The 144,179-nt window shown below is 36.6% G+C and overlaps 6 protein-coding genes across 6 annotated transcripts; 4 read left to right on the top strand and 2 right to left on the bottom strand.

The window, feature by feature from the left end:
- Positions 1-38,508: 38,508 nt before the first annotated feature.
- Positions 38,509-41,105, bottom strand: LOC131636529 (probable CoA ligase CCL10). The gene is made up of 6 exons (XM_058907139.1): positions 39,932-41,105; positions 39,629-39,824; positions 39,394-39,539; positions 39,166-39,233; positions 38,989-39,091; positions 38,509-38,796 (listed from the first exon to the last, which is right to left on the bottom strand). The coding sequence occupies exons 1-6, from the start codon at positions 40,964-40,966 to the stop codon at positions 38,674-38,676; spliced, it is 1,671 nt and encodes a 556-aa protein (XP_058763122.1). The 5' UTR covers positions 40,967-41,105; the 3' UTR covers positions 38,509-38,673.
- Positions 41,106-55,429: 14,324 nt separating this feature from the next.
- Positions 55,430-56,545, bottom strand: LOC131636537 (uncharacterized). The gene has a single exon (XM_058907147.1). The coding sequence runs from the start codon at positions 56,543-56,545 to the stop codon at positions 55,430-55,432; it is 1,116 nt and encodes a 371-aa protein (XP_058763130.1).
- Positions 56,546-70,299: 13,754 nt separating this feature from the next.
- On the top strand, positions 70,300-73,630 carry LOC131636538 (uncharacterized). Its single transcript, XM_058907148.1, has 5 exons — positions 70,300-70,683; positions 71,375-71,475; positions 72,500-72,613; positions 72,694-72,795; positions 73,278-73,630. Exons 1-5 carry the CDS (start codon positions 70,455-70,457, stop codon positions 73,446-73,448), a joined length of 717 nt encoding a protein of 238 aa, XP_058763131.1. The 5' UTR covers positions 70,300-70,454; the 3' UTR covers positions 73,449-73,630.
- Positions 73,631-84,100: 10,470 nt separating this feature from the next.
- On the top strand, positions 84,101-87,009 carry LOC131636530 (probable CoA ligase CCL10). Its single transcript, XM_058907141.1, has 6 exons — positions 84,101-85,370; positions 85,454-85,649; positions 85,776-85,921; positions 86,167-86,234; positions 86,341-86,443; positions 86,621-87,009. Exons 1-6 carry the CDS (start codon positions 84,333-84,335, stop codon positions 86,741-86,743), a joined length of 1,674 nt encoding a protein of 557 aa, XP_058763124.1. The 5' UTR covers positions 84,101-84,332; the 3' UTR covers positions 86,744-87,009.
- A 5,325-nt stretch (positions 87,010-92,334) lies between these two features.
- Positions 92,335-95,036, top strand: LOC131636531 (probable CoA ligase CCL10). Its single transcript, XM_058907142.1, has 6 exons — positions 92,335-93,530; positions 93,633-93,828; positions 93,911-94,056; positions 94,164-94,231; positions 94,366-94,468; positions 94,615-95,036. The coding sequence occupies exons 1-6, from the start codon at positions 92,496-92,498 to the stop codon at positions 94,735-94,737; spliced, it is 1,671 nt and encodes a 556-aa protein (XP_058763125.1). The 5' UTR covers positions 92,335-92,495; the 3' UTR covers positions 94,738-95,036.
- Positions 95,037-99,180: 4,144 nt separating this feature from the next.
- LOC131636536 (uncharacterized) lies at positions 99,181-111,899 on the top strand. Its single transcript, XM_058907146.1, has 5 exons — positions 99,181-99,424; positions 99,528-99,899; positions 99,993-100,120; positions 100,208-100,357; positions 111,759-111,899. The coding sequence occupies exons 1-5, from the start codon at positions 99,181-99,183 to the stop codon at positions 111,897-111,899; spliced, it is 1,035 nt and encodes a 344-aa protein (XP_058763129.1).
- Positions 111,900-144,179: the final 32,280 nt, after the last annotated feature.

Here is a 144,179-nt window from a genome sequence, read left to right as displayed (position 1 = left end):
GCCTGAAGATAAGCTTGGCTGACATGGCTGAAGTTGGGTTCGAGCGCGCCGTCAATCAGTTGAGGCTTCTGAACCCCGGCCTGAAGGAGGACAACATCGGCCTTTCTTCGAAGATTGTGGACGGTGTGCTGGTGCCCGAGTCTCCTGAGAGTGACGAGTAGATAGGGTGATCCCGGGCCTGCGTGCCTGTATTCTTCGGCCTGCGCGCCACTTTCTCTTTTGTTGGGTAATGCCCGGATAATCTTTGGGGGCCTGCGTGCCCGTCATTTGTTTGTAACTTTGGATATCGTCGGCCGATCTGGTCGGCATCTTTAATGTTTTATAGCTTTGTCTGCTTATATTCGTTTATTCGCATCCTTAAAGTACTATCGTTGCCTGCTCGTTTTTGATAACATTTCTGCAGTGCTCGGAAGCCGAGGTGTTTCCTCCATACTTAGGATATTTTTCGTTTGCATCCGGCTACGCTCGGGTACGCCGGGGAGGTTTTTTATATACTTGTGATATTATCGGTTTTGTGGACTATGCTCGGCCTTGATTGATTGCCCGGGCGTGTTGAGTACGGGCCGGGTGCGCAGAGCAGGTGTGCACTTTAAGCGAGCGCGAGACCGCGGTTGTGGCCAAGCGTTCGCGGCGTGAACGATCCCATCGCGAGCTAGGGTTCTGCCATGCAGGTACTTCCTCGGAGGGTCTAGGTGTAGAATCCGCCGAGGGATCGGTCCGTCCATTTGTCGAGGGGGATCGACCGTTGCTGTCGTGGAATACTCACGTCCGTACCGACGACGTGGATCCGTGCCCGTCTGCTGCCTGAGTTTGGGCCAGAGGCCGGGCGTTTTAGCTTATGTTTAACTGTAATAACGTCTGAGTTTTTCAGCATTCCAGGGTCGAGCAAGTTTTTCACCGAGAAGATTCTCGAGGTAGTAGGCGCCGTTCTCGGTTTTGTCGTAAACTCGGTACGGGCCTTCCCAGTTTGGGGCTAGTTTGCCCTCGCGCGAGTCTTTCATGTTTCTGCGGAGCACTAGGGCGCCGATTTCAAATTCGCGCTTTATGACTTTGGCGTTATGGCGAAGAGCTATTTGCTGTTTTAGTTTAGCTTCTCGGAGGGCTGATCCTGCTCGGATCTCTTCTACCATGTCGAGTTCTTCCCTCATGGCCTCGTCGTTAAGTTCTTCCTCGAGGGGGGATTCGGTGCGCCGAGAAGGTTCTCGGATTTCTACGGGAATTACGGCCTCGGTGCCGTAGGTTAATCTGAAAGGAGTCTCGCCTGTGCTCGAATGGGGTGTCGTCCGATACGCCCAAAGTACACTATGTAGTTCTTCGACCCAAGCTTTTTTGGCTTCGCCGAGCCTTCTCTTTAGTCCTCGGAGGATGACTCGGTTGGCTGCCTCGGCCTGCCCGTTCGTCTGAGGGTGCTCGACTGAGGTGAAGTGTTGCTTCGTGCCGAGCTTGGCCACAAACTCTTGGAATTTTTTGTCAGTGAACTGGGTGCCATTGTCGGTGATTATGGCCTGAGGGACCCCGAACCGGGCGAGTATGTTTCGTTTGTAGAAACGGAGCACGTTTTGAGATGTGATCTTGGCAAGGGCCTCGGCCTCTATCCACTTCGTGAAGTAATCGACGGCGACCACGAGATATTTATTTTGGTACGAGCCGACCGGGAACGGTCCGAGGAGGTCCATTCCCCAGGTGGAAAAAGGCCAATGAGAGGAGAGGGATTTGAGCTCGTTGGGGGGAGCTAGGTGCATGTCGGCATGCCGCTGGCATTTGTCGCATTTCTGAACATGCTCTTTGGCGTCCTGCTGCATAGTCGGCCAATAGTAGCCGGCTCTGAGGGCTTTCCTCGCCAGCGACCGGCCGCCGAGATGCTGGCCGTTAATCCCCTCGTGAAGCTCCTGCAGTACTTCCATTGCCTGTGAGTCGTCGATGCATTTAAGAAGGGGAATGGAGAAGCCGCGCCGATAGAGTTTATTTTCGATGACTGTGTACGAGCAGGCTCTCCTTTTAATGGCTGAAGCTTCTTTTGGATCATCGGGGAGCTCGTCGTTCATGAGGTAATTGTATACCGGAGTCATCCAGCAATGGTCGTCTCCGATGGCAAACACTTGTATGGCCTGCGCGTTTTTGCCTACGCTTGGATCGGACAAGATTTCTTGTATCACCGATTTGTTCCCTCCCTTCTTTCTCGTGCTTGCGAGCTTGGATAAGAGGTCGGCCCTCGAGTTGTGTTCCCGAGGAATGTGCGCGACGTCTGCCTTTGCGAATCCTTTCATCTTTTCTTTGACGAGCGATAGATACTCGGCTAGTGTGTCGTTTTTGGCCTGGTAATCGCCGCTAACTTGCGACGCGACCAGTTGTGAGTCGGTATAAATCATGACTTCCCGAGCGCCCACGTCCTCGGCAAGGCGTAGGCCCGCTAGGAGGGCTTCGTACTCGGCCTGGTTGTTCGATGTGGTGAAGGAGAGGACTAAGGATACTTCGATGACGAGCCCCTCGTCGTTCTCCAAGATGATACCGGCTCCGCTGCCCGCGTGGCTTGAGGCGCCATCAACATAGATGGTCCACTTATTCTCGGTGGGTGTTGGGGAGTTGGAGATCGTCGTCATCTCGGCCACGAAGTCGGCGAGTGCTTGGGCTTTTAGCGCTTTCCTGCCCTCGTATTGTATGTCGAACTCGGACAGTTCGAGGGACCATCTCAGCATTCTCCCGGCCATGTCTGGTCGGCTGAGAAGCTGTTTGATCGGTTGGTCTGTCCGGACGATAATAGTGTGGGCGAGGAAGTAGTACCTCAGTCTTCTGGCGGCCGTTATTAGGGCCAGCGCGATTTTTTCTATCTGTTGATAGCGGACCTCGGGTCCTTGTAGGGCTTTGCTAGTGAAGTACACTGGCTTCTGCCCGTCTTCCGTTTCTCGGATCAGGGCCGCGCTGGCCGCCTCGCCAGAAACGGCCAAGTAGAGATAGAGAACCTCGTTGCTGTCTGGTCGGGATAGCACCGGGGGTTTGGAGAGCACTTGTTTGAGGTGGGATAATGCTTGTTCGCATTCCTCGGACCACTCGAAAGCTGCTTCCTTCCGAAGAAGCTTAAAGAATGGAAGTGCATGCTGGGCGGATTTCGCGACGAAGCGGGATAATGCCGTGAGCATTCCGTTTAGTATCTGGATGGATTTTTTGTTGGTGGGGGTAGGGAGGTCTGAGAATGCTCGGCATTTATCAGGGTTGGCTTCTATTCCTCGTTCTGTTAAGTAGAAGCCGAGGAATTTGCCCGCCCGTACTCCGAAGGTGCACTTCTCTGGATTGAAGCGCATCCTGCAGGACCTGGCCTGCTCGAAGACCCGCTCGAGATGTAGCGTGTGGTCGGAGTCTTCTCGAGATTTGACGATCATGTCGTCCATATACACCTCGAGCGTGTCGCCGATTTCTCCTCGGAAGACCTTGTTCATCATCCGCTGGTAAGTGGCTCCGGCGTTTTTGAGTCCGAAGGGCATTACGTTGTAGTAATAATTGCCCGATTCGGTCATGAAAGCCGTGCATTGCTTGTCGCATTTCGCCATGGGAATCTGGTTGTAACCAGAATAAGCGTCCATGAAGGACAACAGTTTATAGCCGGCCGAGTTATCGACCAGTCTATCAATATTAGGTAAAGGGTAGGCGTCCTTTGGACATGCCCGGTTAACATCAGTATAATCAACACACATTCTCCATTTTCCATTAGATTTTTTAACAAGTACAACATTTGAGAGCCAAGTTGAATACTTGGCCTCGGAAATAAAATTTGCCTCTAGGAGGTCTTTTACAGCTTTCTCGGCAGCCTCCGCTTTCTCGGGAGACTGCCGACGCCTACGTTGTACTACGGCCTTGGCGGTTGGATTGATGGAGAGGTGGTGACAGGCGACCTCAGGGTCGAGTCCGGGCATCTCTGCGGCGCTCCAGGCGAACAGGTCGGCATTGGCTCGAAGGCAGGCTACGAGTTGCTTCCTCGGCAGGTCAGGGATGCCTTTGCCGATCTTCACTGCTCTGTTGGGGTTGTCCCCCAGGGGGATCAGCTCGAAGTCTCCGTCGAGGACAGGCCGGACGGGATGAGGGGCCTTTGATTGTGTCTCTTCCCCGGTCTTCAGTTCTTCTTGCGTAAACCTCGCATCGAGGTCGACTGAGCTGACGTTGGCCGTTGGAACCTGATCTTCCCGAGGATGCTTGTCTTCGGCTCTTGGTTTTTTGTTGGAGCTGGTCGGAGGAGCGATCAGCTCTAGTCCTTTGACGGATGCATCGAAGATCCTTCTCGCAGCTTCAATGTCGGCGTTGATGGTGGCCACTTTCCCTGTCCTCGTGTAGAACTTCATCTTCAGATGGACCGTGGAGGGTACGGCGGTTAGCTCGGCCAGTGTGGGGCGCCCGATGATGCAGTTGTACAATGTCTTGCAGTCGATTACCAAAAACCTGGTTTTGACTTGCCTGGACGCTTTCCCTTCCCCGAAGGTGACAATCAGCTCGACGTAGCCCCATGGTTTGGTGGTGGCTCCGTTAAAACCTTGGAGGTCGGAACCCACATAGGGAGTGAGGTGCGAGTCGTCCAGCTGAAGTGTTTGGAAGAGGTGGGAGTACATAATGTCGACTGAACTGCCTTCATCTACCAGGACCCGTCGAACATCGAAGTTTGCCATTCTGGCTCGGACGAGGAGGGGAATGGTGGCGTTTGGAGCTCCGCCGGGCAGTTCTTCGAGGTAGAAAGTGATTGGCTCTGACTTTCCTCGGAATTTCCGCAGAGTAGGGCCGAGATCGGCGTTGGCGCTGAGTAGCTCGTCGAACTTTCTCTTGACTGAACTGACGGTGAGAGAGCCGGGGTCCCCGCCGTTGGAGATGACCATTGCGGTGGGGAAATGTTCCCAGGTGCTGAGGGCGGTCGTCACGCCGACCGAAGGGATGAAGTCTTCCGGTCGGGTTACGGACATTGCGACTTGAAGCGGTCTGCTGTCTGGTGAGTTCCCCTCGTCAGAGTTTCGAGGGATGCCTCTTCTGGGGGGTTCTCCCTTCTTGGTGTATCTTGCCAGGTGGCCCTCTTTGATCAGGGTCTCTATGGCATCTTTGAGATTTATGCATTCGTCAGTCATATGCCCGTGACTTTTGTGGTACTTGCAGTATTTGGACTTGTCCGTCCCCGGTCTTGTAGGATTTGACTTCGGGGGCCTGATGTTGGATTTCTTGAACTCGGCGTTCTGGCAGTCGGCCAGGATTTTCTCCCGGGAGGTGTTCAAAGGAGTGTAGTCGTTGAAACGCCCTGCTGGTCCTCGCCGTTCTTTGACATCTCGGGACCGGTCGTCCCTTCTTTTGTCTTGTCCTCGGCGTGACCCCGGGTCTTCGAGGTTTGAGCTGCGAGCGGCACCACTGCCCCTCGGGGCTCTGATTGCGGCTGCCTCGCCTTCCTCAAAATCGATGAATGTCTTTGCTTTGCTGAGGAGGTCATTCATCGAGTGCACCTTCTCAATCTTAATAGCCTTCTTGAAGTCACTGCCGGGGAGAAGTCCTCGCTCCAAGATGTACCTCTTCATGTAGTCTTCTGTCTGCACTTGGACGGCCTCCTTGTTGAATCTTTCAAGGTAATCTCGAAGAGGTTCGTTGGGTCCTTGTACCACGGCCTCGAGATTGGCTTCCGATTTCGGTTGTCGTCGGGAGGCTGTGAAGTGGCTCAAGAAGAGTTCTTTGAGCTCGGTCCAAGAATGGATGGAGTTCGAAGGGAGGTTCCTGTACCAATTCATCGCTCCCTTCCTGAGGGTGGTCGGGAAAATGCGGCACTTGATCGAGCCTCTGACGACGTGATAGTCCATGACCGCTTCGATGCTCCGAATATGGTCGTCGGGGTCAGTGGTTCCGTCGTATTGGTCCAATACTGGCGGTTTTTCCATCCCCCGAGGGAGGCGGGCTCTCCGGATACTGGCGGACAAGGGGCTGCGGAAGTCCTCCTCGTCGCTCGGTCCTGGTGAATGGTAGTGCCTGTTTCGTCGGGGATCCTCTTGGTTGTTACCCAACGCAGCTTTGGAGGGGCCCCGACGGCCCTGTTCGGGGGAGGGGCTTCTTTGTTCAGCGGTTTCAGGTTTCTGGTTCTTCCTGTTCTTTCTGTGTGGAGAACGGGAACGAGTCCTCCGGCGGCGATGTCTTCTCGGGGGAGACCTTGAAGAGGACGGGGAACGCCGACGGTATCTTCTCGGCGGTGAGCGCGAGGAGGAATAGGAGCGTGACCTGTAGCGCCTCCGTGGAGAGGGGCGACGTCGCCGCTGTCTTTCCAGTTCGTGAATTCGGTCGTCCTGAATTCTGAGGAGGCTGTTCGTCAATTGTATTTCTTTGAGCAAGCGGACGGTGATGGGGTCAGCATCCTCGGGAATGTTGAGCGGTTCCTCTTCTTCCCCATGACGGGCTCTCCGCCTTTCGGAGGTGTGGGTGAATGAGGAAGCATGTTTCCCGTCTCGGAGGTCGGTCTCATTCACATTCTGGGCATGTTCCGGCACGTTGGTCGTTCTGATCTGCTCGCCGTTCTGAACGTGCCCTTCTGGAGGAACATGGTCAACATTCTGGACCTGTTGTAGGACCTGCAACAGCTGGGTGTCCTGGGTTTCATGCCCGGACCTTTGTCGCCGACGATCCCCCCGACGATGATTAGCTAGCTCGCGGGAGGATTCCTCGATCAGCTCGTGAAGGAGGAAAGGGTCAGCGTTAGGGATGTTGTTGTTGTCAGCCATGACGATTGGAGATGATTAGCTTTGATCTTTGTTCTTTAAAGATGGGGAAGCAAGTTTCCCACAGACGGCGCCACTGATCGTACCTGATCAGAAGAATCGTCGTAGGCTGCTCGGACTGGATCTTCTAGGAAGGAGGAGGGGGGGTGTACCTGCAAGGTACTCCAATGCCAAAGTAAGTTGACGAGCAAAGGAGCGCAAGTACTTAGCTAAGAGTGAGTAAGAATTGAATACCTGACCCTCTAGTCAAAGAGGGTATATATAGCCCCCAGCGCTGGGCCATGATCTCGCTATTGGGTTGGATTCCCAAGCCCAACTAGGAGACTGCCAGGTTTCCTGAGCGGAAATATCGGAGGTGCGTGTACGCCCTCTGTCCTGGTTAACCGCTCCGAAGTCCAAGGGAAGACGCGGTCTTTTAGGAGCCACGTGGGATCCGAGTTATTCGGAGGGTTGAATATGAAAGAGCCCTGCGCGGAGCAGGGTCTTCGGCAAGGATGACGTCCGGGGGAGAGTTAACGCCGAGCGAGGTCATCTGTTCCGGGTAGGGTGTTAGTGCCGAGCAAGGCGTGCAGGGAGGAAATGAACTATTCATGGGCCCCTGAGGTTTATTGGGCCGAAAGCTGTGTTGGGCCTAGCCTTGGCCCAGTCCAGAACACCTTGGTAGTGATTGTGTGGAAGATTCCGGACAAGGTTGAGTTCTTCTCAAATATTTGGACAATTCATCAATCAAGGAATAAGTAGGATCAAGGGTTGATTGCTACACACGAAGGCTTGGAGTAGATTGGTGATATTAGAAGATTCAAGAAGCATTAATCGAGTGGAGATTACGCAGAGTCATAAAAATTTAAAATTAGAAGGAAAAATATATCACAACCATATCTACATATGGAATATTTTCAAATTAAAATAAATAAAAAAAGAATGACATCACTATAAAAATAAAAATAAAAAGGTAAATGATATCATCGTGGTTGGAATAATCGAGCTAATGAAATCATATTTATATTTAATTTAAAATTTAATTAAAGAAAAATGCACTATTATAATATTAAACAAATTACAAATTTGCTGGCGATGAGATTCGAACCCATAAACTTTAGAAACTTTCACCATAGTTTCTCTATCCAACCGTGATAATATATAAATTATTTTTAATTAAAAAATAAATAAATATGAAGGCGCCTGATTTCAAAGATGTCATCTCGGTCTTTCAAAGAATCACGGTAAAATGAACATGTGTAAATTTTTTGTAGTAGTGCTTCCTTTAATATATTTTGTTTAACAACAAAAATAGAGCACTTAAGTGAAAATATTTTCTTAAGTGAAAATATTTTCTTAATTACAAATTATTCATATTTATTTGTATATGATATTTTGTTTCTCTTTTATAGTGTAATAATTTCATTAATTTATAGAGTATGTTTTATTAGATTAGATAATATTTCTTTTATAAGAATTTCAATCTCTTAATTTATATAAAAATATAATATAATTTATTTTTAAATATTAATTTTTTCTTAAAAATTATTTATTGATATTTTATAATTTACGGAAATTACAAATATATTTTTAATGACTATTTAATATTAATATTTTTTAAATTATATATATAAAAGATAATTGAGTATATTTTGTAAAAATATTGATACAATTTTTATAATTCCTACATATATGGTATGTGGAAGATAAATTATATATATAAGAGATAATTGAGTATATATTGATACAATTTTTATAATTCCTACATATATGTTATATGTTATGAAGGTTTTTATAAAATTATCCTTTATTAATGACATGTGGAAGATAAATTTACATAATTGAAAGGAGAGAGAATAATAAATGTAACACCCCATATATAACTGACTAGTATATTATGCATGAAACGTTAAAATTGATATTGAGTACATACAAAAGCCAAAATAATACATGAAGATCCATATTAAACATAACATGAAATTCTACTAAGAATTATAAAACATGTTTCTTTGATGGATCTGCACAGCAGAAAATAAGATCTGACGAGGTCTTCGAGCCATCACCACTTATAGGTCTTCAATCCAATCCCGTTACTATTCAGATACTTCTAACTGCACCTGAAAAAGATAAGATGATTGGGGTGAGATTACTAAATCTCAATGAGTCTCCCTATCTTACGGATTCACTCGGTTCTACAAGGAACATGCAAACAAATAGATTCGCCGTGGATCCGTGGTTTTCCTCACGGCCATGTACAAACACACAACAAGGATACAATCCATATTGGAAGTCCCTTGACTAACCAATGAGATCAACAAACAACCATGAGTACCAGTTTCCTCCATAACAGGTCTTCCGAGTTTACCAGCTTGCCTCCTGTCGGACGCGACCCTAGAGGCCAGGTCTTCGGGGTTTACCTGCCTTTCTGCTATCAGAAACTGTTCTTAAATCACACAAGCAACACACAAGTATGCAGACTCGTACCTGTGTACGAGGAATCTAGAAGTAGAATCTGCCTGACTACCTAGGCTGCCAAACCACACCCTCGGTGAGTTACTTTTGTACATCGCATCAAGAGACTCGCATAAGCCCACCGCACTATGAGTCAGATGAATCTCATGTGATTTAGGCCTACATGGCTACACAATCTCATCTATGACGAGTTAACACAATGACTTCCTAAGTGGCGTCACTACCCAATCAATCATGTATATACGCAGGTGGTTATACAGATGCTAAAACGCCTACGAGACAATACAAGCCCACCGGGCGAAAGCCTAGTGGCATTGTCTACGTGGCACCACTAGAGGTGAGTCCGAAGTGATTTTGCCTACGTGGCATCACGACCCCACCCTACCAAGCACGCCGATATGTTACATCAAGGTGGGAAGCGCCATTCAAGACCCTCACCAACACATCGCAATGGTAAATGATGGAACTAAGTCCATAAACACGCCTTACCACCTAGTAGTTTAAGCCTACTCCAATTCAAGCATACATAACAATCATGCTCAAAGAGCCATATACACGTCACCGAGATCACACAGCACGGTACTAGCCATCACACAGGAAATCACATCCGAATGTTCAACCGGAAAAGAGGGAAACAATGCATGATCATACATAGCATTACATGTAATTCATAATCCATTAAACATGCAATCAATGTTATAGTCATAGAGTAATCGTGAATTTAATCATAATAGAAACATGTATTTAATTAAATAATTCCATGATAATTCTCATCTCAAAATAAGAGGCTTTCGATTCCCGATTCAGAACGAAATTGCACTCATGAGGGAAAAGCATAAATTCTGCACCAGGTCAGTTCGCTACAACGAACTTCTGTTCGCTACAACAAACTCAAACAGAAGCAAACTTCCTTCAACACAGGTAAGTTTGTTACAGCGAACTGCCAGCGAAGCCCCGATTCGCTGCAGCAAGCAGTAGCGAGCTCCAACGAATAAATCATATCAACTCCCAGACTTATTTGCTACCCGTTCGCTACAGCGAACCAAAATTCAATACAACAAATTCTGCTACGCCCAGAAAATTCAGAAACGTGATTGGGGTTCCCCAGCCCCAAATCTTCACATGCATTCACCCTAAATTGAATAGTAAGATATAGTAACAACATGTATACGAATTGCTACTAAAAAGGGACCCTAAAACATGTATGAATAAGGATTATAAACGCATACACTCAACCCTTAATTCCCCAACATGTCATAAACCCACAAAACTTCCCCGAAGTCTCTATCTATGAGACTCACCTTGGATTAATAGAGGTTAAGATGAAGCTCATGTTGCCATTGAACTCTTCTCTTGTACAAAGCTTCACCTTCATCCCCATCAAACTCGTATCTACACTTCTGCACAATTTCAGCATGTTTCAACCAACTTCAAACTTGTTTATCTCCCTCATAACGGACCCCCTAACATGAATCAATGTATCAAATCGAAGGAAATTTTGTGTAGAATCCGAATCTTCGAGAATTACCTGATTTGGAGTTAAGAGCATAAAGTTATGGCTGATTTAGTAGAGGCTATCCAAGAGTTGTGAAAATGGGTTTTGGAGATGGCTTCTTCTTCTTTGTCCCAAGCTTCCACTCTCTCTTGTTTCCACAAAGGGCCAGTTTGTTTCAGCTTTAAAAAAATGAATTTTTTTCTTTGTATTTTTGAAAATAGATTTTCTAAAACCGTTTTTCAAAATATTACAAATTTTTTTATATTCGTTTTTTCTAAATTGAAACACTTAATTTGACATCATATAACATAAACATACATAATTAAAGACCAAAACTTAGTCAAAATCATAATTTTTTCAAAAAGTTGCATTTCAAAAATGATTTTTATGAAAATCTATTTGAAATAGCTTCAAAATTAAGTGATTTTTTGAAATTTTGATATCCAAAATTTTTCCCCATAAATAGATGAAATACCTAAAATCACATTTTAAGAATAATTATTCAAACAGATTTTTCATTTGAAGCTTTTATAAAAAGTTTCTTTGTAAAAAAAATTTTTGCAAAATTTGGTAACACTATAAAAATCATTTTTAAAAAAAGCCAAAACAAACGGGCCCAAAATCTGATTTAGAAAGACACACTTATGATATCTCTACCAAACAAGGCCTTATGGTTACATGCACTTAGTGTTTAATGGCCAACTTGCCCTTCAACTACATGATATTTACAATGTTGTCATCTAGTTGATTTCTAACCAATGCACTTACTCACTTATGATTATACTTAGTATATAAGTATACATGCTACTCATGAGTTGGAATAAGACCATTGCCCTCTAATTACTATTTAACAAATTAATGACAATTACCGGTGTCGGAGAATCGGAGTATTACAATAAATATTTAAGGATTAAAAAAAAAGTATCATTAATTATTCATTGGAATTGTAAAGCGACTTATATTTAAATATACTTTTTTTTTCAAAGCAACTTATAATAAAAAACGGAGGGAGTATATAATTTAATGGGTCTTGCTAACCAGTACCTTCAGGGCACTCTTTAAACATACTAAATAAGAAAAATATTCTTTATAAAAGTTAACATTGCAATTTCCAATACAATTTTAATGCATTAAATACACGCATTTTAATAAAATTTTACCACTTTAATCACTTAAAAAGTGTCATAAGGGCACTTGTTAGCATTTCCCTAATTTAATATAGTAATTATGACTAATTTCATGTGAAATTAATAAAATGCACTAATTAATTAATCTTAAAATTTCTCTAACTTATATAAAATTATTGTAAGTTTCATAAATTCCACTTTTATCATATATTATTTATTATTGAAAGTTGTTTATTTAAATGAAAACTGTCATTTTAAAAATTTAAATATATAGATCTTTAATAGATAAACTAGAACATAGTCTTTACTAATTATAAAATTACTCAAAATCCAATAATTTATAGCCTATTATTTTTAACTTTTATAAGATTATTTGACGGCAAATATTACTTGAAATTTGCTGTGTTACAAGCGCTGTTTTCTCATTTATTATAAAAATAAAATATAAAATAAATCACAATTGAAAATTTAAAAATTAATAAAACACTAAATATAATTACTTAAAAAAATTGATTTCTTGTGATACTCATAGTTTGTCGGACTATATATAATGGGGATGTTGAAAAACAAATCCAATAGTTGAATCCTTGCAATGAGGGTGTTCAATAAGGTGTTTAAAGTGAGGTGTGTATTAATTGGTGTTGAAAGTTTTCAACATGTTGAATGTGGAAAGAGTGGGGTCCACAAAATACTTTGTAAAATTTTATTGGTTGTTTTGAATGTTTAAATTTTTTAGTGTGTTGTGAATGGTGGTGGAATGAGATGTTGAATTTTATTAAACAAAATCATTGTAGTGAGTATAAATTGAATGTGTGTTGAATTATTAGGTGGAAGAAAGAGAAGATGATGTGTAGTATAAAAAATGAAAAAGAAGAGTGTTGAATAATAAAACCATTGTACATAGTCTCACTTAAAGTCAAGAATTTGTGGATAAATGTCTGCAAGACTTATAGTGACACCTCTATCGTCAATTATAATAGGGCGTAGTGCTACACTAAAATTAATGTCGCAAATACTTTAAGTTACGGTAAAAAATTTACCTACAATTACAATAGATGTCATTATATTCTAATATATGTTATTCTAGTTTTTTATACTTACGAATACGATTTTTATTTCAGTAAGTGTCACTAGAACTTCCGTAAATAGATTTAGTTATATTAATATTTAATTAATTTATAAATTTTCTTTTTTTGGAATCAAAATAACTTTTTATTTTCAAAAACAATGAAGTACAACCGATCATAAGGATCCAGGTGATGAATCAACAATCCCAATCACAAATGGACCCAATCTTCAATACATAGAGAATCTATGTTTACATGAATTTGAAGATTTCTATTTAGACTACATCTAATTACTATATTGTAAATAATGTTTCTATGAAGTTGTGGATCAAGGGGAATTTTTGCATAGATGAAATTATTTCGAGCTTTCCAGATTCTATAGATTGTTTCTGCTATGGCAATTTTAAGAATACGTCTTCTCTAACCTTTTCTCTTTGTTTCATTGATAATCCAATATATTTCATGATTCCATTCTTGTACTCTTCGATTGTAGCCTATCCACTACACTACATTCTGTCAAATCTCACGTGTTGTCGTACAACTAAAGAAAAGGTGGGCTCTCATTTTAGGTGCTTGACAGAAGCAACATACACCATCTGTCTGCACAACGAATTTTTGCAGCATATCCTTTGTAGCCATTCTACCAAGACAATTGAGCCATAGTGTGAATTTTTCTCTTGGCCTGGCTGGTTATTGAAGAATATTTTCCTCCATTCAATTGGACTTTTCTCTCCTCTGAGCTCTTTGTATACGACATCTATTTTATACACCCTTGACTGCATAGTCTCAGTCTAAGCCCATGTATGCTTTATGCTCTCTATATGTTTCAAGATATTGGCTATTATCCAAGAGCAGTTGGTAGGATGCCAATTCATCACATTCTGGTTCTTTAGGTAGTAAATGTTGATCCATTTAACCTAAAGCTTATCAGCTTTTGATTGAATGTTCCATAGGAACTTGCCCATGGTACCAATGTTCCATTCCTTCAAGGGGGTGATGTTCAGTCCTCCTGCGCCTTTAGGATTGCAAACTGATTCCTAAGCAACTGGTGATTTTTTTGTGATCTCTTTCGTGCCTCTCCAAAGAAAGCTCCTACAAATTGCTTCAATATGCTTTATCACTTTTTTCGGCATGGTGAATGCATGCATCCAATAAGAGATGATAGCAAATAGCACACTTCAGATTAATTGGTACCTGCCAGCATAACTCAAAAGTCTCGAGGTCCAATGTTTTATTTTATCTAGAATTTTGGCAATAAGAGGTTGGCATTGGTAAATATTCTACTTCATATTAAATAATGGGACACCTAGATACTTTAAAGGAAGTGATCCAGCACAGAATCCAGTTATATGCAGCAGCTTCTAAATTTCACTAGTATCCATACCACTACAATATACCTTGCACTTATCACGACTGGACTGAAGTCCAGTTACATTAGAGAATTTTTTGAGTTCCTGCATCATGATTTTCACTGATATTTCATCCCCTCTTGCAAACAAGATGAGATCATCAGCAAAACATATATGGCTGATATGGAGTTTCTCACATTTGGGGTGATAGTTAAAGTTTGGCTTGTCTTCGAATTTCTTTAAGCATCTGTAAAGGTATTCCATGATGAGGACAAAGAGTAAAGGGGAATATGGGATCACCCTACCTCAAGCCCCTATGAGCTTTCATGTAAGCATTTGATTTTCTATTGATTACATACCTTTATGAGACAGTTATGACATATACCATGATCCATTGAATAAATTTTTTTGGGAAGCTCATTTCTTTTAAATTCTCCTCAAGGGCCCCCCATTCTACAATATCATATGCCTTTTGGATGTCCATTTGGATGGTACATCTAGGGGATATGTTATTTGTATCGTACCCTCTAAGCAGCTCATGAGCCATGATGATGTTATCATGGATAACTTTCCTAGGTATGAATGTTGATTGATTGTCATCTATCACACTGTTAATCACCTTGCTTAGCCTAGAAGTAAGAATTTTGGAGATAATCTTGTATATAGGTTTACAACTGGCTATTTGTCTCATTTCTTTTATAGTTGATGCAATAGGGGATTTTGGTATCAAGGTAACTAAAGCATAATTAATATCTAGATACATTCTTTAGTGATAAAAGAAATAATGAATTGCTGCCTTTACATCAGGTCCAGTAATATTCCAAGTAGACTTAAAGAATTTTGAAGTGTATCCATCTAATCCAGGTGTTTTACTTTATCCAATTCCTTTCAGTCCTTCCCAATACCTCCTGTTCCTGAAGTTGAGGTCCCTGTCTCAAAGCGACAATGTCCACATGTTTTAGCTTGCTTGTGGTTTGACCAATTAACTCCTCATAGAAGTGGAGTACTTCCTGTCCAATTTTATCCTCCCCTGTAATTGGTTGACCCTCTTTTTCTATCAATTTATATAAACCAGTTTTCTTTGTTTTGCTCCTAGCAATGGCATGAAAATAGGCATTGTTGCTATCCCCCAGTTTAGCCTATTGATTTTAGAGCTTTACATTAGGATTTTCTCTCCAGCTTCAGTTGATTTAATAATCTTCTAAGTCCAGAATTTCATATAATTAATGTATTGCTGATTAAACAAGTCTAATTCTGCTATCAAATCCTCAGCTTGTTCAAGCTTCCTCCTATTATCTTGGATTTGCCTCACCCTACAAATATTTTTGTTATAGTTAGGATTTTTAGGTCAAGTTGAAGCCTTTTAAACTTGTTCCATAACACATACATAGGTTTCTCCCTTATTTCTTTGTTCCAGCTATTCAAAACCATATCTCTGAAGGTAGGTCTCTCTATAATATAATTTAGATATTTGAATTGCCTGCTAAACTTTGGTTTATTTTCATAATTGCCTCTATTAAGTACTTTGATTGGGGCATGGTATGAAATGTGAGGGTGCGGGAATTCCACCTTACAGTTGGGATACTCTTGATAGCACTCCATGTTACATATAACATGGTTAATCCTAGAGTAGATGACCTCCTGAGTATGTCTATTGGACCAGGTATATTTACTTCCCACAGTTTAATGTGCATATAAGCCAACCTCTTCCATTATGTTTTCCAAATCCATAAATTCTTCTCCTTGTACAGGTTTCCCACCAACTCTATAACCAATTTTCAAAACATTATTGAAATCTCCTAAAATCACCAAAACCTTGTCTAATTTTCTTTGCATTCTCCTCTTTCACTCTAGTTTCCAAGAGAGCAGCACAAGACATATGAAGGGTTTTGAAATGGGCTATAATCTCGATATGTCTTGCCTTTTTATTTAAACCCCAGGCATTCCAAGCTATCATCATGTTACTGCATGTGCATGCCCTAAGCCAGATCCATTGCCCAAGACTGCAAATATGTTCCTACATCCAACTGTGTTATCCTCAATAACAATGCATTTTCCTCTTTGCTTGGCAGTTGATTTTACATCTGTCTATTCTTTCTGATCTTCAGTAGGTTGGCTTTGGACTTCTTTTGTGTCATCCTACTCCTTGTGTATGAGTTCTGTTTTCTTGGGAGCCCAGATTTTCTTCTCTTGTTCTTGTGTCTTCTTTGGTGGATCTTTACATTCATGTCCCACATTGTTACACTTAATGCAAAACAAGGGTTTCTACTCATAATCTACAAGTTGGGTTATCATATTTCTTGTTGGTCCTTTAGTTCAACTGTGACATCTACTTCAACCAAAACACGAGCATATAACACCCTTAATTTCTTAGTCGTACACTCATCTGTCATTAGAGGTTTTCCCAAGTCACTAGCAATCTTCCCAATGCTCTTATCACCCCAGTATACCAATGGCAATTGTGGGAGTATGACCCAAAGAGGGAGTGTCCTGACCATATCGTCTTTCACTTTAAAATCAGGTTTCCATTCAAGAAGGAACATTGGTTTGTGATGAATTGTATAAGGTCCATGCATCAACACCATATCCCAATCACTCTTCGAATTAAATCTAATAATGAAGTAACATTCTTCATTATAGTATAGATCCGACAACGAGATGAAACTCCACAAGTTAATCATGAAATTTCGAATATCATTCATAGATAGATTCTCTCCTATGACATACATGATTAAGGCGTTCTCCCATAACCTAACTTTAAATGCTATGTCTTCCTCATCTATGGTTAATTCAATTTTTCCTCTACAATACAAGGGGGTGTATTCAATTTCAATTCCATTTGAGGGTAGACGATTACCTTTGATTACATCAACCCATAGTAGCCGTTGTTCTTCATCTCCTGCTGAAATCACACTTTCTTCATCGTTCTCATGTTCGTGCACTTCTTCTGTGTGGTCCTCTTCAACAATGGGATAAAGTATTGGTGTAGTGCTATTGTTTAGTCTCGCTATGCTAATGTTGCTTGTGACTATGGAAAACAGTGGTGTAAAGAAGCGAACCAGCGCTGGTGGTGTCGTTGTCGCCTGTTTTCGTGGTCGGCCACAACCCATTCTCCCTAGATCGTTAGAGCGTCGTACTCGTTATCAAAAATTAATTTATAGATTAATTTTTTAATATAATATAAATTACTCGTTAAAAATATATTTAAATATATTTTGAATAAAAATCGGTACATATAAAACCAAGACAAAGATAAATAGTTAAAATTCTATATTTATTCAAATATTTCATCATAGTAAAAAAATTATATCTACTTAATCTAAATCTAAGATTGTCATGATGGCAATCTTAGACAAAGCCCTATCTCTAATGTAATATGATATTATATTAACATTTTCTCTTTTATTTGCAGCTAATAAATTAATATTATAATTTAATGGATTTTGTTGAAATCAATTAATATTTTTATTAAATGGATTTTGTTGAGCCTGTGAATTGAATTCTCAATTTTTATATACAACTTTGGATGTCTTTATTTTATCATATATTTTAACCATGAACATGTTATTTTAACAAAAAATTAAAATCTTATTTCATTCATTTTTTCAATTATTAATTAATTAATTTTATAAATTTAAATTTTAAAATTTTAAAATTGATTATAATAAATTTAATGCAATCAATCATTATATCTTATTATAGGAAAAAGGTAGACATATCAAATGAAAGCTAAAATGTTGGATCTTTGAAAAAGCATTGAGGTCAGACTACATGTTCTTTGAATTAGTAGAATTAGAATGTGGTAAAATCATGATCGACTTATCACTAGGGATCACTCGCATATCAATTATAAAGAAAATATGCTAGCTCAAGATGTAGAAAGGGACATAAGGTCACAAAACTAAAGAACGGTTGGTTTAGAGATAAAGACAACCACCAATGTCAAGATGACAGAGATCACATATGCATCCATCATAAAGACACTTTTAAGTATTTGATTAATAAAGGAATATTAAGTTAATATGTCTAACGGAAAGAAACGAAATATGTTCCAGAGAGGAGAAAGAGATTCCTCATGGAATCTAGAAGACGTGAATACTCGCTTCGAAGGAAGTGTTCACCCGATGGGACAAATCATCACCAAAAAAGTTGATCAAAGTCATCGCATAGATCAAATAAGAGAAAGATATAAATGACGATGGAGAGGTGGATCAAAGAGGAAAATGAAAAATTTATAGCCTCCATCCCATGGGGATATAACTTCATCGCATCTATTATTGGAGGTTATCTCCACCCGACGACACTGTCAAAGGGCACAGTGACGAAGGAGATTTTTGAGATGATGGGAATTTGTAAGAAAGAAGAAACAACTATTGAAGAGAAACCAAAAACTCCCATCCTTGGGTTTAAATAAAACGATATTGTTAGCGGAATCCCCAATAAGATCTTACCCCTATTTAAAACAACAACCATAAAAAATCTAACTTTTTCCTATTTAGTTTTCCTTTTAGGCATACCGGATTAATCTTACTTTTATTTGTCAATTCATTTATAAGGTATTTCATATGGATGCACTTGTCCTGGTTATGCTTGTCACTTTTGGAAAAATTCCAAATCCTTGATCTATCTGATCTGATGGTTCTCGTTAAGGGTTACTATTATGTTTAAAACTTGTTAAGTATTGTTAAAGCTTAACATTTTAAAAACCCGTTGAGTATTGTTAAAGCTCAACACCCAAAAATATTTTTCTACTTGGCTCTTTATTTTCTTTTTAAGGAGGAACTACAAAAGCTCTAACTTCCCTAATGCACTTAAGGGGTATGTAGGTCTGAGATGCAATATCTTACCGAGCTCACTTTTAAAATCTTCTTTTCTCATCCTCCTACTCTATTTAAACAAAAAACACATAATAATTTCATAATAACAAAAACAGTAATAATATATTTTCAAAAAGGTTCCTACGGAGTACCGTAGATGTGAGGGGTGCTTAAAACCTTCCCTTTTCATAACAAACCCCCGTACCCAAATCTCTGATAAGTTTATTAGTTTTGATTTTAAAAACATCTATGTGTTTTATTTTGTTCTTTCTCCCATTTCTTTTTGAAACAATAAAGCGCGTTGGCGACTCTGTTAAAACATATGAGCTAATTCAATTCAATGGCTCTAGTCTCACAAATTTCACCGCTACAATGCCTAAGATTAGAGAGACAAGAGCTTATCTCTAAGATCTTACCTGGTTTATTTATCCCCCTCACGTTCCAGGAAATCATCATGTGTTGTCTTTATTCACCAAAACCTCATTCAATAGGTTTAATAATTCAAATGAATTGTGACTGATAAGTACCTCAGGAATACCTTCCTTGCCACATCTTTACCTCATCTACTTCTCTCAATAGTGGTCCAGCTTGTGTCTTCAATATCTTTTGCTTGCACCTTGTCATCAAACTTTGTTGCTTCCTCTTTAGTCTCCTTGGGCTTCCATTGTTTAGTAACTTTTTTGGGCACATCAGCACAGTTGTGGCCTACTCATTGGCATCTCTCACAAAATTTGGGCTTTCATTCGTATTCGAATGGTTACTTCAGTTTGTTCCCTTTAGTGTCTCTTATGGTTATCTCCTTGGCTAGGATTTGGGTAATGTCTATTTCCACCAGAATACCGGCATAAGAGACCCTTAACCTATTTGATGTTCATTAATCACTGACAAGCGGAATGGCAAGATAACTCCATATCTTACTTAGACTCTTATTTCCTTATAAGTATAACGGAAGGTGGGTAGCTTCACCCAAAAGGAGATGGTTCACAACATATCTTTCTTCAGATCAAAATCAGGCTTCCAATCCCTCAAAAACATCAGCATATTATGGATTCCTTGTCTTGGAATGAATGAAACCTCAAGATAAAGTAACCCTCATCGTTATAGAACATGTTAGGAAGTTTCACAAAATTCCAATTCTTCATCATGTATTGCTTGAACAAATTCATGCTTAGGTCACCCCCAATCACGTACATAATAAGTGCATATTCCCAATACTTCACTTCTGTGATGATATCCTCCTTTTCAATTTCGACCTCAATTTCTCCATTGATAAGCTTTTGTGCTACAAATTTAATTTGCATACCATTAGCTGGATTCCTTTTACCGCTAATGACATCCACCCAAAGCTTCTTTGGCATGGTTACTTCCTCTTATTTGTCAGCATATGGTTCCACAATCCCCAATTTAGGGTTTTCTTCTAATTGCGCTACTTGCACACAAGGAGAAAATTTTGAGCCTCCGATGTTAGTCTCCGTTGTCGTTTCGTTACGAGATATGTTATTGCCTTAAACCGCCAGTGGAGGAGCCACCTTTTTCGGCTATCCCCTCCCTTTACTGCTCATGGTCGAGAGCTCTTCTACATTTAAAAGGTGTTATTTCACATGGGCATTGCTCTAGCCAAAGTATATAGGGTTTAGATCCTTCTCATAAGACCGGGTACATGATTTGGAGAAAGCCCTGGGTGACGCCCATAATGGTTGAAAGTAGGTCAAGACCATAATGGAGAGATCGATGAACATAAGTTCCATCTCTCTCTCTCTCTCTTGCTTCCAAGATCTACCAACATCCTTTCTTTTCATCCAACTATGAAAATCAATTGACTTTAATCCAACTATACTCAAGACATACCATCTACCGAATTAATCCATCAACTATCATTTCCATTGGAATAATTCCTCATTCTCAATCAATTCACCATCCATAATCTACGAACATCTCAAACTCGACTGTTACGAATTCATGAGTCCATACTCTCGCCGGTTCACAACAACATTGCTTCAATAACGTTTGGACTCTTACAATCAACACCACCTTGGACCAACTTCTACATACTAACAACACGTCCAAGAGACAAGCCTCTCCCCCACATATTTCAAACCAACACCTGCAGACAACGACTAGAACTAACAAACAAGTACCGACAGGGTTTCACACACATGTCGAGTACTAACGGACAAACAACATTAGACAACATTGGCCGGACAGACCGACCTGCTCTGATACCACTTGTAACACCCCACTTTCCCATTTTATAAAAATACGGTAAAATAATAAAAATTTATCAGAGTTCACAAACAAAAGTGGAATGTCACGTCATTTCAAGCCAAACAGAATATGAAGTCTCAATTACTTCATCTATTCATTTCTCATTAATCAATAAAAACAGCGGAAATATTATTTTATTTGACAATAATCACTGCACAATTGCCAACTTATTCCAAAACTCCACACAAAATCGTGGTCCTCAAATATTTGAATAAAAAACAGATACGTAACAAAATTCAATTAAAAATAACAAATGAAATAATCCCCTAAAACATCCCGTGTTACGTATCAGAGCGACTCGAACTAACAACACGGAAGATTTCCATAATGCTATCCTGGACTTCCACTACTATTCTTGAGTACCTGCCCATTTCCCATGGTAGGGGAAATATCAGCAGAAAGGGTGAGTACTCACATACCGTTACAAAAGATATAGGAACAAATATAATAACATAATTCACAGGTCGTGGTTCATGTTCACATAACATCACACTGCATATACAAACTTCATTTATTCAAACATTCCTCACAATATAAATTAACGCATCATTCACAATATCATAAACAAGTCATCACAGATCCATTCATTTATGCAACTCCACAATGCACATATCACGACACACATGTCCCTCCCAATCACAACTCAACAAACATGTAATAATAATAATGACAATGCAATGTGACTCAATGACTTGACACAATGAATGTGGTACCAAAACATCGTGGTTCATGACCAGAGTTCCCGTCGGAACTCTCGACCCCTTTTTCATGGTCCAGTGTGACCCCTATTTCATGATCACACCCACGACCCCTGTTTCATGGACAAGTAAGATCCCTATTTCATGACCGCACCAATTCATGGTTCATTCAATCGAACCCGATTCCTAAAAGAATCCGGATAATTCGCATACACTCCACTGAGCAACGAATTATCTCCACCACGACTCCACAATTGAGTCCAGACCTACTAGGCATCTACCATAGATTTTCACCTAGCAGTCTCAATTCTATGTTATGCAATGCACAATCAACACAATATGCATAATCACAAATAACAACATGCATATCACACGATCCTCTTGATCACACGTAAGCCACACACTAACCGTAATTCACAAAGAATTACCACAATATAATATGCACATTCATAATAGATAATATGCATATCACACGATCCTCCTGATCACACGTAAGCCGCACACTTACCGTAATTCACAAAGAATTACCACAACACAATATACACATTCATAATAGATAATATGCATTCAACAACAACATACAACAACTACCAATTCATATGAATATCATACAGTCACTACATCATACCACAACTGTCCAACACATCACATATACATGTCAAAACATGCAGCGATCACAATCCACAGCTACAACACACATTCGCACAACCAAACTCAACATTTCACAGTTCAATGCATTGTAACATATACGGAAACACATATAACGCATCGAATTATTAGAATTCTGGTATTGAAAATAATTTTAACAGAAAGTACACGAAACCAGCTTTCCAACGATTCAAACAGCGCGCGAGTCGGACACACAGAACAAAAGTTATGATTTTTCAAAGTATTTCAACAAACCCGACACCGACATTTTACACTGACACCTTAAAAGCACATTAGACCTTATTTAAATTTAATTCCAGGACTTGAAACCATTTTTACAAGAAAGTACACTGTATTAGGTTTCTCCAGGTTCGAAAGGTGAGTCAAACGGACACCCGAAACGCAAGTTATGAATTTTTGAAGTTTTATAAAAATACTGCCTTTTTCTTGCGAACAGCTCTCGGGTTCCCACTCAAATCCCCTCAAAATCTCATCTAAACATCACTATAATACAAATTAAATACATAGCAACCTATATCTATCATGTATCAATAATTAGGAACCTTAAAACATGATTTCTAGCACAAAAGTTTTGAATCCAAATCCAAACCCTAACATTTCAATTCTAGCAATTTCAAGAACAAAATCCCTTTTCGAAATTGTTCCTAACTTCATTCCGACTCTGACACGCGAACATGCAACAACAACACATTTACATCATACACTTCATAATCATACAATATCATAACAACAATTGCAACCAATTATCATTCCAACAACAATCATCATAACAACATAGAATTCATAAATCAAAAATCAACAATCATCAAAATTATCTCATAACGACAAATCCCCAAAACCCCAAATCATATCATTATACCTAAACCCATATCAAGAATAATAGCATGGAAACCCCCCTTACCTCGAAATTGCTCAGAAAATCCTGCGGAGATTGATTCTTGAAATTGCCCTAGTTCTCCCTTGATCTTCCTCTCTAGCTTGTTCTTCTTCCTCTTCTCACTTCTACGATGTTTTCACTTTTCTACGTAACTCTCCCTTTTCTCAACTTCTAATTCTCTTTTATTCCAATACTAACCCTGAGACCTCTAATACCTAATTCCAACCTTACCGTTCCCTAATTAAATAATTATTTAATAAATCACTAAATAATATTCATTCTATTATTCTATTAATAAAAATAACAACATTAATAATAATAATAATATTAATAATAATAAGCATAAAAATAATAATAACAATAATAATAATAATAATAATGGTAGTAATTATAATAATAAAAATAAAACTATTATTACTTATATCATATAATTACTACCGACATTTCCAGTCTACCCGTCCCACTATGGACTCCACACCTACACGCTCAATCACACACCCTTAACAAGGCCAAACAGTTAAAATAACACACGACGATTAAATAATTAAAAATGGGGTGTTACAACTCTCCCCCACTTAAATTATTTTCGTCCTCGAAAATTTATCCGATACAACTACTCCAACTACTTATTCCATCCGACTAATCAACTCTCATCTCCGAAAAACAACCCCACGTATAATACAGCAATTCATAACATCAACGGCGAAAACAACACGAATGCTACTCAAGTAACACACTTTACAACTTAACATCACAACACAAAGAGTAACCAACTTAAGAATTCACCGATTTAAGAACTAGAACACAACAACATAAGAACACACAACTTAAACACGACATCAACGTAACCAACCTACCAACATTGTTGTTACTCACGTATGAACAACTGCACTACACCACGTGTTCGCTGCGCACTCTGATTATTTGTAAAGTATCAACTCTACCACTTTTACTCCAACTTCCAATCACCAAAATCGACATAATAAAGATTTTCGACTTAACTCTTCGGAAGTTCCATTCCAACAGGTATTCTACGCTCTCGTAGTTATCGAATATTTCAAACTTAGATCCGTAAGATAACACCCCGGAACATTCAACATAATTACAACAACGACTACTTCCAAATCTTGGATGAGACATTCATATACTTCCATAAATTCCTAATTGTCATAAAACATAACTACAACTTTACCATCTTTTAATAACACATTCTTCAAAATCGCCTTAAACACATAACAACATTACAACCACATATGGTACATGGGTCCAACTAATTCTAACAAGATAACTCATTTTCTTCACTTCCCACTAATTCAACATACCAAACCATCGATTCCTACTTATATTGACATAGTGCTCCATAAATTCTTGTCCGAATCAACACAACCGAGTAACTCATCTTTTTCCAACCAAAATCGCACTTTAATAAACCAACTTATAATTTCACTCCTTTTAATAATCACAACTCAACTTTCAATTATTCTACGTGCTCTTCTTCTGATTTTATAACAGCTCAAAACATTCGCAACAAACACCAGCTCCAACTCATCCAAACAAATATGGAAGATACGCTTCATACTCCATACATACACCTTAAGGCTTACTAGCCAGTCGCTTCATCACAAACAACGACTCAAGTTATCCAGAACTCGACTGTGAGTCTCCATACTACTCATCAATCCACTCGCAACTTCATGCTATCATTCTTAAATTCAACTAATATACTTATATACGAATCTGCATCGACAAATCAAACAATACTCAAGCGCTCGACTTGACTTTAACCAATTCAACGTACATGCTATACTAGTTGGCACGACACATCTATCCATCAATTATGATTCCGTCTACTATCAACAATAGATTAAGGGTGATCAGTTCCTCAATTTGTCAATAGATAGCCGGCAACCATAACAGTGGCATAAATCATCATTACCCAACGACAATAGCGTACTTCAACTTGTGCCCAAAGTCCGTAAGCATAATGCTCCGCCAATTCTCTAAGGCCTACCAACGTCTTCTTAGTTTCCTCAATTCCAACCTGTCTAATGATACAAAAACATTCAAAATCCAATACATATTCTTATACACGCTCGTAGCACAACATAATTATCAATTAAACATCCTTCTAACATCGGGAATTGCTACTACATCAAGTACAATCCGATTCGTTTCGCTCCAATTGCAACTTTCATCAAAGTTAAGAATTTCAACAACGCTAACCAACCAATCGTCTTTCTTTTATTCTCAGAACCTTTATAATCCACCTATTTTCACACTTGGCCTCATTCAATTCACAACTCAACAGTATTATCGCGGTCTCTCTTGAATTTGTTCTTCTCTCAACATTACCATCTCATAACATCGTCACTATAATCATTCTCATTCAACATAAATTGCATCTCCATGCATTTTACGATACCGTCGCATTCTTACAAACACCAACGTTTCATTCCTTATCAATATTTTACATTCTTCTTCACCTTTTCAATTTTCAGCAAGAATAACCCAACTTCAAACATAATTATCTCTTCCAATACAGACTTCCCAAGCATAAAATTATATTCCAAAATGAAGGGAATTTCGTGTAGATTCCAGAACTTCAAGTATCGCCCAAATCCGAGTTACGAGTAAAAAGTTATCATCCTTGCAATGAGACTGGTTTAGAATTTCCGTATGCAGAATTTTCCAAAAAGTCAGCATTAGACCCAAATATAACAACGTATTTTTCTCCCTCTTCACAAACCTCCTGAAGACAAATCTTATATGCAAATTGTAGGGAATTTTGTAAGCTTTCCAAAAAGTCCAGAATCGCTTCAATCAGAATCAGGAATAAAAAGTTATGCCCCTTTTACTGACAACTGCTCCATAATTGCAAAAATCAGAATTGGAGAGATTGATGAACATAAGTTCCATCTCTCTCTCTCTTGCTTCCAAGATCTACCAACATCCTTTCTTTTCATCCAACTATGAAAATCACCTGACTTTAATCCAACTATACTCAAGACATACCATCTACTGAATTAATCCATCAACTATCATTTCCATTGGAATAATTCCTCATTCTCAATCAATTCACCATCCATAATCTACGCACATCTCAATCTCGACTGTTACGAATTCATGAGTCCATACTCTCGCCGATTCACAACAACATTGCTTCAATAACGTTTGGACTCTTACAATCAACACCACCTTGGACCAACTTCTACATACTAACAACACGTCCAGGAGACAAGCCTCCCCCCCACATATTTCAAACCAACACCTGCAGACAACAACTAGAACTAACAAACAAGTACCGACAGTGTTTCACACACATGTCGAGTACTAAGGGACAAACAACATTAGACAACATTGGCCAGACAGACCGACCTGCTCTAATACCACTTGTAACATCCCACTTTCCCATTTTATAAAAATACGGTAAAATAATAAAAATTTATCAGAGTTCACAAACAAAAGTGGAATGTCACGTCATTTCAAGCCAAACAGAATATGAAGTTTCAATTACTTCATCTATTCATTTCTCATTTATCAATAAAAACAGCGGAAATATTATTTTATTTGAAAATAATCACGGCACAATTGCCAACTTATTCCAAAACTCCACACAAAATCGTGGCCCTCAAATATTTGAATAAAAAAAGATACGTAACAAAATTCAATTAAAAAAAACAAATGAAATAATCCCCAAAAACATCCTGTGTTACGTATCAGAGCGACTCGAACTAACAACACGAAAGACTTCCATAATGCTATCCTGGACTTCCACTACTATTCTTGAGTACCTGCCCATTTCCCATGGTAGGGGAAATATCAGCAGAAAGGGTGAGTACTCACATACCGTTACAAAAGATATAGGAACAAATATAATAACATAATTCACAGGTCGTGGTTCATGTTCACATAACATCACACTGCATATACAAACTTCATTTATTCAAACATTCCTCACAGTATAAATTAACGCATCATTCACAATATCATAAACAAGTCATCACAGATCCATTCATTTATGCAACTCCACAATGCACATATCAAGACACACATGTCCCTCCCAATCACAACTCAACAAACATATAATAATAATAATGACAATGCAATGTGACTCAATGACTTGACACAATGAATGTGGTACCAAAACACTGTGGTTCATGACCAGAGTTCCCGTCGGAACTCTCGACCCCTTTTTCATGGTCCAGTGTGACCCCTATTTCATGATCACACCCACGACCCCTGTTTCATGGTCAAGTACGATCCCTATTCCATGACCGCACCAATTCATGGTTCATTCAATCGAACCCGATTCCTAAAAGAATCCGGATAATTCGCATACACTCCACTGAGCAACGAATTATCTCCACCACGACTCCACAATTGAGTCCGAACCTACTAGGCATCTACCATAGATTTTCACCTAGCAGTCTCAATTCTATGTTATGCAATGCACAATCAACACAATATGCATAATCACAAATAACAACATGCATATCACACGATCCTCTTGATCACACGTAAGCCACACACTAACCGTAATTCACAAAGAATTACAACAACACAATATGGACATTCATAATAGATAATATGCATATCACACGATCCTCCTGATCACACGTAAGCCACACACTTACCGTAATTCACAAAGAATTACCACAACACAATATGCACATTCATAATAGATAATATGCATTCAACAACAACATACAACAACTACCAATTCATATGACTATCATACAGTCACTACATCATACCGCAACTATCCAACACATCACATATACATGTCAAAACCTGCAGCAATCACAATCCACAGCTACAACACACATTCGCACAACCAAACTCAACATTTCACAGTTCAATACATCGTAACATATACGGAAACACATATAATGCATCGAATTATTAGAATTCTGGTATTGAAAATAATTTTAACTGAAAGTACACGAAACCAGCTTTCCAATGATTCAAACGGCGCGCGAGTCGGACACACGGAACAAAAGTTATGATTTTTCAAAGTATTTCAACAAACCCGACACCGACATTTTACACTGACACCTTAAAAGAACATTAGACCTTATTTAAATTTAATTCTAGGACTTGAAACCATTTTTACAAGAAAGTACACTGTATTAGGTTTCTCCAGGTTCGAACGGTGAGTCAAACGGATACCCGAAATGCAAGTTATGAATTTTTGAAGTTTTATAAAAATCCTGCCTTTTTCTTGCGAACAGCTCTCGGGTTCCCACTCAAATCCCCTCAAAATCTCATCTAAACATCACTATAATACAAATTAAATACATAGCAACCTATATCTATCATGTATCAACAATTAGGAACCTTAAAACATGATTTCTAGCACAAAAGTTTTGAATCCAAATCCAAACCCTAACATTTCAATTCTAGCAATTTCAAGAACAAAATCCCTTTTCGAAATTGTTCCTAACTTCATTCCGACTCTGACACGCGAACATGCAACAACAACACATTTACATCATACACTTCATAATCATACAATCTCATAACAACAATTGCAACCAATTATCATTCCAACAACAATCATCATAACAGCATAGAATTCATAAATCAAAAATCAACAATCATCAAAATTATCTCATAACGACAAATCCCCAAAACCCCAAATCATATCATTATACCTAAACCCATATCAAGAATAATAGCATGGAAACCCCCTTACCTCGAAATTGCTCAGAAAATCCTGCGGAGATTGATTCTTGAAATTGCCCTAGTTCTCCCTTGATCTTCCTCTCTAGCTTGTTCTTCTTCCTCTTCTCACTTCTACGATGTTTTCACTTTTCTACGTAACTCTCCCTTTTCTTAACTTCTAATTCTCTTTTATTCCAATACTAACCCTTAGACCTCTAATACCTAATTCCAACCTTACCCTTCCCTAATTAAATAATTATTTAGTAAATCACTAAATAATATTCATTCTATTATTCTATTAATAAAAATAACAACATTAATAATAATAATAATATTAATAATAATAAGCATAAAAATAATAATAACAATAATAATAATAATAATCATAATGGTAATAATGGTAGTAATTATAATAATAAAAATAAAACTATTATTACTTATATCGCATAATTACTACCGACATTTCCAGTCTACCCGTCCCACTATGGACTACACACCTACACGCTCAATCACACACCCTTAACAAGGCCAAACAATTAAAATAACACACGACGATTAAATAATTAAAAATGGGGTGTTACAGCCCCCTTGTTATTTTATATCGTGGTATTAACATTTTAGGGTTACCTCTCTAGGCCTAATATCGACATTTTTGGTCCCTTAATATCTTTCACGAGGTTGAGTTGGGAATCTTTAATTGAAATCTTTTAAGTGCATACCTGACCAAGGGTATACTCTTCCTCCATGCCCCAAGGGAAAACTTGGTTTGAGGCCGACGTGATTAGGCTACGCTTTTTATGCTCTAGAGTGACTAGCTACCAAGTCGGGGGGTGAGCCAGGATTACCACCTTCGTGTTCGAGGTTTTAATATCCTTGATCAAGTGACGTCTCACACTTGGGATTTTGATTCGCTTAGTCGTGCAACTATGGGGCTTATGAAAACACTAATTTATTGTCTTTAACATTGAATTTGTGTAAGTTAATAACAGACTTGTCTTTCATACAAAGATAAGGAAATTAATTTTTGTAAATAACTCATTTATCTACTTGAAAGAGAAAGGATTACATTGTATAATTTTACATGAATGGTTAAAATAGGTAACAAAATAAACTTAGTTGTCGCTTTATGCATCTGGGTGATACTCCATTGGCGATGACTTTCTTTGCAATAGAATCTCATGGAGTCGAGTGGACTATTAGGATTGGATATTCATGTTCATGCTTATCTCTACCGATTTCCATCCCTTAATTCATATCATTTGTTGTTCCTTTGTTATAAGGATTGGTTCAATTTCGTTTTGCCTGAGTTGGTGGTTGCATTTCTAAAATTATTAGATTATTATAATGTACTTAGGTTTGTATTCCAAATCTTTTTCTTGTTTATTAATTTTGATTGTTTCCAATTGTTTGTTGAGGCTAACAACATTGACTGCCAATAAGTATTTCTTTTTGTGCTCGATTGATGTTGTATCTTGGCTACATTATAGAGCTTTATATATGCGTAGGATCCTTATAGGTCAACTCATATCCTAATGGGTTCATCAGGGAAATTATGGTATTTCATATTTAGGTGGACCAAGGGAAGCCATAATGTCTAGGGTCATATTAAAGTTTTCCATGGTTGCTATTATGACTAAAGGTAAGATCTCATTAGGGATTTTGGATACCCTCTTGTTATCTTTAAGCCCGAGGATGGACCTCTCTAGTTTATCTTCAACAATTGTTTCTTCTTTCTTACTGATTTCCATAAGCTCGTTAATTTTCTCTTGTCCTATTTGATAGTGTCTTCGGGCGGGGAAAGCCTTTAGTAATAGATGCAAAGAATTTATGCCCCTATATGATGGAGGCTATAAAATTTTCATTTCCCTCTTCAATCCATCTATTCACTATTGTTGCTATCTCTCCCTTCCTTAGTCTTTTTGATGACCTCGGTCGTCTTTTTTGGTGATGATTTGTCTCGGTGGGGGACAACTACTTTTATGGTGAGTGGGATCGTCTCCTAGAATCCATAGGGAAGCCCCTTATATTCTTTCATTCATATTTCCTCCCTTTTTATTGGTCACACCGACTTAATCTTACTTTTTAATGTACTTTTCAACAATGTCTTTCAAATAGATGCACTCATTCTTGTTATGCTGATGAATTTTATGGAAATGGAAAAACCATGATCTGTCTATCCTAGTTGATTCTTTGAATAAATGGGGGTAACTTACTCCAGCTTCTTTGAAGTTTTTGTTTGTGCACTCCGATACAATATTTACTCTCAATATGTTAAGAAGGGTGTAAAAGGAAAAGTTGGCATGTGGTCCTCGATGACTATCCTAATCTTTGTCATCTTGATGTAGATGTGTGTCTCTATCTTCATACTAGTAAATCTATGGGTTTCCTAATGTTTTTTTCCTTATTATATCTTCTGTTAGTAGTTTTCTTCATGATTGGTATTTCAACGGGCCCTAGTGAGAAGACCGTTCATGCTTCTAGCGCATTCCAATCGTGATTTTTTAGAAAATATGCAGTCTGACCTCAACCCTTTTATAAAGATCCAACATTTCAGCATGCCATTTTATTCGCCTACCTCTACCACCACCTTTATGAAGCAATTGGTATGGTCTTGAGGTTTTTTCTCTTTCTGATGGATCGCATTGAGGATGGCTATTATCTTTGGTAGCCGCTTTTGTGTCATGAACTCGGCTGTGAATTTATCACACAACTTCTCCATGAGAAAATTAATTCATCTGGTAAGGTTTTGAACCATGCATGAGGGCTCCTTTTAAGGTTAGTACTAATAGTTTGTATCTCACCGTGCTCCTAGTATATATGGTCACAGATCATGGTATCTACGTGTTCAATAAGATTGTCCAGGTCCCTAGTTTCATCATAATTATTCATATGTGATGGATTTTCAAGAGACTTGGGAATCCTTCTATTAATAGTGTATTTTGAGATCAGGTTCCTATGACAGTGAGAACATGTCTGATCCTCGGTGACATGCGCGCCTATTTTCTATGAATAATGTGATAGAGACCTCCTAGGGGGAGGTCCTCGGGGGGTGGGGGTAGAGGTGGGGTTACTACTGTTTTTCCTATATAACCATGATGGGGAGATTGGTTAGGTTGGGGGTGATGTTATGGTGATCTGGAAACCCTTCAGTGTTATAAGGCAACATTATCGAGAATCCCATGAGGTGTGGCTTCAAGGTTACTGTGTGACACCACTTCTCATTGCATATGGCCTTGCGATAGAGCTATCTGTTGATTTTTTTCTACTCGCGGGATCTTTTCGTTTAGAAGATGTATTTTTCCGTTGTACCTAATTTTAAATTCTATTGATGACTTTATTCTCTCCTTGCATTCCAAGTGCGATATAAAATTGTTGAAGGCTTTGGAATATTTATGATTTATGAGCTTGCACTTACAATTCAGAATGCTTAGAAGTTTGCCCTTGAAGCAACTGCTCAAATAAGGACAATATGATCTATAAAGTGCATAAGCCAATAAGGGAAGGAGTTGGAGTATGACGAGATGATTTGGTCGGAGAAGTTACTAGGATCATATGGTTTCCATTGCAGATGGAGGTGGAACTTCTTATTCAGGAGTAGGGTTCGCCGAATGCTTCAATTGCAAAACCAACATTATGATGAGTAAAGGTTAGACTGATTAATAGAGTAGATATAACTGTGTAATAACCAGGATCTAACAAATTCAACATCGAAAATTATGAGGATCATATGGTTTTTCCCACACACGACACCATTATTTTATTCTGAAACAGAAGTCGGATTGCGCGTGGATGCAAAATTCTGTGATACAATGCTACTGATCTCATATATGGTGGAGCAGGAGTGTGTCTGCTGTAACGCCCGATTTATTTAAATTATTTTCGTAATTTATTTATGCGTTGGTGTGCCTTATTAGCATTATTTAATGGGTTAAATAAGTTTTTGGTCCCTCCAAATATCTCAGACTTTGTTTTTAGTCCCTCCAAAAATTTCCTTCAATGAATGGTCCTCATAAAGATTTTTGTCCACACTTTTGGTCCCTCATGTCTAATGCCGTTAACAGAAGACGACGTGGCACGCCACATAGCAATACTAGGGTGACAAGATGCTGACGTGTCATGCCACGTGGCCAAGGTCAACATCACACTGGAACCTATAAAATTTGGTAGCCACTTGGTAGCTAAAATCGTAGCTAAATTGTAGCAAATTTATTTCACGAATTTTGGTTTTAAAAGAATACAATATGTTTATGCTGATAAACTCTAATATCTTTGTTGACAAAATGACAAATAAATTCCATTTGTATCTCTCTCAAATACTTAAATCAACTACTCTAAGTTTCTAACCTTAAAACAAAACACCATTACAATATTATGCATGCTATACTCCTCCTTTGAACACCAACTGTTACGGTGCCTCTATGTTCTCTAAGAAACAAATAAGTAATCTATGACAAGAGATAATGTTGGTTGTAATAAAACAATCAAGTAAATAAAGTGGCATGTCATTTTCCTAGGAAATACAGCAAGTAAAATGGAAAGCCATTGAAATTTTCAACAATCCAATTTAGTTTTAACTTTCAAGACGTAACATTTGAAGTCATTACAAACATTTTAAATCTATTTCATTCTATACATTAAGCTGGAAAACTCTTGATTCAACTTTGGTCTTTCGCTCTGTAGTTTTTCATTGAAAAACAACTATTGTCTGAGCCAGCCTTTCACTCTACTTACATTTTAAGAGTAATAATAAATATAAAAGATACAACTTCCATTTGACAATTTGGGTTTAGCAAATTGGACTTATAATACATAGTAGCTTGACAATATTTATTTCGTTTGGATAACTTTATTATCGCTAGCTCCATGTGTATTCCGTGTGTATTGCTATAAATCTTATAACACACTAGTTTTCAACGTTAGTAGTAAATTAGAACTTCTAACATGAGCTGTACCTATTCAACTGGATGGCAATTTTATTGATATCTGACTGTAACAGATGACATTCTGAAAGGGAAATTCTATTTGATCCAATAAAATAACTGGAAAAATTGGGAGAGATTGCTAGAAAATATCTAAACAATATTACTAACATGTAATCTGAAGAAACTACAAAATTTTGCAAAATTATTTAAACCAAAATTTATTACAGGGTTTGTCAACAAAGATATTAAGGTTTATCAACATAAACATACTGCATTCTTTTTAAAACCAAAATTTTTGAAACAAATTTGCTACAGATTAGCTACGATTTTAGCTACCGATTAGCTACGAATGTTATAGGTTCAAGTGTGATGTTGACCTTGGCCACGTGGCATGACACGTCAGCATCTTGCCACCCCTGGCATTGCCATGTGGCGTGCCATGTCAGCTTCTATTAACGGCGTTAGACATGAGGGACTAAAAGTGTGGACGGAAAACTTTAAAAGGACCATTCTTTGAAGGAAATTTTTTGAGGGACTAAAAACGAAATTTGAAATATTTAGAGGGACCAAAAACTTATTTAACCCTTATTTAATTAAATTAAATTAGTTGAATAAAGTTTATCGGTGATATATATATATATATATATATATATATATATATATATATATATATATTGCGGGAATAATTAATTAAGTGGTAGATAATAATTATTATTATTATTATATAGTAATAGTAATTTAAATAGAATTAGAATTGTGTAGAGATGTGGAGGGTTATGCGGTAAAGTCAAGTGCACTAGTGAGGACAAAATAGGAAGATCATTTTTAAGGTCTAAGGGCCATATGTGGAAAATCAAGGAAAAAGGAAAACATTAGTTGCTGAATGGATCGTGAAAATTGAGAAGAAGAGAGAAGAGGCTAGGGCATAGAGGAAGAAGGAGAGAAGCCATTGAACCTGAAGGGAAGGAATCTTCGCTGAAAATTCTAAGGTAAGGGTGGGGTTCCAACCTTCTAATGGGTGGTATAATTGTGGGTATGTGGGGATAATCTTAAGTTAGGTTTTTGGTGAGAATTGTTCTTAATAGATTAATCAATTGTGATTGAAATTGTGTATTGATGTGATGAATTTGTTGTGTGTAATGGACTGATCGTAGAGCACTGTTGTCGAACCTTTAAATTTAATATTGAACTGTTATGTAGAGTAGCTAAGAGGTAAAATGAATTGGGTAAGGAAGATGCTGTAAAAACTGATGTTTTTGGTTCTGGTTACGCTGTAACCGGGTAGCAGCCCTGCTGTAACCGGTTACAGCGTTGTAAAATAGGCCAAATTGGGAATTTTTAGGTGATATAACCGGGTAACAGCCTTACTGTAACCGGTTACAATTGAATGTAACAAATAGTGAATGCAGTGACAGTGATGTGTAACCGGGTAACAACCCTGCTGTATCCGGTTACACCTGACAATTTTCAAAAAACTTAATTTTTTTAAAAATCATAACTTTTGATCCGTAAGTCCGATTTAGGTGTCGTTTCGACCGTAGCGAAATTAAAAATATTTCATAACTAATGGAACTGAGTTAAGGACCTTTTGATTAATATTCTAAAAATATATATGTAGTTCACTGTTCGTTATAAACTGATATTTAAGAATATCGAAATGAGTATTTGATGTTGATTTTGTTGACTGATGTGTGTAAACGATGAATGGAATTTTGTTGCATTTATATATTGATTTATAATTCATAATGATGTTGTTGTTGGCCGGATTGACACATTATAGAGAGATTATGCTCTGAGAATTATATATTCTATTGTTGCCTTGTCGATGTTACATGCATTCATTCAGTGAAGGCTTATGCCTTGTGTTTGCCTGGTTTGGCACATTGTTGGGGGATCATGCCCTGTTGTTGAAGGCTTATGCTTTGTTATTTCTCAGCATTGGCATTTTTGGAGAGGGCTTATGCCCTGATTGGTACCACATGCATGAAGTCGAGTTAGTGTCATACACGAAGGTGTTTGTTGCATAATGATTGAATGTACCTGTGTATGTGTTGTATATGATGATGAATAAATATGATGTAAACTTCTGATGTATGATTCTTGACTTATACTTATGAGATATCTATTGCATAGTTACAATAATATAACTCATTAGATTGTTGTGATATTTCACCCCTTCTGTTTGAATGTTACCTCTACGTGGGTAACGTGCAAGTGACCAGGATTAGAGTAGCCGAGGTATGGAGCGTTGCCAAGTATCACGTAGATAGAGTCGGGTCGTGCTTTAATACGTAACACCGGGGATGAACGCTTGTCTGTTTATTTTATGCATTATTTACTTTGAAGATTTTGCATTTTGTTGAGTACTCTTTTGTTTTGTTGGGAAGATACTAATTTAAATTGCATGAATGATGGTTTTATTATGATTAAACTATTTCCGCTGTGTTAATGAAAAGACGTTGGATTCTATGATTGTTTTATGCCAGTTCATCTTATCTATAAGTGTTATGTATCATTGAATTTAAATGAACAATATTTCTATGACGTATAATGTAGCATCCCATTCGTAAATGATCATTATATTATAATTACTCTGATTTAATTATTTAATTACGCGTTGGGGAAATGGGGTGTTACATCTGCAAGCTTAATGCTCCAACACCCAAGTCAGCATGTCAGAAAGATGAAATTTTGAAAGAGTGAATAAAAATACATGTTATAGCACCTAGACGAGTTTATATATGACAAATGATTAAAAACACTTCCACTTAGCAATGTGGGAGACCATTAACCTGAATCTAACGATTGAAGGTGAGCAAGTAGCTCAAATATGATGTGTGTCTTTCTCTTGAAGGTCCACTTGTCCATCGTTATATTGCAAAGATATTCTAGATTGAGCTTTTGAAATTGGTTCGATCTTGTTGGGTCATTTGACCAATCAAAACAATATCATTAATAATAATACTTTTGTGAAATAATTTATGTTTTTTTATATATCATTAATAACAATTCTTAATTTCTAGAAATTTTAAAAGTAACGTATAATTTAGAACATAAAAAATTATAATATGCATGTATAAATCCGATATTCATGATCTCATATGTTTAGTAGTTTGAATATTTTTTTGGGTACAAAGTTAGAATTTAAATACACTTTGACTAGATATTATTAAAAAGAAATTTATTAACATAATTTGAATATAAAATATTATTTTATTTAAAGGTTTTCTTTTCGTGTCTCGTTTTTCTACTATTTTATTTATTTTCTTCTTCTGAATTAATATAATTTGACCATATTATTTTTTTCTCTTAAAATATGTCTATATTATCATTATTTCTTTTTAACAAAATACTCCATATTTATATTTTGACATATTTTTCTATCTTTCCTTTTTTCACATACCTCTAGCATATACATAAACTCAAGTTTGCAAAAATATTTTCAAGTAACAATAATATCTCTATTACACAACACAAATGGATAAAATGAGTCATTCCAACAATCGTGTGAGCATGTTTCGTGTGACTTGTAAAACAAATGTTCTCATCTTATCCCATGTCACAAAGAAGATTACGAATAAAATTTACAAGAAAGTTTTCCGAACAAAACAAGAAAATGAGTTACAAGCAAATAACTCATTCAAGTCCCTACAGAAAACCATGATGAAGGCAATCAAATACAAATGCTTGAAAATGAAGAAGCCAGATGATGATACATGTTTGTGGAAGAAGAACATATTGATGGGTGAGAAGTGTCGGCCAATGCAATCTCCGGAAGCAATTTTTAATACTAAGGGGAATAGACTTTGTGAGCCATCACGTTCAAAACCATAGTTCTTTAATTTCTTTGGTAACCTCTTGTCTCAAAATATGGAAAAGTTGTTTTTGTAGTTTATGTACTCAATTGAAATTGTAAAGCATTGTTTTATAGTCTTGAAGATTATAAAACTTGGTGAGTAAAATTATACTCCATCGTATCATTTTTAATGGCTGTTTTTGTGAGATGTTCTTATTCATTTTTATTTGTGATATTCAAAAACTTAAAATTGTATTAACTATTGTTTTATCAAAATTATCTTCTATTTCTATTAGATGTGAAAAATACCTTCTTGAAAATTTATAAGAAGATATGTATATGGAGAAATTACATGGTTTTGTTGCTCAGAGGGAGCATGGACTTTTGTGGCGTTTAGTGAAGTTGACAGTGGATGAATCTATTTTCTCGGATCCATACAAGTATAGGAGATTGGTAGAAAAATTGAATAACTTATCTGTTACGAGACCTGATATTACTTTTCTTGTAAGTGTTATAACATTCAATAAAAAATATGAGAATTTTTCGTTTACTTTTTAAATAAGGTTACAACTTACAACATAACCTTGAAAAATATTGGTTCTCATCAAATATAGCTGCATCTTTGTTAAACTCTTATTTTTCAACCAGAAAACAGAGCACTCCTTTGTGAAGAGATAACTTAATTAGGCATGTTACATGTTATGAAATGGCTATAAGCATACAAGATCCTCGTTGCAGAGACAAGAACCTTGATATACTATAGTTTTGATGCCTTTTGTCGATCCAAAATGACAAGATTCTTTCTTAAGATCTTTCCTGTGGTTGATTTTGGAATCTTCTCTATAAAAGTCACTCTTCGCAACCTTTTGTATGGTGCAACCTAGACAAAGAAAACAAACCAATTAACAACATGTGAAGAAAACAAACAACCAACCTTCAAACTCTAGCATTTGCCACTTTCACAAGTATTGGTTATTGTTAAAAATATTACTACAGGATATACAATCTACTTCTGCTCTTGAGAAAGTATAATTCATAGTCATGATTCTCTGAATGAGTATTCCTAACTTACCTGTTGTGCTACAAATTTCTTAATGTCTTCTTCTGTTATCGAGTTATTGGGGGATCGAACAACAAAGGCCACAGGAACCTCACCAGCATTGGCATCGGGGGATCTGATTTGGAATTGACATCAGGAATCATCAAAAGGAAATAACTTGTTTAGATTTTTCATGAAGATATAACTTACGGGATCACTCCAGCATCCGAAATTTCGGGATGAGTAACCAGCAAGTCTTCAAGTTGAGCGGGCGCCACCTAATAAAAAACATGTGTATAAGATGTGCTTGTTTAGTATGCTAATTCTGCTGATATCATGCAAATTGTATAGCGGAAAAATAGTTTTGTTATAAATTGATGGAAATTTTTTCTAACTTTTATAATTCAAATTGTTAAACGGATAAAAAGAAAATCATACTTGATATCCATTACACTTGATAAGCTCTTTTATTCTGTCTACAACAAATAACTGCCCCTTTTCATCAAAATATCCAAGATCTCCTGTAATCATCCAGCCCTCATCAATAATCATGTTCTTTGTTGCTTCAAGATTCTTGAAATATCCTGAAAAAACATGCAATATAAATTCTAATCAGAATTCAGAATCACATTAATTTTAATACAAACTTGAAGACAAGTAATTTATAATTTACCTTTCATCACAGTAGGTCCTCGTAACCAAATCTCTCCTACTTGATTCGGTGGTAGGGTCTCCGATGTTTCTAAACTAACAATTCGAGATTCTACACTTGGAAGCAGTGCTCCACTTGAACCTGAACCAGAAAGGAACCATTCTTCCCTTGAATTTTCTACGGAAACAAGTCCACATGATTCCGTCATGCCATACCCCTGCCACAATTATCACAATCAAATACAAAAATATAATGGATTTAAATTAAATAATTAATCTAACAAAATAATGCTGCAATAAAATATTATATTTTTCGTAGCTATACCTGAACGATTTTTGCTTGAGGTAGAATCTTCGCACACTCCTGAAACACATCTTTTCCCAAGGGAGCAGCACCGCAGGCGAGTTTTTTCAGCGACGACAAGTCATAACGGCTTACAACTTGCCGCCGCTTAACCAGCTCCACCAACACCGGTGGAGCAATAGACAAATGCGTCACTTTAAACTTCTCAATAACCGCCAAAGTCTTCTCCAGTTCAAATCTAACCATTGACACCACTGTATTTCCTCTCCGCAGATGCGTGTACATTATCACGGCCAATCCCAGGACATGATGCATTGGCACTAAACATAAGGCGACGTTCTTCCCCTCGCCGTAATAATCCTGATCCGCTGCTCCCATCAACGCCGTCGCAATGAAGTTTCGATGAGTCAGCATGACTCCCTTGCTTCTTCCTGTGGTTCCTGAAGAGTATAGGACCACCGCCACGTCGGATTGTGAAATGATACCGTTTGCATGAATCTCGTCAGGCAAATTGTTTGATTCTCCGGTAAGATCGTTATAGTCCCAAACCAAAGAACTGAATATTTTCGAGGAAAGTACTCTGGTTGAAGCATCGTCAAGCAATATTGAAGGTATACTTAACGGTAATTGTTCGATTTTGTTTAGAAGCTCTGATACGGTAAAGACGAGTTTGGGATTGGAGTCTTGAATTTGGTTGGAGAGTTCGGAGACGGTGTATAAAGGACTACAGGTGGTGGCAATAGCACCTATGGAAACTATAGCTAGGAAGCATACAGGGAAGCGTATGGAGTTAGGTGCGAATAGCAAAACCACGTCGCCTCGTTGGATTCCGAGGCGGAGTAAGGCGCGGGAGAGGGCGGTGACTTGTGTTTCAAGTTGGCGGAAGGTGAGGGAGTCACCGGTTTGGGCGTCGGAGAGAGCGATGGTGTCGATGACAGAGGAAATGGATTGGAAGAGGAAGGTGGTTAGGGAGAGGTTGGGATCGGTGGGAAGGTGGATGGGCTGTCTTGGTGAGGTATACGTCATCGTTTTGAGGTCGAAGCAGTTTTTCGCCATTGTTAAGTTTGTTAGCTTAGTGTGTTGAAGTTTGATAGTTTTTTCTTCGTTTTTGTGTGAATGGTTTGAAATTGTCTGCTTAGTGGAAGATACGTGTTGAATTTCACGTTTCTTTATTGTCACGATTTTCTATTCAATCCTTCGCGCATTATTCGCTCTTCATCATAAACGGTCAATACTTACCAAACTTTTGAATCATCGCCATAACTAACTTCCATCTTATATATTAAAAACCCTCTTTCATATACTAATTTTCTGTTAAACACCCACCCTGTTAAATATGAAACATATATCCGTTTGTCTCATATCTTATCCATAACCATGCAAATATTAAATGTATTATAATAAGAGATGTAAAAGATAATAATCATAAATAAATGATAGTGATTTAATTACTAAAATCAAACTGCATTTTAAGAGAAGAATATCAAATCAGACATGTCTTTTTTCTTGTTTTCTTTCACCTGACTTCTTATACTCAATAGCACTTGTTTAAAATCCAACCACTAAATAATGTAAAATGCTTATTAAAAAGTATGAAAAGAGACAAACTATATGGGTTTTTTAAACTTGATGGTTGGTTGAAGATTCCAAAAGTAAACTAAAACTTGTAATTGACTTAAAAATATTTTTTTTTGTTGGCCTTTTCAATCCTTTCATTTATTATTCATTTTATATAAACTTAATAAGGATTAGATATCATTAAAGTTCTTATAAATTTAGACATTTCTATTTTTTTCCGTATTTTTAAAAAATTTCATTGAAGAATCGTCCTTCTAAAGTTAGGATTTAGAAATTTTAATTTTTGGTCCCTTCTGATAAAACTGTCATTAAAATTGTCGCTAATTCAGTAGTTAAGTAGTAAATTGTCGCAAAAAATTGTCGCAAAGTGGTAAAAACCGTCGCTAAGTTGTAGGAGAGACCAAAAGTTAAAATTCTTAACTTTAAAGGGACGGTTTTTTAACGAAATTTTTTAGAGGGACGAAAAGTAAAAATGTCTAACTGTATAGGTACTTTAAACATATTTAATCCTAAAATTAAATGATCAAATTTTATATTTATTTATCTCGTGGAAAGAAGAACACATCATTTGTGTGGAGAGGACAATATATCATGGCAGGCAACGTATTTATGAAAAATTAGATAGAGCTCTGAGTAGCAAAAACTGGAGGATAGAATTCTCAGATGTATATGTTAAAGTTTTAACTAGGGTGAATTTTTCAGATCACCACCCTATATTGATTGTACTGGTTGTAGACCCTCGATCTATTGCTCTATGCCTATTTAAATTTGAAATCGCATGGATTCTTAGTTAATCTTATTATACTTTGGTTCGAGATACGTGGAAAATGAATTTTAATATTTATCACAATCTTAAGTAGTTGTCAGAAAAATTTAAAGGATGGAAATATCATACTATTGAGCAAGTAGTCACTAAGAAGAAGAAGAAGATCATGGCTAGACTAGGGGTATTCAACGTTGCATGCAGAGAGGAAACAATCATACAAAGTTAAAGAATCTTGAACAAGATCTTCAAAATTAGTTACATGATATTCTCAAGAGAGAATAGCTGGTGTGATTTCATTGTTCCTGCACAAAGTGGTTAACTGGCGAGGATCATAATACCAGATATTATCACATTAAAATAGCGAGAAGAAGGTGTTGAAACAACATTATCATGCTCAAGGATGATCAAGGGAGGTGGGTAGAGAGAGCATGCAACTTAGACAGTTCATTATTTACATCTATAAAAAATCTCTTCACCATGACCAATAACTCGGGCTTGTGGTGGAAGACGAAAGTTACATTCCTTAGATTTGAGGATGAGGAGATTTAGAAGTTGGATGCGCATGTCACTGATGAAGAATTGCAACATGCTCTTTTTTACTATAAAATCATGGAAAGTGTCAGGTCCATACGATTATCAAGCAGGGTTTATAAAAAAACTTGGAGCATAGTTGGCAAGAGTATGTGCAAGTTGTGCGTAAAGTTTGGAAAACTCCTAGTACGATCACAATGGTGAATCAAACAGATATTTGTTTGATTCCAAAAATGGATCAGACTCAGTTTGTGTCTTAATTCCGGCCCATATCCTTCTGTAACCTTGTGAACGAATTTGTCACTGGGATTCTTGTGGAAAGATTGAAAGTTGTTCTTCTGAAGTTGGTATCTCCGTTTCAAATTGGATTTGTTCCAGGGAGAAACATTCATGAAAAAATCATTGTTGCACAAGAGATGATTCATATCATGAATAAAGTGAATGACAAGCAAAAAAGGATATTTCGTTATAAAAGTCTTGTGAGATATTGGATCGAACTCTAGTATTGTCAAAGGGTAGCTTCTTGGTTCGACAGGATTAAGCATGAAGTTGAAGGTTGTTCACATGCTGGTGTCGAAGATGCTAGGGTTGTTAGCATGTTTAATTAGGTTTTAGTGCTATGTATGGACAATTTGAGATGAAAAAACTTGTTAAGTTAGCTTGTTTATTAAGTTAGCTTGTTAATGGGCCTTGTGGAAAAAGCCCATTAGTTAGTGTCGCTACCGCGAAAATTAACAGAGTCGCCACTAACATATTTATCCTGAAAAGGAAGGGAATGCCAGCAAACCACAAAACAAAACAACGGTCTCACGACCAGAGAAAAAAGGGTAAGGGAGTCGGTTACGCGAGGGGAAGGTATTAGCACCCCACGCGCCCATCGTACTCGATGGTATCCACGCCTGTGTCTAAATCTATGGGTGTGTAAGAGAACTACGCTAATCTGGACTAAAATGAATGCAGAATGTAGGGAAAAGAAAGGATTATGCTCGCACGGGCCCTACCCCGCTGCCTACGTATCTGTTTTGCAGAATCAGAGCTACCGTAGCTCGGCTAACTAATTTCCGTTTGTTTTGTGTTTTTTAGGTGAACGAGTTACATTCACACTCCGCTGCTCGACCTTTGGAGACTTATGTTGGGGAATGGAGCGGAAATAACAAGCTCTTAAGAAAAGAAAATCAAAGAGTGTGGTTTGTGTTTTAAAGAATGCATGAGGAAAACCTAAGCTAAAGGGAAAAGCTTGCTACCTAATGTTATCATACAAAGGGTGCAAATCTAACTAAACTAATCAACCTACGAGGAAAAAGGGAAGCACACAATAAGCACACAAACGAGCATCCGCTCGTAAAGCAAACAAAACCAACGGTACTGACCGAATGGTAGAAAAGCGGTCCCGCCATAGCCAAGGGGAGCAGCTCAACCCAAGTCAACCAAGCATTAGACCTCGCGAAAATGATCGGGCCATAGACAAGAGGGCGGACCCCTCTCAGCAACCAAGCCGTCACGGATCGTAAAGGAAAATGGTGCGTGCGTACACCGAGCATCAACGTCGAGCGACGCGAGCTATAAGAAAGGCGGGGGTCCGGCTACATGAACCCTTTTCCTGACATACTCGATAACAAGATCTTGTGCAGGTTCAGAAGCGAGCAACGCGAGGCGTGCGCATACCAAACAGACTCGATGAGACTAGGCGGGGGTTGATTACGAACCCTTGACCGCATGCCTTCCATGAGGACTTAACGGAGTGCCATATAGGACTTATTACACCGTGACTCCCTGCCGCAAAGCACAAATATAAACACACCAACAAAAACAGAGCCTCTTTCGAGGACTTGGCCAGATGCATGTCTAGGTCCTACTTCTCATGTTAAGGGATGATGCGAGAAAGCGATAAAGTACAGAAAGAAGTAAAAGGGAATAGGGAACGATACCAAACGGATAGCAAATCCGCAATGAGCTAGCACGCGCAAGCAGAGAAGAAACTTCACGTAATCTAACATCCATCAAAGCCAGGAGTCCAGCATAAGCGTCAAAGCGATGCGGTGTGAAAATAAATCACAACCGCTATGTGGTGCGTATCAAACACAACCACACAAGCAACCTGCAAGAGAACACAAGCCAGACAATACAGGAATATACATCTCAATGAATGAGAGACCAGATGAATCGCATCGAAATAGTTCGTGTCCCACAAATAAAGTGGAACACGATGCAAATCAATCGCACCGAAAGCGAATTCGTGTCCCACAAATAAAGTGGAACACGAAGCAAGTCGAATCTCAATCGAAGGCTCTCTCGAAGTACCTCGCACATCTCAGCAGACAAATCAGTAGTAACAAGGAGGCATGCACCCGCCATAAAAAATACTAGCAATTAAATTCTAAATGAATTCTAAAAGAAGATCTAGCAAGATTAAATTGTTTTTTTGTGACATTTTTATCTAACAAGTAATAGAACAAAACTATGTACAAAACAATTAAATTCTAAGAAAAAAAAATACATGTTTTTATTCATTCTTATCATGTTAAGAAACTAACAAAACAATTGATTTTTATGTTTTTGTTACATGAAAGAAATAGGAAACAAAACTAGTTAAAACTACTAATCTAATGGAGAAAAATATATACACAGGGGGGGTGAAAAGCTGAAAACAGTGGTGCAAAGAGAAGTAAGGGCGCAGGGCCCAAGGGAGTTGGCCCAGAGCAATTTTTGTTCTATTCTTTTGTAGCAATGGCCAGAAACAAGGGTGATATGGGCTTGCCTAGGGGTGTATGGTAGTAATTCGTGGCAGGCCCAATGTATTCTATATCCAAATTTGCTTGATCCAATTGCATCAGAATTTTATGATCCACTAATCTTAGATTAATCACAATTAAGGCAAGATTATTTTTATTCACTATGTCAATTAATCACAATTAAGTCACTTGATGTCAAATTAGCAAAATCTCAGATTAACCAAATCAAACAGAAAAGGGATTAGGTTTACGTGTGTTTCCATGGAGATGTTCGTTCTTCTCCTTCCCTCCGCGCGAACTCGACGGCGGCTAAACGTTCCGGCGAAGTCCCCTCCGCTCGTCGCTCACCTTGAACCACAGAACACGTCCTTCTTCACTTGCGGCGCTGCAATGGCCGCGACGGCGAGGCAAACTTGAATCACTCCGTCAATTGACTCTAACGCGCCTCACCTCAACACGTTTTCGTCCCATCCTCTCTTCGCTCTCGTCTTCTCTAAATCTCTGCTTCTGCGTTTTTGTTGTTGTTGATGTGATATGATGATGGAGCTTTTGGATTGAGGACCTTGTTCTTGCGGCAAATTGGAGATGATGAAGTATTGTCGACGATTGCGTTGAAGTCGTTGTATCTGTGAAGCCGCCGCAGTGATGATGTTACTGATTCAATGCTGATGCGAAGTCGAAAGCTCTCAATTGAAGAACGACGATAATGATGCGCGGCGGTGAGGTTATTGTCATAGTTGGAACGGTGAATTTGATGGAGAATTGAAGATTGTAGTGAAGATGATTGTTGAAGAACGATAGATTCGATGGCGATGGTTCAGTGTTGTGATCTTTTCTTGATTTCTGAGGATGAATTGCTTTGGTTAGAGGTGAGTGATTCTCCTTTTTCTGTTACGCTCCTTTTTTGTTATCATTTCCAAATTGAATCAAGATTGGTTTTCTGGTTTTTCTCAATCGATCTTTTCTCTTCTTTTCTGTTTGTGACTTTCTGTTAGGGAGATTGAATTGAAGAATGGATGTCGATGATGAAGATTATGGAGAGATGGTGAAGGTTGAATTGAAGCGTTGGAGAAGATGATTCAGAGAGAGCGAGGTAAAAGTTTGTTACCTTTCTGTTACGTTCTCCCCTGAATTCTGTTACGTGAGTTTTTTGTTCTCAATCTCCAATTCCTTTCGCCGATACTGAGTTCTCTCCTCTTTCTGTCCGAAACCGGTTCGGTTTATTAATAATGGAGAATTTCCCGGCTTTGTAGTTCTTCTTTTGCCAAATACTCAGCTGAACCGTGAATCTCTCCTTTTTTGATGCAGGTGCGGTTCAATTGGTGGTACGGTTTGGTCCAGAAGCTACTGGTTTATTTGTGTAAGCTGTAGGTCGGTTTTCCTCATTTTTCTGAATGTGTAGATTTTGTTTTTTACAGGGCTGAATTGCACCTGAATTGCACCGCAACTCTTGTAGAATGATAGCAGTTGCGTATGGTGCAACTTGTATGTGGCGGACAGAATCGGTGACATCACGAGCCATTTAGCATAGATTTCGATTTAGGACTCTCATGTAACCATGTGTTTTGTGATGTAATGGTATTTTGGATTTGAATTGCAAGGACATTATAATTTGAATTTGAACTTTTGTAATTTTTCTTTTGTAATGAATGAATGATGAATATGGTTGAATGATCTTGAAAATCTTGTATATATGAATGAATCTTCCAACTTGAACCAATTCGTTGTCAAATCAAATGCTTAAGAACGAACCGATTAATCTTGAACACAAATCGAAATTCATGTCATTAAGTAGTCTCTTGAATTGACACAACTTTATTCCTCATACTTGCACAAGAATGTGAATTAAAACCTTGTACGCCGTCCTAGATCCAAGTCAACTTGTATTGCAAACAACGAGTAACAGTGATGAGAACAAAAACTTCTTTGATCACAATGAATCTACAAATTCACCTCTCATGTCATGACTCGCATTGGTATTTCAAACTGACATAACAAAGAAACTTTGAGGAATTCTTGAGGAAGATAAAAATTAAGCACATAAGAACTCCTCCACATGAAATCCAATAAAGCTCAGTTGAATTAACGATTGTAGACACCACGTACAAATGAAACTCTTTATTATTTTTCTTGATTTTTGGCCGACGAAATAAACGTCTACCATAACTTATAGCACAGATAAAGAGGGCAAATTTTGGGGTGCAACAGTTAGTATATTAGGTTTTATTATAAATAGCATACTAGTCTCTCGTCATTGCATGCTGCAAATCCTAATTTAGGGTGAGAGAGATTATTTGTTATTCTTGTAAACTTGTAATCTTGTTGTCTAAGAGAAAGTAAAAGAATAGAAGTTATAAACAATTCTTGTGTTCTTCTTCTTCCTTGTTCTTTATTCTTTCCTTGTTTTATACTTCCTTATTGGCATTGAATTCACAACAAGTCTATTTGGCCAAAGCTTACGGCAAGATTAGCGGAGAATTTATCTAGCACATTTTGAGCGACATAAATTTTCCTGAGAGCATGATGAATTTCGTTGTGCATGCTATTACTAGTGTGGAAACAAATATTAAGTCGAATAGTGCTAGGAGCAAATATTTTAGGCTGCAATAGGGAATTCTCCAAGGGGATCCTATCTCTCCTTATTTGTTTGTGCTATGTATGAACAAGTTTTCTCATCTCATATTGCAATTCATCCATGAGGGAAGATGGAGAACCTTTAATATGGGGAGAAATATAAAAATGGAATTTTGTCCATAGTGAAAAATGCTTGTGCCTCTGAATGTGGTAAATAAGACTTTGAGGTATTTAACTCTAGAACAGTTAGCCTTCTGAATTAAGAAGGTTCTCTAATTTAGATTGACCAAATTCATGATCCTGTGGGGAACCTCTATCTTCTGGACTCTTACCTAATGTTAATAATGAAATTCAAAGCTTTTTTTTTTGTGTGGCCTTAAAGTAAGACAACTGTCCTACATTAAGTAGATAACACACTTAAGTATCACCTTAGGAATATTATTTCTTGGGAACAAATTAAATCATTTCACTTCCCTCCCTTTTTAGGTTGCGTGTTCTTCTAAATAAATATTATTATTATATTATTTCTTTCTTTCTCTTTAAAAACTCCTTGAGTTTCCTTGTTTCTTCTCTATTTATTCTCTCCTTCTTTTACTACATTCTTTAAACTTTTCTTTATTTTTCTTAACACCTTTTCTCTAAAAACGCTCTTTCTTCAGAAAACCCTAAACACGAGATGGCTTCAAGAACTAACTATGGTAATAAGATTCAATTGTTTGTCATCAATGAAAGGCTTATTGATTTTGAGGAAATGATGGCTCAAGACTTTGATCTTCAAAAGATTCTCTCTTATCAAGGCTAGAAACTTACTTCAATATGCTTTATGGTCCTACTTATGCTAATCTTGTCAATGAAGTATGGGTAAATGCCTCTGTCAACGAAATCGACTAGGAATTTTCTATCCAATATGAAGTTTTGTGGCATCCCCATCACATTACATCATCTATTATTTCTAATGTAATAACTTGTGATGATAAAGGTGTTACCCTATATCTTCTCATTTGGGACTCTTATTATCTTCCTCTTTATCTTACTTTTAATGATCTTTCAAACACTACAAAAGTCTTTAATCTTCATTCCACGATATCAGTTTGGTATCAAGTTCTGACTAATTACGTTATGCCAAGGAACAAGAATAAAGAGTTTCTAACTTTGAATGACAAGCTTTTTCTACTTCTCCTCAACTCAAGGATGAGAATCAATCTACCTCAAATTATTTTTTACTACTTGAAGCTGACACTCGTGACCTTTCACAAAGGAGTAACGTCCTTAATTTCTTTTGGACGAATTCTCTCAGAACTCTTCATTCAACAAGGAGAAATTATAACTATGGTTGTTGTTCTTTCAAAAACTTGGTGTGAGAAGTTGAAAGCTGCTAGAAACTATGAAAGCCCAAGACATATGCCTTTTCGGACGGAATCTGAGGCTAAACCTTCTTGTTCTTAGTTCATCACTTTATTTACTCTTGTAGTTTCTCTACTTATTTTGGTTTTGCTTTCATCCTATTTTATGAAATGGTTCTCTTATTTGTATCTATGAAAAAATATCATTTTTTGTCTTTTATTCAATCCTCTGGTTATTGTTTATTCTTTTGGATTGATGACAAAAGGGGAGAAAAGTAATGATTTTGATATATCTGTTTCCCCAAAATACAACCCAAACATGTGATATTTCTTGTGGGAAAACTTTCTATTCAGGAAATTTTATTGCAATATCTTTGTGTTGAGAGATATTTGTGCAAACTCTAATAATATCTAAGATATTATGGATCTATGTTAACCATGTTCTATTACTATGATTAAAAAATTTGTGGAATTTCAAAATCTTATAAGTCTTACTCTCAGGGGGAGCTTGCAAACCTCACTTTGAAGAAGTCACGAAAACTTTGATAATCTTATTCTCAAGGGGAGCTTACAAACCTCACTCTAATGAAGCTAAATATTTTATTAGGTTTAAAACTCAGAGGGAGCATACAAACCTAAGTCAGTTGTTCTAAAATATTTTTGTGTATCAAAGTAAAAATTATTCATCAATATACAAGTATTTTCCATCAACAAAAAGAGGGACATTGTTGGAACAAGTTTAGTTCTGCAACTAATCCTTTAGTTTCGATCATAACAAAGTATAAAATATATAGAGATCAATTTTGTACTCTAATATTTTATTAAGTGTGCAGATTCTGATAAGCAGACTCTGGACTAGCAAGTTTTGGATTCTAGACCAATAAAGTTATGGACTCTGAACAAGCAACTCTAATCTTCGGATGTCAAACGCATTATGAACCTTTGATAATACAAATATGTGTTAACAACGAAAATCTACATCTGAATTGTCAAGTCAACTCTTATGGAAGAATCTTATCCAGAATGACCTTAATATATTCAAGACTCTAAAGTCTCGCGTTCTCAAAGATCTAAAGACTGATTCTGAACTCTAATCAAGCTTCATCATATCTTATTAGAAGCCTTTGACTCAAGAAGTTAACTCCGAAGGAATATAGTGAGGAATTATTCAAAAGGTACAAAATCAAATATCCTATCCACTACCTTACATATCAGGATAAAGGACTGTATTGTTGTACCAACTTCATTTCAACACGTCCTATCCTTCCTTCCACTATGATGCGAGTTCCACTCTACTATTATACTATTAAACGTCTTCATGCAAGCTATGCTATTAATAATTCCAACTTCACCCTCCAACGGATATATTCTTCATCTATATAAAGTGGTCTTTGAAGCATAAAAAAAAGTAAGAGAAATCAGGTGAGAAGCACTTAGAACTAAATTCTAAGAAACTACACAAATAAGAGATCCACACTTTGCAAAGCTTTATAATTTTTCATTCTTTGTTTGAAAAACTTGTTGCATTGAAATTGTGTGCATCAGCTTTCTTAGAAGCACATTGTAAACAAAAATTTTGTATTCTTAATTAATTGGTTAAATTCCTTGAGGGACTAGGGTATAATAAGAGTACCTTGACAATTTTAGTCAATACCATTCCCGTTCCTTTGTATATTTAGCAACAACTTAAGCAATCAATCATGAATACCTCAAGTGATGTGTGTGATAACAAGTGTACCATAAAGGTAAACAAGTAAGTATAACAAGGAGATCAATGTATAAGACTCAAATGTAAATGGTGGATAAGAGGATGTTTATACCTTTGAATCATTTTCATGTATGAATGAATATGATGGATGATGAATGGATATCTCATGCATGTGATTAGTAAACAAAGTATATATACAATGATAATATTATAAACAAGGTAAAAAAATACAAGGATAAAAATCAACAATTATATACACACAAGTGGGAAAAGATCAAAGCTACAAGTTATATTGACATGGTTGGAGCTAAGGATCAAAGATGTTTCAATTTAGGGTTTTGAAATTAGGGTTTTAAAACTCCTAAACCTGATTGATTTCAAGTTTAATTAAAAGACCAAACTCTAAAGGAGAGTTGGTTTAAGGGAACATGGTATCATCAAGGTTGATTTTAACCTAGTCCTAGTTGGTTCACACAAAAATATTGACAAGTTACTTGGTGAAAATATTAAAAGAAAATGATTTTTTAATGTTTTAAAACATATAAAAGACTTGTTTTTTTTATTTAATTTAAAAAATAATTAAATAAATAATATTTTTGGGTTTTTTTTTAAATATATTCATTAAATATAGGGTTAAATACATTTCACCCCTCTGCCAAAGTAGCGAGTTTCGGTTTTCCCCCTTATTAAAAAAAATTTTAGCCTTTGCTATCACCTGTTTGGCTGGCTGTGCTGGGAGAATCTTGCTGACTGGGCGCCATAATCCTTGTTTGGATGACTGGGCTGCTGCATTTGGAAAGCTTGAAAAATGCAAAAGCTTACCACCAAACCATGCATGTTTTGTTGCTTATAATTGCAAATCAGTTCTATATATTAATACTCTATTATTTTTCAATAATATATAAATTAAAAAAGCTGTACATATATAAATGTATTTTAATAAATGTTTTTTTTATAAAATATTTAGTTAATGTTTTTAATTAATGTTTTTAATTAACTTTTTTTTATAATTACGTTTTTTTAATTAACTTTTTTCAATAATTACGTTTTTTTAATTAACTTTTTTTTAATATATAAATGTTAATTAAAACGTTTTTTTAAATAATTTTATATAATTATATAAATAAAACGTTAATTAAAATTACTAAAAAAATATAATTATATAAAATATGTTATATGTACAGCTATTTTATATAAACATTTTAAAAATATATTATATGTACAGCTATTTTATTTTAACGTTTTTTTAATAATTTTAATAAACATTTTATTAATTATTTTAAATAACTATTATATTAAAAACGTTAACTAAATACATTTAAATAATACATTTATATAATTATTTAAAAACGTTAAAAATGTTAATTATATTAAAAAAACTGTAATAATATTTTATAATTATATAATTATTAAATAATACATTTATATAATTATTTAAATATTTTATATGTACAGCTTTTTTAAATATAATTATATAAAAAACGTTAATTAAAATACATTTAAATATTTTATAATTATATAATTATTAAAAATAATTTTGGAAAAAATGTAAATAAAAACGTTAATAAAAACGTTAATAATTATAAAAATATTAATAAAATAAAAATGTAAATAAAAACGTTAATAAAAATGTTTTATAAATTTTTTAACATTTTAAAAAAACTGGGCAATTATTTTTAAAAAATGTTGATAATGTTTATAAAATGTTAAAAAAATGTATAAAACGTTTTCAAAAAACCTAGGCAATAATTTTTTTAACAATATATATATATATATATTTTTATTGTTTTTCAAATTTGTATATATTATAAAAAATCTGGGCAATTAAAATAGTTATTAAAATATTTCAATGTATTTTAATTAACGGTTTTTTATAAAATATTTAAATATGTAAAATGTTTATTAAAATGTTAAAAATGTTTATTATTAAAAGAATGGAGTATTATTGAAAAACTAAATAAAAGAATGGACTATTATTGAAAAACTATATACAGCTTTTTTAATTTATATATTATTGAAAAAGTTAATTAAAAAACGAATTAATATGCACAGCTTTTTTAATTGAAAAAGAATGGAATATTATTATATAGAACATTTTTGCAAATATAAACAACAAAACATACATTGTTTGGTGGTAAGCTTGCAGCAATGTATCATTAGTGACCTGAATCTTGTTTTCTAAGGGGCAAATGCTAAATTTTTTTTTAATAAGGGGGAAAACCGAAACTCGCTACTTTGGCAGGGGGTGAAATGTATTTAACCCTTAAATATATAGGTTAAATAAGAAGTGTGCAAAAAATCACTAAAAAATAAGTTGATTTGCTATCTTAATCAATTAATTAAATTTGCAAAAGAAATAAAGAAAATTAGTAGTAAAAATAAAGGGATTGTTGCCAATGGGGTTTGAACCCATGTCATCACTCCTGCAAGTAAAAAGCTTAGCCATTGGGCCAAAGGCTTGCATCTAATCATAAGGCCCAAAAGCATCATGTGAAGATAAGTAGTAAATGGTTAGAAACGCAAAATAAACACCAAAAGTGCAAAAGGGGGGATTCAAACCCACGCCCTTGGATACCAAAGCCTTAAAACACACGCGCTAGCCAACTGAGCCAATTCAATTAGTCATTAAACATATGCATATCAATAAAAATAAAATAAACTCAGTTTTGAAACCAGTTTTCAAACTTCATCTTCAACCTTACGATCACCATGTTTTTCAGAAAATCATCAACTTCAAACCTCAACCATTTTCAAAAATGTAAAAGGCAAATATGTTCAGAATTCAATCACGAACTCAACCATGTATCACTTGTTCATTTATATTAACTTTAATTCCTGAATTTTTCAGAAAACGTGAAGAACCTTAGAATTTAAAAATTCAAATTAAAAGGCTAACATGAACAATTAATCTTGAACAAGTTATTGGATCTGCAAGCAAGGATTATGCATATTTGATTCAAAGTTTGAAACCTGGTTCTTCATGGAATGGCTTGAATTCAAGTGTTATGGTGCCCTTTTCACAATTTCATATCTCTTAGCTCAAGCATTGAAATCTTGTGCTGATGGTCTCTTTGGAAAGCTCTTGCAACACTCTTCAACTTTGGTCTTCGGTTCCCTTTCAGATTCATCTTGGATCTTGGTGAAAAATGTCCATAAAGTTAGGGAAAACTAGGTTAAAACACTTAGAAATTTTCTAAGTCTTTTGTTTGAAATTTCACGATCCCATAACTCTCAAATGATTCATTTTTTAGGAAAAAGTTATATGTGACAAAGTTGTTGTATGGAACAAGATCTATTACTTTCATGTTGGAAGATTTTTCAGTTCCTATTTGAATTTTGAAGTTACTTGCACATGAAGTTATGGCTAAAAAGCTTGAAAATATTTAGAAATTTTCTAAGTCTTTGAAATTTTCCAACTTTGACTTTTGTTGACTTTTTATTCTTGATTGATTTTTCTTGATCCAATGACTCAAATAATCATATGTTAATGATTTTCATCTTTTAAAGTCCATGGTTCACCAAATTTCCCAAAAGTCAAAGGTAGTCTTGAATAGTTGACTTTTTCCAATTGAATTGCATTCTTGTGAATTTCAGTTGAATCAAGCTTTCCTCTTCAAATTAATGACAAGAGTGAGTTATAATGTTGCATTAGAGATCCTTGAATCATGGTTTGAGCTATGGAGCCATGTATTGATTAAAAGTCAACTCCCAAAATGAATTAGGTCAAAAACCCTAATTTGTGTACCTGATGAAATTGCAAGTTATTAGTCTTGAATTGAGCCACTCTTGGACTTGGATTTTGATGGGGATAATCATTTGAGCATATTATAATACTTGAGATCCTTTGTGGGTCTCAAAACCCTAATCTTTCCTGAGTCTCCTGATCAACCACCTACCTTGGGAAACAAGTAACAAGCAAAACACAATCTCTTTTTTTGTATATTTGGTTAGAAAATGATATATGGACAATGATGATGATGACCACACTATGCACAAAATGATATGGGATCTCAGGGTCAAAAATTAGGGTACAACAATACTGCATAAAATTAGACAATTTCTTTGTACACCCATATAGGGTGGAAACACCCCTAAAAACCTCAAAAATACCCTTCGGATATGCATATCTGAAGGCACCCTTATTTCATTTTCAATTATTTCGGATATGCATATCTGAAATCACCCTTGTTTGAACTTTTTTTAAATATTTTAGACATGCATATCCGAAAATACCATGAACCTACTTCGGATATGCATATCTAAAATTTGCTCAGAGTCCTTCATTTTTTAAAAACAACAACATTGTATTGTCACAATCGGAGCACCTCCGATTAAAATCGCCGCCGTCTTCTTTGTTGTATCTCTGAAAATATGCGGGGATGTTCTTCTATTTCTTCCGGTTTTCTGAACCACCACCCAGGGACCATCTTCTCTAGTAGGCTTCTCATTTGCTGCCCCGTCATTAACTTTCTGAACAATGGTATTTCCGTCATCTCTTGGAGTATGTGCGACTTGAAATTCTCCACATCCGTCTTTGACATGCCCAAATCTGCCACAAATCATGCATAGGCGGTGGAGACCTTCGTATTCTATTTTGTAGTGCCGCCCTTTTATGGAAAACATAGCAAGCAGCAGTTTTGTGAGATCCATTTGCACACACAATCTAGCATATTTCCCTCTTTCAATACACAGAGTGTTCCTATCCACCTTTACTGTTTGCCCAATTCTATTGCCGATAAAGGATAAGACTCTGGCATCGTAATATTCTAAGGGAAGTCCTGAGATTCTCACCCATACAGCAATCTCCTCAATAGCATCACTAGTTGGACAGAAATTTGGTCTCCATTCTCTAACTGTGAGGTAGTGATCATAAATCAACCAAGGCCCTTCCATCAAAGCATTATCATGATCTGTATCGCTGGTAAAGGAAACCATGAAATAGTCATTACCCAGATCAACAACGCTTATTGTACCATTTCTCGCCCACATCTGGTTTAAACGATTTTCCAGGGCTCTGTAGCCTATTCGCTTTCCCAGCATTTTTACAATCACTCCTTTCCTCCATGGTCCAGCAATTCTTTCCTCTTCCTTTTCAGACAGTATGATTTCCGGACACTCATACTCTCCAAATCGATGTTCCGCAATTTGCATTTCCCCACACAAATTAGTATCAGTGACTCCATGTTCTTCTTGTGATATTTGTTGAAATGACTCTGACGTTGATCCGAGAAACAGCTCCTTGAAAGAGATGGGTTTTTGTGCGCCACTATGAACGAAAACAATATTATCCTCTATCCCATCTAGTCCCTTTCCTTTGAATTTTTTAGTGCTCCGCTCACGAGGATCTTCCTCTTCATCATTCCGCTTTCCTTCATGGACAAACCCTAGCAGAGGGTTCATCATTCCGCTTTTTTGAATGAAATAAGGTTACTAATTGTTGTGTGTTGTTGAGAAGTTGAAGAGAAGAGTTGAGGAACATAAAGAGGAACCAAAGAGGAAGAGGACCAAAATCAAGAATTTGGCTAAGGTAAGGGGGGACTCTTCCAATTACCATCTCTTATCGTGTTATGAATGATAGGGCATGATTAGGGATATTGTTTGGATCAATTTGATCATATTTCAGAGTTAGGTTTCAGGATAATTTTAATAGAAGTTGAATAATTGATGAATACCTCTGTGAATTCTATATAGAATTGTATGTTAATTGATGTTTGTGTTGTGGGTATTGTATCAATTGTTGTGTTGTTGCGTTCTTCCATGAACACTGAATCTGAGTTATGGGTTTCCAATAATTGGATAGAAAGTTAGATTTTAATGTGTAAAAGTGACATAGGATAATAGATTGATGAAATTGGATGAATACCATATGTTAATGTGTGAAAATATGGTGTTTTAGACTTAAAATCATAGCTTGTTATGAGTGAAAACGAGTGGAAAACGGAATGGTGCGAAATTGCATATTTTGGGAGAAATACTGGTGTTTTGCGTATGGAATTATTGATACGCATATGGGATGAAGCCATACGCGTATGGGCGTGTTGATACTCGTATGGAAATTTTAAGTGGAAAATTAGTTCTGTTGATTCACGTATGGGACAGTTGATACGCGTATGGGTCTGGGTGATACTCGTATGGGAGGTGCCATACTCGTATGGCTTCTGTGTGTAAAAATTATGTTTTTGTGATTTTCTTCGAAAGTTCAACGATGCGTAACTTTTTATCCGTAACTCCGGTTTTAGTGCCGTTTCGAGTATGACGAACCTCATGAGATAACCTATGAGTTTAAATGATAAAATAAGGTGTAGCTTTCAATTAATTTTGAATTATGAATTTATTGCTTGATGAATGATGTATTGTACATATATTTGATGAGATACGACAATACATGCTATGTTTTAAACATGATTCGTATGATGATTTGTTTGATTGTGTAATGGAGCTCATGAGATATTTCATGTGATGATATGAGTATGATGTGAATACTTTGTTCGTTTAATGGATGATATATTGTTGACATATATGATGGGATGTGACAGTATAAGATATGTTTGAAAACATGATTATGTGATGATTGTTGAGAATTGTACAATGATGATTGACTTGTTTTAGAAGATGTGAATACATGTATATTCTTACTTTGATGATGATGATTAGTGTAATACATGTATGTTCTGTAATGATGGTGATGATGATTGATTTGTGATGAATGATGCTGATACATATAAACATACTTAATAATGATGATGATGATGATGAAATGAGTATAGGATGATGGTACTCATAGAATGATGATGATTAAAGTATGTTGTATATATGTTTGCATGAATTCATGACCATTGATGAGGGCTGAAGGGCAAGATTCCCATTGTGTGGAATCTGTGCTGGCAGGACCGTATCTGGATGATGTTAGATCGGTCGGTGGGTTATTCCCATTAATGATGTTTGGTACCACATGCATAGAGTCAGTTGCATTCATATGCATGAATTTGATACATGACTGAATGTACTTCATTGTTATGATTGGTAATATGTGTTGTGTGTGATGGTGGACTATCTGAATATAGATGAATTGGGTGAATAATATAACTATTGATGTGTTGTTATTTATAATGCAATAATATTTGTTAATTGAGAATGAGACTCACCCTTACACTATATTTTTCAGATTGAGGCTAGCGGCTTCGACTTGGTGAGGATTAGCTCATGATTCGATAGGTTGTTTAGCGTCGGGTCATGCTCTGATAGATGTAACACTGGGGGAAACGTTGTTTTAAGCTTATGATAAGAACTCTGTTTTGTTTAATTTATTTTGAGGATTGAAAGCATTGACGATGTAAAGCTAGTTTTGATGGTTTATTCCGCTGTGTAAACATGAGATATTTGCTTTATGAGTTATGTTAAGATGTTTCTTCAGTGAATGCATGACATACGACTGATAATGTTTATTTTATTATGAATTATGACGCCCTTGTGCATGTTACTCTGATTTATTTAATTAATTTCCGCAGGGTTTAGAAGGGTGTTACAATAGTGGTATCAGAGCAGGTCGGTCCGTCCGGCCAATTGTCGAGTCAGTTGAGTTGCGCGACAGTTGAATACTGTAGGCGTATTATCCCTTGGTACGCGACATGTGAGTGAATCACTGTCAGTACTTGTTTGTTTTGTTGCAGGAGTTGGTTTGAGCGAAGTGGGGGACAAGTTTTGCTTCTCGAAAGAGGATTAGTGCAAGTTTGCAATGAGGATTGCTGTAGTGATGCTTCAGAAATCGAACTTCGGCGATGGAATGTGTCGCTTAAGTTATAAGAAGTTTGGGAGCAAAGAGATATGATAAAGGGCTGTATAGAATGTTATTGATCTGAAGAGGATGAGTTTCGGAGTGGAATTTCCGCAAGCAAAACGCAGGAAAGTTGTTGAATCGTTATGAAACTTTGAAAATTCATAACTAGAGTTCTGGACATCCGATTCGAGTTCCATTTGAAGCGTCGGAAAGCTAACGAGATGAACTTTGTTATAAAAATGGTTGTAGAAGCTGTAACATATTTAATTGTGATAGGATGATGTTGGAAATACGTGAAGTTGCGGTTACGCTTGCTCTTAGAACTAGACTTGTTGGTTAGTACTGAACGGGATGTCAATGTCAGAGTTGAACGAATTGAAGGAATATTTAAAGGGTTTGTTGAGGAGAAATTTTATAGATTACGTGTACCATTTGAGGAGTTTTGGAAATATCGTTTAGAGTGTCGCTGCATGGCGTCGGTGTTGCATTTTCGGATAACAATTGGAAAATGCGTATCTTGAGTTCCGAGTGTCGGATTAATATGCCGTTTGAGACTACGAAGAGGTGAAATTATATTGTACCTTATGGGAGAGTTATAAATACAATAGAGGTAATTCTATGAGGAGAGATTCCAAATTAGGTTAAGAAAGCGTGAAGCTTGTTGAATAGGAATGCCTACTACTGCAATTGTTGGAAACGAAGTTGAGTAGAACATGTTATTGATGAATAAGTTGATGAGACGTTCGGTAATAAATATGATTTGAATGACGATGGATTTTAGTGAGAATTGAATTAGTAGTAAAGGTGAAATAAACTTTAGAACGGTTGAAGTCGTATTTATGATGCCAAAGCAATGACATATATAAAAGAAGAATTGTAGAAGATTTCTAACACCTATTGATGTGAGGAAGACTTTGTGGAGATTCCGAGTGGAATGATATTTGGACGCGAAAGATGTCATGGGATTTAGAGTAAAACCATAAGTTATGAATGTTGTCGCGGTCTTTTGCTAAGATGAGGATTTTGATTTGGAACGAGATGAATAGTAATGTACGAGTATATTAGTGATTATGAAGTCAGAAGTACTTAACAAGCCTGTGATGCTAAGTGACTATGAAGCGGATTGTGTAAAATGTTTGGACGTTGGTGTCTCACCGATAATATCAAATGAGAGGGAAGCGTGCGAGTTGTAAAGACTCAAAGTGAATTATTGGGCTATGACGATGTTAATGAGTTTGAGTGCAAACTCGAAAAGGACATTATTATGTAGTAACGACGGTTTTCGCTTAAATATGGTTGTCGACTATCTATTGACAAATTTAGGAATTGATCACCCTAAATCTCTTGTTGGTAGTAGATGGAATCATATAAATGGGATGAACTTGTTTTGTTACCTTAATGGTATAAGTTGTGTGGGATATTAAACCGTGAGAATAATCACTCGCCATGTTGTGTGAACTTATGAATAAGTGAATATGAAGGAGTGCAACATAATGGACAATAACTTAAGACGGGTAATCAGAGTCGCGCAACGAAAGTGTGTAGAGTAGTGTTATGAGTATTACTCGTGGGTTGTGAGGAATTAATATGTCAGGAGCCTACATAGAGAATATATATTGGTCTATATGTTTGATTTAGAATCTAGTGGATGTAAGGATGTTGTACCAGAGAATTAGAACCCTTTTGAATAATTGTCGAGATGATGAATATGTTATTGTGGTTGTACGTAGTTAACGAGTATGTATTCGGCGAAGTTAAGACGGTGAGTTGATACCATATGATGCTATAATAATTCTGTGTCGTTGTTAAGATGTTATTGTAGATTCCAGATATAATGAGGAATTATACTCTAAGAAGGACGAAGTTGATTTAATTCTTAGAGAATAGCGGAACTCAGTTTAAGATATTTTGTAAGAAATGGTATATTGAGGCTGATGGGTGTGATTATAATTACTTGTGTGTACTCGTTCCGATGGTTAAAATGTTTAAATAGAGGGAGTAAATCAGGACTTTGTTTTTGGAGTGCGAGTAAGTATTGCTAAGTGGTAGATTAGTACCATGTATGATAAAGAAGGATTCTTGAACGAATGAGTAAAGAGAGTCGGAATTGGGTAAAACTAAGAAATCTAATTGGTAATGATGATTGTAATGAGTAATTAAAATAGTGCAGCAAAAGCGGAATGTAACGTGTTGAATAATTACTGGTATGACTTGAGAAGAGTCAGATAGTTGAAATTCAATGGTATAGGAATGTTATTATCGAGTTTCTTGAAGGAAGCAGTTGGTGAAAAGTGTAAGTATTATTTCATCGCTCAGATGGAAAAGTGTGTCTAAGGTTGGTACGTTCGGTAGATGGAATGCTTTACTGCAGTGTTGATCAGGTGTGGTCATACCATGGTTGTGTAATTATATTACTCAGTTAGGGAGCGTATTGTATGGGTTTTACCTCAATGTTCCATTGTTGTCAATCTTTTAGAGGTATAACGAGTGGTACACCTTTGGATGGTCAAATATGACGTAAGAGTTGAGATTTGAATGTATGAGACATGTTTTCTGTTGGTAACATCAGATGGATTTTGATGATCGACTGATGGGAATGTTACTTAGGAACTAGAGAGTCAAACGAAGGACTCATATCTGGAACTTTTCACTGGAAGTATGTTTTCGAGGACACAAACTCTTTTAGTGGGGGAGAGTTGTAACACCCCATATTTTCTAATTTTAATTTAATCAGAAATTAAATTATTATTTAGAATTAATTGGTATTTTGTTGAATTATTGGAGAATTATGGATTAAGGGCCATTGGGCCGGATGGTGAGATTAGTAGTATGGGGTGCTAAGTGAGTAAGCCCATTATTAACTATTTTATGTTTTCATAAAATAAGGGAAATAAGGAAAAAGAGTCAGAATGTGAAAAATGAGAAGTTGAAGAGAAGAGTTGAGGAACGTAAAGAGGAACCAAAGAGGAAGAGGACCAAAATCAAGAATTTGGCTAAGGTAAGGGGGGACTCTTCCAATTACCATCTCTTATCGTGTTATGAATGATAGGGCATGATTAGGGATATTGTTTGGATCAATTTGATCATATTTCAGAGTTAGGTTTCGGGATAATTTTAATAGAAGTTGAATAATTGATGAATACCTCTGTGAATTCTATATAGAATTGTATGTTAATTGATGTTTGTGTTGTGGGTATTGTATCAATTGTTGTGTTGTTGCGTTCTTCCATGAACACTGAATCTGAGTTATGGGTTTCCAATAATTGGATAGAAAGTTAGATTTTAATGTGTAAAAGTGACATAGGATAATAGATTGATGAAATTGGATGAATACCATATGTTAATGTGTGAAAAGATGGTGTTTTAGACTTAAAATCATAGCTTGTTATGAGTGAAAACGAGTGGAAAACGGAATGGTGCGAAATTGCATATTTTGGGAGAAATACTGGTGTTTTGCGTATGGAATTGTTGATACGCGTATGGGATGAAGCCATACGCGTATGGGCGTGTTGATACTCGTATGGAAATTCTAAGTGGAAAATTAGTTCTGTTGATTCACGTATGGGACAGTTGATACGCGTATGGGTCTGGGTGATACTCGTATGGGAGGTGCCATACTCGTATGACTTCTGTGTGTAAAAATTATGTTTTTGTGATTTTCTTCGAAAGTTCAACGATGCGTAACTTTTTATCCGTAACTCCGGTTTTAGTGTCGTTTCGAGTATGACGAACCTCATGAGATAACCTATGAGTTTAAATGATAAAATAAGGTGTAGCTTTCAATTAATTTTGAATTATGAATTTATTGCTTGATGAATGATGTATTGTACATATATTTGATGAGATACGACAATACATGCTATGTTTTAAACATGATTCGTATGATGATTTGTTTGATTGTGTAATGGAGCTCATGAGATATTTCATGTGATGATATGAGTATGATGTGAATACGTTGTTCGTTTAATGGATGATATATTGTTGACATATATGATGGGATGTGACAGTATAAGATATGTTTGAAAACATGATTATGTGATGATTGTTGAGAATTGTACAATGATGATTGACTTGTTTTAGAAGATGTGAATACATGTATATTCTTACTTTGATGATGATGATTAGTGTAATACATGTATGTTCTGTAATGATGGTGATGATGATTGATTTGTGATGAATGATGCTGATACATATAAACATACTTAATAATGATGATGATGATGATGAAATGAGTATAGGATGATGGTACTCATAGAATGATGATGATTAAAGTATGTTGTATATATGTTTGCATGAATTCATGACCATTGATGAGGGCTGAAGGGCAAGATTCCCATTGTGTGGAATCTGTGCTGGCAGGACCGTATCTGGATGATGTTAGATCGGTCGGTGGGTTATTCCCATTAATGATGTTTGGTACCACATGCATAGAGTCAGTTGCATTCATATGCATGAATTTGATACATGACTGAATGTACTTCATTGTTATGATTGGTAATATGTGTTGTGTGTGATGGTGGACTATCTGAATATAGATGAATTGGGTGAATAATATAACTATTGATGTGTTGTTATTTATAATGCAATAATATTTGTTAATTGAGAATGAGACTCACCCTTACACTATATTTTTCAGATTGAGGCTAGCGGCTTCGACTTGGTGAGGATTAGCTCATGATTCGATAGGTTGTTTAGCGTCGGGTCATGCTCTGATAGATGTAACACTGGGGGAAACGTTGTTTTAAGCTTATGATAAGAACTCTGTTTTGTTTAATTTATTTTGAGGATTGAAAGCATTGACGATGTAAAGCTAGTTTTGATGGTTTATTCCGCTGTGTAAACATGAGATATTTGCTTTATGAGTTATGTTAAGATGTTTCTTCAGTGAATGCATGACATACGACTGATAATGTTTATTTTATTATGAATTATGACGCCCTTGTGCATGTTACTCTGATTTATTTAATTAATTTCCGCAGGGTTTAGAAGGGTGTTACAATAGTGGTATCAGAGCAGGTCGGTCCGTCCGGCCAATTGTCGAGTCAGTTGAGTTGCGCGACAGTTGAATACTGTAGGCGTATTATCCCTTGGTACGCGACATGTGAGTGAATCACTGTCAGTACTTGTTTGTTTTGTTGCAGGAGTTGGTTTGAGCGAAGTGGGGGACAAGTTTTGCTTCTCGAAAGAGGATTAGTGCAAGTTTGCAATGAGGATTGCTGTAGTGATGCTTCAGAAATCGAACTTCGGCGATGGAATGTGTCGCTTAAGTTATAAGAAGTTTGGGAGCAAAGAGATATGATAAAGGGCTGTATAGAATGTTATTGATCTGAAGAGGATGAGTTTCGGAGTGGAATTTCCGCAAGCAAAACGCAGGAAAGTTGTTGAATCGTTATGAAACTTTGAAAATTCATAACTAGAGTTCTGGACATCCGATTCGAGTTCCATTTGAAGCGTCGGAAAGCTAACGAGATGAACTTTGTTATAAAAATGGTTGTAGAAGCTGTAACATATTTAATTGTGATAGGATGATGTTGGAAATACGTGAAGTTGCGGTTACGCTTGCTCTTAGAACTAGACTTGTTGGTTAGTACTGAACGGGATGTCAATGTCAGAGTTGAACGAATTGAAGGAATATTTAAAGGGTTTGTTGAGGAGAAATTTTATAGATTACGTGTACCATTTGAGGAGTTTTGGAAATATCGTTTAGAGTGTCGCTGCATGGCGTCGGTGTTGCATTTTCGGATAACAATTGGAAAATGCGTATCTTGAGTTCCGAGTGTCGGATTAATATGCCGTTTGAGACTACGAAGAGGTGAAATTATATTGTACCTTATGGGAGAGTTATAAATACAATAGAGGTAATTCTATGAGGAGAGATTCCAAATTAGGTTAAGAAAGCGTGAAGCTTGTTGAATAGGAATGCCTACTACTGCAATTGTTGGAAACGAAGTTGAGTAGAACATGTTATTGATGAATAAGTTGATGAGACGTTCGGTAATAAATATGATTTGAATGACGATGGATTTTAGTGAGAATTGAATTAGTAGTAAAGGTGAAATAAACTTTAGAACGGTTGAAGTCGTATTTATGATGCCAAAGCAATGACATATATAAAAGAAGAATTGTAGAAGATTTCTAACACCTATTGATGTGAGGAAGACTTTGTGGAGATTCCGAGTGGAATGATATTTGGACGCGAAAGATGTCATGGGATTTAGAGTAAAACCATAAGTTATGAATGTTGTCGCGGTCTTTTGCTAAGATGAGGATTTTGATTTGGAACGAGATGAATAGTAATGTACGAGTATATTAGTGATTATGAAGTCAGAAGTACTTAACAAGCCTGTGATGCTAAGTGACTATGAAGCGGATTGTGTAAAATGTTTGGACGTTGGTGTCTCACCGATAATATCAAATGAGAGGGAAGCGTGCGAGTTGTAAAGACTCAAAGTGAATTATTGGGCTATGACGATGTTAATGAGTTTGAGTGCAAACTCGAAAAGGACATTATTATGTAGTAACGACGGTTTTCGCTTAAATATGGTTGTCGACTATCTATTGACAAATTTAGGAATTGATCACCCTAAATCTCTTGTTGGTAGTAGATGGAATCATATAAATGGGATGAACTTGTTTTGTTACCTTAATGGTATAAGTTGTGTGGGATATTAAACCGTGAGAATAATCACTCGCCATGTTGTGTGAACTTATGAATAAGTGAATATGAAGGAGTGCAACATAATGGACAATAACTTAAGACGGGTAATCAGAGTCGCGCAACGAAAGTGTGTAGAGTAGTGTTATGAGTATTACTCGTGGGTTGTGAGGAATTAATATGTCAGGAGCCTACATAGAGAATATATATTGGTCTATATGTTTGATTTAGAATCTAGTGGATGTAAGGATGTTGTACCAGAGAATTAGAACCCTTTTGAATAATTGTCGAGATGATGAATATGTTATTGTGGTTGTACGTAGTTAACGAGTATGTATTCGGCGAAGTTAAGACGGTGAGTTGATACCATATGATGCTATAATAATTCTGTGTCGTTGTTAAGATGTTATTGTAGATTCCAGATATAATGAGGAATTATACTCTAAGAAGGACGAAGTTGATTTAATTCTTAGAGAATAGCGGAACTCAGTTTAAGATATTTTGTAAGAAATGGTATATTGAGGCTGATGGGTGTGATTATAATTACTTGTGTGTACTCGTTCCGATGGTTAAAATGTTTAAATAGAGGGAGTAAATCAGGACTTTGTTTTTGGAGTGCGAGTAAGTATTGCTAAGTGGTAGATTAGTACCATGTATGATAAAGAAGGATTCTTGAACGAATGAGTAAAGAGAGTCGGAATTGGGTAAAACTAAGAAATCTAATTGGTAATGATGATTGTAATGAGTAATTAAAATAGTGCAGCAAAAGCGGAATGTAACGTGTTGAATAATTACTGGTATGACTTGAGAAGAGTCAGATAGTTGAAATTCAATGGTATAGGAATGTTATTATCGAGTTTCTTGAAGGAAGCAGTTGGTGAAAAGTGTAAGTATTATTTCATCGCTCAGATGGAAAAGTGTGTCTAAGGTTGGTACGTTCGGTAGATGGAATGCTTTACTGCAGTGTTGATCAGGTGTGGTCATACCATGGTTGTGTAATTATATTACTCAGTTAGGGAGCGTATTGTATGGGTTTTACCTCAATGTTCCATTGTTGTCAATCTTTTAGAGGTATAACGAGTGGTACACCTTTGGATGGTCAAATATGACGTAAGAGTTGAGATTTGAATGTATGAGACATGTTTTCTGTTGGTAACATCAGATGGATTTTGATGATCGACTGATGGGAATGTTACTTAGGAACTAGAGAGTCAAACGAAGGACTCATATCTGGAACTTTTCACTGGAAGTATGTTTTCGAGGACAAAAACTCTTTTAGTGGGGGAGAGTTGTAACACCCCATATTTTCTAATTTTAATTTAATCAGAAATTAAATTATTATTTAGAATTAATTGGTATTTTGTTGAATTATTGGAGAATTATGGATTAAGGGCCATTGGGCCGGATGGTGAGATTAGTAGTATGGGGTGCTAAGTGAGTAAGCCCATTATTAACTATTTTATGTTTTCATAAAATAAGGGAAATAAGGAAAAAGAGTCAGAATGTGAAAAATGAGAAGTTGAAGAGAAGAGTTGAGGAACGTAAAGAGGAACCAAAGAGGAAGAGGACCAAAATCAAGAATTTGGCTAAGGTAAGGGGGGACTCTTCCAATTACCATCTCTTATCGTGTTATGAATGATAGGGCATGATTAGGGATATTGTTTGGATCAATTTGATCATATTTCAGAGTTAGGTTTCGGGATAATTTTAATAGAAGTTGAATAATTGATGAATACCTCTGTGAATTCTATATAGAATTGTATGTTAATTGATGTTTGTGTTGTGGGTATTGTATCAATTGTTGTGTTGTTGCGTTCTTCCATGAACACTGAATCTGAGTTATGGGTTTCCAATAATTGGATAGAAAGTTAGATTTTAATGTGTAAAAGTGACATAGGATAATAGATTGATGAAATTGGATGAATACCATATGTTAATGTGTGAAAAGATGGTGTTTTAGACTTAAAATCATAGCTTGTTATGAGTGAAAACGAGTGGAAAACGGAATGGTGCGAAATTGCATATTTTGGGAGAAATACTGGTGTTTTGCGTATGGAATTGTTGATACGCGTATGGGATGAAGCCATACGCGTATGGGCGTGTTGATACTCGTATGGAAATTCTAAGTGGAAAATTAGTTCTGTTGATTCACGTATGGGACAGTTGATACGCGTATGGGTCTGGGTGATACTCGTATGGGAGGTGCCATACTCGTATGACTTCTGTGTGTAAAAATTATGTTTTTGTGATTTTCTTCGAAAGTTCAACGATGCGTAACTTTTTATCCGTAACTCCGGTTTTAGTGTCGTTTCGAGTATGACGAACCTCATGAGATAACCTATGAGTTTAAATGATAAAATAAGGTGTAGCTTTCAATTAATTTTGAATTATGAATTTATTGCTTGATGAATGATGTATTGTACATATATTTGATGAGATACGACAATACATGCTATGTTTTAAACATGATTCGTATGATGATTTGTTTGATTGTGTAATGGAGCTCATGAGATATTTCATGTGATGATATGAGTATGATGTGAATACGTTGTTCGTTTAATGGATGATATATTGTTGACATATATGATGGGATGTGACAGTATAAGATATGTTTGAAAACATGATTATGTGATGATTGTTGAGAATTGTACAATGATGATTGACTTGTTTTAGAAGATGTGAATACATGTATATTCTTACTTTGATGATGATGATTAGTGTAATACATGTATGTTCTGTAATGATGGTGATGATGATTGATTTGTGATGAATGATGCTGATACATATAAACATACTTAATAATGATGATGATGATGATAATGAAATGAGTATAGGATGATGGTACTCATAGAATGATGATGGTGAAAGTATGTTGTATATATGTTTGCATGCATTCATGACCATTGATGAGGGCTGAATCCTAATGATGAGAGGATTCAGTGAAGGACAAGATTCCCATTGTGTGGAATCCGTGCTGGCAATGCCGTATCTGGATGATGTTAGATCGGTCGGTGGGTTATTCCCATTGATGATGTTTGGTACCACATGCATAGAGTCAGTTGCATTCATATGCATGAATTTGATAACATGACTGAATGTACTTCATTATTATGATTGGTAATATGTGTTGTGTGTGATGGTGGACTATCTGAATATAGATGAATTGGGTGAATAATATAACTATTGATGTGTTGTTATTTATAATGCAATAATATTTGTTAATTGCGAATGAGACTCATCCTTACACTACATTTTTCAGATAAAGGATAGCGACTTCGACTTGGTGAGGATTAACTCATGAGTCGATAGGTTGTTTAGCGTCGGGTCATGCTCTGATAGATGTAACACTGGGGGAAACGTTGTTTTAAGCTTATGATAAGAACTTTGTTTTGTTTAATTTATTTTGAGGATTGAAAGCATTGGCGATGTAATGCTAGTTTTGATGATTTATTCCGCTGTGTAAACATGAGATATTTGCTTTATGAGTTATGTTAAGATGTTTCTTCAGTGAATGCATGACATACGACTGATGATGTTTATTTTATTATGAATTGTGACGCCATTGTGCATGTTACTCTGATTTATTTAATTAATTTCTGCGGGGGTTTAGAAGGGTGTTACAAAATGTATATCCGAAACTGGTCAAATGTGATTTCAGAAATGCACAGAGAAAATTTTGACAGTTTCCATTTCTTTCCCTAACTCATACAGAATCCAATTTTTGAGGTATAAACATTATCATTGAGCATCAATAGCTTCAATCTAAAACATTATCCTAATTTCTAACAGCCCTAATAACATTGAGCTAGAGTAGAGAGTTGTGGAATCCTACAAATTTTTGAAACTTTGAGTAGCACTTGAATGGAGCTTTGAGCCTTGAATGGAGTTTGAATGGAAGTTGTGGAGTAGTAATGTCTTGATAGGAATTTGGTAGAAATGAGTTTGAAGTAAAAAAATTGAGTTTTGAAGAGAATGTAAACAATGGTGGTGGCTGTTTGCGTCAAAAATACCTCGGTATGCATATCCGATGACACATTTTTTTTTAAAAAAAGTTACTTCGGAGATACATATTCGAAATCACTTTAATTTTACAAAATAAAAAATTATCTTCGAAAATACATATCCGAAATCTCTCTTATTTTAAATATATATGTCTTCGAATATATTTTAGAGTTTTCTGTGCAGAATTGTGAATATGTATATGGGTGCATAGAAAAATGGTCTAAAATTAAACTAAAATATTTATGATCACACCCCGTCCCATTAAAAGAGTAGTTCTACAGGGTAGAAGTAGGGCTGTATTTGGTCCATAGGATCCGAGAACCGGACCGAAAACCGGACCGGTGGAACCGGTCCATTGGACCAACCAAATGTTATTCGGTCCGGAAATGGGTAATTTTTTTATCCGATACCAAAAATGGATACTATATTGGATATTTATTGGATACTTTTGTCGGATATCCGAAGTAACGGTCCGGTTTCGGTCCAAAAAATTAGTCCATCACTGTTTCGGTCCGGTCCGGTCCGGATTTACCCGATACTATTTCGGTCCGACTCTCGGGATAGCAAATACCCGGACCGAACCGGACCGAAAACAGCCCTAGGTAGAAGTAATATAAAAAAACACGTGTATATGATGATCCTTGTGGATTTCTCATCATTCTCAGCCAGATAAAATGACAAGCAATATAATAATAAATCAATAATACTAATTGCATACAGAAATAACCACCTCAAACCAAGTGACAAAGACAATGGCTCTCCGAACAGGCGGCACCACCAACGATTTTTCCAAATAAAATCAACCGCTTAGTCCTAATTTCATTTCACAATACGTGTGGTTCACTCCTTTTCTCTCTCTCTCTCTCTCATTTTCTTCAATGGCCGAAACTTCCACCCTTTTCAGATTCAGATTCTCTTCTCCACCATTCAATTCCACATCTCCTTCAAAACCTCTCACATTCAATACCAATTCTTTCCCTCTCTCATCACCTTCTGTCTCTCAACCCCGTCTTCTCCGTTTCACCCCCAAAGCGAACCATTCCAACAATAACAACAACTCCGATGAAGATCCTTTCGAGTTCTTCCCTTGGTCTGACTCCGACACTGGTGCGCTCTTCTTCTTTCCTTTTCTTTCAATTTCAGTCTCTAGCTGCTTTATCTTTTTATGTCTTTATCAATCAAAATTTTGTGTTGCACATTAAATTAAGCCAGTTAGGGTTCTTACATCAAATTAAGTATTTGTTAAAATTGAGCTTAAAAAAATTGGTTTTTCTTGCCTTCAAATGATTTGCAGGTATCTTGTGGATTGTAACTCAGGTTTCATAACTTCAATTATGTTGGATTTTGTTGGAGTAGCAGCCTCTAGAGGATTTTGTTTTACATATATTTAGATTAGAGATCTATGCAGCAACGGAACCTTTGAAAAAACCTCAGACAAAAAGTGTGTTTGTGTCAAAAACCGATTGTGGTTACATTTAATTTATTATTTTTTTTCAAATTATTACCTGTGTCGTTAGTGTTAGTGTTAGTGTCGTGTTTCTGATGTCGGTGCTTGTTTTATAAAGATCCTTTATAGTTAGAGATGTTAGTGATTATGGATTCAATGCTTTATAGTGCAAAGAATATTCTTTCTTACTTTATTATCAGTTAGGATTGTTTTATCTGATAGTCTGCATTTTAGGGAAAGTAGTTGACTGGATTATATGTAGATTTTGAGATTTATTTTTTGCCTTTTTCATTGTTTAAGATTATATATGTATTCTCAGTTAGTTTCATTTGTGTTTGTGACTTCTCACAGAAATTCAATGGGTTGCTCAGGACAGATTTACCTTCTTCACTGCGGATGGACTGGTCCAAATCGGAGGCTCCATGACTCCTCGTCGCGCTAGATCTTCTGATGTATGATTTTATCATTCTTTTTTTTTACTCTTCCATTTTGCTCTCAGGTTAAACACTAAACAGTTAGAACCTTAATTATCCCCCAGTGAATAGTGATAGGAATATGCTTGTTAGTAAGGAAGACAATGTGTTGGTTAACAAAGAGGGTATTGGGCCCAAAGTTTGGCGTGTGTGCGAGAGGAGAATTAAGAAAGGAGTCACAGAAAGTGTGACAGCTGAGGTGGCTTTCTGTTAGAATATTTCCTCAATAATTAGCAAAGTAGGAATTAGTTATAGCTAGCTTGCATTTTGTATTCACCTTACGATTAGGCAATAGGAGAAGCTTGTTCTCCAACTGAGGAGCTTTGCTCTGGACTTGTAATTCCATTTCCATTATTCATTATATAGTAAGTTCCTTCCATCCATTCATCTTTGATCTCTGCTCTATCAGATAGTTTTTTTGGTTATGTCTAGATTGAGCTGTATGTATCTTTTTGGTACATTGCAACAGTTATCTTTTGTCAAGAATCTACGGTTTCATAATCGTGACTATTTTTGGAAAAGAGCCAGCTGGGTTTTTATTCATATCTTTAATTAATTACACCAAACTAAATTGTACACCTAAACTTATGTTGGAATTTAACTCTGTTCGAAGAGGGTGAAAACCACTTCGTTCAAGATGCTCTGATACTATGTTGAGAACTCAGCTACCATTAAAGATTAAGCTGTTATTGGTGAAGGATGATTCTGTAGCTCTATTAATTTTTAGCATTTTCAACGTACATCTTATTTGTGATTGTAAGGTTTTTACTCTGTATTTGCTCCTTTGGTATATTGTATATTGTAAGAAAGCGTTAGATTCGTTTTTCTTTTGTCCCTCATGTGTAACACTTGGCATCGTGTAATCAGTTTTTAAGGCCAAGACACAGTACATAGTTCTTTTGAATCTTTATTATGTCTAAAGTCTGAACCATCTTCTTGTTTAAATCCATTTCAATGTCAGAGATTCTTTTAGATTGGCTAAGCAGGTTCTCATGTTTCACAGAAGCAAGGGAAATCCAAAACTGCTAAAAAATATCAACGGTATCAAGAGAGTAACTATATGGACCCCAATCAAGGCCTTTGCCTGGGTGCACTCTTTAATATTGCAGCTACAAATGTAAGTACTTATTCTTTTGACTTAACCTCCTTTATGAGTTATCTTTTGCCGTCTTATAAATTTGAATGTCCTCTTTCCAGGGACTTGATATGAGCAGAAGGCTCTGCATTTTTGGTTTCTGCCGCTCTATTGAAATGCTTAGTGACGTGGTGGAAGATACTGTTTTAGAGCATGGTGGGGAGGTAGGCTATCCTACGTAGCAATCTTTTTTCCTTTTAGCAACAAAATAATAACTAATTTTGGCGTGCACAAGTAACATAAATCGTGTTCCACGCACAACATTTTACCACTACTAGATAAACAATCCCGACATATTTGAAAGGTAGGATATCCTAGTTCCTTTCACAATCTCGTTATGTTTTACATCTTTCAACCTTCTTCAATTCATCTAAACTTTTATACCCTCGTAAAACAACACAACAACAAATTTCCAACTCAAACAATAAGGTTTCCCATGCATTTATCAACGAAATCATTAAGACTTTAGGTTCTGAAATTGTAACCCGAAACCATTTTACGTATGATTTCAATTCTTCTGCAGAATTACTGGGTTGTGATTTGTGATGTGAATTTGTGCTGGAAGCTTTTACTTTGCAACTTTTTCTGTTATCACGCGCCAACCCAAATTCTGTGACCATTAGAGCTAATTTTATATGGCACACAGGTGATTGCTGCAGAGAAGGCAAGCAGAGGCGATTTGCATGAAAAGCTAACCATGACAGTTGCGGTACCGTTGCTATGGGGTGTTCCTCCAGCTTCCGAGACGCTCCACCTAGCCGTTAAAAGTGGAGGAGGAATTGTAGATAAGGTCTATTGGCAATGGGACTTTCTGTAGATATATTGTAGGTTTTCTAACCATTCTTTGTGCACTCTGTACATAAACTTAGTATCTCTGTATATGCACAAAAAAGTTGTTGTATCTCTTCTGTACATGTACAAATATTTATTTTCATGTCAATATCCAATTGTCCGTACCACAATAAATTGTTAGTTGTGGCATGAGAACTTAAACTTGAATATATTTTCCTTTGATTAAAATTTGCTGGAAAATTCCATCTGCCTTTACTCGTCTAATTTAATATGAGTTTCTTTTTCCTATCAATAGACAAAATTTATTTTGCTACCTTCTTCGGTTATAAACAATGCAAGTTGAACAAGGCTTTACTGAATTATTTTTTGGCTAAATTTTTCAAAGAAAAAAACATGATAGTATGAAGTGGAATTTTGGTAGTGTTTTGTACCGTAACCATTTTTACCATTTTTATCTTTTGTATGAAGAACGCTAGATTCTGGTTGGAATTTTGCTCCTTGATTAGAATAGCGCTAATGATTTTTTTAGAGACGATTAAGTGTAGATAGAGGACTTTGCAAGTAGTGGCGGAGCCAGAAATTTTAGAGAGTCCGGACAAAAATTGTACATCTTGTTTTTACTAATTTTACACACTGTTTCTACTAATTTTACTCTTCATTTTGTCTAAAAATTTTGCCCTTAATTTTGTCCAAAAAAATTACACCCTGTTTTTATTAATTTTGCCCTTAATTTTGTCTAGAAATTACTAATTTTGTCCTTGGTGTTGTTTAAAAATCAGCTATTAGGTGGGGAGTATACAACGAAAAGAGGGGTTGAGCCCGAGCGCGTGTCCGGGCTCGCTGGGCTGTAACTCCGCCCAGGGAGCAGTTGAGTAAGCATCGGTAGTGTCAATGAGTAAGCATCGGTAGTGTCAATGTCGGTCGTGTCAATGTCGGTCATTTCATGGAAAAAATGGCAAAAGAGATTTGCATTAGCCCGGAGACATTCAATTAGCACGTATTTTTACCTCGGAATGGAGTTCAGATCCTATTTTCACGGTTTTGAAGGGATTATCATCGAGTTGAACGACTTCGAAATTACCATATGGAATTGGTCTGACATCGTCTTCACGCACGTCAAGGTTAATCATACTAAGTCTTTTTGAATCTTCCTATGGCACTGTTGAGGTGGTTAGAAGATTTTTTAGTATAACTTCGCAAATACATCTTGTTGCTCTCATGTCATCATCAAGTACAACCATCTTTTCACCGTTGATGTGATATGTTACTTTAAGGGAAGCCACGACATCCAGCTTTGCCAAAAAGGACCTGCCAAAGATGCCGCTGAAAGCACTCTTACACGGAACTACTAGAAAACGAAAAGTTACATTCCATAAGAGTTACATTTCTTTCACCTCCCTCTTCTTCGAGGGATAGTTGCAAATATGTGAAAAATCTTCCTTTCCACAAGGGTGAGTTACAAAATTATTGAAGGTTAGGAGACCTTTGTCACCGCATGAACTCCTCTATCACCGCTTGAACTCATATCTAAATAGTGGAGTCCTAGTTGCTCGAGTGTATCGTTGTAGAGGATGTTACACAAACTCCCATCGTCCACGAGAAAACCTATTACTATGTGATTCGCCACTATAACAGTTATAACCAGTTGTAACTTCGCGTTTGGGATTTCTTTTACCTTCTTGGGATCTCGAAATACTAGCATATGTCTATCTTTACTCTATGATCTGGTATCAGTCATTGCTTGGATGAGGCTCACCGATGATGGATCTCTGTCATAATTTTTTTTGTGGATCTTATCAACGACGAAGGGTTTAGGTGGTACTAGATCAGGAAATTCAACAGAGTTTTTCGACGAGATGTAGGAGGTTATCTTCTTCATCTCATGGTGGTTCAGATAGAGTTCTGGCTTATAGATCGAGATCGTGGAATATTGCAGGAACTGGAAGTCAATTCCTACCGACAACATCATTGTGCGAGAACTAAATTTAATGTTGATTGATGGTGTTGGACTATTAAAGAGTGATGTTGATCTATGATGTGGTGGTGCAGGATGGACATTCAAGATTAGCGATCAAATGACCAGTTCAATTACAAAATCTAAGAAGAGTAAAGTGAAAGACGAAGATCAGAAAAGTGTATCATAAATCTCATGTGTATTGATTATATATGTTAGATAATTTCTATTAAACGATACATGGTTGGACTCCACCATTGAACATTTGACCGACGCAGAAGACAACTTATTTAAAATTTATTTACAATTTATCAAAATAAACTTAAATAAGCGTTGATAAATAACTTCACAAAGTCTAAAACAGTAACTAAACTTAAATAAAAACCATCTAAATATATCCTTAGTCTTGATAAGTGCCAACTATAATGCCTTTCAATTCCAGCTTTGGTTTTAGCGGTAATTCAAATAAACTAATTCATGATGGTCGTGCGTGAAGCCATTGACTTATTAAGTAAATTGCTTAAACGATTGGATCGAAGATTAGGATTTTTTTTTAAATAACCGTGTATTAGAAAAAAATTACGCAAATAACCATACTTCGGAAAAAATTACGCAAATAACTAAGTTTCAGAAAACATTGACACCAAGGTGCCATGTGAGATGGTGCCACCATTGTATCAGATGAAGGGAGGCGTCATTTGGGATGGCTCCTATATACAACTTTTCTGCAATAAGCCATCTCAGATGGCGTCTTGGTGCATTTTCAAATGGAAAATTGAACAAAAATATACAAGGAGGCGCCATATGAGATGACTCCTCCTCCTAAAAGTTGAAGGGAGGCGCCATTTGACATGGCTTATTGGGACTGAGTGTGCCATGTCAGATGGCGCCTAGGACTAAAAAAAAGGGAATAAGCCATGTGAGATGGCGCCTTGGTGTTAAGGGTTTCAGAAACCTGGTTATTTGCGTAATTTTTTTCAAGACGTGGTTATTTGCGTAATTTTTTTTTTAATATATGGTTATTTTAAAAAAAAAATCCGAAGATCATGCAAAATTAAGAAATGTTAAAGACAACACTTCTTTTTCAATAATAAAAGAATATCAAAATTAAATAAAAAAGAAAAGAAAAAAAGAAAAAAAGAAACCGATATCAAAGTTCAACGCAACTAAGCTAACAAAACAAAGCGGCGGAAAACTCTTTTCCCTCGAAACAATGAAGTGCATGTTTGGTTTGGCTTTCGAAAAGGTCAAAAGCAATTTTATAAGTGTAGAATTGATTCTGAGTAATTTTAAGATGTTTGGTTAATCAAAAGTAAAATTGATTTTGTCTCTAGAATTAATTCTACTTGAAGCTAGAATTTGTACCTTCTGCTTCAGAATTGATTCTGAATGATTTTTACACTATAATTTATTGTTCAAGTCACTTTTGCATAAATGTATCCAAACATAAATCAATTATGCTAAACTCAATCATGATAAAATCAATTCTACCAAACTCAATTATACTAGAATCAATTCTGCCCACCGTCAATCCAAACACACCGGAAGTATTACTCACCTAGATAACTCATCCATCTTCCCTCGATCCCCATTTCTCCCTAACCTCCTTCCTCTTTCAATCCACATCCTATGTTGACAACACCATCAACCTCGTGGACGCCCGAACTGGCGAGACTTTAACCTTCGACCAACTTAAAATCCAAGTCACTGGCCTCTCTCGCTCCTTACCTAGCCTCGAACTCCGACAAGGCAAAGTCATTTTTCTATCCGTGCCTAACTCTATAGGTTTCATTGTCCGCTTCCTCGCTATAATTGCTACAAGTGCTATTGCCACCACTTGTAGTCCTTTATACATTGTCTCCGAATTCTCAAAGCAATCGACAACTTTGAACCCAAGATCATTTTAACCGTATAAAAACTCTATGCACATTTACAATATTGGAACATAGATTTTTCTTTAGTATTACTCGACCGAGAAATTTGGACTCGCGTATATGTTGCAATCGTTTCTTTCATGGGTTTGGAGATAGGACGATCTCGTTAGAGAGGTGTACAATAGCTCCGAGAAGATTATGACGAATATCGTCGTTTTGAAATCAGACGTGGTCGTGATTTTGTACTCTTTATGAACCATGGGGAGCAGTAAGGAGTAATTTTGACTCCCTGATGTTTCATAGCAGCGACAATGGAAGGGATGTGGAGTCCAAGATCACAACGGAAAAGGTGATGCATTTTTTTATTACAAACATATATCTATAGGTTTGGCCTGTAACACCCTAATTTTCCCCTGAGTAATTATAAATAAAATCCGAGAAATTAAAAAAAATATTCATACAATTAGAATGCTACTTTCATCAACATAAACCTGCTCATATCATATGACATGTAACACATATAACTTTTTAAAATTATTAATAATAACAAGACAAACATCGACTTGTCTAACTTCATTTTATTGATGCGAAAAGCATCAACAGATTATTCAATTACTTATTCAAAACAAATCATGTTATAAAGTAATTATAAAGAATGCCAACATGAGAGATATCATGAAAGCTCCAACAAGCATAGTAAAATAAACAAATGTTCGACCCTCAGTGTTACATATCAGAATAGACGTCGACTCGATAAAAGGATAATGAAGAGCACTCTCTTCTACTCATATTCACATCTTCATTGCGGATCACCTGCGCGTTATCCACGTATAGGCAACATTCAAACAGAATGGTGAGATATCACAATTATATAAAGCAATGCATAATAATAAGTAAGTAACATATTATTTCATGCATACTCACCCATTCTACCAATCACGCTTCCACACAATCCAAAACACACAACAACATAACAAGTATGCAGTGCAACGGGACTCAACACCATGACTCAATGCATGTGGTACCAATATGTGAAATCTCACTCGCTCCCGATCCCCAACATAGGATCGTAGCACACAAAAAATCGTTGCCATCACCATAGGTAACGCTTCACCGATTCCCACCTAGAATCATCTACTCGCACCCAATCCCCACCATAGGATTGAGGCTCACAAAAAATCTTTACCATCACCATAGGTAACTATTCACCGATTCCCACCTGGAACCACCTACTTGCACCCAATCCCCACCATAGGATTGAGGCTCACCAAAATGGACCATCGTCCAAACACCATGATGCATGATACATAATAGACATGCAACAACAACAAAGTATAATGAAATTCACCTTAGTCAATGTACCACGCCAATGTTGGCCATTATACACGCACCATAATAATATAACAAGCAACAACAATGCATTCACGCATATTCCACTCCACAACATACAATTACACACCATACAACGCCATAACACGTCATTTAAATCATTTCCATAAAGTGAATTTATTTTTAAATGAAATTACATTGCACCAGCTTTCTAACGCTTTGAACAGGGCCTCAATCGGACACCTGAAGCTCAAGTTACAAATTTTTGATTTTACAAAATTCTGTCAGAACAGCGGTAACGGGTTACATCAAACCATGTAACCGGTTACATGCATTCTAGTAGTCGAGTACACAATTTTTCACTGATGTAACAGGTTACATGCTGCCATAATGCCCATTTTCACAATATTTAGACAATGTAACCGGTTACATCGAACCATGTAACCGGTTACATTCAGAAAAAAATCAATTTTATAAAATTATGTGGTACAAAATCCAGTCCCCAAAATCTTCCCAAACCCCATATTCTTGAGAGAAATCACATACTCAAACTCTACCATCTAATTCACAACAACATACCAATTCCCAAACGTTTACCAACCACAAAAACCATCCAATCATACAATCAACGCATTAAATACATCAATTTCATTCAACACCTAAAAGAGATGAACACAACATGAAGAAAAACATTCCAACAATGGCAATCATAATTCCCAACCTATAAATCATTATGCAAACCCTGATAGAATTGAAAGCTCAACCCTTACCTTAGAGTTCTTTCAAGCTCTTCTATCTCTTAAAAATGGTGACCTCTTTTTCTCCTTGAGCCCTAGCATCCTATTCTTTCTTTCTCGTGTTTCACGTTCTGACAGTTTTTCTATCCCAAAACCCTTTTTCCTATCTTATTATTTTATTATTGCTATTATTTACCGCCACCAAAAATAATAATAATAATAATAATAATAATAATAATAGTACTAATAATAATACTTATTCATTTAATTAAATAATTAATCAATACCAATATATATTATCTAACTAATTAATTATTAATTAATATTGCTAATTAGCTCTACTCACCACACCACCCATCTCTACACTATTAGTCGCACACTCTCAACACCAACAATTATATTTTCTAATGTTAACACCCTACACCGAAGGGCTCTCTAATATACTAAAACACCAAAGACACAACATGATCACCAAATATCACATAAATAATTTACGAAAAATAATTTAAATTAAATCGGGGCATTACACGACCTTCCAAAATGCATCTTCTCTTACAATAGAACTCAGGTGAGAATGCTTCTACACAAGGGTTCTATTTATAGAACCACTTATATGGGATGCAAGCTAAAAATCCCACTTAAGTGTACGTACATCATCACCTTATGATACCTTACCATATTCTGTATTCTAATTAAGTGCATTGTACCTAACGGAGTTCTACAATTCACTTAAGTGCACCGTACCTTAGGGTGTTCCTTATTTACTCTATCTTTCATCAAATTGTCCTTGTGTGTGACCCTGTAGGTTCTCGCGACATTGGCAATTATATTAAGTCACGCATTTAACATAATAAATAGTGAGCGGTATCTAGCAACACATTACTGCTACCCAAGTCACGAAAATGCCATGATATATGACAAAACATTTTCCCTGATAATACTTGTGTGTACAATTACCCTTTTGCCCTTATGTCTATATTAAACACAAGGCATAGACTTGTCACCCTTGTCTAGTTCAATATTGGGCTCTTAGACATTTATCCTGTTATGCAGAATGGAAAAATTGCATCTAGGTCACCCATGTCCTTCAGCATGCTTTGTGGAGTATCCATCAACTGTCTTTATGGTCATCCAATTACAAACAACGTTTGATCAACAATAAAGTACTCGACTATACATCTAGGGTCCATAGTGATTTTAGGTCGAAGGATGGTATGCACCACTTATCACCATGAGAATAACTTATGATATTTTGCATAACATTCTATGTAGTATTCTCATAGCGGGTCAATCCAATATAAATATTACTCCTAATATTCATACCTATGTCTAGACTTGATAACTCCTTATCCATGATGCATGAGACATTATCATCCTTATATTTTCATTATAGTCTCAATGCTTTAATGTTATCCGAGTTCACAATAAAGCTCGACTATAGATAATTTAATAATATTGTCATTATGTTTAATGAGGTCTCATGATTAAGTCGCATTTAGCATTTCATTAAATGGACTACCTATTATAGGGACTTTATTATTTTAGAAAAAATAAACATAATAAAGAAATTCCTTTTAATGTTAATAAATAATTCGATACAAGTATCAAAATTATTGACATTTGATTAAATAAGTCGCCCAAACCAATATAACTGAACGACAAAGACTTGGTTAGAAAAGTTGCATAGGCGCGACATACTGATGGTTAAAAACTTCTATATTCATAATCTTCAAGCTTATAAACTCCTATACGCACAACAAAATAAGCTCATTAAAATAGAGATTATGCTCAAGAGTTACAGTGTAGATAACAAGTGCGATTTTATCGTTTTCATAGGAATTGACTGTGTTTTAAATACCGTTCAATAATTTCCATTACTTTAAGCTTGGTTTACCAAATGGTTGATTGTGTTGTGAATACTTGAAATTTAAAATAGCATAAATATGCAATTCTTGACCAGTAATATGCAATTCCAATTAATTATTAATATTAGTGTCTGAAGCTCTCATCACAACTCATGTTTGAGTCAACAATATGAGATCATCCGTATTGCCTAATAGATGTCCTCTCATCCTTTTAACCAACACGTCAATATTAAGTTTCAATAGAAAATGCATATAATGAACCTAAATTTATGTCTAGACTTTAGCATTTAATAGATGAAATTCTTTGATATAGTTATAACCAATACCTTTCAAATAACAAGTTATACCATGAAAACATGTTTAGGTAGCTAATACAAAACAAGCATTAAGAAAGAAGAATCCATCAGTATTAAAACTTAAGAAGAATTACCTAGAACATCATGATCGTGATCAAAACATAAGTACTAGGAGAACTACATATAACCCTAATAAAACAGAAAATTAGATACGCCTACTCATCATAGTTCTACAATCAAGCCCTAAATGAAAGAAGTTGAACAACATCAGTTAACGATTCCTCGAAAAGCGCTTCCACCCTTAATTTCCTATCATATTCTCTCTTGTTGTGATTTGTGTTAAGAAACTAATTTCTCTTAGGAACTACCTTAAATCCATCGATATCTCCAATTCAACTCCATAACACTCTTATTTATAGAGTTTGAAAAGGTATAACTTATTTATATATCACTAAGCACACTATCCAAAATTGCTTATTGTGCATAATTTCTTCTAGTTTTAGTAATGCTGGCTCACCAACAATGAAGTAAGGTGGTTGATGGATAAATTTTCATCATCATGGTTTCCATTCAAACTGGATATTGTTCAAGTATGTCTTAAAACCTTAAGTGATGAAGAGAAAGAAAAAATATTTTGACATTGCAGAAATTAAAAATTGTAAAAGTAGGTAATAAGTCGTGAGAAGGAACTGAAATAACACGACAGTTTTTTGATGGAAGTGAAAGACGGTTGTAGGAGACAATTGCGAAATCTGCGACGATGGAATCCAGAGCCGCATGCACGGTGTCGAACGACGGAGAATGCACAACACCAGAGCCACAAGCAAGTTGGGTGGACGAAGGAGCTAGAGCCGCAGACAAGGTAGTCGTATGGCATAACACAACAATGGTCGATCATCGACAACAACGACGATAAGAGTTAGTGTGTATGCGAGTTAAGTTTTTTTACAGACACCCTGTATGATTTTCTCGGTTCATGTGTTTTAGGATTTTTGTATTGGTTTGTTGGGTTTCAATATTTGTAAATATGTGTGTATATCATTCTTGGTGGGACAACCTTAAGAACTTTACAACTGAAGACATTGAGAAGGGTTAGGGAATCCTAGTGGTAATCTTAGAGATGCAAAGGTAAATTCTTAAGAGTATGTTCTTTGAATTCGGGAAACCCTTATAAGTATTTAAGAAGAATTGAGAAACAATTCTAAACACCTTGGACTTGTGTGGTTCATATATAGGAAGTTGGAGATATTGAGAAACACTTGGGTAAAAAATAAGATTTGTTTTTGGGAACTTGTGTATGTCTTAAATTGGCAATAAGGTGGTTGATGGATGAATTGACATCACTATAGTTTCAAGTTAAGGTGAAGATTGTTGAAGTATGTCTTAAAACCTTAAGCGATGAAGAGAAACCAAACATATTTTGAGATTGCAGAAACCATAAGTCGTAAAATTAGGTAGGAAGTTGTGAGAAGGCGCGAAAACCGCAGGTAAGTTTTTCGACTGAAGTGAACGACAACTGTGAGAGACAAACGTAGAATCAGCGGCGGAAGCTAGAGCTACGGGCATAGTGGCAAAAAATCAGAGAACGAGCAGGGCTAGAGCCGCAAGCAAGTGGCTGGAAAGCGGAGCTTGAACCGCGGGAGGCGATGATGGTCAGTTGCCGACAGCGGCGGCGACACATGCCAGTTTGTATGGGAGTTGGATTTTTTTGGATACCCTGTCAGGTTTTCTCGGTTCAAGTGTTTTTGGATTTTGGTATGAATCCGTTGGGTTTCAGCATTTATAAATATGTGTCTATATCATTCTTGTCAGGATAACCTTGAGAACTTTACAACTAAAGACAGAGAGAAGGTTTTGGGAATCCAAGTGGTACTCTTAGAGAAGTAATGGTAAATTCTTAAGAGCGTGTTATTAGAATCAGGTAAACCATTGTTGGTAACTAAAGGGGATTGATAAAATACTTCTAAATACCTTGAATTTATGTGATTCTTATATAGAAAGTTGGAGAGATTGAGAAACACTTCGGTAAAAAATAGGATTTATTCTTGAGAACTTAGATGACTATTTTCTTATAACTCATTTATAATCGCTTGTAACAACTTGGAAGTATAGTAAACAGAGAATTGCTATCTCCTCCAGAGTTGATCGTTTGATCGAATTGAAACAAGTCATTGTATTTATTTTCTTTACTTTATCTTTTCCTACTAAATTAAATTAGTGTCTTATTGTATTGAGAGTTAACTTTTGTTTGAAGTTTATTTATTTAGTTATAATAATTCTTTGTTCCACAAATCAAATTTATTAATGTGATTAAACTCTCAATCATTATTCTGAAGTAGTTTTAACATGTACATTAATTGGAAGTCTCTTGACTTACCTTTAAATCTTTATAATAAGGTTAAATGTGAACCGATCAACAATGATAATGCCGGTTTATAGTTGACTAAATCCATTAACAACTTGTTAAATATTTTATTTATATTTTGATGTATTAGTAGTAACTATCTACTAGTATATTCTTATAGTTTCAGGATTTTCTTAGAAAGCTTACGATTATGACTACCATCTATTCTTTTATCTTTTAGGTAGTTTCGCTTGTTCTTGCTCTTGTTATCTTAAAATAGTAAGAAAACTTCCTAACAACCATACCAACTTATTCATAGTGATGATCGTGAAGCCATTGACTTCTGATTATAAGGAGCGAATATTGCTTGAACGATTGATCATGCCAATAAACAAAGCGTTAAATAAAGTCAACACTTCTTTCACATTCTCAAAACTATATATCAAACCAGTCACCACAAAAAACTACTATATCAAAACTTCAACCCAGCAAAACTAACAAATAGTAACAATGGCCAAAAATTGCTATAACCCCAAAACGCAGACGTATTCCTCACCAAGACAACCCATCCACATTCCAACCGATCCCAATCTCTCCCTAACCTCCTTCCTCTTCCAATCCACTTCCTCCGCCGCCGACACCGTCGCTCTTGTCGATGCCCAAACCGGTGACTCCCTAACCTTCCGCCAACTTAAAACACAAGTCACCGCCCTCTCCCGCTCCTTACTCCGCCTCGGCATCAAACGAGGCGACGTCGTTTTGCTATTCGCTCCTAACTCCATACGCTTCCCTGTCTGCTTCTTAGCTATAGTTTCCATAGGTGCTATTGCCACCACCTGTAGTCCTTTATACACCGTCTCCGAACTCACCAAACAAATCCAAGACTCCAATCCCAAACTTGCCTTTACCGTATTGGAACTTCTAGATAAAATCGAACAGTTACCCTTGGATTTACCTTCAATATTGCTTGACGATGCTTCATACCTATTATTTCCTCCAAAAAAATTCAGTTCTTTGGTTTGGGACTACCAGGAACTTACCGGAGAGTCAAACGAAAGTTCCGAAGAGTTGTTTCCGGCAAACTGTTTCGTTTCACAATCCGATGTGGCGGTGATTCTGTACTCTTCAGGAACCACTGGGAGAAGTAAAGGAGTAATGCTGACTCACAAGAACTTCATAGCGACGGCAGTGGCAGGAACGGCGGATCAGGATTTCTACGGTGAGGGGAAGAATGTGTTCTTATGTTTGGTGCCAATGCATCATGTGATGGGATTGGCAGTGATAACGTACACGCAGCTGCGGAGAGGGAATACGGTGGTGATAATGGGTAAATTTGAACTGGAGAAGACTTTGGCGGCTGTGGAGAAGTTTAAGGTGACGCATTTGTATGTTGCTCCACCGGTGATGGTGGAGCTCGTCAATCGGCGCCAGGTTGTGGACAGTTACAACTTGTCGTCGCTGAAACAACTTGCCGGTGGTGCTGCTCCTTTAGGAAAAGATCTGATGCAAGAGTGTGCTAAAATTCTACCAAAAATTGAAATCATTCAGGTATAGTTAAGAAAAATATTATACTACTTGTCATTCACTATTTTTGTATTTGATTGTGATATGAATACTTGTTGTGTGTGAAGGGGTATGGCATGACTGAAGGATGTGGACTTATTTCCTATGAAAATCCAAAGGAAGAGTGGTTCATTTCTGGTTTAGGTTCAACTGGAACACTGCTTCCTGGTTTCGAATCCCAAATAGTTAGTTTGGAAACATCTAAACCCCTTCCACCAAATCAAGTAGGAGAGATTTGGTTAAAAGGACCTTCTATGATGAAAGGTAAGATTTTTGTTACTTTATGTCAGTAGATTACTGAATTGATTTATGCGTCAAATCTATTACTTCTCGGGTTTGAATCAAACTTATGTTGATTCTGATTAGAATCTTATATGACATTATTTTCAGGATATTTTAACAATCCAGAAGCTACGAAACTGACGATTAATGATGAGGGTTGGATGATTACCGGAGATCTTGGATATTTTAACGAAAAGGGAGAACTATTTGTTGTGGATCGTATAAAAGAGCTCATCAAATGTAGCGGGTATCAAGTATGTTCAGCATTAACTTAGTGACTTCCTTTATAACAAAACTATTTTCCCACCATATATAGACCAGTAGATGATCCAGTTTTGTTATCAGTGCTTGAAATATCATTGATTGCATATGTAAATCATTATAGCAATATGGACAATCACTTCCTGAATTATATAGAGGACATTTAAATTTATCATACTGCTGAACTGGTAGCACATACTCTAATGCTGATCTTATTCACATTTCAATTATTAACTAGGTGGCTCCAGCTGAACTTGAAGACTTATTAATTTCTCACCCTGAAATTTCTGATGCTGGGGTGATCCCGTACGTCATATCTTTATGCAGAACCTGAACTAGTTATTTTCTTGTATGAACATCTAAACTAGTTTACCTAACATTTTAATGACTTATGGTGTCAATTCCAAATCAGATCCCCTGATGCCAAAGCTGGTGAGGTTCCGGTGGCATTTGTTGTTCGTGCCCCCAATAGCTCGATAACTGAAGAGGACATTCTGAAGTTTGTAGCAAAACAGGTAAGTTAGGAATATTCATTCAGAGAATCATTACTATTAATAGTACTTTATCAAGTGCAGAAGTAGATTATAAATCTTGTTGTCTTCTTTCTGTCATAAACCAATACTCGGGAAGGTGGCAAATGCAAGGGTTTGAAGGTTGCTTGTTTTCTGAATTGCTTCATTTCCTTTGTGCAGGTAGCACCATACAAAAGGTTGCGACGAGTGACTTTCATAGACAAGATTCCAAAGTCACCCACTGGAAAGATCTTAAGAAAGGATCTTGTCATTTTGGATCAACAAATGAGATCAAAGTTATAGCATATTAATGCTTTGGAAGGCTCTGATCTACCACACATCATGGAGATGAACGAAAAGACGTCAAAATTCTGGTCTCTGCAGTTATGATCATCGCATAGTAGTTTTGTGTCCTTTTCTTATTGTTATAATCCTAAATTTCATTTCCATTTTAGTAAGCATTTTGTAACCGAATTTTAAAAATAAATTAAAAATTTTCAATTCACAAAAGTACATCTCTGTTTCTTCAATAGCAGCTTACTAGTTTTAGAATAAATAAATTTTTATCAGTATCAACATTTGTGTATTTTTCCCTTTATTTTTCTCTTTTGGTTAAATTGTTATTGACGGTAAAAAAAATGTCACTTTTCACAAATAAACTTGACAGGGTAATCTAAGATTTGAGTGAGATCCTATTGAATTCTTAGTTGACAGTCTTATTAATCTAAATTCTTTGTAACATTCAAATTGTCAACTCTAGCTTGTATTTCGAGAAATTATTAGGATTTTAAGATGAAAAGGTAGTAGAAATGCAGCGAAGGAAACACAGGAATGAAAAGATAAACATGTATATATATTGAAGATAGAGAGAAACATACATCATTGTCAACATCATAACCAAATTGAGATTGATATAGTTTGTGTGCGTGGATGTATAATTTATATTTTAAATAGGGTTTGAATGGAAAGTGAAACTCCTTTATTAATGGAATTTTGAGCCTAAGTTAACCACCTCTTTGTACGAGTGTCACATGGTATATAACCTTGTTTGACGTAGCTCCTTATGGTATTTTTACCATCACCTTGTTTGACGTAGCTCATATCACGAGTCTTAAATCCATAGGTCAAGTCATAACATTTGATGTAGTTTTAGAATCTACCATTGAGTTTAACATGTTTTCGACCAATTACATACAATATATTCAACATAACCAAAAGAAGTCTTTGGATATTTTAGATAGTTAGCGTATTGAATTTCTTCTATTTTGGCCTCACCATTCTCTTATCTGTTGAAAATCTACTTTGATTTGAGAACACATTTCTTCCTTTAACTAGATTGTTTTATGGGGTTCATTCTCTTAGTTTGAGCAAATTTTTGTTGGCTAATATGTATGAATCTTTAGATAACATGTATGATTCTATTTTGAAGAATCGAGATCAACTTCCAAACATAGGAGATGGTTTTCGGCTTATGCAATTGTGGTTGAATGCTATTTTCTCATTTAGGCTTTAAATTTTCACCATAGCCCTCCCTCTTGAGATTCGTTATTATGGGAGACTTGTTCATCTCGATGACAATGACTATTCAGCTGAGGCCAAAACCATCTTTAAACATAATTTCAGTTGATTCTTTATTTTAGGACTGAGTCTCTTCACCCAAAAATTCTCTTATTCAGAGACCCAAAAACAAACTGAATATAATCATATCAGGAGAGAGTATTTGGTTTTTTCAAATGATTCCTTCGGATATCACTTGAAAATCAAAGACCAGAAAGTGTAATTTAGAGGAGAAAAAAATAACTAAAGAGATCATGCCCATTTAGCCTAAAATTGACTAATTGATTATCAAGATATGTATTATTGAGACTCCTTGTTAGTTGCCTAAATATCACATGAAGATGCTTTCGAATGATTCTATTAGTAAAATCACTACTATAATGCATCTGCAGGCCAAATCTCAAGAGACCGAATCCAGCTTCATAGTAATCAAATGTGATTTCTCATATAATATCCACTAAGTTTCTCTTCACCAAGTACCTTATGATATTCAATCATTTTTAACCATTTTTTCTTAGATAAACCTCTTTCTTTTCATTATTCATTATCAATATTTTGGCTTCTTCTAATGAATCCTCTAAGGGATCCTTTATAATATGGTTAGGGTGTCTGTTAAGGAATATGAGGCCGGGATATTAATGGAAGAATTTTAGATTTACCTTATCTACGACTTTAATTTGTTCACATCATACCATGACTTGAGTGATGGGCTAGCACGTAAAATTGCAGAGGTTATTGTTGTACCCCAATTTTTTATCCTAAGATTTCAACTCATTTGCATTGAATTTGAAAGAGTGTGATCATCACTATCCTCATTCATAATCATTCACGCATCATTTACTAACCAAAAATGTACAAAAAGATTATGTTTGTTTGTTGCTTATTTCACATGATAGGTGATTGATCAAGGAGCTCAGGCAAATTAGGTTGTGTGGCTCACAAGGTGGATTAAGCTTTATCATATGCTCAAAGGATTTCCCGTCATCAATATCCAAGCCCAAGTGTGGTTTAAATCAAGATCAACAATTTTCAAATTCATCTGGTACACAATTAGGGTTTTTGGCCTAATTTTCGGGAAAGTTGACTTTTGGTCAAAACATGATTTTATGGCTCAAAGAATGATTCAAGAACCTCCAATCCCTCGTTGTAATCCACTCATAACATTCATTTGGCTAGAAGAGCTTGATTCAATTAATACTTTGAAGAATGTAATTCATCTAGAAAAAAAAGTCAACTATCCAAGATCACCTTTGACTTTTGGGAAATTTTGGTCAACCATGGACTTTTGAAGATCAAAATCATGAATATGAGATTATTAAAGTCATGTGATCAAGAGAAATCAAGAAAATCAACCAAGGAATCAAAAGTCAAAGTTAGAATTTTGACTTATTCATGAAGAAATTACATGTTTTTGTTAGAACAAGATTTGTTTCTACACCTCATCTCTAAGCTTTAGTGATAACAACACATATATTTTATGTGTAAGCAATTTTGTTTCTAATATTTTCTTGAGTGTGCAGATCATAAAGCTCTGTATGATTTACGACTGTTGTCTAAAGAATCATCAAAAATATTGTTGTCAGAAAGACTACTCTTTTTTATTTCTGTAGGTATATGGAATGCTGAAAGAATAAAAAAGAAGATCAACAGAACACTTCTCAACAAGTTGCTGCTTCAGAAGTCTCAAGCGTCTCAAAAAGAAATGAAGTCTACCAAGATGTTGATGCTCTATATCAGAATAAAAATCTACATCAGATACAAGCTGTCACGACAAGATTAAATGTCAAAGATATGTTCGTCAGAAGAGTTGTTGCTCATTACTCTGAAGACATAGTCAAAGATCAGCTGATAAGGATTCAATATGAAATACAGTGTTGTTGATGACTCTTGTTCAGATAGCTAGACGTGTTCCTCAGATATGTCGTTGCACTATTATTTGAAGAAATTGTTCTATTCTGAAAGGACTCAAACACTATAGCTTGTATTGCTCGTGTTGTCCCACTATCAAATCAGTTATCTCTTCAGATACAGATTTGATCTAGGAAGATTTGTGTCGTACCTCAGAAAGGCTGTTGTCATTATTTCTGAAAGAGAAAGTTTTGCTCCTATTTAGTTTTGATGTTCTTATGCTATTCCAACAAAGTAGTTTCTGAACTACTCATCAGATACATCATCAGAAGAACAAAGAAAAGAAAGTGATCTCTTTCAAGCTTACTATTTCAGAATCAGAGTTACATCATTTGAAGTTAAGGAAGTAATATTCAAAATTTGTCTTCCATGCCATCACATCAAAACTGTAAGCTACAAGGATAAGGAAGTAATGTGTTCCTACATTCAACATCTACACGTATATCCGTTGGAAAGTAACCATTGGCTTTGAAGAAAATACTCTTCTATCCTCTCAACGTCTCTTTCTCTAAAAACTATAAATGAAAATCAAGACTTCAAGAGAAGTGTTGCTTGCTCGCGGAAACACAGCCAAGGCTTGTTACTCAATGTCAAAAACTAGTTGTTATACAAAAACCTAGAAGACGCTCGCAAAGGTTAAAGTTGCAATGCTACTACTTAAATGAGAATAAGCTGAAACTCAATCAAAGCAAAGTAAAAGATGTTTCAACATTACAAGAAGTCGGGGCTAAAAAGAAGAGAGGAAAAAAAATGAAGAAGAAGAACACTACAAGATTCTATCCAACACTTAATCAAATGCATCTTTTTAGAACAATGTAATGAACACAAGAGCTGCTGCTCAGAATTGTGTTTTAGTTCTAGGATTCTTCATGTAAATTGTTTTAACATAAGAGCTGCTGCTGAGAATTGTGTTAAACAATATGTGCTTAAAATTTTATGTAATCTGCTTTTTGAAGCACTCTTGTAAACACAAAGCTAATCCATTTTTATTTATTGTTCCTTGAGTGACTAGTCTTAGTCTGTATACTCAATATGTGCTTATTGATTTTTCTTTTAAATTATATTAGTGTTAGTGGCTAATTAACCTCCTAGGAAATATAGGTTAATGATGAGTCTTTTATAGGCACGTTCCGTGACATTTTATTGTAAAGTTAATCACGATTATTGAGAAACATCCCATTGGTGTGACGTGTGCAGGCTATTGTAAATCGTGTCGAAGTAGTTACAAAAAGTCATTTTTCTTCCATCTGACACATATGATCGAAAGTGGCAATTTGGGGGGGGGGGGGGGGGGGGCATTTGTTATAGCCTCTAAATTCTAGCGGAAAGGAATATAATAAATGATAGCTCGTTGAGAAATGCTAAGTGTTGGTAGCATTAATTAACAAGCTTCGACAGAAACAATCCTGTCGATTGGGAAGTCTTGACAAACATGATAGACATGGTTTGGAAGAATCACAAGAGTAAGATCACTCTTTTCTCTAAGCATGTCCAAAATCTCGAAAATGAAATTTTGGCTAAAGTCTATCTCGACAAGATACTTGCGTCGACGAGGTCATTAGTTATCAAAAGAGACTTAAAAAATTTTAAGTCAAAGAGTCGGTTGAAGAAAGGAGCGTCGACGAGTATCACATCAGACGTTTTGAAGAAGTAGTTAATGACTCTGAGTAGTTACGAACGTAGGATATTGGGCATTTCAGCATTTTTTTGACTAGTATAAGTAACAGAATCGTACATTGTAATAGAGGTCACAAAGTTTCATACACTCTCTCTATAGAATTAAAGTGCCCGAGTAAAGAGCGAAACAATTTGTGAACAATGTATAGGTCAGTGTCCTTTCTTTTCATTGTGTTTTTGTTTCCTTAAATGAAACATTTGTATTTAGTGCCTCTCATCTTTTATTTTTGTTTAATGTCATTTATTACATTTTATAAACTTGTCATTTATCAAAGTTTTTCTTCAGCTAAGATTTGCATTTATGTTGTCTTTATGCAATCAGTTACATTTAATTCACATTCACTACTTTTCACAACCTCAGATTCATTTCTAGTTCCTAATTGAAAAAAAAAAAAACTATATATAATAATAATAATAATAATAATAATGGAGGATAAGATAATCAAAATCTAATTGATCTTACTTGAAAAACGAATTGCTACCATTCTAGAGATAAAAAAACAATTTTAATAAAAATAATCAAAAGTCTCAAAGTGCAAAGTGTATGTTGAAGTCAAAATTGATTTTAAAAGTGTATACTTTATGTTCAGATGATTGATTGTCTTTTATAATAGCAGGGTGAAATGAATTAAGTAAGCATCTTGCCAATTGCAATATCATAATACTGTTCAACTTCATTTTTGGCGGCATTTTAAATAAACTACTAATTCACAGTGAGTGAAGCCGCCATTGATTATTGAATAAATTCAACTTTGGTGAGCCAATATTACTTGAATATGATTTGGATTCAAGATCATGACAAATTAAGAAACATTGAATTCACACTTCACTTCCAATAACAAAAACAACATCAAGTTCAACAAATTACACACACCAGTTTTCCTCAACCACAACAACAGTAACAAACTTAACAATGGCGAAAAACTGCTTCGACCCCAAAACGATGACGTATTACTCGCCAAGACAACCCATCCACCTTCCCACCGATCCCAACCTCTCCCTAACCTCCTTCCTCTTCCAGTCCACTTCCTCCCTCCTCGACACCGTCGCCCTCGCCGACGCACAAACCGGTGACTCCCTAACCTTCCGCCAACTTGAAACACAAGTCACCGCCCTCTCCCGCTCCTTACTCCGCCTCGGCATCCAACGAGGCGACGTCGTTTTTCTATTCGCACCTAACTCCATACGCTTTCCTGTATGCTTCTTAGCTATAGTTTCCATAGGTGCTATTGCCACCACCTGTAGTCCTTTATACACCGTCTCCGAACTCACCAAGCAAATCCAAGACTCCAATCCCAAAATCGTCGTTACCGTATCAGAGCTTCTACACAAAATCGAACAAGTACCCTTAGATTTACCTTCAATATTGCTTGACGATTCTTCAACCAGAGTATTATCCTCGAAAATATTCAGTTCTTTGGTTTGGGACTTCAAGGATCTTATCAGAAAGTCAAACAATAGACCCGACGAGATTCATGCAAACGCTGTCGTTTCGCAATCCGACGTGGCGGTGATTCTATACTCTTCAGGAACCACCGGAAGAAGTAAGGGAGTGATGCTGACTCATCGAAATTTCATAGCAGCCGCGTTGGCGGGAGTGGCGGATCAGGAACACTACGGGGAAGGGAAGAATGTGTTCTTATGTTTGGCGCCAATGCATCATGTGTTGGGATTGGGAATGATATCGTACACGCAGCTGCGGAGAGGGGATATGGTTGTATCGATGGCTAGATTTGAACTCGAGAAGACTTTGGCAGCTATCCAGAAGTTTAGGGTGACACATTTGTACGTTGCTCCACCGGTGATGATGGAGCTGATCAAGCAGCGTGATGTTGTGAGCAGTTATGACTTGTCGTCGCTGAAACAACTTGCCGGAGGGGCTGCTCCTTTGGGAAAAGATGTGATGCAAGAGTGTGCTAAGATTCTACCCCAAGTTGAAATCATCCAGGTATAGTTAAGAAGAATATACTACTTGTTGTCATTCACTATTTTAGTATTTGATTGTGATATGAATACATTATATATGTTGTGTGTGTGATAATTGTGGCAGGGTTATGGCATGACAGAAGCATGTGGACTTATTTCTTATGAAAATCCGAACGAAGAATGGTTCGTTTCTGGTTTAGGATCAACTGGAACACTAGTTCCAAATGTAGAATCCAGAATTGTTAGTTTGGAAACATTTAAGCCTCTTCCACCCAATCAATTAGGGGAAATTTGGTTTAGAGGACCTATTATGATGAAAGGTAAGATTGATCATTACTTATCTAGTTTGCATTAAAATTAATTTGATTCTGATTGGAATCTTATATTGAAATTTTTTTTCAGGATACTTTAACAATCCAGAAGCAACAAAACAGACCATTAACGATGAGGGCTGGCTGATTACAGGAGATCTTGGATATTTTGATGATAAGGGGCAGCTACTTGTTGTGGATCGAATAAAAGAGCTTATCAAGTGTAGCGGATATCAAGTATGATTCAAATTAATAGCATTTATAGATAAAGTATGAATGTGTGTTCTGCTCATCAACTTAGTGAACTTAATTAGCATACTGAACTGCTCATTTCCATTACGTAGGTGGCGCCGGCTGAGCTTGAAGATTTACTGGTTTCTCACCCTGAAATTTCTGATGCTGGGGTGATCCCGTAAGTCATATTTTTATGTAGATTCTATATTCATTGTTTTCTTGTAAGAGGATTTACACTATTTTACTTACCCCTCATTTTTTAAGGAAATAATATTGACTCATAAGTACTTGTTGGTGTCAATTTCAAATCAGATCCCCTGATGCCAAAGCTGGCGAGGTTCCGGTGGCTTTCGTAGTTCGCACACCCAATAGCTCGATAACCAAAGACGACATTCTGAAGTTTGTAGCAAAACAGGTAACTTAGGAATACTTTATCAAGTGCAGAAGTAGATTATAAATCTTGTTGTCTTCTTTCTGTCTTAAACCAATACTTGTGAAGGTGGCAAATACAAGAGTTTGAAGGTTGCTTGTTTTCTGAATTGCTTCATTTCCTTTGTCCAGGTTGCACCATACAAAAGGTTGCGGCGAGTGAATTTTATAGAGAGAATTCCAAAGTCACCCACTGGAAAGATCTTAAGAAAGGATCTTGTAATTTTGGATAGACAAAAGATATCAAAGTTATAGGGTATTATTGCCTTGGAAGACTCTGATCTACATATTATGGTGATAAAGAAAGAGATGTGAAGGTTCTGGTCTCTGGATAACATGTAACACGGGTGACTAAGATGTGTTTTCTAGAAGGAGTGCTATTTTTTTTCTTGTAGAAAAATAAAAGAGTTATGTACTGAGAACCTTGCCATTAAAAAAAATGTACTGAGAATTTATTTTTAAACTCAGGCATATATTAATAAAAGCAAAGTTCTCAATTCTCAATAGTTTACATATTACGGATCAGGATGGTCTCATGGGACATTTCCACTGGAGGGTGTTATGTGAAAATATATATATATATATATATATATATATATATATATATATATATATATATATATATATATATATATATATATATATATATATATATATATATATATATATATATATATATATTTTGGAATTTCTCATAGCATCCATATAGGATGAAAAACACCATTGAAAATTCTAAAATACCTTTCGGATATGCATTATCGAAGACACCATTATTTCATTTTCAAATATTTCGGATATACATATCCAAAAACACTCATATTTGAACTACTTTTAAATATTTCGGATATGCATGTCCGAAAATGCCATGAAGCAGTTTCGGATATGCATATCTGAAATATGCTCTGATTCTTCGTTTTTAAAAACAACAACATTAAATTGTTACAATCGGAGCATTGTAGCAACTAAAATTAATACCTTCTATTATCCGACAAATATTTGATGAAAATAAAAAAGACGTAGTTTATAGTAAAAAAACGATATCATAATATATAAATAGTTGTTCGGATAAGTGCAAAACGTCAAAATATTACAACACCGTAAAAGTCATAAACAATATATAAATAGGCTAATACTACTGAGTATGCCTAATATGAACTCTCTGCGACCTCCTCTGTCTCCTATACGCCGCCGCACAGGACGCCTCACTGACCATCCTCTGTACTATGTCAACCGCCTCTGAACCGCCTTGCTCAATGATCCCTCTCTCGAATGCCTTCTGCTCAATCAAGTGTATCCGTTGGCATATCGGCAAGAGATCGGTGGCATTGCCATCCTCAGCTTGCTGGTTCTCCAAGAGCTCCTGGTGCGCTGGCCAAAGTGGACATCCAGGAGCATCGGAAATCATGATAGGATGTGACACTTGATAAAACCATGTCACGTACCCATCTACACAGTGTCAGCTCTGGGTGGCCCGAATACGCCAATACTCCTCTGGGAGTAGATGATGCGCCCAATCCTCAAATATAGCAGTGAGATCTTCGCGGGTAACGGTGTCGGGAGAAGCCTCAAATGGAGATCTCAGTATCATCTGCACACGCCCAAACTGTCTCATGCACCGCTCCAGAAGATATCTGACCATGGTGTTGGCCCCACGTGCCAACTATCCGGAGTATAATGTGATACGGTCGAATGGGGCAACATCACCGTAATCAGTGAAAGGTGTCCACTAGATGTCATCGTGAGCAGTATGGTCGAGGTATACATGATATGGCCCCACTATCTAATTCCCCCTATGGAGGACATATCGTGCAGCCATGAGCATGGTGTCAGTGTAAAAGTTATCACGATCGTAGTCGTGGATGCGGTGGAAGTAAGAGATGATCCAACTCTGCAACACAAATATGATTATATGTTAAAAAGAAATGTGATATAATTAAATGTGATATAATTAAAAAGAAATGTACCATGAGGAGTGTTCAAGGTCCAGTCAACTGTCTAGTCCTCCAACTGCAGACTCCATTCAGCTTCTGGTATAGGTATACCAGAATGGCGGCTCCCCAGTTTCACTCGTGAACTGTAGTCAGATCAATAAAGTGTCAGAGATAATCATGTCCATGTAGGTTGCAATTTTATCCACAAAGAGGTCAGTGCCAACCAAGAACAAGAACCAACATCGCAAAGTGCAACCACGGTGGTAGTCAACAAAAACCCCATCACCCTCCTCCTCGGACTTCGCGGCCGCCACCAAGTGGCTCTCATAAAGCTCTTTCAGGGTGGAGAACCGGATATGCACTTCATTAGTTGCTCTGCATTCATAATCCGCCATATTTTGGTCGATGCCCAGATAATCCACCATCCACTCTATGGTTTTAATCCTCTGTATTCGAGAATGGTCCAATAACCTCCCTCTAATCGGAAGGTGGAGCGGACAGGCAACATCGTAGAGGGTGGTCGTCAACTCCCCAACAGGAAAGTGGAAAGACGAGGTGTAACGACTGTTTTTATTTCCGTATTTTATTTAATTGTGTGATATGAGATTTATTTAATTGATTATGTGTTTAAGTGATTTTGTGTTATTTATTGAATATTATTAGTAAATAGCATAAGTTAGTAAGTGTTATGAGTTATTGGGTCTAAGTCGGTATTAGTAATTGAGAGGTGATAAATAGACCCCATTAGTAATTGAGAATTATTGAGGATTTAACCAAAACAAGAGAATTGAAGGGAATTGGGAATTATAGCTCATTTGGCAAAATTGTGAGAGAAGAGAAGAGGAAAAGCTAGGTCTTGAAGATAGAGTTGGCTTCAATCCAAAACCCAAGGTAAGGGTGGGATTCTTTCATGCTAAAGGGATGTATGATGATGTTTAGGGTGGATTTAGACGATATGTTGAACCATGAATTGAATGTTGTAGAAACCATAAGTTTATGATGAAATTGCATGAATTTTTGGTTGGAAATATGTTTTCATTGATGATTGATGATGAATGATGCTAGATGTTGTGATTATATGTGTCTAATTTCTGTTTGGAATTAGTTTTGGGTGGTGGGTGTGTGATTGTGCAGGTCTGTCATAGAGGTGATTTCCTGCATAATCGTGCGTCCGCTAAGCGGGCTTTGGCTCGCTAAGCGGATGCTGTTTGTTTTTGAAAAATAAGAGAGCTCTCTAAGAGGAGCTGGTCGGCTAAGCGGAGCTCAGATTTTGGTTCTCTACTGTTTTTAGTCGCTTCAAGCGGGGTTATTGAAAATTGAATTCAATAAGCACACTTGCGGATCGTTGAGCGGACCCTGCTATGCAAAACTTGTTCAAACTTTGAAATGATGTATCTTTTGATCCGTAACTCCTTTTTAAGTGTCGTTTGAACTTCCGTTAAGCTTTAATTGATGTCTTTCTAATGGATATGATTTGAAAATCCTTTTTGAATCTTTTATTGATTTGTACCGTTTGATGTTGTGATTGTTGTTGTGAAGTGAAGTATTGTTGTATAATGATACAACGTAGCTACGTGATAGCGAAGAGATGCATTACCATGATTGGTGATGATTTTGTTGTTATCGTTGAATTTCGATATTTAATTGATGATGTTTGATTACTGATGATATGTGTTATATATGTTGTTTTTGTGTGGATGTCACATTCATTATGTCACATCCATTGCATAAAGCGACGGTGGCCTTAATGGCAAATAGAGATGGTGTGCCCAATGGCAATTTTGAGAAGGTGGGAGTTTTACTCCAAATGGTACCACATGAATTTTCATAAGTCAAGTCATATTTGTATTGCATTTGCAATTGCTTTGAATATGTGGTTGTTGTGACGTGATGATGAGATGTTATTGTGATGTATTGAAATTATACTCGTGAATCGGATATGTTGTCATAATTGATGATTGACATATTATCATTTGGTAAGTTGTTTAGTGATGATAGTTGTTGTATGATATTAGGTGATGGGAAATGGTGATATATGTATGATTTTTACCATGCTTTGAATATTATCATACATTTCTTTATAATGAATGATATCTCACCTCTTCTGTTTGAATGTTACCCTTTGTTGGTAACGTGCATGTAACAATGTGGAGTAGCCGTTTACCTTATAGCTCAAGTCGGTGTGTTTATGCTCTGATACGTAGCACTCGGGGGACATTTAGTTATTTTGATTATGTCGTTATTCCTTGCTGGATTTTGTTGTCGTTCTCTTTATTTTGAGACATATTGGATATTTTTTCCATGTTGGCAAAGATGTTATTATTTGGATTATGCTGGTATTGAATTCTGCTGCGATGTTATGAGATTGTTTGGAGTTAAATGACTATTGGATTATAATTTTCCTCCGTTATACGTATTATGTATCTTTACGTATGATTTTGCATGAGATTTGTTTAAGTTGATATATGTGACGCCTCGAATCATGATGTTTGTTTTGAGATTTTGCACTCTGATTTTCCTATTAATTGTGGGGTAGATTTGGGGTGTTACATTAGTGGTATCAGAGTAGGTCGGTCCGTCCGGCCATGTGCCATGTCATAGTGTAATCTAACAATACTCGTATTGTTATTTATGTTGATTGCTTTTGTGTTGTAGTGACGAGTTGAGGTGGCTGGAAGGAAGGATGCTGCGATTGTTGCTGCTTTGGAAGAAATGGCTCAAGCTTTGGAACATCAGCCGAATGTTGGTGAGAATGCTTGGGACTCATATGCTAGTAGTTAAGGTTGATGATTGGTGGCTAGAGACTCGTCAGAGGTTGGAGATTGTAGGTGAGGAGATCCTTTGGGTTGTGTTCCGTAGGGAGTTCTTGAGGAAGTACTTTTTGGAGGATGTCCGTGGCAAGAAGGAAATTGAATTCCTTGAGTTGAGGCAAGGGAATAAGTCGGTTGTTGAGTATGTGGCTATGTTTGGAGAGTTAGCTAAGTTTTACCAACATTATGATGGACCAGATGGTGAATTTTCTAAGTGTATCAAGTTTGAGAATGGGTTGCACCCGGAAATCAAGAAGGCGATTAGTTACTAGAACATTCGTGTCTTTGCTGATTTGGTTGATAGTTGTCGGATTTATGAAGAGTCAACAAGGCCGTGGCAAGCCTTATGATGCTCCAGTTGGCAAGGGGAAGCAGAAAGCTTATGAGGGCAAGACGACTAATGGGGGAGATGCACCCGCTAGTATTGTGTGCTTCAAGTGTGGCAAAGTTGGTCATAAGAGAACTTTGTGTACTGTTGATGTCATAAGGTGTTACAGTTGTGGTGAGATTGGACATACGGCACCTGCTTGCAAGTATAAGCAGATGGTTTGTTTCAACTATGGTGAAGAAGGACACATTGGAAGCAAGTGTCAGAAGCCCAAGAGGGAGCAAGCTAGTGGAAAGGTGTTCTCCTTGTCGGGAACTCAGACCACTAGTGAGGATGCACTCATCAGAGGTTCTTGTTTCATTAATATCATTCCTTTAATTACTATTATTGATACCGGTGCTACTCATTGTTCTATTTTTGCTGATTGTGTTGAAATATTAGGTCTTGTGTTGTCTGCTATGATCGGAGAGATGGTTGTCGATACTCTGGCTAAGGGGTCGGTAACTACTTCTCTTGTGTGTTTAAAGTGTCTTGTGTCGATTTTCGACAGAGACTTTGTTGTTGATTTTGTTTGCTTGCCATTGAGAGGTTTGGATGTGATTTTGGGTATGAACTGGTTAGAGCATAACCATGTCCATATTAATTGCTTTGATAAGTCTGTGAGGTTTTCTACTCCTGAAGAGGAAGGTGTTGAGTTGTTGTCGGCTAGACAGTTATGCATGTTAATGAAGGAAGAAGTTCAAGTGTTTGCTTTGGTTGCATCGATGTCTGTTGAGAATCAAGCTATAATAGATGAGTTGAAGGTGGTGTGTGAATTTCCTGAATTTTCCCTGATGAAATTCCTGATGTACCGCCAGAGAGAGAAGTTGAATTCTCTATTGATCTTGTACCTGGTACTAGACCTGTGTCTATGGCACCGTACATGATGTCTGCATCTGAGTTATCTGAATTGAAGAAGCAATTAGAAGATTTTCTTGAGAAGAAGTTTGTGAGGCCTAGTGTGTAGCCGTGGGGAGCTCCAATGTTGTTAGTAAAGAAGAAAGATGGAAGTATGACACTTTGTATTGATTACAGACAATTGAATAAGGTGACAATCAGGAACAAGTATCCACTTCCAAGAATTGATGACTTGATGGATCAGTTGGTTGGTGCTCGTGTGTTTAGTAAGATTGATTTGAGGTCGTGTTACCATCAGATTAAAGTGAAGGATGAGGATATGCAGAAGACAGCTTTCAGGACACGTTATGGACATTATGAGTATTCTGTGATGTCCTTCGGTGTTACTAATGCACCAGGAGTATTTATGGAGTACATGAACCGTATTTTTCATGAGTATCTGGATCATTTTGTGGTGGTGTTCATTGATGATATTTTGATTTACTCTAAATCAGAATTAGATCATGTTGAGCATTTGAAGTTGGTATTGCAAGTCTTGAAAGAAAAGAAGTTGTATGCGAAGTTGTCCAAGTGTGAGTTCTGGTTGAAAGAAGTTAGTTTTCTTGGTCATGTTATTTCTGGTGATGGCATTGTTGTGGATCCGTCTAAAGTAAATGTTGTATTGAGATGGGAAACTCCTAAGTCGGCTACCGAGATTCGAAGCTTTTTGGGATTAGTCGGGTATTATAGAAGGTTCATTGAAGGATTCTTTAATTTGGCACTTCCGTTGACTAAGTTAACTTGTAAGGGTAAGGCTTTTGTGTGAGATCTTCAATGTGAAGAGAGTTTTACCAAGTTGAAGAAGATATTGACTTCAGCACCGATTTTGATATTGCCTAATCCGGAAGAATCTATTGTGGTTTATTGTGATGCTTCTAAGATGGGTTTAGGAGGTGTGCTCATGCAAAATGACAAAGTTGTTGCTTATGCGTCGAGGCAATTGAGAGTTCATGAGAAGAACTATCCTACGCATGATTTAGAACTTGCTTTTGTTGTGTTTGTATTGAAGATTTGGAGGCATTTCAAAGGATTTTGTAACAGGTTTACCAAATACCGTGAGAGGACATGATTCGATTTGGGTGATCGTTGATAGGCTTACAAAGTCAGCTCATTTTGTACCTATTAACATCACTTATCCAGTTTCTAATTTAGCGGAGACTTATACCAATGTGATTGTTAAGCTGCATGGTGTTCCTTTGTGTATTGTTTCGGATAGAGATCCAAGGTTCACTTAAGATTTTTGTAAAAGTTTGCAAGGAGCATTGGGTTCTAAGTTGAGGTTGAGTTCGGCGTATCATCCTCAAACAAATGGTCAGACGGAAAGGACGATTCAGTCTTGGGAGGATTTGTTGAGAGCTTGTGTTCTTGAGCAGGGAGGTACGTGGGATACTTATCTTCCATTGATCGAGTACACTTGCAACAATAGTTACCATTCTAGTATTGGAATGGCACCTTTTGAAGCGTTGTATGGTTGGAGGTGTAGAACTCCGTTGTTCTGGCATGAATCGGGTGAGAGTGTGGTACTTGGACCGGAGATTGTTCGAGAGACTACTGAGAAAGTTAAGTTGATTCGTGAGAAGATGAATACTTCTCAGAGTAGGCAGAAGAGTTATCATGATAAGAGAAGGAAAGATTTGGAATTTCAGGCTGGTGATCATGTATTTTTTTAGAGTCACGCCGGTGTCCGGTGTGGGACGAGTGTTGGAGTCTAAGAAGCTCACTCCTCATTTTATTGGACCGTATCAGATTTCAGAGAAGGTTGAAAATGTGGCATATATAGTTGCCTTACCGCCAAATATTTCGAATTTTCATGACGTGTTTCATGTATTGCAACTTCGGAAGTATATTTATGATCATTCTCATGTGATTCATATGGATGATGTACAAGTACGGGATAATCTCACGGTGAAGCCTGTGCCGGTAAGGATTGAGGATCGCGAGACAAAGACGCTTAGAGGCAAAGAGATTGCTTTGGTGAAGGAAGTTTGGTCGGGAGCTACCAGAGAGAGTATGACGTGGGAGTAGGAAAGCAAGATGCAAGAGTCGTATCCTGAGTTGTTTGATTGAGGTAATTTTCGAGGAAGGAAATATTCTAAGTGGAGGAGAGTTGTAACGACCGTTTTTTTTTCCGTATTTTATTTAATTGTGTGACATGAGATTTATTTAATTGATTATGTGTTTAAGTGATTTTGTGTTATTTATTGAATATTATTAGTAAATAGCATAAGTTAGTAAGTGTATTGAGTTATGGGGCCTAAGTCGGTATTAGTAATTGAGAGGTGCTAAATAGAGCCCATTAGTAATTGAGAATTAGTGAGGGTTTAACCAAAACAGGAGAATTGAATGGAATTGGCAATTAGAGCTCATTTGGCAAAATTGTGAGAAAAGAGAAGAGAGAAGAGAAAAGGAGAAGCTAGGTCTTTAAGATAGAGTTGGATTCAATCCAAAACCCAAGGTACGGGTGAGATTATTTAATGCTAAAGGTATATATGATGATGTTTAGGGTGGGTTTAGATGATATGTTGAACCATGAATTGAATGTTGTAGAAACTCTAAGTTTATGATGAAATTGCATGAATTTTTTGTTGAAAATATGTTTTAATTGATGATTGATGATGAATGATGTTAGATGTTTTGATCATATGTGTCTAATTTCTATTTGGAATGAGTTTTGGGTGGTGGGTGTGTGATTGCGCAGGTCTGTCACAAAGGTGATTTTCTGCATAATCGCGCGCCCGCTAAGCAGACTCTGGCTCGCTAAGCGGATGCTGTTTATTTTTGAAAAATAAGAGAGCTCGCTAAACGGAGCTGGTCCGCTAAGCGGAGCTCAGATTTTGAAGGTTCGTTTAAACTTCTTTGAAGCTTTAATTGATGTCTTTCTAATGGATATGATTTGAAAACCTTTGAAAATCCTTTTTGAATCTTTTCTTGATTTGTACCGTTTGATATTGTGATTGTTGTTGTGAGTGATGTAACGCCCGGAAAAATAAGTATATGCTTGATTTGGACGTTTGTGACGTTTATTGGAATTTTACCGTTTTTGGAGTTGTTTCAGTCGGTATTAGTTCGGGATGGCGGACTAATATTTAATTGAAGGTTTTCATATTTTTGGTACTAGAAATATTAGTAAGGTAATATTCTGCGTTTTGGGGGCGTTTGAACGATATTTGAGCGTAGGGGCATTTCGGTCATTTCCGCGGGGTAGATATTTTCTTTATAAAGAAAGAGATATTTGTGAGAAAGGAAAAAGGGTGGAAAGAAAAAGAAGAGAAAGAAAGGGAAGAGAGAAAGAAGAAGAGCAAAGATGGAGAGAAAGTGAAGAAGGGGATTTTGGAGAAGATGAAGAATCAAACCAAGGTAAGGGGGTGAATCTAATTTATCTTGGATGTATGATTCTTTTAGTCTTGTTCTTGTTCATCTTCTTCATCCTTTCCATGTTTTCCATTCTTGCTTGTTTTGTAAGAAGTTGTGATGTTTTCATGATATAGCAAGATTCAAACATGTCTTGGTTGGTATTTTGTATAGAATCATGTCCTTGTTGTGTTATGGTGATTGATCATGCTTTCTTTTGCATTTCCATGGCTTGATTGAGTTTGAATAAAATGTTAGGTTTTGAGAAATATTGGTGAATCAACCATGAAAAGTTTGATGTTAGGTTGTTTCTATGGTTTGTATGTGTTGTATTGGTGTTATAATGTTGTTTTAGAGTGGTTTTGGTGGGTATAAGGGGATTAGAACAGTTCTGGTTCGTGCTGGTTTTTTCTGGGTTTCCGCAGGTCCGCTGAGCGGAGGGGGGTCCGCTGAGCGGAGTTTTCTTTGGCTCGCTTCTGGCAGGGTCCGCTGAGCGGAGCTCAAGCGGCCAACAGCATTTTCTATTTTTCCAAAACTTTGAAACTTTGTAACTTTTGATCCGTAACTCCGTTTTATGCGCCGTTCAAAGCGTTAGGAAGCTAGTTGGATGTTCTATATGATAGTATAGGCTTGGTTAGCTTGTTATTAATTGGTTATGAGGTGTGGTTGATGAAAACACATAATTATTTATATGCGCGATATGATTGGTAAATAATCATAGTGCTTGGTTGCAATTGTTGTTGATGTGTGGATTAACATGAAATCATGTTCGTATGTGTTTTATATTAATGAATGTTCATTCTTGATATGTGACGATGTTTGGTTGTTTGTTGTTAACATGATGTGTGGCCTTATGGCAAGTAATGGTTGTTATGAGAATGATGTATTATCATTGTTGAATTGTTGTTATTACAACTTGTTGATGATGTATTGATGAAGTTGTGGGCCGATGGCCAATATTAATTTGATGTGTATAAGTGTGTTATACGTTCATCTATGCCGATGTGGCCAGTATGCTTTGATGGTGAATGTGTGTTGTGTGCTTATTAATGCTTGTGTGGTAATTATGGTGTGATGTAATTGATAACGATGTTATTAATTGGTGATGTATCCTTTTGGATAGAATATAAATGGTGTAACGTGAGTATGTGACCGTGTTATATTATTGATGATGTTGTTGTCATGTAATAGAGTCATATATTTGCACAGCATAACATTTCATTACGTTAGTGGCGGAATGCTATTAACAGGTGGCCTGCGGGTATTGGTTACCAGTAGGAGCTTAATGCTCGGTAACGGTATATTAGCCTGAGTGGCAAGAGGTCATCAGTGGGAGCTACATGCTCGGTGACGACAGCCTGCGGGCTTCCTGAGTGGAATAAAGTCCCAGCATAATGCTCGGCAAGGTGTATTTGTCATAATGACAAGGAGGAGTTTACTCCGGATTTGGTACCACATGCATATGCATAGTCGAGTCTCATTCATCATCGTCTGTCTTTATAAATTATGTTATCACTCATGTGTCACATTACTTATATATTGATTGTGGTTAAATGAGTAGATTACTTTGTTGTATGATTCTTGATGATACTTGTTGGCAGTACTATATTTATCATGCTTTTCATTATAAATTATAGGGTTGATGAACTTTTTGGTCCCTCAAAATATTGCAGATTTCATTTTTAGTCCCTCCAAAATTTTCCTCTAAGAAATCGTCCCTTCAAAATTTTTCGTCTAAACTATTGGTCCCTAACGTCAAATTTGCTAGAGATTTGCTACGACTTTAGCCACTGATTAGCTACGAATTTTGACGTTAGGGACCAATAGTTCGGAAGAAAAATTTTGAAGGGACGATTTCTTGAAGGAAAATTTTGGAGGGACTAAAAACGAAATTTGAAATATTTAAAGGGACGAAAAAGTTCATTAACCCTAAATTATATTCTCACCCTTCTGCTGATTTGATGCTTGAGTGGCATCCTGCAGATTAGCAGCTTTGGGAGTCTTTTGGAAGAGGTAGTTCTCCAGTTGGTCTTGTCGGTCGCTTTGATACGTAACACCGGGGAGTCGGGAGTCTGTTGTTATTTATTTATATATGACTCTTTTGAACATGTATATGTGATGATGTGCTGATGTGTATAGTAAACGCTTTATTTTGGAAAACTCCTCTTTGAGAGTGAGAACTATACGTATATATATATATATATATATATATATATATATATATATATATATATATATGTTCATATCTTCCGTGTGTTATGTATCATTTTATTGGCAGGTGTTGTATGCTTTTGGCATCACTGATGTCCGTTTGTTTTCTAGGTGTTTGTTTGGTTACTTAGTGTAACATCCTAATTGTGTTGTATGAAATTTTAATACTCTGATATTTTCTTGCCTAAATGCTTTGGGTAGAATTGGGGTGTTACATTAGTGGTATCAGAGCAGGTCGGTATGTCCGGCCAGTGTTGTCTAATGTTGTTTAATTCCTCAGTACGTGATAAGTGTGTGGAGCACTGTCAGTACTTATTGTGCCTCTAGCCGGTTGTGTGCAGGAGTGGTTTGAAGCTTAGTGGGGGAGAAGATATGCTTCTCGGATATGTTTCAGTTGCAAGATGTTAGTATGCTACTGAGGGCAGCATTACTAGTGTTGTTGGAATTTGTTGTTTTCTGAAGTGAAGGTGACTTGGACTTAAGACTTTGGTTGTTAATCAAGTTGGAGTGTCACGGAGTAGATTTTGGTTAATTCTAAAGAATGGAATTTAGAGAGTTGTGATGCTCTAACACTACTGATGGACTGTGAAGTTGTTGTTTGAGTAGGCTTGTGTGAGGTGTGATTGTTGGATCAGTGATTAAGGAAAGCATTGTGGTAGACTTTGTTGTAGGAGTTATTAACGTTGTTGGAAATGTTCTGAAACTCGAGTAAGAATTAGGAATATGAAGAGATGAGTAGGATCTCAGGTATTTTGTTTTGAGATATTGTTAGAAGTGTTTTGGTACGTAGCTACTGGACGTCGGTGTTAGCTGGTTAAGATAATCTTGGGAGATTTGTGAATTATGGAATCATAGTGCTTCTGTGCTATGAGCAAAAGTTGGAAAAGAATATTATTAATGTTGGTACTGATAGTTTATACTCTATTATGATTGTCGGCTACCTATTGACAAATTGAGGACTTGATCACCCTTAATCTCTTGTTGATAGTAGACGGGATCGTATTGGACATGATAGGCTTATCCGGCTAGTTTGATAATATTGGAAGTGAATGAGTCGGTGCAAGGTGGTACGATGTTGTTTATGTTGTCGACGATTTTGGATGTTCTTGAGAAAGAGCAATTGTTGGGATTGCGGATAGTTGCGCATTTGTATAAGTGTTTCTTGAAGGTTTAATTGATTCATTGTCGAAAAGAGGATTTCTGTCTTGGAGTTCTGTTTTGACGGATTTAGTTCCTAGAACTATTGTTGTGTCGAGGGTTCCGTATCGGATGCCAACTTCTGAGTTGAAAGAGTTGAGGAGTCAACTTAAGGATTTTCTTGAGAAGAGGTTTGTTCGTTCAAGTGTGTCGATTTTAGACAATTGAGAAAAGTGACAATTAAGGAAAAGTATCCACTTTCGAGGATTGATATTTTGATGGATCAAATTGGTTTGAGCTTGTTTGTTTTGCAAGTTTGATTTGAGGTATAGGTATCATCAGCGTGAAAATGATCATGCTAAGTACTTGAGAATTGTTTTGTCCGTGTTGGGAAGAAGAAGTTGTTTGCTAAGTTTCCTTGTGTGAGTCTTTGGTTGAGTGAAGTGAATGTTCAAGGGGTAAGTGGAGGTTTATGCTTTTATGCGAGTTAAGATTTTTGAAAGGATTTATCTGTCACAAGATTTAGAGTTGGCAGTTGTTATTTCTGTTTGGGAAATTTGAAGGCACTGATTTTTTGGATCTAGATTTGTGTGTGTAAGTGACTACAAGAGTTTGAAGTATTCGTTTGATCAGAACGAGTTGAATATGAGAAACCATTGCATACGTCTATGTTGATGATTCGAGTATTGTGATTGTTGAAACAGTTGTGAGATTTGAGTTTGGTTCGTAAAGTGACTTCTTCAAGTGTTGAGCTTTATATGTGAAAGCTTACTTATGGTATTCTTGATGAGATTAGAAAAGGTCAGAAATCGGATTTGAATGGGTTGATAAGATGACATTTATTAGTCAAAGATAAAGATGGTGATCTTCGGATTGATAAGAGCAATGTCATGGGATGTCATGATCAAGTTTGTATTCCTAATGTTCGGATTTGAAAAGAGGACTTTGGATGAGGTGTGTCGTGGTGATTTGAGTATTCATCCTGATGCTACTAAGATGTATCAAGATTTGAGAAGGTCATTTTTAGTGGCAAGGTAATGAAGAAGGATATGAAGGGATTTGTTTATTTGTGTTTGACTTGTCAGGAGTTGTCTGGTTTCATGTAACTGTTATCCATTCCTGAGTAGAAGTGGAATAACATTTCTATGGATTTTGTTTCGGGTTGCCGAGGACCTCGAGTAACTGTGAGGTGATTTGGGTTATTGTGGATATATTGACGAAATCTGCTCACGTTATTTCAATAAGAATGGATTAACCGATGGAAGTACTGGCGAGTGGTATGTTGATAAAATTGTTTGTTGGTTTGTTTGTTTGCATGGTGTTTCGAAAAGTATTGTTCGGATTGAGATCCGAGGTGTATTTCTGAAATTTTGAGAAGGTTCGCAAAGTACTTTGGGTACGAAGTTGCGTTTGAGTTTGGCGTATCATCCTCAAACGGATGGTCAGACTGAGAGGACGATTTGGTCACTTAAGGATCTATGAGGGCTTATGTTGTGAAACAAGGATGTGTTTGGATTAGCTTTTTGCCTTTGATTGGATAATACAAAGACTTTTGTCTGGTGTGCGAGCTGACACGGCAGATTAAGAGGTTGAGTATGTTAAGAGAGAACAATGAGTTTCTGGTGAATACTAGAAGGATTTGGAAGTTGGTTATGAAATTGGTAAATCTGTTTATTGTGGGAAATAAGAGTGCGCATCGGAAGCGTGAAATGACGCGGTTCGTATGTGTATGAATTGTTAAAGTTCAAATTGTGGACAGTGGATGTGGTAGGAATTATAAGACCACCAGATGTTTTGGTTACATGTTTGACTGCTATGTCTTGGCATGGTTGTTTGGATGTTGTGCGACCGGGTTGTTGTCTGTGTCTTGGTTATTTCTTGTGTTTTGGTGTTAGTCGATGAGTGCATTGTATGGGCATTGCATCTCGTTGTCGTTGTTGTGTTTTGGTTGTTTGGCTTTTAGCTAGAGTGATTCTTTGTTGGTGTTGATTGTGTCGTTGCTTCCGTGGCTTGATAGTTGGTTAGTCGGATGCGAGAGCGTATCCAGGTTTGTTTGCGTTTGGGATATTTCCGAGGACGGAAATGTTCTAAGTGGGGGAGAGTTGTAATGCCCGGAAAAATAAGTATATGCTTGATTTGGACGTTTGTGACGTTTATTGGAATTTTACCGTTTTTGGAGTTGTTTCAGTCGGTATTAGTTCGGGATGGCGGACTAATATTTAATTGAAGGTTTTCATATTTTTGGTACTAGAAATATTATTAAGGTAATATTCTGCGTTTTGGGGGCGTTTGAACGATATTTGAGCGTAGGGGCATTTCGGTCATTTCCGCGGGGTAGATATTTTCTTTATAAAGAAAGAGATATTTGTGAGAAAGGAAAAAGGGTGGAAAGAAAAAGAAGAGAAAGAAAGGGAAGAGAGAAAGAAGAAGAGCAAAGATGGAGAGAAAGTGAAGAAGGGGATTTTGGAGAAGATGAAGAATCAAATCAAGGTAAGGGGGTGAATCTAATTTATCTTGGATGTATGATTCTTTTAGTCTTGTTCTTGTTCATCTTCTTCATCCTTTCCATGTTTTCCATTCTTGCTTGTTTTGTAAGAAGTTGTGATGTTTTCATGATATAGCAAGATTCAAACATGTCTTGGTTGGTATTTTGTATAGAATCATGTCCTTGTTGTGTTATGGTGATTGATCATGCTTTCTTTTGCATTTCCATGGCTTGATTGAGTTTGAATAAAATGTTAGGTTTTGAGAAATATTGGTGAATCAACCATGAAAAGTTTGATGTTAGGTTGTTTCTATGGTTTGTATGTGTTGTATTGGTGTTATAATGTTGTTTTAGAGTGGTTTTGGTGGGTATAAGGGGATTAGAACAGTTCTGGTTCGTGCTGGTTTTTTCTGGGTTTCCGCAGGTCCGCTGAGCAGAGGGGGGTCCGCTGAGCGGAGTTTTCTTTGGCTCGCTTCTGGCAGGGTCCGCTGAGCGGAGCTCAAGCGGCCAACAGCATTTTCTGTTTTTCCAAAACTTTGAAACTTTGTAACTTTTGATCCGTAACTCCGTTTTATGCGCCGTTCGAAGCGTTAGGAAGCTAGTTGGATGTTCTATATGATAGTATAGGCTTGGTTAGCTTGAGATTAATTGGTTATGAGGTGTGGTTGGTGAAAACACATAATTATTTATATGCGCGATATGATTGGTAAATAATCATAGTGCTTGGTTGCAATTGTTGTTGATGTGTGGATTAACATGAAATCATGTTCGTATGTGTTTTATATTAATGAATGTTCATTCTTGATATGTGACGATGTTTGGTTGTTTGTTGTTAACATGATGTGTGGCCTTATGGCAAGTAATGGTTGTTATGAGAATGATGTATTATCATTGTTGAATTGTTGTTATTACAACTTGTTGATGATGTATTGATGAAGTTGTGGGCCGATGGCCAATATTAATTTGATGTGTATAAGTGTGTTATACGTTCATCTATGCCGATGTGGCCAGTATGTTTTGATGGTGAATGTGTGTTGTGTGCTTACTAATGCCTGTGTGGTAATTATGGTGTGATGTAATTGATAACGATGTTATTAATTGGTGATGTATCCTTTTGGATAGAATATAAACGGTGTAACATGAGTATGTGACCGTGTTATATTATTGATGATGTTGTTGTCATGTAATAGAGTCATATATTTGCACAGCATAACATTTCATTACGTTAGTGGCGGAATGCTATTAACAGGTGGCCTGCGGGTATTGGTTACCAGTAGGAGCTTAATGCTCGGTAACGGTATATTAGCCTGAGTGGCAAGAGGTCATCAGTGGGAGCTACATGCTCGGTGACGACAGCCTGCGGGCTTCCTGAGTGGAATAAAGTCCCAGCATAATGCTCGGCAAGGTGTATTTGTCATAATGAGAAGGAGGAGTTTACTCCGGATTTGGTACCACATGCATATGCATAGTCGAGTCTCATTCATCATCGTCTGTCTTTATAAATTATGTTATCACTCATGTGTCACATTACTTATATATTGATTGTGGTTAAATGAGTAGATTACTTTGTTGTATGATTCTTGATGATACTTGTTGGCATTACCATATTTATCATGCTTTTCATTATAAATTATATTCTCACCCTTCTGCTGATTTGATGCTTGAGTGGCATCCTGCAGATTAGCAGCTTTGGGAGTCTTTTGGAAGAGGTAGTTCTCCAGTTGGTCTTGTCGGTCGCTCTGATACGTAACACCGGGGAGTCGGGAGTCTGCTGTTATTTATTTATATATGACTCTTTTGAACATGTATATGTGATGATGTGCTGATGTGTATAGTAAACGATTTATTTTGGAAAACTCCTCTTTGAGAGTGAGAACTATACGTGTATATATATATATATATATATATATATATATATGTTCATATCTTCCGTGTGTTATGTATCACTTTATTGGCAGGTGTTGTATGCTTTTGGCATCGCTGATGTCCGTTTGTTTTCTAGGTGTTTGTTTGGTTACTTAGTGTAACATCCTAATTGTGTTGTATGAAATTTTAATACTGTGATATTTTCTTGCCTAAATGCTTAGGGTAGAATTGGGGTTTTACAAGTGAAGTATTGTTGTATAATGATACAACGTAGAGAAGTGATAGCGAAGAGATGCATTACCGTGATTGGTGATGATTTTGTTGTTGTCGTTGAATTTCGACATTTAATTGATGATGTTTGATTGTTGATGAGATGTGTTATATATGTTGTTTATGTGTGGATGTCACATTCATTGAGTCACATCCATTGCATAAAGCGATGGTGGCCTTAATGTTAAATAGAGACGGTGTGCCCAATGGCAATTTTGAGACGGTGGGAGCTTTACTCCAAATGGTACCACATGCATTTGCATAAGTCGAGTCACATTCGTATTGCATTTGCAATTGCTTTGAATGTGTGGTTGTTTTGACGTGATGATGAGATGTTATTATGATGTATTGAAATTATACTCGTGAATTAGATATGTTGTCATAATTGATTATTGACATGTTGTCGTTTGTTAAGTTGTTTAGTGATGATAGTTGTTGTAAGATATTAGGTGATGGGAAGTGGTGATATATGTATGATCTTTACCATGCTTTGAATATTATCATACGTTTCTTTATAATGAATGATATCTCACCCCTTCTGTTTGAATGTTACCCTTTGTTGATAACGTGCAGATAACGACGTGGAGTAGCCGTTTACCTTATAGCTCGAGTCGGTGTGTCTATGCTCTGATACGTAGCACGCGGGGGACGTTTATTTATTTTGATTATGTCGTTATACATTGCGGGATTTTGTTGTCGTTCTCTTTATTTTGAGACATATTGAATATTTTTTCCATGTTGGAAAAGATGTTATGATTTGGATTATGCTGGTATTGAATTCCGCTGCGATGTTATGAGATTGTTTGGAGTTAAATGACTATTGGATTATGATTTTCCTCCATTATATGTGTTATGTATCTTTATGTATGAGCTTGCATGATATTTGTTTAAATTGATATACGTGACGCCTCTAATCATGATGTTTGTTTTGAGATTTTGTACTCTGTTTTTCCTATTAATTGCGGGTAGGTTTGGGGTGTTATACGAGGTCTCCTTGTGCCACCTTTCAGCAAATGCCCCCTGCATGTTGTGGCTTATGGTACTACATTCGGTCATGCATAACCCTCCAAGTCCAAACCCAGCTACAACATTATTAAACCACTGAGCCTGTGGATTAAACAGATCAAATATTTTTCGCCATTGGTTCGCAGATTTTATGGTAGGTCATTCACGACACAATAAAACAACAACAATGTTAGTTAAACCGTATAAATTCATTTGAACTATTTGTAATTGAAACAGATAAATTAGAAAATACAAAAAAAAAATTGTCCGCCCAAATATGTCGAGCGGCATGGTCATGGTAGTAAATCAAGAGGGATGTGTCAGAAGGCCCTCCTGGGAAGCCGCCCTCTTGTGCGTTCTGAGCATCGTCGTGCTCAGAGTGAATCTCAGGTAACTCCTACTCTTCGGAAACCTCCTCCTCCCGACTAACCTCGCGAGAGCAAGACGTCTGAGACAGTCGACTCCTCAGTGCAGATGATAATCCTTCAGGCGCCTTATCCTTTTGGACTTGGACTCGGACTCTACCCCGTCCATGTTCCGTAGTCACTCCTTGTTTCGCGGCTCTCTCGTGTCGAGCCGATGTTGTTTGTGTCTGCCCCCCATGTCTAAGTCGTGCGGTCAGTACCTGATTATCTGTCATTTTCCTGAAAAATGCCACTGGTAAAAGTATGAAGAAAACAAAATTGAAAATTAAAAAAAAAAAGCAACTCAGACCAAATTTCGGAAGTGCATATTGAAACTGGTCAGAGGTGATTTCATAAATGCACTTCCAAAATTACATGCGAACAACCATTTTTGGCAGAGTTCCATTTCTTGCCATAACTCAACCAAAATCCCATTTTTTGCATCTAAAACATATCATTGAACTACAATAACTTCAACCTACAGTATTATCCTAATTTCTAACAACAAAAGCAACATTTTGAATCTATAGTTAAAGATTGTTGAAACTTACAGTTTATTGAAGCTTTTAGTGTAAAGATAATGGAGCTTTGAGACTTCAATGGAAGTTGAGTTGAAGTTGTAGGGTATGAAATGTGTAGAATGGAACACTTGAAAATGGGTTTGAAGTTGATTTTTGTGTATTCTTAAAACTGAAGGGGGTGGTTGTTTGCGTTTGTTGATAAACCCCAAAATATTTCAAAGATGCATCTCAGAAGTCTTTTTTTATAAAAAAGTGGAGTGTTTTCGGAGATGCATATCTGAAGACACCTTTTTTTTATTAAAAAAAAAAAGTAACTTCGAAGATGCATATCCGAAAACACCCCTTATGATTAAAAATAGGTGTCTTCGGATATGCATCTCTAAAATATAGGAGTATTTTGGGATTTTCACCGCGGGTATGCGAGTATGTATATGGGTGCAATGAAAAATTCTCTATATTTTTTTCTTTTTGCACTCTTGTTTCCAAAGAAATAGGCCCTAGTAATCTAGAGCTCGTGCCGAGAGGTCATGACACTGGAACTCGTTTATCACTCGAGCTCAAATATAATAATATTTTAATATACTTATTTTATGAACCGAGGGAAAAAAGAAGGGATGAAATTTTACCAGAGATAATTTTAATGAGAGAGGATTCTTTCTCATACATTACATATCATTTTTCTCTTAATTTGTCAGTGTAAAAATAATGAAAAAAATCTATTGGCTAAGGTAGAATAATTCGGCCTAATTGGGCAGATTAAAGTAATATTAATTTACGAAGTTATGGTGTTGCTCACTATCCCTAAGTAATGATCACAATTCACACACACTAAAGAAATATCAAAATGTCTTTCGTATCGTTCAAATTTCAAAATCTGAACATGCATTTTATACAACAAAATCACTTCATCGGTGATTTTGCAATACCTCATGACTTGTCTTAAACAAATGTGTTAACTTAAGGAAAATTTTGACCATGTCCCAAAATTAAAAGTTCTAACGATTTAAAACATAAAGGGCATGTTTGGAAAAACTGAAAATTTGATCTTTTTCTTGAAGAGTATAAGGACCTAAAAGAGAAATCACTACTACGAAAAAGGCATTTAACAAGGGTTGAAAAAGATATATAATCACGCAGGTTCTGGCGTTGTTATATAGAGAATTATTGTAAATGTGCTACTTACAATCACGGTCCTGGGACCATTGTAGTATACTGAAAAGCGCGCGGGATAACACAACGGTTAGTTAACTCCACTATTGTGATAGACCTAAAGGTCCCAGGTTCGATTCTCAACAACAATATTATGGATTTTATATTATTCTAGCGTTCAATATACAACCACGGTTAGTTTTTATAACCATTGTCAAAATATATGTTATTTTTTAAAATTTGTGAATCAAATATCAAAACTTGTATTACATCAATGACACAATTGCATTAGGAACCAAACAACCTAGAACATACATATCATTACATCAAATTATGCATAAGAAGGAGTTGAAGGATTATCAAAGAAGGGAAAAAGAAGTTTGAAAAGACAAAGAGATGTAATTATTCAACAGCTCGAGGTAGCTAGTCATCCAAAAGATCTTTCCAACTTTTAAGAGAAGAAAGCATGGTGTTAAAGAAGAAATAATTAGAAGGGAACTTGACATGCGTGAAATCTTTTGGCTTTTAAACTTTCAAAGATCTGAGAAAAAGAAGAATCAGAAGAACCAATATAAAAGCGGAAAACCTCTTTGAACCAAAACACAAAAAGAACTTCACCCAAAGAAATTTAAGAAGAAGAATTAAAATGAGTACTTCTGCTGAAACTACATCCAAAAGGAATCAGAAAAGAACTTAACCGAACATCATGTTCCCGTTAATATTCAATAGTTTGATCAATAACTTCATGTTCCCGTTAATATACAATATTTTGAACAGTAAATTCATGTTTCCGTTATTATTCAATATTTTGATCAGTAACTTCATGTTCCCGTTAATATTCAATATTTTGATGAATAATTTAATATTCCCGTTAGTATTAATTATTTTGATCACTAATTTCATGTTCCCGTTAATATTACTATTTTACCAACAGTAGAACAAAATGTGACCTGCATAAAGAATAGACAACACAATGTCGATTGTCCAACGCAATAAACTTAGTCACATTTACTTTCAACATATTAACATCGCTTCTCGTTTATATTCAATATTTTAATTAATAAGTCCATGTTCCCATTAATATTCAATAATTTAATCAATAACTTCATATTCCCGTTAATATATAATATTTTGATATGTTCTCATTATTACTCAATATTTTGATCAGTAATTTCATGTTTCCGTTAATATTAATATTTTGATTAGTAACTTCATGTTCCTATTAATATTCAATATTTTTATCAATAACTTCATGTTCCCGTTAATATTCAATATTTCAATTAGTAACTTCATGTTTTCGCTAATATTAATATTTTGATCAATAACTTCATGTTCCTGTTAATATTAAATATTTTTATTAGTAACTTCATGTTCCTGTTATTAGTAAATTCATGTTTATGTTATTATTCAATATTTTGATCAGTAACTTCATGTTCCCATTAATATTCAATATTTTGATCACTAATTTAATATTCTCGTTAATATTCAATATTTTGATCACTAACTTCATGTTTCCGTTAATATTAATTTATTAAAATCAATTTACAAATCAAATATATTATTTCATATATAAAAATGTTTGAATCAATTGTGTAATTATTCCTACATATAAATAATTTTGTTTTGAAATTATCTATAAAAATATTTAAGTCAATAGTAAAATAAAAAGTAATTATAAAAATAATAATATTAAAAAAATTGAATAGTGAAAATAAAAAGTAATTAAGAAAATAATATTGATATTGTTGTAGATTGAATAATACAATTAAGAGTGCATTTAAGAAAAACGATTACGTGAGAACACAACGTTTCTTTCTTCACAAACACGGGTACCGGTCGGGTACGCTCATTGGGTTAAGAAATTATTGTTTTTAATGAAAAGAATAATCCAATGTTATTTTATTAGTATGCAATAAAAAATGGAAAGATCGATTATTTGGCTTAAAATATTACTGATTTACCAACAGTAAAACAAAATGTGACTTGCATAAAAAATATATTATTCTTTTTACACTAGTGCATAAGGAAAGGAGGATGAAGCTTAAGTGAGGGCTGAAAACTTGTGTTAAGTTTGAATGGATGTCATTATGGGTCTTTTACACAAGTTTGCAGAGCTCACTTTAGCTTCATCTCTCATTGTTGCTAAAATCCAAAGGAATGGGAATGATCTTGACTAAAATTGCTAAGGTACTCACTCTCTTTTTCCAACTCTTTTACTTTGTGCTTAGTATTGTTTAAGGCTTTGCACCCCTCCTTGTTTTAAAAATGGTTTTGTATTGTTAAAGCTCAACCTCTTTTAAATCAACCTTAGTTTTGTATTGTTAAAGATCAACCACCACTATTTTAAATCACCTTTGTCTTGTATTATTAAAGCTTAACATTTTAAAAACTCGTTGAGTATTGTTAAAGCTCAACACCCAAAAAGATGTTTCCACTTGCCTCTTTATTTTCCTTTTAAGGGAAATTACAATTTGGCTTCCCAATTGCACTTAAGAGGTATGTAGGCACAATATGTGATGTCCTGCCAAACACACTTTTAAAATCTTCTTTTCTCACCATCCCACTTTATTTAAACAAAAACAGTTTATAATAACAACAACAATATTATATATATATATATATATATATATATATATATATATATATATATATATATATATATATATATATATATATATATATTCAAAGTGGTTCCTACGGAGTACCGTAGATGTGAGAGGTGCTAATACATTCCTCTTGCATAATCAATCCCCGAATATAAGATCTCTGTTTATTTTATTAGTTTTGTTTTAAAAACTTCTTTGGATTTTATTTCGCTCTTTTTCCCATTTCCTTTGGAAACAATAAAGCGCGGTGACGACTTTCACTAAAATAACGAGTAGGGTCAATCTAATGGCATTCGGTCTCAATTTTTCACCGCTATACAGACCAACGGAGTTACAACCCAACTATATCTAGCACATGTAGATATTTTGCCTCTAAAAGAGTAAAACTCTTGCCTGCAAAAATAGTGCATCCGACCAGCAACAACATTAAGGTTTGGCAGAACCTTAATGCCTCTCAAATAGATTATTCAACCAATATAGCCTGTAATGTGGAACCCCGTGGTTACAAGTATGAGTCTCTATTGTGGCATCCTCTATAGTCACCTCAATAACTCAACGACAAGAGCAACAACAACTTCTTCGTTGATACCCAATGGAGGAATCGTAAAAATCACCTTAATAAAAAGGTGAAATAGACATGAAACACCGTTTAGAGTAATCATCATTTCATCAAATAACATAAGAAATGACGATGTCTTCAGATGCCACATCTCCACAAATGATGATATAAGATTGAAATCAATCCTCTTCAAATTGACTCTTTTTAGTGAATATAGACCATAATGATCCAACCAACTCTGACTCACGGGTGAGAGATACAGTGGAACCTGTTGTTACAATTTACTCTCATGTGCTGTAATTTTTAATTCTTTCTTCGGACCTCACTCATGAAAATAATTTAAAGTATACATTATAAAATATAAATAATAATTAAAATTAAAAATTGTTTAATTTAATAAAAAAGAATTATTTACATCCCCATGCCATCATCAATGAGCAGCATGATTCTCGTACCATGCCAGAAGTGACGTGTCATATGACCGTCCTGAAAAATGGTATTGTTGCTAACTTGCACCTTGCTCATCTTGTTGTGCATCCCTCGCTTATTAAACTTAGAAATCTCGCTTATTAAGCTTAGAAATCTTCTTTTCGGATATGTCAACACTCAATGACCCTACCTTGGCGTACACACCACTGGTCAAAAATTAACATAATTATGGAAAAAGTTGAAGAAAGAAATTACATACCAGATGACTCAGGATCAAGACATCCGGAAAAAAAGTGGATCAAATGACTCAACTTTCAGACATCTAATAATGAAAAATGTGGACCGAATGGCTCAACAACAAGACATCTGATGAAGAAAAATGTGCATTAGGTGACTTAACCTTAAAACATCCGGTAGTAAGAAGTGGGAATCAGATTAGTTAGCATCAATACATCCGGTAATGAAAAATATGAACTGGGTGGGTGACTTAATATTAAAAATATTCGATAGTGCAAAAATATTTACATGAACCAGATAAGTTACTTTGACAATGTCTAGAAAGCCCAAAAACAGTGTGATTCCAAAGTGACTTTCTCTATTTGCCTTAAAAGTTTTCTTATTCTAGTTCTGCCATTTTTACGTAATATTTTATGGTTTTAATGTTGTACTTTGCCATATGTTTGGTTTACTAACGTACGTATTCCTATATTAGGAACAGTAGAGCCTCCAGTGCGTCATACTCGGTCAGAATCCATTGAATTGAACACTATATTGTGTTGTGTGTATAGTGTGTATGTATGAGACTTGTGTGAGAGTGTATATTTTACTTCTTGTACTTGAATCTTTTTCTACAGTTTGTCAATTAAATCACTTCAGGCTAGCTAGTTCCAACTCTCCTATAGTCACAATTTTTATTTTTATTTTTATAATGAATCATTTTTAAGATGAAAAAGATAGTAGCAACTTTGGTTTAAATATGAGAATGCTTTTTGGAAACATACTACTTTTTAATGATTTTTTACAAATACATTATCTTTTTAATGATTTTTTGTTTCGTAATTTTTTACTTTTCACATAATAAATATGTTTTACTTTGTTTTTTATTTTAACTTTTGCCAAATTAATCTTTTAAATATTAGTGATATAAGAACTAAAATTAAATATTGTGTATATTAAATGAACTAATTTCAATGTAATTCAATTACACATTGATTAAAATAGAATAACAAGAACCAAAAGAAAAAAAATTAATTATCTATACGGAGTCAACTTTCAAAAAACTCAAAAAAAATATTTTTTTTATTTAATTAGTTTTTGTTTCGAGTACGAGGTGTTATGGGAGCTAGCTTTTATTTTTGCCGCAAATATTTGACGTTTGAGGGAAACATGAAATGTTTTAGGAACATGTGATTTACGTAAAGAGAAATTTAAAGTGACAAAATCGTGATTTTTATGATTTATTGTCAAATAATCGGAAAACTTTTTTACTCTCTCCATTTCACAATAGATGTCATATTTCCTATTTTTATTTGTATCAAATTATTTGTCCATTTAAAATACTAATGTAATATTTATTATTTTTTTCCCACTAACTTACCCTTATTTATTGTATTTTAATTTATTTAAGTATTCCACTACCTATTATTAATAAGGTTATTTTAGTAAATTAAACTTATTTTATCATTGAAATCAACATAATTAATCATATTTTTAAAAAGCGTGAAAATCTTAAAGAAAACATCTATTGTGAGACGGAGGGAGTAATATTTAAGGATTGAAAAACACATTAAATATTTTTGTATGGTGTATGATTCCTGTATTGAAAGAAGGAGAGACAAAGTCACAAATTTGGTATAAAAAAAATGTTCCTGTAAACTTGTATATATATTTTTCGGTACTCATTTGTGAAAAAAAATTTAAATAACCAGGTTTATTAAAAAAAATACTAAAAAAACCATGTTTTTGGGGTATTTACCAAACTGTCTAGGTTTGGGACCGACTGGAAGTGAATGCGCCAAATGGTTTGGCGTACAGGTATTATTTTTTAGTGAATACGCCAAACCATTTGGCTAACACTAATTTAATAAGTGTATGCGCCAAATGGAATGGCGCATTAGGCTAGGGTTTTTGCCCTAATAGCCAAACCATTTGGCGCCAAAGTGTACCCCTTTTATTTTTTTTATTTTTTTTTTCAATTTTTTTTTTACTTATGTTACCATATTTTTTTTTTCTATTTTTTTTTCAATTTTGTTAAATTATTTTTTTTCCTTATGTTAAATTATCTTTTTTTTCTTTTTTTTTCAATTTTTATTTTTTAAAGTTTTGTTAAATATATAGGTTTTTACCTAGTTATAAAACTAATTTTTTAGGGTTTATAGTTTTACAATTCCTTTTTTTTTAGTTATGTTAAACATACCTATATATATATATATATATATATATATATATATATATATATATATATATATATATATATATATATATATATATATATATATATATATATATATATATATATATATATATATATATATATATCGATGCTTAAATATTGTATTATTTGTAAAAATGTAGTGCATAAAATGTAAAATGAAATTTGATAATCGAAAACAAAACATTGGTTATAATAGATCAAAGAAAGGAAACATCGATTACAACTGATTAAAAAAACAACACACAATTGATTAAAGAAAACACGCTAAAATGCTCAATGGCGTCCATCGCCAAGATAGCCATCCGTTCCGCACCCTGGTCTTGTTATGACGCGTTTACCCCGATCGACGATCCCGCCACGAAGATTGGCACCACCCCTTTCCCTAGCTCTACCCCTACCCCTGACCCTTTGTGCTTCTTGCTGGGTCTGTGTCACTGGGTCGGGAAGTGGGATGTCTCGTGGGTCGCTGTCTATGAATTCGTCGACTCCCCCATAATTTTCCGGAAAACGGCTGTTGTAAAGTCGGTTACCCATCCCCTCAAAAGTGTTAAGTCGTGGTGGTGGAGTGGGTTGGGAAAAGACTTCAGGTTCGTAGCACCCAGGAGCACTAGAACTACCCTGAATAAACCCGAATTGGTTCGATGGTGTTGCATATCCGGAGGGGGTGCCTCGGTGAGAGGATTCACCATAAGGACCATCGTCGGGACTTAGATGTAGGCTAGAAGAACCGGGCGTAAGGTTTTGGCCGAAAGGCCTTGAGGACCCTGCAAACGCTGTAAATCCTAATGGTTGTGAATGGGTCTCATATTGGCCCGCGGAATGATGGTGGTCTTCAGATTGTTGAAAAGGCTGGGACTGTGATTGGAACATATTTGGTTGTCGGTAGTTGTGTGCGGAACGGGACGGAGTGTTGAAAATATTTTGTTGTTGCTGCTGCTGTTGTTGTTGTTGTTGTTGTTGCTGTAGTTGTTGGCGTTGTTGTAGGCGTTGTTGTTGCCGTAGTTGTTGCCGTAGTTGTTGTTGTTGTTGTTGTTGTTGTTGTTGTTGTTCTTCCTCCTCGGGTTGTTGTTGTGGTAAGATGTAATTGTGCGCACGGGGATCAATTAAATAGAACGGAGCTGCAATAAACAGGTTAGGGGATGTAATTGTACGATACCAACTCATGTACTCGGCGGTCGGTTTCATCTCATGGTCACTGACGGGGAAGTTGAGGACATATTGGCGACGGTCCTTCCACATCTGGCGGTGTTCGGGTGCAAAGTCCTTCCAGTTTTGGTGTGTCCATTGATGATTGACTCGTTTGAGGTGCCACTGTCCCACGTCAATTGGAGGGTCTGGTATACGTTGGCGCATTCCGAACTGTAGCATAACCCGGTCACTATGATGCATTTCAATGATGTTGTACCGGATTATGCAACACTTTGTGGTCCAAATTTCTGCATCCTGAGCTCTAGGCACATGCTCACATTCGAGATACGGTCTCCATATAAACTGCATGCATAAGAGTTATACATTATCTCGGGAAATTATTTATAAAAAATACACTTATAAAACATGAAAAGATTAGAGTTAATACTTGCTGGGGTCCTAGGTGATCAATCAGCGAGCGGTACATTGTGATATTTGACCGCGGGTTTAGCGTGAAGTCCATTTTCTTCACGCAAAATCTACAACGTAAATATAGCGAATTAGTTAGACTGGAGTAGATCATAATCCACCAACTGTGTATTAAAAATTATGGTATACTAAAAACTTACCTCAGTGCATACGGAAAGCCCCAATCGCCATTGTTAACAGGGGCCAGTATGGGCATCCTCCACCACCCCCACACCTGCACCAACAGGGCGCATCCATAGAATGTGCAAGAATCAGCTTTGGAGTTCTTGCATAGGGATTGGTAGACCGTAGCCAGCACTGCAGACCCCCAGCTATACAGACCAACTCTAGTAAAATCCATTAACAAACGAAGATACATAAAATTAGCCGTGTTACCAGTGCTATCTGGGAACAAAACGTTTCCAATTAGCAGGAGTATGTAACACCTAGTTTTCTGAAGTATGTGTCGCGGGGAAAAATCGTTGTCTTTTTTGGGATGAGACACCTGATGCCTTCTTTGGGCTCGAGTGCTCAAAAAATGATTTTTCTTTTGTACCGACCAAACTTTTTATTGTTTCCAAAAGAGGAAAAGGAAAAAAGCTGCAATAACCTAAAAGTGGGGGGAGAGATCTTGGGTAAGAGGGTTGGTTATACGAAGGGAAGGTATTAGCACCCAACGTATCTATAGTACTCTATAGGTTTCTTTGCTTTGTTTTTCATTCCATGTTATTGAGAGGTTCTTGTGAGAAAGAGGTGGGACCTAAGGTGTTTGTTTGATTATGCTCGCAAAGATCATCGCGATCCTCTGCATACATATCCCTTAGAGGGAATCAGAGCATCTGTAGCTCGGGGTCTACGGGTGCTAAGGTTTGAATGGTTTTAGGGAGAAGTTTTGCTCGCCAAGGATATGACCTTGTGCCTACGTATTCTCAAAGGGATGTTGAGAAAGTCAGAGCAATCGTAGTTCCCACTTATGCTAGTGGAAGCAAAGGATAAGAGACAAATGTCATCTAAATGTTCGATGTATCTAATCTATATCATCACATACATCTGTTTGTTTTTTGTTTGAAAATCTTTTCATTATAAGCCCTGGGCCATGCCACTTATGGCGCTTAGAATGATAAAGATGTTTTTTTGTTTGTTTAACCAGCCTTGTGGCAAAAACTTTCAATGAAGTCAGCCTTGTGACAAAAAGTTTTGATTAATCAGCCAGCCTTGTGGCAAAAGTTTCAATGAAGTCAGCCTTGTGACAAAAACTTTGATTAATCATCCAGTACGGTGGTAAAACAGTTTGATTGATTAGCCAGCCTTGTGGCAAAAAGAAGTTTGATTGATTAGCCAGCCTTGTGGCAAAAAGTTTGATTGATTGATTGTTTGTGATGATATAGAAGAGATACTCCTATCATAGAGATGATAAATGTCTAATCTCCTAGGGTATTTGATTTGGATATTGGGATGCTTATAAGAAGCCCGTGGGTCCTTGTACGAAGCCCAAGAGGAGGCTATCCGAGGGTCCTTGCATTGTAAGCCCAAGAGGAGGCTATGGGAGGGACAATCCAGGGTCCTTGCATTGTAAGCCCAAGAGGAGGCTATGGGAGGGTCACTCGTTTGTACAAAGCCCAAGGGGAGGCATGGTATAGTTGGTTTGAGCTCTTAGAGCGATTTCACCGGGAAACCATACTCTATGTCCTAACCTAAACTAGGGAGATTCTTTGCACGAAGCCCAATAGGAGGCTATGGGGAACCTAGTGTTGTACTAAGTTGAACAAGCACACATATCACACATATGAACAAACATGAACAAGTATGAACAAATATGAACAGGTATGAACAATTGTATATATGACAAAGTGTGTGTATATAATGGAGTTTATGAAGGAAATATACCTGTAAGCATGATCCATTTGTATACACGGGGCTCGGGACTTATACTCGAGGAGAGGTCCACTTGAGTTTATTCAAAGCTATGTAAACAGGTATTTACAAAGGGGCTTGGGACTTATACCTACATGGAGGCCCGTGGTATATTTTTGGGAAGATTTAAAGAAACCTTCATTTTTGGTTTGTTATTCAAAGTTAAAAAACAGATTGAGATATGTACAAAAATGTGTGTGTACAATGAAATACCTAATTTCATGTACAGGAATGGGTATGTACAAAAGGGGCTTGGGACTTATACTTACATGGAGGCCCGTGTTTTATTTACAAAACATGGTTGATTGTTTATTTACAGACGCGTTGTTTGAAAAACTGTTTGAAAGTTTTTGTTTTTTTGAAAGAGTTTTCTGTATAAAGAAAAACTTGTATAAAAGGAAGAAAAGGAGTGGGTCTTATACTCTCTAATATTCGAGAGGCCCCACATTGTTTTGAAAATCAATTAAAAAGATTTAATCAATAGTTTCAAAAAGAAATGGTTTATTGTTTTGAAAAGAATGATCGTTTGTTTTAAAACAATTTGAATTTGACAAAAGTCAACTTAATTAAGTTAAAATCAAATTTTAATGCTTAATTAAGACCTAAGTGATTAGGGTTTGATCACAAAAATATTTACAAGTGATTAGGTTTGAAATTAAATGAAAAAACAATATTTAAAGTATTTAAAAACACTTAAAAATGTATCATTTTAAACCTAATTAAAAGCATATTAAATAAATCTTTTTTTGTGATTTTTTTTTGATATTGTCAAAATATGTATATTAAATAAGAGGTGTGTAAAAAATGAAGAGAAAATGAATTAATTTGATTGGTTAATTAATGGGTTAAAGTTGTAAAGAAAATAGAGAAAAAAAGTGATAAAAAATTGGGTTTTGTCTACACAAGGGCTTGAACCCACGCCCTCTCTCTCACCGGCCAAAACACTTACCAACTGGGCTGCGCGCGCAGCTTGTAAGACACACGCGTTCAATTGTCTATATTTTAAACTTGATATTTGAAATTTCTGAAACAAAAATGGCGCCAAGAACACACCTTCAACTGATTTTTAAAATTCTTTAAAACTGTGTTGTTTTGGTCAATCAAAGGGTCTATCTCACTCGGTTTTTCACGAGGAACATGATGGTGCCCTCATAATTCATTTATTTTCACTCTAAGGGGGTCAATTTTCGCATGAACATGAAGAACCCTAAAACTGAAATTCAATGTGAAATCGTGTATGTGCAAGTTATGATGCAATTGATTGAGGGTTAATGATCCTCATAGGTGCAGAAACAAGATGGTATGCTCATATTTCATTTATGATGCGTGCAAATATGAGTTTGAAGTTCAAGTGACTTACCTTCAAAAACGGCCAAACTGGAAATCGAATTCTGCAAATGAGGGCTCCCAGATGTTGTTTCTTGATCTGAACACCTTCAATGAACCTTATGAAACATGTTTGAATGCTTGGAACTGTTTGGATTCATCTGTGTAAAGCTATGGAACCCGATCTGCAGTATGGCTCAAGTGAGAATCATGCTATGTGATTTTGGAGTTACAGGTCATGGATGATGGTTGGAACAGCTCATATATGGTATATAGGATGTGTTTGGATGATTAGCTTAGACAGAAATGAGTTTGGGTGAGATTTGGCATGATAAAGCTCAATATGTGTTCATATGGAAGTGAGGTAGTGATTTTGAGTTCTTGGTGTTTTTGGGGTGTATGGATGGATCAAACAACTTCCAAATGATGTTTATGAGTTGTGGGAAGCATCATTTTGCTCAGAACTTCAAAGGTTTAGAGGTTGAGCATTTTACCTCTTTGAAACTTAAGAAACTTGCAATTCAAGAAAGAAGAGAGAAAACCTATAATTGTGAGGTTTTGGTGTGAATTGAAGAGTGATTTGCACCTCTATTTATAGGCCAAGAGTTCTGAACTCAGACCTTTGCAAGTTGATCAAGAATTGGTGATTTGGCTTAAGAGATAAAAAGGAATCTTTTACATTTAATGCAAAATGGTTAAAGTGACCAAACCATGGTTAAAACTCAAGCTTCTTATCCTCTTCCATTATGATCTCAAATCAGAAAAATATCTCCAATTATTGCCTCTATGCATCATTATTTGGATCATTTGGCAAATTGGTTCATAACTTAGTGAAAATGGCATGAAATTTCAAGTGAAAAGTTCACTAATGTCAAAATTCAAAACCATGGCTACACTTCAAATTTTTTCATGCTCTTGGACATTTTGGAAAGCTCATATTACACACTTCAAAACCTTAGTTGAAAGTTTCTTCAAGATCTTTAAGGAAGTGGGTGAAAAAGATCCATGAACTTTGAGAAAAATGAAGTTTCAAGTGAAATTTTCCAAAGATGCCAACTTTGAAGCTCCATATCTCTTAAATGGTTGATCTTATGGAAAAAATTTATATGTGTCAAAGTTGTTTATTGGATCAAAATCTACAACTTTCATGTTGGAAGTTTTTTTCAGTTTGTAGGTGAAATTTTGAGAAATTCCCTTCCAAAGTTTGGAAAAAACCATGAAAAACACTTAGAAAAATTTTCTAAGTATGAAAGTCAAACTTTTGACTTTTTGATTCTTGATTGATTTTCTTGATTTTTCTTGATCAAATGACTTCTCATATCATATATTGATGATTTAAAACTTCAAAAGTCATGGTTGACCAAAATTCCTCAAAAGTCAATGGTGATCTTGTACAGTTGACTTTTTCAGTCGAATCGCGTTTCTGGAGATTTCAAATGAAACAGGCTATCCTCACCAAACGAATGGTATGAATGGATCACATTGAAGCATTAGAGGATATTGAGCCATGGTTTGAGTTGTAGCATCATGTCCTGATTAAAAAGTCAGTTGTTCAGTGAATTAGGTCAAAAACCCTAATTGTCGACTTGATGAAATTGATGACTGTGGATCTTGAATTGAGATGTAATTTCCATTGGATATTGTCATAGGGATTATTTGAAGATGATTGAAACCTTTGATTGACTCCCTGGGGATTTTTTGGGTTTCCCAAATGTGATCCCTGATTTTGGTCCCTGATAGTTCAAAACCCTAATTCTGATGACTTGAAATTTCACTGTTGATTAATGCTTGTGTAAGAGATGTTTTGAGCCAATGGATTAAGTCAAAATGATGCACTTGGGGTCTTGAAGTCATGTCCCAAGTAATTAGGTCAAATCCTGAGCAAAAGTCAGGGGTGTGCTATCTTCAGTCAAAACCCTAATCTGGTTGATTTAAAGCCTTTGAGCTTGTTGAAATGAATCTCTGAGGACCAAATGTTGATTGTTGATGAAGATGATTCATCTGAAATGAAGGGAGAACAAAACCCTAATTGATTGTTACTTGTACTGATGAGTGATTTCCTGATTAAACCCTGCTGAGTCACAAGTAGCAAACACAAGCTATGCAATTTGTTAGAGATGCAAATGATGCATATGCAAATGATATGAGGTGGTATCTTAGGTCAAAAATTGGGGTATGACAGATGCCCCTATTTAAGTTTCTTCAACCTGAGATATGAAGATTGAAAATCTTCGTTTTGATAGGGTGGAAGAGACTTAAATATCAGAAGACGCGAATTTTGGACCTAAGATACCAAAATTGCGAATGATGCAAGGATGTCTTTACCGAGGGAATATCAAAACTGACTCCGCTGGGGAAAAGAGATCGGGAAGGATGTCTCAATCCGTTTCAGGAAGAGAATCCGTTTTGTCTTTTCGGGAAAGCAAGTGTATGCTTCACCGGGGAATGATAGCTTTGTAAGAAAAGCTTACCTATCGACATCATCGACTATCAGCATGGGGATAGACTTGTTTAATAATGCGAAGGCGAAAGGTATGAAACTGTATTACCGACTATCAGCATGGTGATAGACTTGATAAGGTAAAAAGAGTTTCAAAGGTTCGGTTAATATTATCGACTATCAGCATTGGGATAGACATGTTTAATAATATAACCAGAACAAAAGGTTACCGACTACCAGCCTTGTGATAGTGGTTTTGAAGACATGATCAATTATCAGCCAAGTGATAAAATGATCCTGGAGACTTTGTTAGGGAAATTACTGGATATTCAGCCTTGTGAACAGTAATAAGGCCCTGATCGTCAAATGATCTTCATGATTGATTTCCTAGAGAGGAAAAAGTCTTTTGGAAGAGACATAACTGCTCGGATGATGAGGCTATTGCTTATTGTCTGTTTTTCACAACTCTGTTTGAGGAATTGGTATTTGAATCTCTGGTAAAGACAAGGTTCTAACCAAGAATGAATTGGAAAGAAATAGTCAAACAAGACTTTGTACCCAATGAGGAATGAACTCAACTGGGGATTTTCTCCTTTGTTTTGAGAGGAGAAAACTAAAGCAACCTTCTTCCACGAGGAATGATCTCAGTGGGGAACTGGAGAAAGAAGATGTTCTTTCTGCTTATGGGTGACAACCTATCGGAGAGATGACACGCCCATACCCGTTTCTTTTTTTCTTTCTTTTTTTTTTCTTTTTTTTTTCTTTCTTTTCTTTTTTTGAGGATAGATATATCCTAAACAAGTGATTTGAAAGCAAACATTGAAAAAATGCAAGAATGCATAAATGATGCAAGTATGATGAATGATGAATGTCATGAATGTAGCATGCATGCTGACGATACTGACAGACAAAGAAGTATATACTGGAGAAGGACCAACGTCGCAATACAACTAGATACTTGGCAAATGTTTTTCAACACGTTGTAGATAAACACGAGTGATGAATGGTGCTGCATGTTTTAAACTTTTCTGGGGAAGATAAGCATCCTTTCTCATTGAGATGGAAGAACCTTTTCACTGGAGACGGAAAACCTTCGTCACTGGGGATAAAAGAGCTTCTTCACTGGGGATAGAAGAGCTTCTTCATTGGGATAGAAAAGCTTCTTTACCTCGAGGGATAATTGCTTCAAGAATTCTTTTCTGGGACAAGAATACCGTTGTCTCAACAATTTTTCAGGGAGAATCCTCTTGTTCATCCTATGGAGACGACTGCTGATGTTCCTTCCGTTGTTCACAACTCAAAGGAAAATTTCGCTTTTATTTTGAAAAAGAAAAGTGAAGTAAATTCATTTAAAACTTATTTTTTCTTTTTTTGTTTCAAAAGTGAATAACACAATTAAAGCGTCATTTTGCAAGCTAAAAGAAATTAAAGATTGCAAACAAATGGGCACAAGGCTCAAATTTATTTAATAGGATGGAAATCAGCTAAAGGCGTGATTCCATGGAGTATTTACAAAAGTTGGAAATGGTAATTATGCGGAAAAGGCTACATTGAAAGCAATAACCACTATTCCCCCTAAACAACTTTAAGTCCCAATTGTGCTTGTCGCTTCAGATTGGCGATGATTTGATTGAAGATCCTTTGATGAAAAAGACTCCTCAGGTGACGAAGTACGGACTGATGCAGTTACTTTGTCATGAATCCCTAATTTTTGCCTAGATTGCCCTTTCAGGTTTTCAATCTACCAGGATGAATTTTTTTCTGTTTATTGTCTCTAATTTTTGCCTGGACCGCCCTTTCGGGTTTTCAGTCCACCGAGACGCTCATTTTTGCCTAAGTCGCCCTTTGCGGGTTTTCGACTTACCGAGCTGTTCTTTTGTAATTTTTTAGACAAAGTATTTCTTGACTGCATCAGCATTCACAGGATATGGGAGTTCATCACCATCCATGGTCGCAAGAGTCATGGCGCCGCCAGAAAATGTTCTTTTGACAACATACGGGCCTTCGTAATTAGGAGACCATTTGCCCCTAGAATCTGGTTGAAAAGACAAGATCTTTTTAAGCACGAGGTCGCCTTCTCGAAATTCACGATGTCGAACCTTTTTGTTGAAAGCTTGTTTCATCCTTGCTTGGTATAACTGTCCATGACATAGAGCAGTCATACGTTTTTCTTCGATTAAGTTCAACTGATCGTATCTGTTTTTGTTAGAACAAGATTTGTTCTGATCAATTATCTTAGTTTTGATGATAACAATAATATGAATTTTGCTTAAGATTATATGGTACTCTAATCCAATGCAATTTCCTTTTCAGGAAATATATAAAGAGTATGCATAATTCAGCGCTCAGAAGCTTTGTCTCAAAGGGTTCAGCATGCAACATCAGAACATGGTCTGGCAAGACATCAGAAGATGGTCGAAGCAGAATCAGAACATGGGTCTATGGAAGCATCAGAAGAACAAGAGAACAGAAGCACTGAAGTTCTGATGGTATCACGCTCAGAAGCACTTCAAGGTCAGAAGATCAGAAGATGCTTTGCACCAAGCTGTTTGACTCTGATGATATTCAAACGTTGTATTCACAAACATCAGATCAGAAGAAAGTACAAGTGGCAAGCTACGCTGACTGACAAAAGGAACGTTAAAAGCTATTATAGGCTACGTCAGTAGACACAGCGTGAACAAGGCTCGAGGTAGTTGACAAAAGCGAATAACATTAAATGCGATGCTGTACGGAACACGCAAAGCATTAAATGCACTCAACGGTCATCTTCTCCAACGCCTATAAATATGAAGTTCTGATGAGAAGCAAGGTTAACGATTCTGAACAAAAACAACGCCTATTAACTTGCTGAAACTCTGTTCTACTCAAAGCTCAGAAACTTCATCTTCATCAAAGCTCACTACATTGCTGTTGTAATATATTAGTGAGATTAAGCTTAAACGTTAAGAGAAATATCACAGTTTATGATTATCGCTTTTAAGAAGCAATTGTAATACTCTTAGAATTGATTACATTAAGTTGTAAGGAACTAGAGTGATCGTGTGGATCAGAATACTCTAGGAAGTCTTAGAGGTTATCTAAGCAGGTTGTAACTAGAGTGATCGTGTGGATCAGTATACTCTAGAAAAGTCTTAGAGGGTATCTAAGCAGTTGTTCCTGGAGTGATCAGTGTGTGATCAGAAGACTCTGGAAGACTTAGTTGCTGACTAAGTGGAGAACCATTGTAATCCGTGCGATTAGTGGATTAAATCCTCAGTTGAGGTAAATCATCTCTGCGGGGGTGGACTGGAGTAGTTTAGTTAACAACGAACCAGGATAAAAATAACTGTGCAATTTATTTTTATCTGTCAAGTTTTTAAAGCTACACTTATTCAAACCCCCCCTTTCTAAGTGTTTTTCTATCCTTCAATTGGCATCAGAGCGCCGGTTCTAAGGTGCAAGCACTTAACCGTGTTTAGAAAAGATTCAGGAAGAGAAAAACGCTTCAGTAAAAGATGGTTGATGAAAGTGAAAAGTCTACACCTGCATCTACATCTGGCTCTGCTGAGCAATACAACGGTAACAATGGTTATACTAGACCGCCGGTATTTGATGGTGAAAACTTTGAATACTGGAAAGATAAACTGGAAAGTTACTTTCTTGGTCTAGATGGTGATCTATGGGATCTTCTGATGGATGGTTACAAACATCCAGTAAATGCCAGTGGCGTAAAGCTGACAAGGCAAGAAATGAATGATGATCAGAAAAAGCTTTTCAGGAATCATCATAAATGCAGAACTGTTTTGCTGAATGCTATCTCTCATGCTGAGTATGAGAAGATATCTAACAGGGAAACGGCCTATGACATATATGAGTCTTTGAAAATGACTCATGAAGGAAATGCTCAAGTCAAGGAGACTAAAGCTCTAGCTTTAATCCAGAAGTATGAAGCCTTCAAGATGGAGGATGATGAAGACATTGAAAAGATGTTTTCAAGATTTCAAACTCTTACTGCTGGATTGAGAGTTCTTGACAAGGGATACACCAAGGCTGATCACGTAAAGAAGATCATCAGAAGCTTACCCAGAAGATGGGGTCCTATGGTGACTGCATTCAAGATTGCAAAGAATCTGAATGAAGTTTCTCTGGAAGAGCTTATCAGTGCCTTGAGAAGTCATGAAATAGAGCTGGACGCAAATGAGCCTCAAAAGAAAGGTAAGTCTATTGCATTAAAATCCAATATCAAGAAATGCACTAACGCTTTTCAGGCTAGAGAAGAAGATCCTGAAGAATCAGAATCTGAAGAAGAAGATGAACTGTCCTTGATCTCCAGAAGGCTAAATCAACTCTGGAAGACCAAGCAAAGGAAGTTCAGAGGCTTCAGAAGTTCAAAGAAATTTGAACGTGGAGAATCTTCTGATGACAGAAGATTTGACAAGAAGAAGGTCATGTGCTATGAATGCAATGAGCCTGGACACTTCAAGAATGAATGTCCAAAACTTCAGAAGGAAAATCCCAAGAAGAAGTTTCATAAGAAGAAAGGTCTTATGGCAACCTGGGATGAGTCAGAAGATGATTCAGACTCTGAAGATGAGCAGGCTAACTGTGCGCTGATGGCGACAGAAGATGACAGATCAGAATCTACATCAGAATCAGATTCTGAAGAGGTATTTTCTGAACTTACTAGAGATGAGTTAGTTTCCGGTCTAACTGAACTTCTGGAACTCAAGTCTCAGATCAGTCTCAAATACAAAAAGCTGAAAAAGCTATTTGAATTTGAAACAAAGAAGCTTGAGTTGGAGAAATCTGAATTAAAAGAAAAACTTTTAAAATTATCCAATAATGTTGGATCTCCTTCTGATTCAGAAAAATCCACTCCTAGTCTAAACCATATTCTGAAAGAATATGATTTAAGTTTCAGGAAGTTCTTATCTAGAAGTATTGGCAGAAGTCAGCTAGCTTCTATGATATATGCTGTGTCTGGAAACAAAAGAGTCGGCATTGGTTTTGAGGGTGAAACCCCATACAAACTTGAACCTGTTGATGAAATGAAATTCACATACAAACCATTGTATGATCAGTTCAAGTATGGTCACTCTCATGATATTAGGCACACTTCACATGCTCAAAGTTTTCACATAACACACACCAAAAAGCATGTGACACAACCTAGGAAATATCATGAAACTCACATTAAAAATTATCATGTTGTTCCTCCTATTGCTTACAATGTTAAACCCAAGTTCAATCAGAACTTGAGAAAATCTAACAAGAAAGGACCCAAAAAGATGTGGGTACCTAAGGATAAGATTATTCCTATTGCAGATATCCTTGACTGCAAAAAGGACAAAGCACAACATGTCATGGTACCTGGACTCTGGATGCTCACGACACATGACAGGAAGAAGGTCTATGTTCCAAGACCTGGTGCTTAAGTCTGGAGGAGAAGTCAAGTTTGGAGGAGATCAGAAGGGCGAGATAATTGGCTCTGGAACTATAAAGTCTGGTAACTCTCCTTCCATCTCTAATGTACTTCTTGTAGAAGGATTATCACATAACCTCTTATCTATCAGTCAATTGAGTGACAATGGTTATGATATAATCTTTAATCAAAAGTCTTGCAAAGCTGTAAATCCGAAGGATGGCTCAATTCTATTTACAGGCAAGAGGAAGAACAACATTTATAAGACAGATCTGCAAGATCTTATGAGTCAGAAGGTGACCTGTCTTATGTCTGTTTCTGAAGAGCAGTGGGTCTGGCACAGAAGATTAGGTCATGCTAGTTTGAGAAAGATTTCTCAGATTAACAAACTGGATCTTGTCAGAGGACTCCCTAATCTGAAATTCAAATCAGATGCTCTTTGTAAAGCATGTCAGAAGGGCAAGTTCTCCAAACCTGCATTCAAGTCCAAGAATGTTGTTTCTACCTCAAGGCCATTAGAACTCTTGCACATTGATCTGTTTGGCCCAGTCAAAACAGCATCTGTCAGAGGGAAGAAATATGGATTAGTCATCGTAGATGATTATAGCCGCTGGACGTGGGTAAAATTCTTGAAACACAAGGATGAGACTCATTCAGTGTTCTTTGATTTCTGCATTCAGATTCAATCTGAAAAAGAGTGTAAAATCATAAAGGTCAGAAGTGATCATGGTGGTGAATTTGAGAACAGATCCTTTGAAGAATTCTTCAAAGAAAATGGTATTGCCCATGATTTCTCTTGTCCTAGAACTCCACAGCAAAATGGGGTTGTAGAACGAAAGAATAGGACTCTGCAAGAAATGGCCAGAACCATGATCAATGAAACCAATATGGCTAAGCATTTCTGGGCAGAAGCAATAAACACTGCATGCTATATTCAGAATAGAATCTCCATCAGACCTATTCTAAATAAGACTCCTTATGAATTGTGGAAGAATAAAAAGCCCAACATTTCATATTTCCATCCTTTTGGATGTGTATGCTTTATTCTGAACACTAAAGATCATCTTGGCAAGTTTGATTCCAAAGCACAAAAATGTTTCCTTCTTGGATATTCTGAACGCTCAAAAGGCTACAGAGTATACAATACTGAAACATTGATTGTAGAAGAATCAATCAATATCAGGTTTGATGATAAGCTTGGTTCTGAAAAACCAAAGCAGTTTGATAATTTTGCAGATTGGGATATTGATATATCAGAAGCTGCTGAGCCAAGAAGCAACGCATCAGAAGCAGAGCTTCTCAGAAGCAAAGAATCTGAAGATCAAGTATCAGCTTCTCTGGAGAATCTAAGCATTTCTGAAGAACCATCTGTCAGAAGATCATCCAGACTCATCTCTGATCATTCAGAAGATGTCATTCTTGGAAAGAAGGATGATCCAATCAGAACAAGAGCATTCCTTAAGAACAATGCAGACTGTTAATTAGGTCTTGTATCTTTGATCGAGCCAACTTATGTTGATCATGCTCTAGAAGATCCAGACTGGATAATTGCTATGCAAGAAGAACTGAATCAGTTTACAAGGAATGATGTTTGGGATCTTGTTCCTAGACCAGATGGATTCAATATAATCGGCACAAAATGGGTCTTCAGAAACAAGCTCAGTGAGAAAGGTGAAGTGGTAAGGAACAAAGCCAGACTGGTGGCTCAGGGTTATAGTCAGCAAGAAGGGATTGACTATACAGAAACCTTTGCACCAGTGGCCAGGTTAGAATCTATTCGTCTATTAATTTCATTTGCCACTCAACATAACATCACTCTCTATCAGATGGATGTTAAGAGTGCCTTCTTAAATGGTTATATAGATGAAGAAGTTTATGTCCATCAACCTCCTGGTTTTGAAGACTCTCTGTCTCCTAATCATGTTTTTAAACTAAAGAAATCATTGTATGGATTGAAACAGGCTCCCAGAGCTTGGTATGAACGCTTAAGTTCTTTCCTTCTGGATAATGGTTTCACTAGAGGAAAAGTGGACACTACTCTCTTTTGTAAAACCTTTAAAAGGGATATTTTAATTTGTCAAATATATGTAGATGATATTATTTTTGGAACATCTAATGCTACACTTGGAAAGGAGTTTGCTGAGTCTATGCAGGCTGAGTTTGAAATGAGCATGATGGGAGAACTCAAGTATTTCCTTGGAATACAAATAAATCAAACATCAGAAGGAACGTATGTTCACCAAACCAAGTATGTGAAGGAACTTCTGAAGAAGTTTAATCTTCTAGACTGCAAAGAAGCCAAAACTCCTATGCATCCAACATGCATCCTAGGTAAGGATGAGGTAAGCAAGAAGGTAGATCAGAAGTTATACAGAGGTATGATTGGATCTCTTCTATATTTGACTGCTTCTAGACCTGACATTCTGTTCAGTGTTTGTTTGTGTGCTAGATTCCAATCAGATCCTAGAGAATCTCATTTAACTGCTGTTAAGAGAATTCTAAGGTATTTGAAAGGTACTACTAATGTTGGCTTAGTTTATAGAAAATCTAAAGAATACAACTTAGTAGGATTCTGCGATGCTGACTATGCTGGAGACAGAATTGAAAGAAAGAGTACTTCAGGAAGTTGCCAATTTCTTGGAAGTCATTTGATCTCCTGGTATAGCAAGAAGCAAGCAACTATTGCTCTATCAACAACAGAAGCAGAATATGTCGCTGCTGCTGGTTGCAGTACACAGATGCTCTGGATGAAGAGTCAGTTAGAAGATTATCAGATATATGAGAGTAACATTCCTATATTCTGTGATAATACTTCTGCTATATGTTTATCTAAGAATCCTATTCTTCATTCAAAGGCTAAACATATTGAGATTAAACATCATTTCATAAGGGACTATGTTCAGAAGGGTGTTATATCTTTAAACTTTGTGGATACAGACCATCAATGGGCTGATATCTTTACAAAACCCCTGGCTGAAGATAGGTTTAAGTTCATTCTGAAGAACATCAGTATGGATTTATGCCCAGAATGAGAAGATGAGAAGTTCTTATGTATGAGTATCTTCTGAAATGATTGTGAATTTTTTGTTAATCAGAAGTTCTGGTTGAAATCTTTTAGAAATTATGATTCTGTTATTACTAACGTTTCATTGTCTAAGTTGATTCAGAACCTCTTTTAAAGCAAAACAGCTGTAACGTTTTATCTCGGGATGGTAAACCTGTCGTTACTATTCATGGATAAGCGCGCGTGCAGTTGAAGGGACGCCGACCATAGGTAACTGTGCTAGTCACCTCATTTGTCTTTATTATCTCTCCTCATGTCACGTAACATTAAATGCTATCCATCATTTGTTTCATTTTATTTTCTTTTAAATACTCTTCAAACGCTTCTCTTTCCCTCTTATATTTTTCTATTACACCCTTGTCTTTGTTTTCCTTCTCTATCCTTTTGCATTCATATCAAACCCTAGCTGTTCATTATCTGCAAATCCACCATGAACTCTTCATCAAGCCCAGGAAACCATGAAAATGATCAAAACAAAAAGAGAAAAGCTGTTGAAACATCTCCTTCCAAACCCAAAAAGATAAAGATCACCTATGACCCTCTCAAGGTGAATCCATTCGAAGCAATGTTATTTGGAAACTATTCTAGACGTGTGTTTCAACCCCCTGGTGAAAGCCCTCCATCATCTCCATCTTCTTCCTCATCTTTTTACCTTCAAGACTCAACTTCCTCCTCATCTAACCTTTCCTCTCCCTCAACCCATTCCAAAGAAATCTCCTCATCTTCACCTGCTGAGAATGTTGTCACTGATAAAGATTGTGGAAGATCTGCATCAGAACCAAGTCTCCCTGACCCCTCGCCTGGAAGCCCAAGAAGCAGTCAATGATGCGTTTCACTCCTTCATGGCATGCTGGCACAGATTTTGTCTTAGCTAGGGTCCTAGGTTTTGGTCTTAGTAGTTTTCTTTCCTTGTTGCATCTGCTTGTTAAACATCTTCTCATGTAATATCTTTTGATTATAAATGAAAAAGTTTCTTTGTTTTTACATTCCTGTGACTTTATTTGTCGTTTTATTCATCTGAATCTTTTGAAATATTCTTTTTGATGTTATGACAAAAAGGGGGAGAAGATAAATGATAAATGATTTGATTAATCTATCAGTTGCTGGGTAAAGCTCCCACACATTTACTAACAAGAACTGCAAGTTCTATATGGTTTAAGTGTTTTGCAGGTATAAAGAAGTGAAGAGAATCTTCAAAGCAAACACAAGAAGCAAAACCATAAGAAGTGTTATTCTGTAAAAAGAATAAGCTCATGGAAATTGAAGCAAGCCGAGTGCTGTCAAGCTTCAGAAATCAGAAGCAAGAAAGAAGAATGAATCAGAAGCACTGAAAATAGAATTTGATCCATATTTGTCTATTTGCTTTGACAAAATTCTATTTGCTCTGATACATTATTTTAGCCTATATGGCTCTGATACATATCATGTGTTCTAATATACATTTTATGTTCTGACTCGTTCATGCTGACTTTTGTCGTTTAGTTTTTGTTCTGTAACATTTCAGGATGTAGAGATGCTCTGATGATGCTCTGGTACATTCAACAATGTTCTGATACAAATCTAGCATGAAGTGAGGTTGGTAGAAATTCAAGCTCTGAAGCTATCCGAGGGAAGCAGAAATCAGAAGCTGTGAATGTTCTAAAGATCCAGAAAACTCAAGTTCTGAAGCTGTCCTAAATGGAAGCAGAAATCAGAAGCTGTGAATGTTCTGAAGATCAAAGAAATTCAAGTTCTGAAGCTGTCCTGAATGGAAGCAGAAATCAGAAGCTGTGAATGTTCTGAAGATCAAAGAAATTCAAGTTCTAAAGCTGTCCTAGATGGAAGCAGGAATCAGAAGCTGTGAGTGTTCTAGGGATCTAAGGAAATTCTAGTTCTGAAGCTGTCCAATGGAAGCAGAAGTCAGAAGCTATGAATTCTCTAAAGACAGAAGCTTATGTGATCGTCTCTACCGAAATAATCAGGGAAGTCTTTTATTAAAGTTCTTCGAGTATTTATTTCAGGGGGAGATTATTTATCTCAGGGGGAGATTGTTAATCTCAGGGGGAGACATATTCATATGCTTATGCTATAGCTGTGTAATTTGTCTTTTGCCGTCTGTTCTTTCTGATCGCAAATTCATATCATTTATATATGTTTTTGTCATCATCAAAAAGGGGGAGATTGTTAGAACAAGATTTGTTCTGATCAATTATCTTAGTTTTGATGATAACAATAATATGAATTTTGCTTAAGATTATATGGTACTCTAATCCAATGCAATTTCCTTTTCAGGAAATATATAAAGAGTATGCATAATTCAGCGCTCAGAAGCTTTGTCTCAAAGGGTTCAGCATGCAACATCAGAACATGGTCTGGCAAGACATCAGAAGATGGTCGAAGCAGAATCAGAACATGGGTCTATGGAAGCATCAGAAGAACAAGATAACAGAAGCACTGAAGTTCTGATGGTATCACGCTCAGAAGCACTTCAAGGTCAGAAGATCAGAAGATGCTTTGCACCAAGCTGTTTGACTCTGATGATATTCAAACGTTGTATTCACAAACATCAGATCAGAAGAAAGTACAAGTGGCAAGCTACGCTGACTGACAAAAGGAACGTTAAAAGCTATTATAGGCTACGTCAGTAGACACAGCGTGAACAAGGCTCGAGGTAGTTGACAAAAGCGAATAACATCAAATGCGATGCTGTACGGAACACGCAAAGCATTAAATGCACTCAACGATCATCTTCTCCAACGCCTATAAATATGAAGTTCTGATGAGAAGCAAGGTTAACGATTCTGAACAAAAACAACGCCTATTAACTTGCTGAAACTCTGTTCTACTCAAAGCTCAGAAACTTCATCTTCATCAAAGCTCACTACATTGCTGTTGTAATATATTAGTGAGATTAAGCTTAAACGTTAAGAGAAATATCACAGTTTGTGATTATCGCTTTTAAGAAGCAATTGTAATACTCTTAGAATTGATTACATTAAGTTGTAAGGAACTAGAGTGATCGTGTGGATCAGAATACTCTAGGAAGTCTTAGAGGTTATCTAAGCAGGTTGTAACTAGAGTGATCGTGTGGATCAGTATACTCTAGAAAAGTCTTAGAGGGTATCTAAGCAGTTGTTCCTGGAGTGATCAGTGTGTGATCAGAAGACTCTGGAAGACTTAGTTGCTGACACCATTGTAATCCGTGCGATTAGTGGATTAAATCCTCAGTTGAGGTAAATCATCTCTGCGGGGGTGGACTGGAGTAGTTTAGTTAACAACGAACCAGGATAAAAATAACTGTGCAATTTATTTTTATCTGTCAAGTTTTTAAAGCTACACTTATTCAAACCCCCCCTTTCTAAGTGTTTTTCTATCCTTCAGTTTTGACACCATTCAGCCTCTGATAACTTAGTCTCCATGAGGACTCTCATTGATGGGATTTCAACTTCTACGGGGAGCACAGCTTCCATGCCATATACTAGAGAAAAGGGAGTTGCCCCTGTTGAAGTACGCACTGAAGTACGGTACCCATGTAAAGCAAATGGCAGCATTTCGTGCCAGTCTTTGTAAGTGACGACCATTTTCTGGACAATCTTCTTAATGTTCTTGTTGGCAGCTTCAACGGTGCCGTTCATTTTTGGTCTGTAAGGAGAAGAGTTATGATGCTCAATCTTGAATTCCTCACACAATTCTTTCATCATCTTGTTGTTCAAGTTTGAACCATTATCAGTAATGATCTTGCTGGGAACACCATATCGGCAAATGATGTTATTCTTAATAAACCTCACAACCACTTGTCTTGTAACATTGGCGTAAGATGCTGCTTCGACCCATTTGGTGAAGTAATCAATAGCTACCAAGATGAAACGATGACCGTTTGAAGCTTTCGGTTCGATCATTCCAATCATGTCGATCCCCCACATGGAAAAAGGCCATGGAGATGAGAGAACGTTGAGTAGAGTCGGTGGCACATGGATCTTATCTGCGTAGATCTGGCACTTGTGACATCTCTTCACGTGTTTACAACAATCAGATTCCATTGTCAACCAATAGTATCCTGCTCTTAAGATCTTTTTGGACATTGCATGCCCATTTGAATGAGTTCCAAAGGACCCTTCATGCACTTCATGCATTAACATGTCTGCTTCGTGTCTGTCCACGCATCTGAGCAAAACCATGTCGAAATTTCTTTTGTATAGCACATCTCCGTTCAGGAAGAAACTGCCAGAAAGTCTCCTTAGAGTTTTCTTATCTTTGTTTGATGCCCCAAGTGGGTACTCTTGAGTTTGAAGGAAGCGTTTGATGTCGTGAAACCATGGTTTATCATCGATGACTGCTTCAGTTGCAAATACATAGGCGGGCCTTCCAAGGCGCGTGATTCTGACTTTAGGCACATCATTCCAGTGACTGACTTTGAACATGGAAGATAGAGTAGCCAAGGCGTCTGCCATTCGATTCTGATCTCGAGGTATATGATGCAATTCAACCTTGTTGAAGAAAGTCAAAAGTCGTCTTGCATAATCTCTGTAGGGAATCAAGCCAGGGTTGTAAGTTTCCCACTTGTCTTTGATTTGGTTGATCACGAGAGCGGAATCTCCATATATGTATAGGATCTTGATCCTTAAGTCAATGGCTTCTTCGAGACCCATGATACAAGCTTCATAATCTGCGATGTTGTTGGTGCAATCAAATAGCAATCTGGCAGAGAACGGGATATGAGTACCCTTGGGAGTGATGATAATTGCCCCAATTCCATTGCCAAAAGCGTTTACTGCTCCATCAAAAATTAGGCCCCATCTTGATCCAGGATCAGGACCTTCTTCAGGTAACGGTTCGTCACAATCTTTCATTTTCAAGTACAAGACATCTTCATCAGGAAAGTCAAACTTGAGAGATTGATATTCATTAATTGGTTGATGCGCCAAGTGATCGGCGAGAATGCTTCCTTTGACCGCTTTTTGAGCACGGTATTCAATGTCATATTCGGATAACAGCATTTGCCATCGGGCAATCCTTCCTGTTAAGGTGGGCTTTTCAAAGACGTACTTGATCGGATCCATTTTGGAGATTAACCAAGTAGTATTGTTGATCATGTATTGGCGGAGACGTTTTGAAGCCCAGGCCAAAGCACAACATGTTTTTTCGAGCATGGAGTAACGAGACTCACAGTCTGTGAATTTCTTACTCAGGTAATAGATGGCATGCTCCTTCTTACCGGTCTCATCTTGCTGTCCAAGCATACAGCCCATGGATTCTTCCAACACAGTAAGGTACATGATTAGTGGTCTTCCTTCAACTGGAGGAATCAATATTGGTGGTTCTAACAGGTATTCCTTGATACTGTCGAACGCTTTCTGGCAATCTTCAGTCCATACAACCCCTTGATCTTTGCGGAGAAGCTTGAAAATTGGCCCACAAGTAGCAGTCATTTAAGAGATAAATCTGGAGATATAGTTTAATCGTCCAAGAAATCCTCTTACTTGCTTTTCAGTTTTTGGTGCAGGCATCTCTTGAATAGCTCTGACTTTGTCGGGATCTACTTCAATACCTCTTTGGCTGACAATGAAACCCAAGAGTTTTCCAGATCTAACCCCAAAAGTACATTTGTTAGGATTCAAGCGAAGCTGATATTTCCTTAGTCGTTGAAACAACTTCAAAAGGTATTCAATATGTTCTTCTTCTGTGCTGGACTTGGCTATCATGTCGTCCACATAAACTTCGATTTCTTTATGCATCATGTCATGAAAGAGAGTAGTCATTGCCCTTTGGTAAGTTGCGCCTGCATTCTTTAATCCAAACGGCATCACTTTGTAGCAAAAGGTACCCCATGGGGTGATGAAAGATGTCTTCTCCATGTCTTCAGGAGCCATCTTGATATGATTATAACCGGAGAACCCGTCCATGAAGGAAAAGACGTTGAACTTAGCGGTGTTATCGACCAGCATGTCAATATGTGGTAATGGAAAATCATCTTTTGGACTGGCCTTGTTCAAGTCACGGTAGTCAACACACATTCTGACTTTGCCATCTTTCTTCGGAACTGGCACTATGTTGGCCAACCATTGAGGATACTCCGAGGTGACAAGAAAACCTGCGTCGAGCTGTTTTTGAACTTCCACTTTGATCTTGTTAGCCATATCAGGGTGAGTCCTTCGCAATTTCTGCTTAACCGGCGGACATTCCGGCTTCAATGGCAAGTAATGCTGAACAATATTGGTATCCAACCCAGGCATGTCTTGGTAGGACCAGGCAAACACGTCAACATATTCTTTGAGAAGGTCTGTCAACTTACTCTTGATATCAGCATCAAGCAACGATCCAATGGTCACTTCTTTTTTGTCTTCTTCAGAACCCAAGTTGATTTTTTCTAAAGGCTCTTTGTGAGGCAGAATGGCTCTTTCCTCGTGCTTAAGTAATCGAGAGATCTCGTCCGGGATCTCCTCTTCTTCCTCTTCTTCGGCTTCGAACACAGGAAACTCAAAGTTGGGAGAGGGCATAGGGTTATTGCATTCAATGGGTTTATCAATAGTAAATCTGCACATGTGATTTATATCTATTTCAGAAAATTTATGAATGCAGGAGTGTATGCAGATTTTTTTTGAGAAAGTTTTTTTTTTTATTTTGGTTTTTTAGGATTACCATTTCCAGAAAAAGCAAAAATAAAACATATAATGTAGGGAATTCAAAATGACACTTTATTTATGATTCATTTTTGAAACAAAGCCCTAAACACAAACTCATTTGTCTTGGGCAGGACAAAGAGGGAAACTTTTAAAACAAAGCCCTATACACAAAGTTATTTGGGCGGAACATTTAAAAGCAAAGCCCTATAAAACATCTCTCTGCTTTGGGCAAGGCAGGAGGTCAAAATAACAGCGAGGTGATTACTTTGAGCGGCGAACAACATTCGGAACGTCGACAGCCTTCCAGTAGCAACGAACTCCTCTGTGTATTATGTATTCAGGAAAATTCTCCCCAGAATTATCTTCAGTATTGACATTGACCGCTGGTCGAGCAGGGTTTGAAGGTCCTGGTTTGTCACCCTTGTTCTTTGTAGAGTTGAAACGGTCTTCTTCTACTTCTTGAAGAGCATAAGATGAGTCACAATCTTCAAAATTTTCAGGATGTATTTCCCAGTCTTCAGGATGAAGAGACTCATTGTCAGCAACACTTTCTGAGTCAGTTGCGGGACCATCTTCCCCTTCATCTTCAAAAATGGCATTTATGTGATAATAACCATCTTCAGGATTGTTAATCTTGGTAAATGCGTTGAAGCTGAAATCTTCAGTAATTTCAGGCTGCTGAGAAAATTGACAGGGCTGATAAGCCTCTTCTGGTTGACTATTATATTCAAAGGAATCTCCCCATCCAGTTGGTTGGATATCCTCAATCGCAATCTTGTAACTTTCAGGTGCAGTGTATTTCACCATATAATCAAATTTTCCACTTGGTTGTCCCAAGGTGTCCCAGATCTCTGCAGGAACAGGCTTAGTTTCTTTGCCTTTGGGTTTCTCCGAAGGAGGATATGGTTCTTCCTGAGAT

The sequence above is a fragment of the Vicia villosa genome, unplaced genomic scaffold, assembly GCF_029867415.1.
Source record: "Vicia villosa cultivar HV-30 ecotype Madison, WI unplaced genomic scaffold, Vvil1.0 ctg.001771F_1_1, whole genome shotgun sequence".
Lineage (NCBI taxonomy): Eukaryota > Viridiplantae > Streptophyta > Magnoliopsida > Fabales > Fabaceae > Vicia > Vicia villosa.
This window is presented reverse-complemented; position numbering and strand designations above follow the sequence as displayed.

What these genes read in the sequence shown, in the direction of transcription:
- LOC131636529 (XM_058907139.1), bottom strand. Translation starts at nt 40,966, where the DNA reads ATGGCGAAAAACTGCTTCGACCTCAAAACGATGACGTATACCTCACCA. An exon ending in AGGACCTACTGTGATGAAAG is followed by an intron (nt 39,540 to 39,628) that starts GTAAATTATAAA and finishes ATGTTTTTTCAG; the next exon opens with GATATTTCAAGAATCTTGAA. An exon ending in TCAAGTGTAATGGATATCAA is followed by an intron (nt 39,234 to 39,393) that starts GTATGATTTTCT and finishes GTTTTTTATTAG; the next exon opens with GTGGCGCCCGCTCAACTTGA.
- LOC131636537 (XM_058907147.1), bottom strand. Translation starts at nt 56,545, where the DNA reads ATGATGAACCCTCTGCTAGGGTTTGTCCATGAAGGAAAGCGGAATGAT.
- LOC131636538 (XM_058907148.1), top strand. Translation starts at nt 70,455, where the DNA reads ATGGCCGAAACTTCCACCCTTTTCAGATTCAGATTCTCTTCTCCACCA. An exon ending in GTCGCGCTAGATCTTCTGAT is followed by an intron (nt 71,476 to 72,499) that starts GTATGATTTTAT and finishes CATGTTTCACAG; the next exon opens with AAGCAAGGGAAATCCAAAAC. An exon ending in TTTTAGAGCATGGTGGGGAG is followed by an intron (nt 72,796 to 73,277) that starts GTAGGCTATCCT and finishes TATGGCACACAG; the next exon opens with GTGATTGCTGCAGAGAAGGC.
- LOC131636530 (XM_058907141.1), top strand. Translation starts at nt 84,333, where the DNA reads ATGGCCAAAAATTGCTATAACCCCAAAACGCAGACGTATTCCTCACCA. An exon ending in AGGACCTTCTATGATGAAAG is followed by an intron (nt 85,650 to 85,775) that starts GTAAGATTTTTG and finishes CATTATTTTCAG; the next exon opens with GATATTTTAACAATCCAGAA. An exon ending in TCAAATGTAGCGGGTATCAA is followed by an intron (nt 85,922 to 86,166) that starts GTATGTTCAGCA and finishes ATTATTAACTAG; the next exon opens with GTGGCTCCAGCTGAACTTGA.
- LOC131636531 (XM_058907142.1), top strand. Translation starts at nt 92,496, where the DNA reads ATGGCGAAAAACTGCTTCGACCCCAAAACGATGACGTATTACTCGCCA. An exon ending in AGGACCTATTATGATGAAAG is followed by an intron (nt 93,829 to 93,910) that starts GTAAGATTGATC and finishes ATTTTTTTTCAG; the next exon opens with GATACTTTAACAATCCAGAA. An exon ending in TGAAGTTTGTAGCAAAACAG is followed by an intron (nt 94,469 to 94,614) that starts GTAACTTAGGAA and finishes TCCTTTGTCCAG; the next exon opens with GTTGCACCATACAAAAGGTT.
- LOC131636536 (XM_058907146.1), top strand. Translation starts at nt 99,181, where the DNA reads ATGCTAGTAGTTAAGGTTGATGATTGGTGGCTAGAGACTCGTCAGAGG. An exon ending in TGAGGATGCACTCATCAGAG is followed by an intron (nt 99,900 to 99,992) that starts GTTCTTGTTTCA and finishes TTGAAATATTAG; the next exon opens with GTCTTGTGTTGTCTGCTATG. An exon ending in TAATAGATGAGTTGAAGGTG is followed by an intron (nt 100,358 to 111,758) that starts GTGTGTGAATTT and finishes CTAAATGCTTAG; the next exon opens with GGTAGAATTGGGGTTTTACA.